At 37.2% G+C, this 117,024-nt stretch overlaps 21 protein-coding genes across 21 annotated transcripts; 12 read left to right on the forward strand and 9 right to left on the reverse strand.

Moving 5' to 3' along the window:
• Nucleotides 1–5,537: 5,537 nt before the first annotated feature.
• GCK72_012546 (uncharacterized protein) lies at nt 5,538–5,904 on the reverse strand (the record flags this gene model as incomplete). Its single annotated transcript, XM_003096111.2, has 2 exons — nt 5,538–5,776; nt 5,835–5,904. The coding sequence occupies 2 exons, from the start codon at nt 5,902–5,904 to the stop codon at nt 5,538–5,540; spliced, it is 309 nt and encodes a 102-aa protein (XP_003096159.2).
• Nucleotides 5,905–7,060: 1,156 nt separating this feature from the next.
• On the reverse strand, nt 7,061–8,673 carry GCK72_012547 (uncharacterized protein; the record flags this gene model as incomplete). Its single annotated transcript, XM_003088705.2, has 6 exons — nt 7,061–7,594; nt 7,647–7,726; nt 7,779–7,887; nt 7,931–8,006; nt 8,058–8,298; nt 8,544–8,673. 6 exons carry the CDS (start codon nt 8,671–8,673, stop codon nt 7,061–7,063), a joined length of 1,170 nt encoding a protein of 389 aa, XP_003088753.2.
• Nucleotides 8,674–8,996: 323 nt separating this feature from the next.
• Nucleotides 8,997–10,491, forward strand: GCK72_012548 (uncharacterized protein; the record flags this gene model as incomplete). Its single annotated transcript, XM_003096127.2, has 6 exons — nt 8,997–9,126; nt 9,234–9,474; nt 9,526–9,601; nt 9,645–9,753; nt 9,807–9,886; nt 9,943–10,491. The coding sequence occupies 6 exons, from the start codon at nt 8,997–8,999 to the stop codon at nt 10,489–10,491; spliced, it is 1,185 nt and encodes a 394-aa protein (XP_003096175.2).
• Nucleotides 10,492–11,633: 1,142 nt separating this feature from the next.
• Nucleotides 11,634–15,425, reverse strand: GCK72_012549 (uncharacterized protein; the record flags this gene model as incomplete). The annotated part of the gene is made up of 8 exons (XM_053729204.1): nt 11,634–11,857; nt 11,907–11,980; nt 13,668–14,173; nt 14,217–14,293; nt 14,339–14,444; nt 14,895–14,973; nt 15,019–15,250; nt 15,296–15,425. 8 exons carry the CDS (start codon nt 15,423–15,425, stop codon nt 11,634–11,636), a joined length of 1,428 nt encoding a protein of 475 aa, XP_053583976.1.
• A 5,929-nt stretch (nt 15,426–21,354) lies between these two features.
• GCK72_012550 (uncharacterized protein) lies at nt 21,355–22,974 on the reverse strand (the record flags this gene model as incomplete). Its single annotated transcript, XM_003096106.2, has 3 exons — nt 21,355–21,694; nt 22,538–22,623; nt 22,759–22,974. The coding sequence occupies 3 exons, from the start codon at nt 22,972–22,974 to the stop codon at nt 21,355–21,357; spliced, it is 642 nt and encodes a 213-aa protein (XP_003096154.2).
• Nucleotides 22,975–23,372: 398 nt separating this feature from the next.
• Nucleotides 23,373–27,615, reverse strand: GCK72_012551 (uncharacterized protein; the record flags this gene model as incomplete). Its single annotated transcript, XM_003096116.2, has 5 exons — nt 23,373–23,495; nt 24,649–25,378; nt 25,974–26,292; nt 26,346–26,447; nt 27,564–27,615. The coding sequence occupies 5 exons, from the start codon at nt 27,613–27,615 to the stop codon at nt 23,373–23,375; spliced, it is 1,326 nt and encodes a 441-aa protein (XP_003096164.2).
• GCK72_012552 (uncharacterized protein) lies at nt 24,976–25,401 on the forward strand (the record flags this gene model as incomplete). The annotated part of the gene is made up of 1 exon (XM_053729205.1): nt 24,976–25,401. One exon carries the CDS (start codon nt 24,976–24,978, stop codon nt 25,399–25,401), a length of 426 nt encoding a protein of 141 aa, XP_053583977.1.
• Nucleotides 27,616–28,495: 880 nt separating the features above from the next.
• On the reverse strand, nt 28,496–35,114 carry GCK72_012553 (uncharacterized protein; the record flags this gene model as incomplete). The annotated part of the gene is made up of 8 exons (XM_053729206.1): nt 28,496–28,981; nt 30,491–31,199; nt 31,482–32,309; nt 32,807–32,936; nt 33,335–33,459; nt 34,312–34,450; nt 34,556–34,611; nt 34,753–35,114. 8 exons carry the CDS (start codon nt 35,112–35,114, stop codon nt 28,496–28,498), a joined length of 2,835 nt encoding a protein of 944 aa, XP_053583978.1.
• A 4,436-nt stretch (nt 35,115–39,550) lies between these two features.
• On the forward strand, nt 39,551–41,159 carry GCK72_012554 (uncharacterized protein; the record flags this gene model as incomplete). Its single annotated transcript, XM_053729207.1, has 3 exons — nt 39,551–39,766; nt 39,913–39,998; nt 40,820–41,159. The coding sequence occupies 3 exons, from the start codon at nt 39,551–39,553 to the stop codon at nt 41,157–41,159; spliced, it is 642 nt and encodes a 213-aa protein (XP_053583979.1).
• A 2,843-nt stretch (nt 41,160–44,002) lies between these two features.
• On the forward strand, nt 44,003–45,013 carry GCK72_012555 (uncharacterized protein; the record flags this gene model as incomplete). Its single annotated transcript, XM_003087183.2, has 4 exons — nt 44,003–44,082; nt 44,131–44,206; nt 44,256–44,465; nt 44,510–45,013. 4 exons carry the CDS (start codon nt 44,003–44,005, stop codon nt 45,011–45,013), a joined length of 870 nt encoding a protein of 289 aa, XP_003087231.2.
• A 1,332-nt stretch (nt 45,014–46,345) lies between these two features.
• On the reverse strand, nt 46,346–46,939 carry GCK72_012556 (uncharacterized protein; the record flags this gene model as incomplete). Its single annotated transcript, XM_053729208.1, has 3 exons — nt 46,346–46,595; nt 46,642–46,880; nt 46,928–46,939. 3 exons carry the CDS (start codon nt 46,937–46,939, stop codon nt 46,346–46,348), a joined length of 501 nt encoding a protein of 166 aa, XP_053583980.1.
• Nucleotides 46,940–50,418: 3,479 nt separating this feature from the next.
• On the forward strand, nt 50,419–50,913 carry GCK72_012557 (uncharacterized protein; the record flags this gene model as incomplete). The annotated part of the gene is made up of 3 exons (XM_003096128.2): nt 50,419–50,469; nt 50,517–50,755; nt 50,802–50,913. 3 exons carry the CDS (start codon nt 50,419–50,421, stop codon nt 50,911–50,913), a joined length of 402 nt encoding a protein of 133 aa, XP_003096176.2.
• A 557-nt stretch (nt 50,914–51,470) lies between these two features.
• Nucleotides 51,471–52,238, forward strand: GCK72_012558 (uncharacterized protein; the record flags this gene model as incomplete). The annotated part of the gene is made up of 3 exons (XM_003096124.2): nt 51,471–51,656; nt 51,704–51,942; nt 51,989–52,238. 3 exons carry the CDS (start codon nt 51,471–51,473, stop codon nt 52,236–52,238), a joined length of 675 nt encoding a protein of 224 aa, XP_003096172.2.
• Nucleotides 52,239–53,458: 1,220 nt separating this feature from the next.
• On the reverse strand, nt 53,459–54,472 carry GCK72_012559 (uncharacterized protein; the record flags this gene model as incomplete). Its single annotated transcript, XM_003088183.1, has 4 exons — nt 53,459–53,962; nt 54,007–54,216; nt 54,266–54,341; nt 54,390–54,472. 4 exons carry the CDS (start codon nt 54,470–54,472, stop codon nt 53,459–53,461), a joined length of 873 nt encoding a protein of 290 aa, XP_003088231.1.
• A 5,879-nt stretch (nt 54,473–60,351) lies between these two features.
• On the reverse strand, nt 60,352–63,250 carry GCK72_012560 (uncharacterized protein; the record flags this gene model as incomplete). Its single annotated transcript, XM_003090061.1, has 7 exons — nt 60,352–60,603; nt 60,654–60,960; nt 61,008–61,544; nt 61,594–61,879; nt 61,924–62,524; nt 62,568–62,946; nt 62,994–63,250. The coding sequence occupies 7 exons, from the start codon at nt 63,248–63,250 to the stop codon at nt 60,352–60,354; spliced, it is 2,619 nt and encodes an 872-aa protein (XP_003090109.1).
• A 1,140-nt stretch (nt 63,251–64,390) lies between these two features.
• Nucleotides 64,391–66,391, forward strand: GCK72_012561 (uncharacterized protein; the record flags this gene model as incomplete). Its single annotated transcript, XM_053729209.1, has 6 exons — nt 64,391–64,461; nt 64,505–64,869; nt 64,914–65,147; nt 65,202–65,671; nt 65,723–66,128; nt 66,177–66,391. 6 exons carry the CDS (start codon nt 64,391–64,393, stop codon nt 66,389–66,391), a joined length of 1,761 nt encoding a protein of 586 aa, XP_053583981.1.
• Nucleotides 66,392–66,662: 271 nt separating this feature from the next.
• On the forward strand, nt 66,663–67,151 carry GCK72_012562 (uncharacterized protein; the record flags this gene model as incomplete). Its single annotated transcript, XM_003092470.2, has 3 exons — nt 66,663–66,826; nt 66,873–66,986; nt 67,031–67,151. 3 exons carry the CDS (start codon nt 66,663–66,665, stop codon nt 67,149–67,151), a joined length of 399 nt encoding a protein of 132 aa, XP_003092518.2.
• A 484-nt stretch (nt 67,152–67,635) lies between these two features.
• GCK72_012563 (uncharacterized protein) lies at nt 67,636–68,403 on the forward strand (the record flags this gene model as incomplete). Its single annotated transcript, XM_003090063.1, has 3 exons — nt 67,636–67,821; nt 67,869–68,113; nt 68,160–68,403. The coding sequence occupies 3 exons, from the start codon at nt 67,636–67,638 to the stop codon at nt 68,401–68,403; spliced, it is 675 nt and encodes a 224-aa protein (XP_003090111.1).
• A 515-nt stretch (nt 68,404–68,918) lies between these two features.
• On the forward strand, nt 68,919–69,750 carry GCK72_012564 (uncharacterized protein; the record flags this gene model as incomplete). The annotated part of the gene is made up of 4 exons (XM_003090064.1): nt 68,919–69,035; nt 69,080–69,346; nt 69,432–69,576; nt 69,623–69,750. The coding sequence occupies 4 exons, from the start codon at nt 68,919–68,921 to the stop codon at nt 69,748–69,750; spliced, it is 657 nt and encodes a 218-aa protein (XP_003090112.1).
• Nucleotides 69,751–82,740: 12,990 nt separating this feature from the next.
• GCK72_012565 (uncharacterized protein) lies at nt 82,741–83,484 on the forward strand (the record flags this gene model as incomplete). Its single annotated transcript, XM_053729210.1, has 4 exons — nt 82,741–82,766; nt 82,953–83,079; nt 83,165–83,309; nt 83,357–83,484. The coding sequence occupies 4 exons, from the start codon at nt 82,741–82,743 to the stop codon at nt 83,482–83,484; spliced, it is 426 nt and encodes a 141-aa protein (XP_053583982.1).
• A 19,293-nt stretch (nt 83,485–102,777) lies between these two features.
• Nucleotides 102,778–102,981, forward strand: GCK72_012566 (uncharacterized protein; the record flags this gene model as incomplete). The annotated part of the gene is made up of 1 exon (XM_053729211.1): nt 102,778–102,981. The coding sequence occupies one exon, from the start codon at nt 102,778–102,780 to the stop codon at nt 102,979–102,981; it is 204 nt and encodes a 67-aa protein (XP_053583983.1).
• Nucleotides 102,982–117,024: the final 14,043 nt, after the last annotated feature.

A 117,024-nucleotide genomic window follows, 5' to 3' on the forward strand; every position in this document is an offset into this window, starting at 1 on the left:
TACCAGGTGAAACACATAAGATTGGCTGCCGCGTTATTATCTGACTGCGAAACACGAACTTGTACTTCAATTCTCGGAACTTTAGCCAATGTCGATCTTTCGCTTTCTTCATCTTTCTTCTACATAACTTCCTGGCTTTTCTTTGACTCATCATCTTACGTTTCCTAGCAATTTGAAATTCCTCTTGCACCATCTCCCATTTTTTCTTCTGTGACCTAATACGACGTTTGATCTTCTGCCTTTCTTTCCTAACAGCTCTTCCAGCAGTTCTTCTGTCGGATTCCCATTTTTCTGTTATTTCCTCTGCTAAGATAGCTGCCAACTTACGGTTTAACCCACTTTCTTTTAAATCTTGAATGAAATCCTCCGAATCCATTTTGTCGATTCCTATTCTTTTTTTAACTTGATTCCCTCTTGCCAACCAATCATTGATGAAAAAAAAATTAAAAACGCAGAGAAACGCAGAGAAAATCGATCATTTTCCAGGGAATTCCGACGGAACATAATTGTAGAAACATTGCTGCGCTAAAAACTTTTGAAAGAAAAGGTATTTTTGGTTGGCCTTATAACATGATTTAGTGCTTCGAAAAGTTTCAGTTTACATTGAAGAAATCTTAAATCCTTGTAAACCTAGAAAAGTCATTTCGAAGAGCCTTGTGGTTCTAGAAACCCTTATTTTATTCAGTGACTGATTGTGAGTATTAAGTTTTAGGATTTGGATTAATTGTTTCAACAGATAATATGATCAGTCAACCACTCTACTCCCGTAATGATACAACGTTTCTTATTTTTCAATACAATTTTCTCTTAATCAATTCCGGTGGACAGTTTACTTTGAAAGATTTATAAGCAAATTTTTTTGTTCATTTGAGGCGTGACGTTGTTAACTAAAAAAAACAGCGTCAGAAGTAAACTTGGAAATATGATTTACCTCTTCAGAGTTGGTTTTTTGAACTCTGTTCTGAATAATACTCATTGAGTGGTAGTCAAAGCTATTTCGAGTCTGTCACAGGTGTTATGTAAAAACAACTATAGCGAGTGAGGAACTCTGAAGTTGCTACTTCTTTTTGTGAGAGAAAACCTCCTCATAAGTTACTTATTTGAAAAGTGTTACTCATAGAAGAATTCTATAAACGCCCACTTTTCCCGAGTGTTCTGTAGACTAGTTATGCAACAATATCCAGTTTTGTATAATGTAACGGCACACATATGTCTGCAAATCCAGCACAAATAACTTTTTAAAATGAATGTTTTGGAATTGGACATTTTATGAATTTTTGTTTTAATTTTAAAGCTCAAACAATAGTAAATCAAACTGATTACACCTTCAAAGCATGTCGATTTTTTATTTATTTATCAGAATATATTTTGAATAAAATTATTGAAACAACTATTTTCATATCGCCCGGGATGCGTCGGGATGAATCTGATTGATGGACGATTTGAAAATTCTGGACCACAAGTTTTCGAGGGTCAATTGTCTTCTCAAAGTTGAAACATTCCGTTTGTTGCAAAACAGATAAGACAGTTGAACTATCAATGGTATTGATATAATATCAAATCCACAGAAGAATGGGAACAGCATATAGGAGGTCTGAAGACTTATTTTTAATTACTTCAGATTATGAGACTTCAGTCAATTTTAAGAAACTTATATAATCGAAGAACACTCTAAAAATTGGTCTAAACGCGACAATTCCCGTTCTCCTGGCTCAAAAGGAGTCTTAGTGGAAGAGTTTTTCAGCGCGGCCGTGTAGTCCTCTCGGACAAAAATTCTAATCAATTTTAGCACAAGTGTCAATGAGAAAAAAGTTTCAGAATCATCTGAGAAATCGGAGTCTGAAATTAAAAAATACGACTTCAGTCTTCTCTTTATTTTTTGAAGGTTGACAATGCCAATGATTGTTGTAATCAGACAACTTACGCTCTCATTAAGTAATCGGAAACAATATACATATACAATACTGCAGATAACGTGCAGCTAAAATTTGTGACTGTCATATGGAATCACTTGGGAACCTTACAATTTTACTCGAAACAACTGCCACTGTCTGATAGAGCACATATTTATGTAGCTTAAACGCTATTATTGAAGGTAGGGCTCCCAACTTTCGAATGCTTATAAAATTGGAATATACAAAGCAGCGGAGGCGAAGAGTATTATGTTGATCGCAATGTAAAAGATCTAAAAAAATGGAAAAATTCTGAATATGTGTGTTTTGTTCTCAGTACAATATGAAACCACATGTTTGTTTTTGTAGTTTTAACCAGTCTCTTCGTTCTAGTGATCCTATTGGACTCGCAGGGATCATTAAGATAATCCAGAATCCGATGGGTATAAAACAGCAAAATAGAAAGATGCAATCCCAAACTGTGCTCGTTGTAGATTGTTTCCAGTTGAAAATCTTCGCAGACGCCGGATAAAAATATAGTATGAATCGTTGAATAGCCAACAACGAGAGCATGATGTAATGGACATTTGTATAAATCACAAGGCCTAGTAGAGCAATCAGTAGTATTAAGTATTGTAGTGTAGCTTCAGGGATAGAACTGTCTCTGAAAAAATTTTCTTAGGAGCGTTTTTCTGATCATACGTACAAGAAACTTGATTTGATTGGCGAAACAATGTAATAGACGAGACAACAGATTGATAGAAGCAGAAACAAGTAAAATATAATTATAGTTTTGTGAAAGTGGCTAATTATAGGAAAGACAGATGTCTGAAAATGAATATTCGTTCTTACTATGCCACCAAACTAACCGATTCATCTCGTTTCTTATTAATTTTGAAAACTAGAAGAAATAATGGGACGCTTAACGGGTCAGTGGTAGTAGGGTTTTCCATGTCACAAAGGTAGTAGAATGAGGGAGAGCCTTGAAAAACTTTATGAGAAATAATATCACCTGCTCATTCTTTCTGATTCTAAGTACCAAATAATGCGTATATGTTTAGCTATCAGGACGTCAGTTAACAACGTCACGCCTTAAATCTGCGAGAAATTGTTCTCATAAATCTTTCAGAGTAAACATTTGAATTCGAAAATAAAAACAAAAACGATGAATTGAAAAAATGAAATGTATCAAATTTTAAGTGCATTGAGTAAAAAAAGAATACTGATTAGTGACATCAAATAATCGATTTTGAGTTTGCGCAGCGATATTTCCACAGCTGCGCTCCACCAGAGTTCCCTGAAGCACTATCCATTTTTTGGATTTCTCAATTTCACACAACATTTTTCTCAGTTTTGGTCGGAAATGTTTCGGACAGTTTACTCCTAAAAATTCATGAGCACAATTTTTTGTTGATTTGAGGAGTGACATTGTTAACTAACTTCCTGATGTAAATGTTAGCTAAACGCATACTTTGGTACTTAGAATCAGGTAGAGTGAGCAGGTGATATTACTTCTCAAGAAATTTTTCAGGGCTCTCTTTCATTCTACTAGGCATGGTGAACCCTATTACTATTGACCCCTTCAGTGTCAGGGGCGTTGTAACTGTAATATTTCTTCTTCTTTTCGTATTTGTAATTACTTTTACAATTATACTTTTGATTGTTGTCTTTCCATTGTTTCTTTTAGTTTTCAAAATCAATAAGAAACGAGATGAATTGGTTAGTTTAGTGGCATAGTAAGAACGAATATTCATTTTCAGACATCTGTCTTTCCTATAATTAGCCACTTTCACAAAACTATAATTTTATTTTACTTGTTTCTGCTTCTAACAATCTGTTGTCTCGTCTATTACATTGTTTCACCAAGCAAAACAAGTTTCATGTATGTATGATAAGAAAAAACGTACCTAAGAAAATTTTGACAGGAAACATCCTGTTGGTCCGGAGGGTATACTACAACTCGACATGCTGATGTTTGCTGTAGTGGGCCTAGTGCTTTATACAAATGCCTATCACATCATGCTTTCGTTGTTGGCTATTCAACGATTCTTATTATATTTTTATCCTGCGTCTGCGAAGATTCTCAACTGGAAACAATCTACAACAAGCACCGTTTGGGATTGCATTTTTCTATTTTGCTGTTTTATACCCATCGGATACTGGTTAATTTGTACCTTAATAATTCCTGCGAGTTCATTAGATTCAATAGGAGTGATAGATCATTTAACAATAAGAGAAACAAGTTATTCGTTTTATAATGTACTGAGAACGGAACATATGAACATATCCAGAAATTTTTCATTTTTTCAGATCTTTTACATTGCGATCAACATAATACTCTTCGCCTCCGCTGTTTTGTATATTCCAATTGTTATAAGAATTCGAAAGTTGGGAGCCCTACCTTCAATAATAGAGTTTAAGCCACATAAATATGTGCTCTATCAGACAATGGCAGTTGTCTCGAGTAAAATTGTAAGGATCCCAAGTTATTCAACATGACAGTCACAGATTTTAGCTGCATGTTACCTGTTTTATTGTATATTGTTATTGCTTCCAAAAGTATACGGAGATCGTAAGTTGTCTGATTACAACAATTATTGGCATATTCAAATTTCAAAATATTAAGATGCTCTCCTTCTTCTGTGGATTAGATATTATATCAATACCATTGATAATTCAACTGTCTTATCTGTTTTGCAACAAACGGAATGTTTCAACGTTGAGAAGACAATTGACCCTCAAAAACTTGTGGTCCAGAATTTTTAAATCCTCTATCAATCAGATTCGCCCGGAAGCATCAATGGGGAACATGAAAATAGCTGTTAAATAATTGTTTTCAAAATATAATCTAATAAATCAAAAATCGACACACTTTGAAGGGGTAATGAGTTTGATTTACTTTTGTTTGAGTTTTAAAATTAAAACAACAATTCTCCATCAATCCGATTTACCCGGAAGTCTTCAGGACAATATGAATATAATTGTTTCAATAATTACAGTACATAGTTTCATTGTAGAAAAAAATAAAATAATAACCTTTAACATTCTCCGTTTTGATTACTAGTGTGTCAGTTCCAGAATAATAATTCATCATTCTGTGGAAATTATTTCCCTTCCTTCCTCCAATTAACTACATATTGCTTTCCAATTAACTACATATTGCTTTCTTAATACACTACTTCCCAAGAATAATCCAAATGTTACTTTAACATTTACAGGAATTCCTTGGAACTGTAGATCACATTTACCGTTCACAGCTTTCCGACTCGACGTATTGTTCTTATCGGTTCACGAACTCGTGCGGGGGAGTTACGAAATGAGAGATGCTTATCTGTATCGAACTCTGTCAAAGCAGTTTGTCTGTTAAATTTAAGAAAAATGATGTTATTTCTACTTAACACGTTAACGGTAGAAATTGATTCTATTCCTATTTAAAAAATAAACAAAAAGTTTAGCGATTGTTGTATGATATGTACAGGGATGAAACCGAGCTCACTAGTTTTTCTACTGTTGTACAAACTATTGGATTAAAAACTACCGGAAGGTTGATAAACATTTATTGAAACATAACCCACATTTGTGTTTCATTGATTCCATATCATGCGTATCACACATAAATTGATAATCTCCACGTGCTACCTGTTCCTAAGGATTTCTCGAAGAAACTCGATCCCAAAAAATCTTCCGTTCCTTCCCTGACACTGATGTCAGCAATGCATCTCTCTGCTTCAGATAGACAAGTACTTCATCATTAATGGTGGTCCTCAAGGTTCCCGCATTGATTTGCGCTTCTCTACTTCTGAAATCCTTGTAAATCTTGACCAATGCATCAACACTTTTCCCACTCATTCCATCGGATCTCAGTCGGGATGCAATTTCTTCAGCTGGAAGTGAGTAATTAGTTAATTAGATAATTGATTGAGGGATAGGCGGTGTACTTACAGAAACGCATTTGATAAAGAGCATGAGTCAAGTAGAAAGAAAGAGCGAGGAGAAAGAATAGTTTCATCATTTTTCGGTAGGTTGAATGGGAATGTAGGTGTAGCTTTATATATGAATGTACAAGTTGTGATTTTATTGGAAAGAAATAAAACTCCGATCACAGATTTATGGAGGGACATAAAGTTTCAGTATGACAAGACACAATAACAAAACGGATGGGTAAGTGTGGTACTTATATAAATTTTGAGAAACATAACTTTTTATGTTTCTGGAACGTCGCAAAGATTGACATAATTAGAACAAATTATTAAGCCGAAGTCATCTTCAGGCAAAAAAAAAACAAAAAGTGCATATCAGAACTGTGCGGAATTCCGATTTCCCACTTCCTTTTTTAAAATTTTTCTTCCGACTTCCGTCATTCCATTACTGTGGAACTTAGGATGAATACATTTTGCAGCAATACATGGAAAAATGGTCTACAAGGACAGGGCGGTTGGATCGGCGGCATACAAAAAAAACAGTTAAAAAACAATGCTGCTCTGTGTAATTATTTAAAAAAAAAGAAATTCTGAAACATTTTTTTTCAATTTGTATTCTCAGAAGTTTCGGTCTACGTTTGCTCCCTATTCAAATTTTTTTCAGCAGAAAATACATACGCACTACTCGTTTTTAGTGTGAAATTTGTATTCTAATATCTTGAACTTAATAATTTGTTTCAATTGTGTCAATCTTTGTGACGTTCCAGAAACATAATAATTTGTTTTTCTTCTGTTTCTCGAAATTCCACTTTTATCCACTTTTATCAATTCGTTTTATTCAAGGCACGGGTTATCATGAAACTTTTATGTCCCTCCATAAATCTGTTATCGTAGTTTTATTCCTTTCTAGTATTTGTCATCGGGAATAATTTTTTCGATACGTTGGCATTATAGACTCAAGTTTCAAACGAGACCAGCTCTCTGTCAATTAATTTTCGAAAGAAAACACGTTTTTGTAGGAAACGGGCCGCGTGACGAAACAAGAGAATCACTGGTTTACAAAAGATAATAAGGTGAAATTTAATCTGAAACCAGAAGAAGCGAACATATCCGGTACGCAGGACCATTGAGAAAAGCTTTTCAAAGAAATTGAAATGGAATGTTCGAAACAGACTATTTTTTTTTAAATCACGATATGAACAACTTTTTTCTATTATTTGTTGAAAAATACAAATATTGTTATTTATTTCAAACCAATATTACCACAACTAGAAAAACAAGGGAAAGTCCATGTTCCCCGAATCTCGTCCCTCTATTGAAATCCTTATCGAGGAGGATATCAGTGTCCTCATCCTCATCCGATCCACTCTCCTCCGGCTCGACTCCTTCCGAATACGTTGGTCTCTTCCGTTCTTTTGGTTCATGGGCATCTGGAGACTGTCTTTGAGGTGTTCCATTGTTTCCTGCTCTATTTGGGGTATTTTGTGAGAGCCCTCCGTCTTCTGGAGCCTTCGTTAGTGGTGCTTCTGTAGCCGATAACTTCGCAAGGGCTTCAGTGAAGTTCTTCACAAAACAGACTCCAGAATATTCACAAATCTTGTCTTGAAGTACCACCATGTTGTAGTAATAATTTTCGGTGTACTCATCACTACCAGCTGCATTCAATCCGATTACTGTAGCTTTACCGCTAACATTCAGCACTAGAGGACCTCCACGACTATCTGCATATTTGTACCGAGGAAACGTATGAATCCATGTTTTATGATATATTTTTGTTTCGATCTGAAAAAAAATCACCATTGCTTCGAGATGTTCACATTCTGTAAGCACTCACTTTAACTTTCCGATGTGTCATGATCAGTCCTTCTAATCCATAGGCATGAACTTCAGCATCTTGTTTGAATTCGATAGAATCTGAAAAGGGATTTTTGTGAATCACAGAGCATAAAAACTACAAACTACATACTATCATCTGCCAAGCATGGAATACTGAGAAAACTCAGAGGCTCAGTTTCCAGTAACAATGGAGTGTACATGATATGAAAGTTATTTTTGGGACATACAAGCATTCGACCCTGAAAACAATGGGAAAAAGAGATGAAACATTTCAAGACTTACTCTCAACACTTCAACACGTCTTCCTCCAAATGAGACGACGAGGTTTTTCAAAATGTGATCCGGAACATCTGCATAACTGAAAACAAGAATTATTCAGCTTTCTGGGTTACCGTATACTTAAACTTACTCTATCGTCTCATTACAATTTTCAAATGGTAGACCATCCAGAGCCCATGTCTTGTTGGCTGTCAGAACTACTTGAGAAGAAGTAAAGACATGTCTATTGGATATTGGAAACGCTGCGGACTGCTTGAAATGGAGTACTGTTGAGCCATTTGGTTGAGTGGCCCATGAAAGCCAAAAGGATTTTCGGACGGTCTCGTTGAAATAGTCAATATTGACACCGTTTTCGTCTTGAGACGGTTGAGCTGAAAATTATGCAACGTTTACAACACACTAGAGTTAGATGTGCACGTACACACATTAGCTCGGCACAGTTCATAGAACTGCGCTCCACCGAAAACCCTCTGAGAAATGTATCTTTTTCTCTGTGTCTCTCAATTTCGCACACAATTTTCTTCGGTTTCGATAGAGCGCGGTTGTAAAGAGCGTGCCGTGCTAGTAGTACTGTGAACCACTTCTGATTCTGAATCCCACTGAAATTTCAACTCACGAAGAAACTCGTTTCCACAGGTGCTCAACCTTATCAAATTCTCGGTCTCATTCAATTTCTGGCAGATGACAACGCATTGACTGATGACGAAAATGAGGAAAATCCATTGAAGATTCCGATTTTTATCCATTTCGATTATTGTGGATGAAAATCAATTCGAATTCCACTTGGCAATAAGTTGTTTTGTTTGTTTTTTTCAAAGAGGAGGGACGTGGATGATAAGATTCAAAAGATAAGATGAGAAAGTAGAACACGCGGGAATATAAAAATAATATACAAATATAATTTTTTCACAAAACAAAAGTCCAATTTTTTGAAAATTTCCCGCGTGTTCCGCTCTACTTTCTTATCTCTGACCTTTCATCATCCACGTCCCTCCTCTCCCTGAAAAAACAAACAAAACAATTTATTGCCAAGTGGAATTTGAATTGATTTTCATCCACAATAATCGAAATGGATAAAAACCGGAATCTTCAATGGATTTTCCTCATTTTTGTCATCAGTCAACACGTTGTCATCTGCCAGAAATTGACTGAAAACGAGAATTTGATAAGATTGAGGGATTGTGGACACCAATTTCTTCGTGAGTTAAAATTTCAGTGGGATTCAGAATCCGTGGGGTCTACAGTACTATGAGCACCTGCACATCGAACTCGGGTGTGTCGTATTTAAGCATTGAATGATTTTCAGCTCAACCATCCCAAAATGGAAGCAATGTCAGTATTGGCTATTCCAACGAGACCGTCCGAAACTCCGTCTGGCTCTCATGGGTCACTCAACTACCGAACACAAAAGAACTCGATTTCAAAAAATCTGCCGCTTTTCCGATATCCAAAAGACACATCTTCACTTCTTCACAAGTAGTTCTGACAGCTGAAAAGAAATGGGCTTATGATGGCGTTCCATACAAAGGTTGTAAAAAAGAAATCGGGTGAGTTTAGGTTTACAGTAACCCAGAAAACTGATTGGTTTTTGTTTTCAGTTATGTTGATGTTCCGGAAAACACTTTGAAGAACCTCAATGTCTCATCTGGAGGAAGACGTGTTGAAGTGTTAAAAGTAAGTCTTGGAATGTTTAATCCCTTCATTTCATTGTTTACAGGGTCGAATATTTGCATGTGATAGAACTGACTTGAATAGAACGTACCATCCTCTGTTACTAGAAACTGAGCCACTGACTGTTCCCAATATTCCATGCTTGGCAGATGATGGTATGTAGTTTGTAGTTTTGATGCTCCGTGGTTCACAGCGATTTCTTTTTCAGAAACTATCAAATACAAACAAGATGCTGAAGTTCATGCCTATGGGTTAGAAGGAGATATAATGGCACACCGGAAACTTAGGGTGAGTGCCTTCAAAAATTTCGTTTAAAAAATCCGGAAGCAATGGTGATTTTTCAGATCGAATTAAAGGACAGAACTGATAATACATGGGTCTGCACGCAACCTCGATACTTCGCTGATAATAGTCGTGGTGGTCCTCTGGTTATGGATGTTAGCGGGAAAGCTACAGTAATCGGATTGAAAGGAGCTGCAGTTAATGATCCGGATGGAACAAACTATTTCTACAACATGGCAGTATTTCAAGACGAGATTTGTGAACATTCTGGAGTCTGTTTTGTGAAGAATTTCACGGAGGCCCTGGCGAAGATTTCAACAACAGAAGCACCAGTAACGAAGGCTCCAGAAGACGGAGGGCTCTCACAAAATACCCCAAAAAGGCCAGGAAACAATGGAACACCTCAAAGATCGGGTTCAGAAGACAGTGAAATACCTCGACGACCGTCTCCAGATGCCGATGAATCAGAAGAACAGAAGAAGCCAACGTATTCGGAAATAGATGAGGAGGAGGACACTGATATCCTCCTCGATAAGGATTTCAATAGAGGGACGAGATTCGGGGAACATGGACTTTTATTTGTTTTTCTATTTGTGGTATCGATGATTTGAAATAAATAAGCATATTTTATCAAAACATAAAACGAAAATTCAGATCAAATCCAGAGCGTCACTTTTCTAGTTTTGTACGAGAGTTTACTGAAAGTTACAGTTCATTAATTTATACAACTCCAAAATCTCACTACTTTACATTGAAAAGCATGCGATTCGAAGGGGAACCCTTTTGTCAATTTGTAACTTTTCAGTGAGGTCTCGTACAAAAGAGTCATCAACAAAGAAAACACCTATTGCATCGAAACCGAAAGTGAATCAAAATAGATGAGAGTTTACTGAAACAGGTTCTATAAATGTTTGGTTTCAATGGTAATTCTATTATCGTTAAATCAAAAACTTACTGTTTTTACAAACCAGCTTATGTTTAAAGGTAGTACTGTGGGATTGCTTACAATACGGAATATATGAAACTCTTAAGAAAAATTTTGAAAAAAACATCGATTGGTTGTGAATAACGTTTCAAGTCATTATGAAAAATGACGAAATCAGGTTAAACTGAGTGATTTACACTTTTCATTATCGCACTGTTTTGAATTTATTTTTATAATCATTTTACGTCATTAGTCTCGTATTTAAAATCACAAACTGATGATTAGGAACTCTACTTGTGAGAATGGAATAAAAATGTATGCATGTAATCTAGTAATCTAAAAACTCTGACTGTAAATGATTGAAGCTTTTCAGTAACTCCATTTGTTTAGGATTTTAAAGATTTCATAGTTAAATTAGCTAGAGACGTTTCTTCTGAAAATAAAAACCGGCAAGTTAACAAATGTTGATACTGTAAGTTCCGTTTTAATTACTTTCTTCAGAATAAAAAGTTATTTTAGAATTCCCAAAGTTATCATAATGATGAAACTATGTTTTTGTTTCCAATTTGATGTCACAACACTATGATAAGGTAAAATTATTCATTCTGAGTCGATATTCTGTGACACGCGTTGATTTTTAATCGTATACATCAACTTCATTCATAAAACCTTGAACATATTGCAGTTTCAAAACAGTGATAAATTTTCAACACACAATCAAGAACAATATTGATACATTTCCAGTTTCCGAATATATGCAAATAATCCTACAGAAAAAACCAAATTCAAACAAATATGTTTAACTTTATCAATTCCAAATACATTCAATCAATAATTCCATCCATTACCATTATCGCCCTGTCCTGTATAACCTCGATATATTTTTCTGTCCGCCGCTGACATTGAGCGCACCAATTTCTTTCTTAAGTCCTCATAACGATAATACGCCTTGTCGCTTTTCTCTTTTTGATATTCCTTGTAGATCTTTTCCAACTCATCAGATGTCTTCTCACTCAGTCCACGGGATTTCAAGCGGGCAGCCGTTTTTCCATCTGAAAATCAAAGTGGTATTCCTGACGTGAGTTTCTTTTTCAGTCTAACCGAATGGAATCAGAAATATAGCATGATTATATGCCGCTTTATATAGAGGTTGCAATGTAGATGTTGTGGTATACCTACATAAAACTCCGAAAACAAGTTTATTGCAGAAAATACGCGTTTTTTAGGACACAAGGTTGTCAGATATTGATTTTGTTATGTGTTTTCGTACAAACCGTATGAGGTGTGAAAGAAATAACTTCACCAATACTGATTTGATTCACAACTGAATATAATAATATAGATTTTTTGGAGCCGGAAATGTTTGATGCAATACATATGTACTGTGTTTTACTGAAAGACTACTTTTCCTATTTTGACGTAGAACTCACTGGTAATTTGTCCAAGGTTTATAAAAGTTTTCTGTAACATTCATCAATTCTATTGGTTCGTACCGCATAAATAAAGCTAAAATAACGATAAGAAGTTTGACAATTGTAGTTATGTACCATTCACGAGGCTCCGTTTCACTAGTTGCTAAGTTAATACAGTCTCACTGTTTTGAAGTAGAGAAGAGATTTACCCCTTTAGCGACATTTTTTTAAATATTAGATAGACTAATAAATTTCTCAAAAACAAAATAATTTTTGCATTTTTTCCTGTATCAAAATACAGATTTTTAGGAAAAGATTTGTTGTTTTCAATACTGTATCATTAATTTGTTCTCCCATTGTCAATTTCTAATCTCAAGTCATAACGATGAGCAAATTGTTGTAGAAAACTTGAGACTCTTGTTCAGATAACAGTGACTATGAAAAAATGAAGTTTCGACAAACTTTCAAAAAAAATTACGCGGGCTGAAAAGCAAGTGCCGCAGTGAGTTGTGGGCGGAGCTTAATCTCCACGTGGCTCCGTACTATTTTTTACCCGGCAACATTGAATTGTGAGATAAACTCGTATTTTAATCAATGTTTTAAATGTTTTTTTGCTATGTATTTGTATATTTTTCGTGTTTAGTCAATAAGAATACGAGTTTATCCTAAATTCAATGTTGCTCATTAGAAAACCGTTGGGAAAATGATCCGCGCCGCTTTCAGTTTAAGATCCGCCCACAATCTTCTGCCGCACTTGCGTTTTTGCTCGCGAAAATCCTTCTCGAAACTTCTTTTTTTACACTATATCTTTCAAACGCGTTTTATAGAATAACTTTTCAATATTGACCTGTTTCGACAAACTCACATTATTACGAAAAATCTTATTTGTGTAATCGGTCACAAACAGGTTCCGAATTCTATCTCATTATCATATCTTCGTTGTAACAGTTTTTTTCATAGAGATTGAGAAAGAAGGGACATTTTTTAGGTGACCGATAGTTTTTCTACGTATCATGTCCTCCAGAGATCAACGATCCGTAATGAGTGCGAAAAATAGAAACTAGCGTTTCCCGCTTCAAAATCAATTGAAGATTCGAAAAAGTTATGCCACCTTTGATGTGATGTTGATTCGATGTGTCTCTTTGCTTCCTTTTTTGGTTTCAGGTTGGATTTAAGATTATTTCCTCATTTGGTTGATCTTGCGCGGGAGTGGGCGTATTCCTACTGAAACATTCTTGTTCTTCTAAAATTAACTGAAAGCTACTAAACTAATGAAAGAAAGCAGAGAAAGCTACTAAACTAATCTTCTCGATCATTCATTAATGAATAACTATAATTCATGATTCAAACTTGAAACAGTACTTGAAATTCTTTTCTTACTGTTGTTATATCATGTACTCCTCTACAAAATTTAAAACCACCCCTACTATTTACTTTATTTTAAACTAACAAAAATACAAATACAAAGACAATAATAAAAATGTTCAGATTTTTCCGTCTTGTTACTCCAGTGAAGAAGTCTTTAGAGAGCAATATGTCAGTATCTTCTTCATCCTCATCTGATCCACTCTCCTCCGGCTCGACTCCTTCCGAATATGTTGGTCTCTTCCGTTCTTTTGGTTCATGGGCATCTGGAGACGGGCGTCTAGGTGTTCCACTGTCTTCTGGAGCCTTCGTTACTGGTGCTTCTGTTGTTGATATCTTCGCAAGGGCCTCAGTGAAGTTCTTCACGAAACAGACTCCAGAATATTCACAAATCTCATCTCGAAGTTTTGGCATACTGAAGAAGTAGTTTCCTTTTGAATTATCAGTGGCAGGCGATGCTTTCAATCCGATCACTGTTGCTTTCCCGTTCACATTCATAACAAGAGGACCACCGCGATCACTTGCAGCTCGGTAAGGGGGCCTCGTGTAAACCCAGGTTCCTTCTGTCAAATCTTTGGTGTATACATCGACCTGAAAATCTTTTTCTTGTTTTTATCAAGATTCATCTATTTACCGTGATATTGTGATGCTTCATAACACCTCCGTCTAATCCATAAGCATGAACTTCGGCACCAATTTTGATGTCAGATTCTGGAAACAAGAGATGAAACATATAAACTAAAAAAGACAACATACCATCCGCCAAACAGGGAATACTTGTGAGATCCAGTGGCTCAGTTTCCAGTAGCAGAGGAGTATACATGGTGGGAAAGTCACCTCTATTACAGTCAAACATTCGACCCTAAAATTATAAGAGCATAGATATACAATATGGCCTTTTTCAGTTGAAAATGACCAATTTGAGAGGGTGTTACTGTATTAGTGATTGTTCCACAAAGTAAACTATGTATAATTCATACAGAACAAATGTAGGGCTTCATCTTTGAAGTTGACAGCTTTCTGTACGGACACTCTCCAACAAATTACATATCGACAAAGTAATTTCTCCCTCAAATCGTCCCATTTCAATGCAAAATAGTGTCATTTTTAGGCTGTCCTCTAACTCGCTAGGGAGACTCCGTACAAAAAAGTTGTCAACTACAAAAATGAAGCTTTACCTTTTTTCTGTATGGTGTATACATAATCTACTTTTCGGGACAATCAGTGATACCGTAACACCCTCTCAAATTAGTCATTTTCAACTGAAAGAGGCCAAATTGTATATATTACTGAACGGTACTGTACAACTTACCCTCAAAACTTTAATTGATTTGTTCTTTGCAAGGGAAACTGTCAAATTTTTAGCAACATTATCCGGAAGGTCTGCCTGGCTGAAAATGAGAAAAATCGCGAAAAGAAATGTTTCCACAGCTTACCCGTTATTACACTCTTTGAACTCTGCTCCATCCACCGCCCATTTCTTGTCTTTGTTCAGAACTAATTGAGAAGAAGTGAAGACGTGTCTATTGGATATCGGAAACGCCGCGGACTGTATGTAGTCATATGAAAGATTTTCTTTTGGAAGTATTTGAGATGTCCACAGAAGCCAGCCAGAGGTTAGATTTGTATAGTTGAATTCGACACCGTTCTCGTTTTCCGATGGGTGGGCTACAAAAGTTTAGTTTTATATACCCTTCTGTAACTCAAACTCACGAAGAAACTGTTTGCCACAATCCTTCAACCTCATCAAATTCTCCTTTTCAGTCAATTTCTGGCAAATGACAGTGTGTTGACTGATGACGAAAATGAGGCAAATCCATTGAAATTTCCGATTTTTATCCATTTCGATTATTGTGGATTGAAACCAATTCGAATTCCACTTGGCAATAACTTGTTTTGTTTTTTTTTGATGGGAGGAGAGACGTGGATGATGAGATTCAAAAGATAAGATAAGAAAGCAGAACACGCGCAAAACCAAAAAAATTTGAAAGTTCAAGTTTTTTTTTAATTTAACTTTTTTCAAGTTTCGCAAAGAAATGGGATTGTATTAGTAATATTAGTCATCCGAAATTTTAAATAATGGATTACAGAAACAGAAATATTAATTGTGTTTGAACCTATGTAGAAGTTTTTCGCCATCCTTCTTTAATCATGAAACAATAATCAGTAGAGATTCCTCTCAACATGAAACAAAAAATGACAGTTTTTATTAATCACTATTTCAGTTATCTTTCTTATGACTCCGTATATCGCAGTGTATTAATTACCAGCCTGTCTCCCCCGCCTTCGGCGGTTGAGCAGGCTGGTCTCTCTTCCTTCACGTGATCATTGACTTTCGAATGTGCCCGCATGGCCGAGTGGTCTAAAGGGGCGGTCGTTGTCCAAAGCACGCCAGTTCGGTTTTGCCCACTGGCTCAGTTTCTCTTCTCTTTCCAAAACCGCTGCGGACAGTGCCTCAGACAACGCCCACTTGTCTTTTATATATAAGAATGATTGCGTTCTGTTCGGAAGATTTGAGAACTGTAACTAAGATGGAATTCCTAGTCCACACTCCATTTCCATTCGTTTCTAGTGGTGGATAACATGGTGAACTTTTGAACACTTATGTATACGGATTATTCCAACCGATTACTTCAACCGATTACTTCAAGTCAAACAAATGTTTATAAGTAGTAGAACTGAAATAGTTTAATTATGTGTAACCCATAGATGTGATTCAGTGATAAATAGGATGAGCTGGTAGAAAATATTCACTGCTTCTTATTTCTCTTCTGCTATTGGGACACAGGGAAAGCCGGAACTAGTTGTTTTGTAATTGAATAATTGCAAAATATCATTTTGTCAACCGAAGAAACCGTGTCCGATTTCAATTATTTTCACCCAAACATATCCTAGAATCTATGTACAGTACTCCTCCAAGTAACATACATAGATGTGCAATATCTCATACTTATGCGAATCTTTTGATTCTGAACCCAACTGAAATTTCACGAAGAAACTGTTTGCCACAATCGCTCAACCCCTTCAAATTCTCGATATCCGAAAATTTATCGAAGATGACAACGTGTTGAATAATGATGATGAGGGTCTATTGAAATTTCTATTATTTTTACAAATTTAATGATGTTTTGGAAACCGTATTCGAAATCAACTAGAGATTCAACTACCAAGATCTCGAGAGGAGATTGCCGTGAAAAAAAGTTTTTTGTGCTGAAATGACCAGAATATTAACATTCACGTAAATCAATCAGTATATAAATGGAGGCAGTCGATAGAATGCTAAAGTTATGAAACACTGAAAATTTATAATTGACAATAACAACTATTTTGAGAAAAAAAGAGAACATTCTTGAGAGTGATGATTTTATTCACTCACGCTGATTACTTTTGAACATTGAGAAGCAAAAAATATCAACAAATTTCAACAATTTCAACAAGGACGAGAGAGAGAACACTATTTTCCAGAACATGATAATTTCTCACTGTTTTGAAAAAGTAATAAATTGAAAATTTATCAAATTTTTGTATTAAGTACCCGAGCTGTTAAATATCCCGACTATCATGGCTGAGTATTTATTTACTAAATTTGTTTCTGGAACGAAGCTATATCGACTTTGTTTTGAAAAGAGACTGTTGAAACGGGAAAGTTGTGAAACAAACCAATTGTAAAGTGGTTCTTACTAGAGAGATCGTTATCTCAAAAATGTGCCATTTCCCAACCACATCATCATTTAACCAATCGAGAGCCTATTTTGAAATTTAACAAAAAAAGATGGCCGATCCCCAACACCCCCACCAGATTTACTGGTTCCTGGACGCAAACAACTGATAAAAACTGTTTCATACAGTCTAGATAGCAGCGGTGCTGGCTGAGTGATCACTATTTTCCATACTCTTTCACAGCATTAAAACATATCAATCTTCCTAACAAATGACTGGTTCTCTAGTCACCTAATTACGGCAGGTCTTGTATATTCGTTAAACTAATTCTACATGGGATTCAGCTATGAACTTGAGTAAACATATTAAAAGATTGAGTTGCTTTTTTGCGAACTCTGTTTCACTATCGTCATAAATTTATATATCGACTTTGAGAGAGTTCATATCGTTTTTTTGCTTTCTTTTGTAACAATTCGAAACCGTATGAGTTCTTTCAAAAGCAATAGCAACAATCCGAAAGCTTATCATTTCCGATTGTTCGTTGAAAAAAAGAGAGAATTAGCTGGTCATCATAGAAATTCAAAACGAATTCTAAAATTCGAGTTATGAAACATTGGGTATTGGAAATTCTGAAACCATGTAATTAATAATTTCAAATTGAGTTGACATACGAAAAACTTGAACACGTGAACACTGAGAAAACGCGAAGATGTTATCACTTTCATATATTATTCAAAAATTGTTATTATTGTATTGAAACACAAATTAAAGGTAGATGTTGAATGAATATGGTACATCCAGATTAATCAATTACTGTCTCAGATTTTGGAAAATTAAGTCTTTTCGAGAAGCAACACTACTTTCAAAAACCTTCATATTTCTTACAGTTTTGAAAAAGTAATAATTGGGCATTTTTCAAACTTTCGTATTACAAATTCTCGTAAAATCCTGACTACCTTGACAGACATATTCTGCAATAGAACGATGCTATATTGGTATCGATTTCAAATCACAGACTGTTGAAACGGTAAAGTTAAGAAACAAACCAATTGTAAAGTAACTCTGGCTGGAGAGACCTGCTGATAAATAATTGGTTATCAAAGACATGAAGACGCTACTAGAAACTCTCCTTTTACTACCCGCCCATGTAAACACAGCTATGTTGTTCTTGTTTCGAAACAATGATAATCTTAGAAGACAACTAATTATAGTGCTAAATCACGCACCGCGTCATTTCGCAACTCGTCGTTTCGCAGCTTTAAAATACTCCTTGATCTAAAAATTCCGCAACCGGAAAAAAAACTTTAGAGAATACACCAGAAGTTAGCAGACTTCGGAAAAAAATGAACTGAGAACCCTTGTTGGGGGCACAAATGAACGGTTGCGAAAAAAGAGTCTCTTATCTTTACAAAATATCAACTCACTTTTAAACGTCATTTTCCAAAAACTGGGCATCCATACATTCAGTACCTATTCTTATGAATCCACAAATTTTGTTACTGTTTTGAAATCGTAATAATTTCAGAAGACAACTAATGAGAGTGCTAGATTTATAGAAATCCATACTTCGTTTCCTCATATCTCCCATCTAAATAACTAGCCAGAGTTGCGCGGAATTCCGACTTCCGACTTCCGTTTTCAAAGTTTTACTTCCGACTTCCGACTTCCGTTTTCGAATGTTTACTTCCGACTTCCGTCATTCCATAATTGTGGAAGTTCCGAAAAATATATTCTGCAGAAATACAAGGAAAAAGGGTCTAAAAGGACAGAAAATAGGCTTTTCTACATCCAAAACCTAATTTTCCACTGATTTTCGCGAATTTTATGAACTTTTTCTAGGAGTTTTTGAAAATTTGAGGAAAAAATTTAATTCCGACTTCCGATTTCCGGGCGTTTTTTCACTTCCGACTTCCGGCTTCCGACTCCCGTTTTCAAAATTTTACTTCCGACTTCCGTTTTAGAAAAAATCACTTCCGCGCAACTTTGTAACTAGCCATTCCAAAGATGTAACGAAGGACCCATTATGTAATTGGAAAAAAAATAGCATTACGTGAAACTGCCCTTATGTATTATCTCTTCCATCTGATCTGTCTGTTCCTGAACGCACAAAAAAAGTCCAGCCCTTATGACCCCCACCTTATGGTATCCATTTGAAGAAACCCGTTTCATGAAGTCTTCAAGGGGACACAGCTGTGCTAACTGAGATTAGCGTTATTTTTTAATCTTCTTTACATTGTATCAGACTGCCAACTCTTCTTGATTTTAAAAATAAAATAATTATTCTATTATACCGTGCACAGCCGTTCTATAAAAACTTGCAATTTTGTTGTTGACGTCATCATAATATTTTTCTGTATGCAAATACATTTTTTCAGTTGCTAATGGACCTATTCTGGGGTAGCAAAAAATAGTTTTTTGCTTATTTTTTGCTATTCAGAAAGTAGCAAAAAACTCCTGGTTTGGAGGTATTTTTTGCTTGACCTTTTCTAGGCCAGGCGGCGGATTTCTAGGCCATTCGCTTCAAGACCTATGTTTGGTGTAGATTTACGGGAGATTTTTTGTGATTTTTCAGCAAAGCAGTGTGTCTTCTCGAGAGAAAATTCTCGAGAAAAGGAATTCTCGAGAAATTCTCGAGAGATCTCTCGAGAGATTTCTCGAGAAATTCTCGAGACATTCTCGAGAATTCTCGAGAGTTCTCGAGAATTCTCGAGAAAATTTCTCGAGAATTCTCGAGAAATTCTCGAGAGATCTCTCGAGAATTTTCTCGAGAATTTTCTCGAGACCGTCTCGAGAAGACACACTGCAGCAAAGCATGAAATAAATCAATAAAATTACGAATGCAGTTCAAAAGTAGCGATAAAATACATGGATGATGAGAAAATCACAAAAAATCTCCCGTAAATCTACACATGGCCTAGAAATCCGCCGCCTGTCCTAGAAAAGGTCAAGCAAAAAATGCCTCCAAACCAGGAGTTTTTGCTTTTTTGCTACTTTGTGAATAGCAAAAAAATAAGCGAAAAACTATTTTTGCTACCCCAGAGTAGGTCCATAATGAGCGTAACGTTACGAAGACACCTGAAAACGTTCGTCTTCAAGATGTCTCCGTTTCGAGACGTCTCGTTTTCAAAATATCCTGAAATTGGTTCAGATACTTTCTCTTGGATCCACCAATTCCCTCATAGTTTTCTTCCAAATGCTCACTATTCCAGAATATGCATTGATTTTCGTTGCTAAGTGTTCCTCCCTCTGTTCTAGTTGTTTACAGCAAAATCTTCAAAAGTTCGATAGAGCGCATTTGATCGGATGTTGGCGTCATGGTGAGCTTGCTCGTGTCAAGAACATAATGAAGTGAGACCGAGACCCATTGTCAAAATCGGTTGTTTTTCACCGACAACTTTTTGACCGGTACTGTAATTATGACAGGATCAGCTGAAAAATTGCTGGCTATCAGAAACAAGGAAGTGATCTTAAAAATATGAGATTTCACAGCATCCCAGTACCTGTTCATGTAAACTCACAAATATTGTTACTGTTGTGAAACAGTAACAATTTCAGAACACAACTAATGAGAATGCATTCATGGTTCCCACCTAGTCATTCCAAAGATGTGACATTTCCCAACCACATCATCCCTTTTTTAGCGGAGGACCAAAACCGTACTTTTCTATCATCTGTTCCATCTGAACTACTTATTCAAGAACACGAAAAACAGACTGTGTGAGAGAGACCCCCATTTTATGATTTCCATTTGAAGAAGACAGTTTCATGTAGGTTTCAACATCATAAAGGTGCTAACCAAAATGTTAGTTTTGCCCTCTCAAACCATTTTCCCTCATAAGTTTGCGATTGTTCTAAATTCGGAATCCCGCAGTTCTAGAATTATGGGGCTGAACGTGAAATTCGTGATTCAGAAGTCTGAAGTGAGAAAGGAACGGAAATCGGAATTCCGTATGAAAAAATGCTTGAACTGTGAGCGACGGAGCGCGTTTAAGCGACCTTGCGTCGCGCACCCCTGTGGCGTCATAATCAAATTTTAAGGACGCGATGTCAAATACATAATTTATAAATAAAAGTGCAGAGATCCAGTAAAAATACAAGTAAAACCATTAAAATTAATCAATCAAATCGTAATTCTTCATCTCCAAATACTCCAATCTGTTCATCGTCACTTCCACATCATCCACCTCATCAACTACCGACGACTCCACTTCTGACGTCACTGACACACACTTTTCCTCATCTGAATCCTCTCCGGAGTCATCTGAATCCCTTCCGACGTCCTCCTTCTCGTATTGCTTCATCAATTTCTGAGCTGCCAGATACTCCTCGACGTCCAGATAAATCGGTGGGACGGCGAGTTGAGCGAGGATATCTGATTGTTGAGTCTTACAGAATATCTCGTGGAATGGAAGCTCCTCTTCTGGAAGGAGATGACGCATGTTATAGGCACATCTGAAAAAATTCAATTTTGACATCGAAATTCGTGTTTTCGCTTTTTTTCAGTTGAAAAAAAAATTTCAGTCGATAAATCACTTTCCCGATTCAAATTCCCGCTAATTTTATTCATTTTGTATGCATTTTTGCGTCGTGGTGTTTGCGTACTCTTGCATTTTATTTTACGCGCAACGTGTCATTTTCGGCGGTTTTTGATGATTTTTGAGGGAAAAATGCAGTTTTTCGGTGTTTTTGAGGCCAAAATTGCGGAAAAATGGAAATTTCGACCTATTTTTAGTATATTCTCGCGAAAAAACCGTGAAAAATTGAGAAACTTTGAAAAAAATTAGGTAAAAAATGTCATTTTTTTTGAATTCAATTTTTTCAGCGCATTTTCCGTTTTTTACAACTTCAAACAGTCTAAACTATAGTTCTAAAGTCGTGAAATGCGATTTTTCAGCATAAAAACGTTAAAAATCATCAATTTACAGGCAAAAACCGAGTTTTTTCTACTGAAAATTGAAAAAATCCGTTTTTTGTGAAAATTGTCGATTTTTCGTGATTTTCAGATTCAAAACTAGTTTTTCAGTGTGTTTAACCGGAAAATTCATTTTAAAAATGGAAAATTGATATATTTCGGTGGAGAAAGGATCAAAAATGAGTTTTTGTCGATTTCCCAGTGGATAACTCATTTTTTCCAGTTTTTAATGCTAAAATCGATAAAAACAGCTGAAAATACACATTTCCGACGTCAAAAATGCGATTTTCCAGCTCAAAAACCTCATTTTCTGCGTTAAAACCAAGTTTTTCAGCAAAAAACTTGAAAATTCTGAAATTTCATCCCAAAAAATCATATTTTACCTTTGCAATTTGAGTGAATGCGGGTAGAATTTCATTTTTTCGGATCGACATTTCGTGATGTGAACGTTGAAATCGTCGATTGAAACCTGAAGAAAACGGGGAAAATTTAAAAGAAAATGGAGATTTTTTGAGAGGGACATTCGGATATCTAGACACACAGACAGACACATCTGTGGACATCTGGACATTCTCATACACGACACACAGACAGACTACTGTACTTTATGTTCCAAATTGTATGGACACGTGATGAGATGAGCGTCGGCGGCGAGTCGTTTGGCGACTTCAAGAGATTCTGGAGTCGTCACGTCGATCGGAATGACTTCTGGAGTCTCGATGACTTCAGAAGCCACGTCATTCTCCACGACGTCATCTGAAATGTCTTCTGAGTTGTCTTTTTCTTCGATGAGCGCCAAAGAGGAGGGACTCGCCAACATTTCTGAATGAAAAATTGGGGTTTCGGGGGGAATTTTTGGGGGGAAAAGATATTTTTCAAAGGATTTTTGCCATTTCTTCCTGAAAAATGTGTCTAACAAATCGTATTTTCAAAAAATTTAAGCGAACGAACAAATATTGAGAAAATCCACAAACACTACCGGAAATATAGGAGAGATTCTGTTTCTTTTCCAATGGATTTCTGTCAGAATTTTCAGAAAAAAAGTCTGAAATTGAGATTTCCAAGGAAGAAACACTAACAAATTGGTATCTGGAGTCCAGATTCTGGGCGGAGAGAGGGATTAATAACAGAACAACATGAGAGAGTAAAGAATTAAGAGAGAGAAAAGTGGTCAGAGTAATGATGAAAAGTGAGAGAAAAAGAGTAATAACGAGTAATTTAATAATCATCTCCACGGGAGACGACTTCTTTCACTGTTGGACGCATCAGAATGGTGTGCTCCCATTGGGCGGTGTAGCATCCCTTGACGTCGCAGAGTGGTGGGTATGGGTCGACGATTCCCTGGAAAAAAGAGGAGATTTTCAGAGATTTTCAAAGGGAATTGAGGGGGAAACCGCTTTAAAGATAATGAGAACAGGCTTTCTTTGTCTAAAAATTGTATCATTTTGTAGTGAAACATTATAGAGAAACAAATCCAGCAGAAATCGACAGAGACTTGTTTCAAATCTGCAATTTTCAGCCCAGAAAAGTTAGGTATAGGGAAAATTTCAGCCAAAAAATGACAAAATTAAGCTGAAATGAACCGAATTTCTTCTCGAAAATAGTAACTTTCAGTCCAGAAGAATTAGGTATAGTTCTGACTAAATTACAACAATTTCAGCAAGAATGGTAAAATTAAGCTGATATTAGCCAAAATTTCTGAGGAAATTCGGAAATTTTCCTCTAGAAAACTGCAGATTTCAGTTCAGAAGAGTTAGGTATAGTTCAGACAGAAATGAGGGAATTTCAGCCAAAAAATTATGAAAATCAAGCTGAAATTCACCATACCAAAAATACCTCAAGATCAGCAATTTTCAATTCAGAAGAGTCAGAGATAGTTGATGCTAAATAACAACAATTTCAGCCAGAAATGATGAAAATTTAGCTGAAATTAACCAAATTACCTCTAGAAAACAGTGGATTTCAGTTCAGAACAGTTAGATATAGTTCAGACTAAAACAGGGAAATTTAAGCCAAAAAAAGCAGGAATCGACCAAAACTTGTATCAGACCTGCAACTTTCAGCCCAGAAAAGTTAGGTATAGTTAAAGCTAAATAACAACAATTTCAGCTAAAAATGGTAAAATCAACCGAATTTCCTCTAGAAAACAGTAGATTTCAATTCAGAACAGTTAGGTATAGTTCAGACTAAAACAGGAAAAGTTAAGCCAAAAAATGATGAAAATCCAACAGAAATCGACAAAAACTTGTATCAGACCTGCAATTTTCAGCCCAGAAAAGTTAGGTATAGTTAAAGCTAAATTTCGACAATTTCAGCTGAAAAAATGCTGAAATTATCCAAATTTCCTATAGGATGCAATAGATTTCAGTTCAGAAGAGTTAGGTATAACTAAGGCTAATTTCAGCCAAAAAATGCTAAAATTAACCGAATTTCTTCTAGAAAACAGTGGATTTCAATTCATAGGTATAGTCCATGCTGAAATCCCTCTCCATACCTTATCGCAAAGATCCTTGAGCGCCATCAAGTACTTCGTCTCTCCAAGACGATCAATCCAACGACGACAGAATGCCAACGTGGAGAAGTTCTTATCGATTAGTCCCAACAATCCCTTGGATTTCTGAAGACGCAACGGAATCTTCTCATCTGCCAACTCGAAGTTCTTCATGTAGTGAGACGTCTCCATATCATCGTGAACGTATCCTTTTCCAGTCGATCCGAATGTTTCGATGGCGTAAATCTCGTTCTCCTCCATCTTCGTCTGCTCTCCTCCTTTGACGATTGGAACCGTCTTTCCAGCGTGAATACGGTATTGAGCGATGGAATGTCCGTTGAGATTTCTGATTGGTTTGACGACATAAGTCTTTCCGTCAAGTTCGACTTCATGGGACGTCATCACTTCCTCGACAATCTCTCCGACGTCACAGAGACGAACGTCGATTCCAGATTCCTTGATTCCAGCATTGGTGGCCTCACGAACCGCCTCGACGAGTGGATCGAATTTCGGGTCGAAGTGAACGGTGAAAGCGGAGTCGATAAGACGTCCACGGACGTGGATACCGTAATCGATCTTGCAAACATCTCCATACTGAAGGACAGTCGTATCACCCGCGTTTGGTGTGTAGTGAGCGGCACAGTGATTGAGAGAGCATCCAGTTGGGAAGGCGAGTCCCGCTTCGAGTCCTTGCTCCTTGATGAGACGGCGAGATGTCGTTTCGAGGCGTTCGCTGGAAATTGGGAGGTGATATGATATAGGTTCGGGGTGGTCTAGAACTGGAACTTTTGAGCTAATAAGCAAATTGTTTGTGAGAAAACGATTTTCAGGAGTCAAATCTGCTATTTTTAAGCTTAAAATTTAGATTTTTAACTGAAGAAGACGAGTTTTGAGCTGAAACAGGCCATTTAGACAAAAGTTTCGGAAAAATGCAAATTTCTTCGGTTTTTCAGATTACTTGAGCTAAAAAGATGATTTTCAGTAAAAAAACGGTAGTCGGTGAGTCAAATTTGCTGTTTCCAAGCTTAAAATGTAGATAATTAACTGAAAAATCAAATAAAAGACAATTTTCGTACAGAAAAAGACCATTCTGACAAGAATTTCAGAAAAATGCAAATTTCTCCGGTTTTTTTTGAACTCGAAAATCTTCATTTCCAGTTGTCAAAAAAGTCAACTTCCGACTGAAATTGCTAAAATTGGGCAATACTTTGTGAAATTTTGGGAAAAAAAACGATTTTCGGACTCAAAATCGATGAAAATCTTGATTTTCACACTAAAAAATATGCATTTTAAGCCATTTTTCCTCACTTTCAGCTTTTGAAACTTACCAAATCTCGATCATAGTCATTCCTGGTTTAATCCATGACTTGACGTATTGTCTGACTTGTCGATGTGCTTCAGCAGATCGTCGATAATCTTGCCAAGTCTCTTCATAACTCGCATCCAATGCCTTTTTCTCTTCATTCGATTCACGATCCGTCGCCACTCGGCCATCTTTTCCCTTCAAATAATACGGTGTCTCGTCTTTTGAATGCGGATATTTTCCATCCGGAAATTGCTCATCGATCGGCTTCATCGCCGCGATCTCGGCTTCCCACGATGCTTTGCTGACTTCTGGAGCGGCAGTGCCGTTGGCTCCCTTTTTGGCTGAAAATTTAAAGTTTTTGGATGAAATTTTGAGAAAAATTTAGAAAATCTACCTCCAGCTTTTGCATTTCCAGCCTTTGGCTCCTTGGCAGCAGTCTGCTTATCGGCAAGTGCCATTTCGGCGAGAATCGCATCGAAATCCTCCTCTGGGGCGGCTGGAATCAATTTTAGGTTAGAATAATCGAGAATTTTCAAAAAATGATCAAATTTTGAAGAGGAAATTAGATTTTTCTATTTTCAGGCTGAAAATTTCGACTTGGACACGTTTCGAGGACTGATTTTCAGCATTCCGAGTGAAATCTAATAGCCAAAATTTCAGGTCCGTAACTTTTTAACAAGAAAAATCACTTTTACAGGTAGAATTTTCGTGTCGGGATAAAATTCCAAGTTTTTATTGTCGAAATGAACTTTCTTGACATTCGGTGTTTGCGGACCTAAGTTCCCGCGCTTAAAATAAGCCACGCCCACTTTCCATTGTCTCGGCTATATATTCAGAAAACATCGGGGAGTTCGACTAATATCATAGCCGAGACAATGGAAAGGGGGCGTGGCTTATTTTAAGCGCGGGAACTTAGGTCCGCAAACACCGAATGTCAAGAAAGTTTGTTTTGACAATAGCGTCAAAATTATCGGTTTTCGACAATTTTTAGGTCAAAAATAGATTTTTGCCGCTTAATTTTTGACCCAAGATTTTGATCTATCAAAATTCGATTACTGTGGGTCTGCTTTTTCAAGATTTTTCAAAATTTTCTTCTCCGAGTTTCAGTAAAAATAGAGTTTTCGGGGATCATTTTATTGAAAATCAGAAAATTCAGCATTGAAAACTCCTTTTTTATGATTCTCTGGTCAAAAATTGATTTTTCTCGCTAAATTTTTATTCCATACAGATCATAAATATCTTTTTTTTGATATACCGGGATTTTATTGTTTTGGGTCTGGTTTCTAGTCGAAAATTCGAGATTTTTTGGCAATTTTTGAGTAGAAAAATCGTTTTTGGAGGCTCGATTTTCGTCTCGAAACCCCAATTTCCGGCTCATTCCACCCTCCAAACCCGTCCTTACCACTCCAAAATCGCGCGTGTTTCACAAATCGGGAGTGTTTGAACGACTTGGGTTTGTAGAGGATTCGTTTTACTGTAGGAGTGGAAAATATTGATTTTTAAAAGAATTTTATCGGGAAAATGTTCGAAATTTGAGGAAAAAAGAGCAGAAAATTCAGATTTTTCTCTCAAATTCTGAACATTTTCCAGTTTTTCGCTAAAGAGTACTTACCAGCCTTAGTGGCTCCTCCCTTCTTTCCTTTCTTTCCGTTTGCTGGTGGCATTTTCTGCTTTTGTAGTTCGGTTTCAGTTGAACTGAGACGTTGAGACCCTGCGAAACCGACTGAAAATTAGAGATATTTGGTGGGAAATCTGGAAAAAGAAGAGGAAAAGAAAAAGAGATTTCACGGTGTTGAGAACCGATTTGAATGAGAAAATAGTGAAAAAGAGTCAAAATACAAAGTTTTACAATAGATAATCTAATTATTACAGAAAACAAAAATTGAACGGAGAAACAATGATACTTTCAGAAAATTATTACAGGGGCAATGAAATTATAGAGATTTGTAGGAAGAAGACCCGTTGAAATACATGTTTACCGGGTTTTGAGCGGGGAAATAACACAAACAGGGGGAAATTACAGTTAGAAAAAGGAAGAAAAACCTACCTAATAATAGTGGGGAAAACAGGAAATAAAGAGAAAATTGAAGGTTTTAGGAGATTCCGGAGGTGTTTTCACGATTTTGCATGAGAAAAATGAAGAAAATGTGTTGTTTAAGAGGATTTTGGGATAGATTTCACTCGAAATACAGAGAAAAAAGGGATATGAAGACAAAAACTGCGAAAAATTTGGATTTTCTGTTGTTTGGGAGAGCGGAGAAAATTCGAAACAGAATTGAGACAAAAACGATGGAAAATTGAGGATTTTGAGCAGAATATACGGAGAAACAACTCATTTTTGTGATGGATATAGTGAAATTCTGATTTTTTAGAAAATTCAGTTTTTATGGGGTTTTCCCTTAAATTTGAAGAAATCAAGTCAAAATAGACGTTTTTGAAGTGGAAATTTCGAAAAATTGACATATTTTCGATGAATTTTAGCTTAATTTTATTGAAATCTGCCGAAAATTTGAGATTTTTTCGACAGAAACCCTCTAGCTTTTTCTATTTCAAAAAGTATCTCGGATCATTCGGATCGACTCGTGGTGGGGGTCTCGGGAACGAATTCATATAATCCAGGTATTCCTGAGCGACTTCACAATATGGAACTTGTTGAGGCGAATCTCCAAAATGTCGTCGGAGTTCTTGTTCATACGACGGAATCCCAAATGGATCGAATTCGTCTTTCTCGATTTCTTCTTCGTAATACTCTTCTCCCTCATCCTCTTCTTCTTCGTCATAATACTCGTACTCCTCATCGTCAACGTCTTCTTTATTTTCAACATCTTCTGAATCCTGCTCGAATTTGATCGGATCGGTTTGACAACTGAGCTCCGCCAGTTCTCGAATCGCCGTCTGAATTCCAGCGTCTGCAATTTTTCCATCTTGAAGTCGTGTCTCTTGCATCAACCAGGCGTCTTGTTCAGCGAGACGTCGTGTGTACATATCCAGACGGTAACGGTAGATGTGAGGGGGATCACGAGCAGGGACCTGAAAAATTATAAATTTTCAATGTTTTTGTTGGATTTTCAGCCAAAAAGGAGACATTTTTCAGCGTATCGGTGCTAGAAATGAGTATTTCATCAATTTCAGCTTGCTTTTACCCAAAATAGTTTTAACAATTTTTAAGCCAATTTCATTCAGGTTCATGTAAAAATAGACCAGTTTCCACTGAAAATTCATTGTATTTTCGATATTTTTCCCATTATTCAAGCTCAGATACAGTTATAGCGTAATCATTGCCGTCTCTCTCTACAGACACTGAATATGTGGTAAGTTTTCAGGCTGCCGGAAACTTTCAGAGCTTCTTCAAATCGTCATAGCTTGCGGTGGGGGAAGATTGAACCCCGGTGGATTGAACGGAATTTTTCATGATTTTTCACGATTTTCAGTCAATTTTCAGACATTTCCAGGCAAAAATCTGATTTTTCCCATTTTCAAGCTGTCAAATCTTTGAAATTAGTCATTTCTAGATTTAAAAAAACGCGCCAACGGTGTGCCAACACTTTTTTGGTCTGTTTTTGACTGTTTTAGCTTAATTTTCGGCGGAAAATGGCGGTTTTAGGCATACTTGTCAAGGGCCGGGCCGGGCCGGGCCGGGCTTTTTTTCCAAAACTTCAGGCCCGGCCCCTCAGGCCCCTCTTTTGGAGAGAATTTTTTTTTTCAAATTTTTTTCAAAATTTTTTTCGAATTTGAGCAACGTTGGACTAAGTTCAACTTTGATTTTTTTCATAGAATAATGCATGTGTGTCTGAGTTCATATTCATATCGAAAGAATATTTTCAAAGATTTTTTTTCAAGTTTTATAATGTAATTACTTTCGCCATTTTTTAATTGTTTAATTTAATTGCCCAAACTGTTTCGCCGCTCGATCTCAGCGGGGTTTCGACCGAATTTAATATTTTTTCGTTATGAAAATGAACTCCCGAAGACACACAGATTATTCTGGGAAAAAATCAGATTTTACCTATTTACACCTTCAAGTTTTCCATTGCCGGAGGCGTCTCGCTGAAAAATTCAGCCCATCTTTCGAAAAATATACTAGCCCCAGGGGCCGGGCCGGGCCGGGCTTTTTAGGGGCCGGGCCGGGCCGGGCCCGGGGGCCGGCCCCTTATTTGACAAGTATGGTTTTAGGTCGATTCTGACTGTTTAGAACCGAAAATAATGAATTTTTCGCGATTTTTTCAATTTTCAGTCAACTTCCAGCCAAAAATCCCGATTTTTTCATTTCCAGGCGGTCAAAGCTTTGAAATCAGAGAGGATCAGTTGATAAATCAACTGATTACTGCTTCTGAGACTGATTTCAGCCGATTTTCAGCAGGATTTCAGCCCAAATCATGTATCTAATATTCATTTTTCGAAATCTGAATCCTAGACTGATTTTACAGATGATTTTCATGTTTTAATGAGTAAAAATTGAGTTTTTTCGGCATTTTTGACCCATTTTGACCGTTTTTGACGCTTCAAAACTCGAAATTTCTCTAAATTTTCCCAACTCACCACCGGTCCGATTCTCGTCAAACTTCTCGGCTTTCCCTCCAGCTCATCCTGCTTTCTCTTAGCCGTCTTTTCAGCAAAATCTTTCCTCAATCTCGCCTTATAACCCTCCCAACTTGTATCCTTAATCTCATGACGAGGAGTCATCGTTCCAAATGAAACAAGTTCACTCCGATCCTCATCTCTCTGTCGTTTTCGCTCTTCTATCACTTTCTTTCTCTCGTTCTTCTCTTTTTGACGAATTCGTCGGAGTCGTTCTTCGAACGGACATCTCATCGATGGATCGAGTTCCCATGGCTCATCAGAAGTGTCCCATTTCGATTTTACATATGGAAGCCATTGATTTTTTGGCACTTCTTTTTGGATTTTCTTCATATCGTAGCGGCTGTATTTGATAATGTTTAACGCTTTACTCTCGCTTTTTTCAGATGATTTTGATGAGTTCTCGGGCGATTTTCGACCAGTTTTCTTGACTTTTCCAGAAGACGTCGATGTCGACGGTCCCGCAGAATCCCCCGTTCCATTCTCGATTCTCGGCGAAGATCCACGTCTCGCTCTGAATCCAAACGCATCCAGGAACGGCTCCTGACTAAAATCGAACTTTGATTCAGCATAAGCACGCCATTGCTCATCAGTGAAGGCGTCACGGATGTGTTGGAGCTCTCCACGCATGTAATACTTCTTTTTGGCCTTCTCGCGAGTGGGGACGAATCTGTAAATGGGGGATATGGGATAAAAAATCTGAACATTTCTGAAATTTATTAAATTCTGATAAAACCTCCATGAGATTTGCTATAAATAACTAAAAAATCGTTAGTCGGTGCTTAAAGTGCTCAAAAATTCACCTAACGCAGCTCAAATCTATCCAAAATTGGTCAACAGAATAGTCTGAAAGCCGGGAGATTTTCTGTCTCCAGTTTCTAGAAAGTCAGATTTTGACACAGAAAACCCATTTTTAGATAATTTTTCATAGATTTTCTCTCCCCAAACTCACTTAAACTTAGTCTTTTCCACAACTTTCGGTGTTTCATTCATCTCCTTTTTCTCATCCTTTTTCGCTTGTTTCAGCTCTGCCAGACGTTCTTTAAACGTCTTTTTCGGTGCCACAACTGGCTCCTCATCTTGTTTTTTCTCTTCTATACTCATTTCTTCTACTTTTTTGGTGATCTCTTCTGGAGAATCTTGCTCCTTTACTGAGTTCTTCTCTACTTGACTCGTCTGCGATTCAGACGACGTGGGTTGCGATTCCAATCTCATCGCCAACATTCCATTTCTATCATATTTATACTGCGAGGCTCCAGAATCTCCTCTTTCTCTCTGAAGCGCTTCCACTGCTTCTTTTCTTTCGGGAACTTTCTCCAAGTCATTCGGTCCCTTGATCACTTTTGATTTCTCCTCGAAATCAATAAAAAACGGGAGATCCATCCAGAAATCCACATTTTTCGCCAAATCACTTGGCAAATTCTCTACTCTCGCCACTCGTTTCACTGTTACTTTTCCACGATACGCCAGTGCCGTAAAACACTTCAACGCCTTCTCATCTTCCAACAGAGTCACCGCCGCTCCGTGTGCTCCGAATCGAGCCGCCCGTCCGATTCTGTGGAAATACGTCTCCTCGTTGGCAGCTGCGTCCACGTTAACCACCAGATTCACGTTATCCGCGTCGATTCCACGTGCTGTTAGATCGGAGGAAACGAGGATTTTGACACGTTTCGCGCGGAGTTGATCGACTGCGAGTTGGCGGTCCTTTTGAGACATTGCACTGGAGACGAAGGTGACGTCGAGGCCTTCGGATTTCAGATGGGAAGCGATGGGCTCGCATCTGGAAGAATATAGAAGTTGGGGGCAAAAAATCGAGAAATTGGCAAATTTGACGTCAAAATCGGATTTTTCAGGCTTAAAATTCATTGAAAACCACTCCACTGTGAAAGCTGAGTGATTTCGGAGAGCTCTGAGTGAAAAACTCTTTGATTTTGCAGTTTTTGCGGCGAAAAATCGATTTTTTAGACAAAAATTGAGCAAAAAACACTGAAAAATCATAAAATTCTCGATTGAAACCTCGCATCTGGAAGAATACAAATTTGGCATCGAAAATTTCATTTTTGAGCACAAAATTTAACAAAAAATTCATTGAGAACCACGAAAACTCGGGTCAAAAAGCTCTTTGCTAGCTATTTTGCAGTTTTTGCGGCGAAAATTTAATTTTTAACACAAAAAACGCTGAAAAATCACCAAATCCCTACTAAAAACCCGGTTTTTCTCTATTTCCCCACCAAAAATCAATCAAATAGCCCCCCACATGATCGATTGTTTACTCACTTTGCAATCTGATCACAGAACACCAATGCCTGAACATATCGAATCGATTTCAGCACATGCGTCAACTTTTCCAACATTGGCGAACATTTTGTGACGACGTATTGTTTGATTCCAATGAGTTGGACGTCGTCTGGAAATTTTTGGATATTTTAGGGAAAAAATGTGATTTTTTGACTAATTTTTAAACAAAAATCGATATTTTTAAGCTGAAAAACCGGATTTTTAGTCAAAATTAAAGCCAAATCCTCCATTTTACTCATACTTGTCACGGGCCGGGCCGGGCCGGGCCCGCTAAAAAAATCTTCCGGCCCGGCCCGGCCCGGCCCGGGCCGGCCCGTCAAAATATTGAAAAAAAGGCTTGCTGCGGGCCCTGCGGGCCGGCCCGGGCCCTGAAATTTTCAGAGGGCCCGTGATTTGACAAGTATGATTTTACTGGTATAAATAGCGGAACCCGGACGTGATATTCAGCATGTTATCTAGTTATCTTCTTGTTTTTGTTCAATAAAAACATGTGTTGTTTTCCCGTACCTGCATTGAACCGAACAAGTGCCGCATCTCTAAGAAATGTCGACAATAAATTATCGAGATTTCGCGGATAAGTGGCCGAAAATACGGCGACTTGGCGGATTGGTGGGAGTGAGTTGATGATGATGCTGAAACAAAAAGTTAAGGGGTGAAAATCAATGGAAAATGTGATTTTTGGGCAGAAAATAGTGAAAAAATGCCTATTTTGATGGCAAAATCGCGAAAATTCCCTCAAGAATTCTTATTTTCCGTAAAATTAGAGTTTTGGGGCGAAAAATTATGGAAAAATTTGATTTTGTGGTGAAAAATAGGAAAAAACGGCCGATTTTAATGGCAAAATCGCGAAAATTGGCTCAAAAATCCTTATTCCCCGTAAAAACATAGTTTTGGGGCTAAAATCGATGGAAAAACAGATTTTGGGGTAGAAATTGGTGAAAAACGCCGATTTTGATGACAAAATCGCAAACATTCGCTCAAGAATCCTTATTTTCCGTAAACTTAGAGTTTTGGAGCAAAAATCGATGGAAAAAGCAGATTTTGAGGTAGAAAACGGTGAAAAACGCCGATTTTAATGGCAAAATCGCGAAAATTCGCTCAAGATTCCCTATTTCCCGTAAAATTAGAGTTTTGAGGCAAAAATCGATAGGGAAAAAGTTGATTTTGGGCTAGAAATTGGTGAAAAACGCCGATTTTAATGGCAAAATCGCAAACATTCCCTCAAGAATCTTTATTTTCCGTAAACTTAGAGTTTTGGGGCGAAAATCAATGAAAAAGCTGATTTTGGGCTAGAAATTGGTGAAAAACACCGATTTTAATGGCAAAATCGCGAAAATTGGCTCATAAATCCTAATTCCCTGTAAAAATATAGTTTTGGGGCTAAAATCGATGGAAAATGCAGATTTTGGGGTAGAAAATGGTGAAAAACACCGATTTTAATGGCAAAATCTCAAAAATTCGCTCAAAAATCTCAATTTACGTACTTTATATCATCTCGGAACACATCATCCATCAATTTGTCGGCCTCGTCGAGCACGAAAAAGTCGACATGGGATAAATCCATGGCTCCCAGTTTCAAAAGCTGAGCTATGCGTCCCGGTGTTCCGATGACGATTTGGGGACCTGGAAATTCAAATTTAGTGCTGCAAATTGATGATTTTGAGAGAAAAACATGATTTTCAGCTCTAAAAATCAGATTTTCAAACCCAAAATCGGAAAAAAACTCACGAGTCTTCTTCAGATCGATCATGTTGAGTTTGTGACCGCAACCGCCAACGTAGACACTGGAAATATCAATTTTTCATGTTTTCGGACTGGAAAAATACAAAAATTCGAATTTTTCATGTTTTCTAACTCAAAAAATGCGAATTTTTCATGCATTCTGACTAAAAAAGCGCTGAAAATCCCAATTTTCCGGTACTTACGAAGTTCTTGCTCCAGGCGGTGCGACTTTTCGCATCGTCTCCTTGATCTGGGTGGATATTTCTCTAGTCGGCGTTATGACGATCTTCTGTACATAAGAAGCTCTCAAATCCAGATTTTCGACTGCCAAAACTGAGAAAACGAGTGTTTTTCCAGTTCCCGATTTGGCTTGAACCAACATATCTCTTCCCAACAATCCGACTGGAATCGCTTTCGCCTGAACTGGAGATGGGCGGTCGAATTGGGCGGCTTTGAGTCGTTCCAACGTCTTCTGGCCGATCATAAGAGACTCAAATGTGTGCTTCGATTGGACATCTATAGAACTGCCACGGTCTAATACCTCGATTACCTCGGTGAACTCCATTTTTGGTAGGGGGAGCTGAAAAAAGCGAATTTAGAAAGGAAAATGTAGGAAAAACGGATTTTCAGAGAGAAATTAGAAAAGAAAATGGAAAATCGGTTAGTTTTCCCAAGTAAATGCAATTTTTTAAGGAAAAAAACGCTTCTAGCAGCTGAAAAACATAGATTTTACGATTTTTTTTAGAAACTGCTGGAAAATAATAAAAACCTGAGAATTTTGAAGCATTGGAGGGTTGTGATTCAGATTTAGACTGAAAAAAGAGAGGAAGCCTCATTAGCGACAAAAGATGCTTAAAAAATATTGTTTTCCACGATTTTCTAATTGGAATGCCACGATTTAAGGCGATAGTGCAGTTGGAATTCCAAAAAGATTTCATTCAAAAAAATTTCACGTTATAAAGGTGTAAAAATCACGAAAAAAAGTAAAAGAATTTTAAAAAATCGCTAGTTAGTGAATTTTTCCCCAGTTTCCATGTGAAAAATGCCTATTTTTGAATTAAAATTCGAGGATTTTTGTAATTATTAAGCTCCAAAACCAAAAATATATAGATTTAGAGCAAAAACCCGTTTTTGCGAGTAAAGAGTTGGAAATTCATGAGATTTTTGAGAAATTTAACTAAATAATCGCCAAAATTTACTGAAAATTGTCAAGACCTACTTGATTTGACATCGCCGAATTTTAAAATGAGCAAAACAAAATTTCAAACTTTTTGTATCAATTTTTAGGAGGTTTTTCACAGATTTTATACTCACAACAACTATTTCCAGGTGTAAAAACCTCGAAAATTATGAATTTCACTAAAAAAATCTCGAAAAAACAACTATAAACCCGTTTTTTAGGGGAAAAATAATGGAGAATGGCGAAATAAATTTTTTGTTCGCCAAGTGCGGCACGGTAAAAGGGGCGGGGTTACGAGTTGCAACACCGCCGCGCACTTTTTTCGCTATTTTTTGCAGTGTATTTATTTGAATCAATTAAATGAAAATACTCGTGATAAAGTACATTTTCTAGATTTTTTTGTTGTTATTAGTGAATTTTTTCATTAAAAAATCGATTTTTGGCATTATAAATTGATTTAGACAACGTTTTCACCTTGAAATGTAGATTTTCTGATTGAAAAATTATTCTGCTTCAAATTAATTAATTTTCCAGCAAATTCCCTCATTTTTCCGCATTTTCTATCGATTTTTGTCTCAAATTTTCGATTTTTCTATGTATTTTAAATGAAAATCAATTTTTCAGCCCCAAAAATGGAGATGAATGAGGGAGTTCAAAAAATAATTGAAATTTTTCAAAAAATCAACACAGAAGCGCCGCCAAAGACTCGAGAAGCACTGGATGAGATCGGAAGGTTGGATGCGTTGGCAAAGGAACAATCGGATCAAGTTCAGAATTTAAAAGTCCAATTTTTGGCGAATTTTGATAAAATGACGACGGAACAGAAGAGTAATGCGTTCACTCATTTGCAGGTAGGGAGGAAATTGTGGAAAATCGACGAAAAGGAAGAATTCGAACTGAAAATAAAGCAGAAATTCAGAATTTTCATAAAATTTGAGGCCGGACAGAGTTTTCTGATATTTTTTCCAAAAAAAAAATTATGTAAAATCACTTTTTTATCGGTTTTAAATCAATTTTCTCAAAATTTTTGAACTAAAAGTTTCCTAAAATGGTGATTTCCTTGTTTTACAGTGGCTTTTAGTAATTTTGAATCGAAAAACTGAAAAAATAGCGGGTTTCAAACTACTTTCGACTAAAAAACCTCAAAATTTGCATTGAAAATCATGAAAAAACGTATTTTTACAGCAAAAAATGTCATTTTGCTACAAAAAACAAACATTTTCAAGACGAAATTCATCAAAACAGTAGTTTGCAGCTTTAAAATTTAACCTGAGTTTCAAAAATTTATGAATTTTCAATAAAAACACCGTTTTTTTATGCAAAAAACCCGATTTTTACTCTAAAAACTCTCCAAAACGGCCGAAAAAAACCGAAAAAATCATCAAAATGTTGATTTTCTATTCAAATTCGAGAAAAAAGCTAAAAAATCTATGTTTTTGTTCTAAAAATACGAAAAACCATGATTTTTTCTGTTTTTAGCACTGAAAACTGTGAAAAACCTTGAAAATGGCATAAAAACTGGGAAAAAATGAGGTTTTTTGAAAAAAAGCTGAAAACTCGTCGTTTTTTTTCTGAAAATTCACGTTTTCTGACACAAAATTGTCTAAAAACCCAAAATTTTTGCAAAATCTGAAAAAAAAATAGTTTTTGGCGAAAAAATCATCATTTTTACTGGAATATCAACGTTTTCAGACATAAAATGATCCAAAAACCTCCAAAAAAATGCTGAAAACTCACGTTTTCTTCCATAAAACTGTCTAAAAACCTCTAATTCTCTTCCAGCTCCAAATGGAAAAAATGCTGGAATACTCTGATCAAAAAGTGGAAATTTCTCGTCAAATGACTGCCAATCTCACCGAAATGAAATCTCAATTCGACGCGGCCTCAACAAATTTCATCGAGAATTACCCGACGTCATCACATCGGAATTCAGAAGCCAACAGGACACCGGAGACTCCGAAGACGTCGTCGTCGAATCGGAAGAAGAATGAGACTCCAGATGAGAAGAAACGTGGAAGAAAGAAGAAAGAAGTGAAAAGAGAAGAAGGAGAAGATATTAAACAGGAAGAATTGGATGATGGAAATGGAGAGATTCTCAATGAGATGTTGGATGAGGATGATGAGGATCGCACGTGGTGTTGGTGTCAATTGGTAAGCAAATTTGATGGGAAATGTGAAAAACTGGTGAAAATTTGGTCAGAAACCGTCAAAAATCGTGCAGAAACCATCAAAAATCGGTCGAAAATCATCAAAAATCGGCTAAAAACCGCCAAAAACAGTTCCGGAACCAAAAAAACGTGGAAAACTGGTGGTCAAAAGCAATACAATTTTAAAAACAGCGAAAAACTCAATATGTCCCGGTTTCGAAATTTCTAGTTTTGAAACGTCCCAGAGCAAGATTTCATTCATTTTTTTTAAAAAATCAACGAAAAATGTGAAAAACAGGCGGAAATTTGGTCAAAAACCGCCAAAAACGATTCTGGGACGTTTCAAAACCGAGAAATTCACTATTTTAGGTTTCAAAATGTCCCCAGAACTCTACCAGAAAGGGACCTGGGGACACTTCGAAACTGAGACGTTCTGGAATCAAAAACTCTGGAAATGAAAGTTCGGTTCTGAACTGACCTGGTTTCGAAACGTCCCGAAACTAAAATAGGCAAAAACCAGCGAAAATGAGATGAAAACCACGAAAAACGGTTACGAAATGTCTAGTTTTTAAACGTCCTCGAGCAAGTTTCTGTCTATTTTTCACAACAACAGGCAAAAAAAATAGGTAAAAGTCGCAAAAACGATGAAATTTTCAGATAAACTTGCATGAAAACGACTCCGGGACGTTTCGAAACCAAAAAATTTCAAGTTTTTAAGATGAAACAAAGTTTCGAAATGTCTTGTAGCCAGTTTATGTTGTTTTCAGTCGAATTTCAGTTGTTTTTACCTTTTTCCCAAAAACTAGCTGAAAAATAGGGAAAAATCGCTAAAAATCGGCTCCGAGTCATCTTTAAAACAGTAAATTCGAAAATTTTTGGTTTCGGAGTGTCCCAAAGTTTCAAAAACAGCTCTGGGACGCTTTAGAACCGGGACTTTTTCGAAACCAGGCATGATTCTGATTCCGAACTGTCTTGGACCTGAAAATTTGCAAAAATCAGTCTAAAAATGACGAAAATTTCAGGGAAAACTGCATGAAAACTGTTCCAGGACGTTTCAAAACAGTTTCGAAACGATTTTTGACATTTTCAGTCATTTTTCACTCCAAATATGTCATTTCTACCATTTTTTCCAGAAAAAATCCAATTTTCCTGACAAAAATCTTTTCTAAATCGCCTTTTTTTCAGCTAAAACAAGACGAAATGGTGTGTTGTGAGAATCCGAGTTGCAAATATCAATGGTTTCACTTCAAATGCATTGGAATGGTCACAGCGCCAGTCGGTTGATTGGTACTGTACGACGGATTGTCGGAATCGGGCGTTGAAAGCGAAAAAAGAGAAGAAGGCGTCGAAAAGTGGAGCCACGTCATCAGCCACGTCGTCACAGAAGAGGGGAATCAAGAAGAGAAAGTGAACTCGAATTTTCTTTGATTTTTTTGTATTTTTTCACCGAAAAATCTCAATTTTACTGTATTTTTCCCCCAATTTTCATCCCAAATCCCTGTATTTCCCCAGATTCTCATTGTATTTGTCTTCTCCCTATTGCTTTTTCATAATAAAACAATCCCCCTATTCTCTATTTCCCACTATTCCCCCATGATTACGGACTAAAAATCCTTCAAAAAATACCTTTTCCCCCCAAAAATTCCCCCCGAAACCCCCATTTTTCATTCAGAAATGTTGGCGAGTCCTTCGTCTTTGGCGCTCATCGAAGAAAAAGACAATTCAGAAGACGTTTCAGATGACGTCGTGGAGAATGACGTGGCTTCTGAAGTCATCGAGACTCCAGAAGTCATTCCGATCGACGTGACGACTCCAGAATCCCTTGAAGTCGCCAGACGACTCGCCGCCGACGCTCATCTCATCACTTGTCCATACAATTTGGAGCATAAAGTACGGTAGTCTGTCTGTGTGTCTGAGAATGTCCGGATGTCCACAGATGTGTCTGTCTGTGTGTCCGGGTGTCCAGATATCCGGATGTCCCTTGTTTCTCCCTCAAAAATCTCCATTTTCTCTTGAATTTTCCCCGATTTCTTCAGGTTTCAATCGACGATTTCAACGTTCACATCACGAAATGTCGATCTGAAAAAATGAAATTCTACCCGCATTCACTCAAATTGCAAAGGTAAAATATGATTTCTAGTGCTGAAATTTCAGAATTTTCGAGTTTTTTTCGTTGAAAAATGAGGTTTTTAGTGGTTTTTCAGCCGCAAAATTACATTTTTGAGGTTGGAAATGTGTATTTTCAGCTGTTTTTATCGATTTTAGCACTAAAAACTTGGAAAATGATTTATCGACTGGGAAATCGACAAAAATCTCGTTTTCAATCTTTTTTATCAAAAAGTATCCATTTTCTCAATTTTTTAAATGAATTTTCAGATTAAACACACTGAAAAACTAGTTTTGTATCTGAAAAACACGAAAAATCGACAATTTTCAAAACAAAAAAAGAAATTCTTCAATTTTTAGTGGAAAAACTTGATTTCTGCACGCAAATCGAAGATTTTTAACATTTTTATGCTGAAAAATCAACATATACAACTTTAGAATCATAGTTTAAACTGTTTGAAGTTCTGAAGAACGGAAAATGCGCTAAAAAATTTGAATTCAAAAAGAATGCCATGTTTACCTGAATTTCTTCAAAGTTTTTCGATTTTTCACAGTTTTTTCGCGTAAGTGTACCAAATATAGGTCGAAATTTCCATTTCTCCGCAATTTTCGCCTCAAAAACACCGAAAAACTGCATTTTTCCCTCAAAAAACATCAAAAACCGCCAAAAATGGCACATTGCGCGTCAAATAAAATGCAAGGGTACGCAAACACCACGACACAAACGTTGCGTACAGAAAAGTGAAAATAGCGGGACTTTGAATCTGAAAAGTGATTTTCCGATTGAAATAAGGCGAAAAACACGAATTTCGATGTCAAAATTGAATTTTTTTTCAGATGCGCCTACAACATGCGTCATCTCCTACCAGAAGAGGAGCTTCCATTCCACGAGATATTCTGTAAGACTCAACAATCGGATATCCTCGCTCAACTCGCTGTCCCACCGATTTATCTGGACGTCGAGGAGTATCTGGCAGCTCAGAAATTGATGAAGCAATACGAGAAGGAGGACGTCGGAAGGGATTCAGATGACTCCGGAGAGGATTCAGATGAGGAAAAGTGTGTGTCAGTGACGTCAGAAGTGGAGTCGTCGATAGTTGATGAGGTGGATGATGTGGAAGAGACGATGAACAGATTGGAGTATTTGGAGTTGAAGAATCACGATTTGATTTATTAATTTTAATGGTTTTACTTGCATTTTTACCGGATCTCTCCACTTTTAATTATAAATTATGTAATTAAATTTGCGTCGTAAAGATTCACAGGGTCTCAGGATGAGTACTGAAAATAAACGCGCTCCGCTGAAATCAGCTAAAATTTTAGCGCTAAATTCAAAATAAATATTTTATTTTAAAATTTTATTTATTTATGTAATAGAATTGATCTTGAAAATAGGCGAGACAGTCGAAAAACTGGCCAAAAATGCGGAAAAACGGACATAAATCGGCTCAAAAAGTGGTCGATTAAGCTGCGTATCGAACTGCCACGCTTAACTTCGAATTGAAAAAAATTAAAATTTGAATTTGCCGCCAATGTCTAGTGGAGCGCGAACGATTTCAGTACTCACCCCTAGACCCTGTGAAGATTAGATTATGGTACCAACATCCGAGCAAATGTGCTCTGTTAAACTACTGAAATGGTATTGGAAAGGAAAGGCAAGAAGGGAAGGAACGCTTTACAACCAATTCCAAAATAATTTCCAAACATACTGAAACGGGAAATTTGGAAGTAGATCGTTCGCAACATGAGCATTGCAGGAATTAGATCCAGTATTACTGAAACAAACGTTTCGAAACGGACAACTTTTCTAACAGAATCGGACGAAAATTGAAGATGAATAACGTCAAACAACTTTAAGATGTTTTGAAACCGAGACATTTCGAAACGGAGATAATTTTAAAATAGCTGCTTTGCTTGTGTCTTTTTACGAGACATCTTCTTCATTGGCTAAATCTATTTTAACTTTCTCCACAGTTCAAGCATTTTTTTTCATACAGAATTCCGATTTCCGGTCCTTTCTCACTTCCGACTTCTGAATCAGGAATTTCACGTTCAGCCCCATAATTCTAGAGCTGTGGGATTTCGGATTTAGAACAATCGCAAACTTATGACGGAAAAATGGTTTGAGAGGGCAAAAAACAGAAATACCATTTCACCACTATGATGTTGAAACCTACATGAAACTGTCTTCTTCAAATGGAGATCATAAAATGGGGTCACTTTCACACAGTCTGTTTTTCGCGTTCTGCAATAAGTAGTTCAGATGGAATAGATGATAGAAAAGTACGGTTTTGGTCCTCCGCTGAAAAAGAGATGATGTGGTTGGGAAATGTCACATCTTTGGAATGACTAGTTGGGAATCAATGTATGAAGCACTCTCATTAGTTGTCTTCTGAAATGATTACTGTTTCAAAACAGTAATAACATAAGTGGGTTCACATGAACGGGTAGTATTTGTACCTTTGAAAACTTTCCGTTCCAACAGTCAGTGATTTTGAAAAGATATCGGATAAAGCTACTTTCAAGCGTGAACTGGCGACTTGATTTCTTCCGTAATACAAAAATTAGAAAAATTCTCAATTATTACTTTTTCAAAACTGTAAAAAATATAAAGGTTTTTGGAACGGTTTACGAGTATTGTGATCTCTACACTTTTATTTATAAATTATGTACTTGACATCGCATCCTCAAGATTAGATTATGACATCAACACCCGAGCAAATGTGATCCGTTAAACTACTGGAAATAGTATCGGAAAGACAATGAAAAGGTCGACTTAACACTTTCCAACCAATTCCAAGATAATTTCCAAACATACTGAAACGGGAAATTTGGAAAGAGATCGTTTGCAACAAAAGAATTGCAGTAATTAGATCCTATATTACTGAAACAATTTAAAAAAAAACAGAAAAAAAAAACAAAAGAACTGTACAATGAACGAAATTACATATCAAAGAACTGTTTGAAGCATCGACTCACAAAAGAATCTTCTTTCGAACCTTCTGTAGAGAGCGCTGATGTTGAAGAAGTAGACGATTATATCTGAACAATGAACTGGCGCCAACATCCACCCAAACGTGTTCCATCGAACTTTTGGAAATAGTATTGGATAGGACTTGAACCGACCCGAATACTTTTCAACCTATTCCAAAATCATTTCGAAACAGTTCGAAACGGGAAATTTATAAAGCTTTCCTTTTTTTAAATTTATTCAAAAAAGTTTTCATTACATTTTCCGCGTGTTCCGCTCTACTTCCTTATCTCTGACCTTTCATCATCCACGTCCCTCCCCTTCTGTAAAAACAAACAAAACAATTTATTGCCAAGTGGAATTCGAATTGATTTTCATCCACAATAATCGAAATGGATAAAAACCGGAATCTTCAATGGATTTTCCTCAGTTTCGTCATCTGTCACTGCATTGTCATCTGCCAGAAATTGACTGAAAAGGAGAATTTGATGAGATTGAGGGATTGTGGCAAATAGTTTCTACGTGAGTTTCAATACGTGGAGTCTTCGGAATAGCCGATAACTTGCGCATCTAACTTGGGGGTACTGTAGATTTTGCATTCAGCGATTTTTACTATTAGCAGCCCACCTTCTCTTACAGCTGCGCTTTGCGCCGACACAGATTTTCACAGTTTTTGACCAATTCTCGCCATTTTTCATAACAGTTTACCGAAAAACTCATGGAAAATCGCGAAAATTGGTCAATAACTGTGAAAACCTGTGTATTGACAAAGAGTAGCACACGCGACGCGACCGCAGCGCCTTATCTAGACCCCGCGAGAATTAAAAATCTGCTAGTTATCCCGATTTCTGCGGTCCTTCGTACAAAAACTATTACAGATTCAGATTCAGCATAAAGTTTTCAGTCAATAGATAATAACGTTCCTTCTGGGTTTCCTTCTATGGATCTCTCAAATAAATAAAAACACCACACTGCGTTTCAATCAATCCACCGCTTTTCCAATATCCGACAGACACGTGCTCACCTCCTCTCAAGTTGTTATGACGGGTATGCAGCATTGGTCGCTGGATGGTCTTCATTTTAAAGAGTGTGAATATTATGCCAATGACAATAAAGAGAAACAAAACAGGTGAGTAGAAATGTTGAGAATTAGATACTTAAAGAGGCTTAATTTCAGCTTTGCTACCGTTCCGTCTCACATTGCCAAAAACTTGATAATACATGGAAAAGGAAAAAAATTCAAAGTGTTGAGAGTACGTGGCGGGTTAATAGAGTATCGTTGAGCTTTCTTATTAATTTCAGGGATATGTGTTCAACATCTGTAATACCGATAAATTTGAAGAAAATTATAGTCCGTTGCTACTGGAAATAGACCCTCCAATCCGTCTCGATATTCCTTGTCTACTTGAAGCTCAGCCACTCGTCGAAGAGAATAATAGGAAAGTTGTCGACTCTTCCGATTTTGACGCCTATGGACTAGACGGAGTTAGCATGAAACATCACAGAGTCAAGGTATGTAAATGAGGAAGGCTAGACAAAGTTAATCCTATTTTCAGTATGTTGGTATTCAAAGCGAGTACACAGATTATCGATATATGAAGATAATACCTTTCTACCAGAGTTCGAATGCTCGTGGTGGTCCATTAGTGGTGAATCTCGATGGAAAAGCTACTGTGGCTGGTCTGAAAGCGTCGTCCACTGATATTTACAATGGTCATATCTATTTCAACTTCATTCCAATGCTTGAAGATAGGATTTGTGAACATTCTGGAATCTGTAGCGTAGAGAATCTCGCTGAAGCCTTGAAGAAGTTACCGACAACAGAAGCACCACCACCAACGAAGTCTACAGAAGACGGAGGGCTCTCACAAGTTACCCCAAGTGGATCAGAAAACAGTGGAACACCTAGACAACCGTCGCAGATGCCGATGATGCAGTTGAACCGAAAAGACCAACATATTCGGAAGAAGTTGAGCCGGAGGAGAGTGAATCTGGTGAGGACGGAGAGGATACTGATATATTGCTCGACAAGGACTTCAATAGAGGGACGAGTTTGGTAAACTTGAACTTTTTGATTTTTGTTTACGTATTTTTGGTTTTTCTTTTTGAGATGAGATAAAGTGAGAAGTATTTTTTAAATAAATAGGGGACACACAATTAGTCAAGTTGATTTTAATTTGTGCGGAAATCGCAATGAGTTTACAGTAAAAGCCTAGCGGTGCCTGTTCGCAGCGGTATATCTCCGTTCCCAAAGGCTTAAAGGAGGTGAGAACTCAAAAGAAATTGTGATCGAAATTGTGGTTGGCATGCATTTTTGCGTCATATACGATGCATGCGCACAGGGCATCATATTTGACGACATTTACGGTTTTCCTGTTCAATCGAATAATTACACGTATCAAACAAGGGAAGTTATTAGTACGACACGGGTCTTACAATCTCGCTCTGCCGAAATCCCCTTGACAAATTTCTCATTTCCTCTGAATCCCTCAATTTCTCACGTAATTTTTTTTAGTTTCGGTTGAGCGCGGTTGTAAAACGTGTGTCGTGAAATATGTAGATGCTCCAAAGTTTTGCTTGCGGGTGCGCCTCTATGACAGGTTTTACGGTAGTCAACAAATATTCACTTGTGAGTAAAATCTTCCAGTTTCTCAATATCTATATTTTCGTACATCAATGCAATGATTTTGCTGCAATGCTAATTACAATCTTGCGAGAACTGCACAATTTAAGGTGTTTTCTTCAACAAAATCCCGAAAACAGTTAATTTGACACACAAGCCATCAATACAAAAATTAGAAAAACAGAAGAATTATTACTTTTTCAAAACAGTAGGAAATATGGGCAACTTTCTATCAAGAATATTAGGATTCCGTCCAGAAATGGCATGTTTAGTTTTGTTTCTTCAGGCCACCAGGTTTCGACGCCCGAAGCAGGCTATGATATGTTGGAAGTCTAAAAATATACCTTGAACTTGGATACGTACGGTCAATAATGAATGGTGACATCTTGAACTGGTCTTTCTTATAGTAAATATTTCAGTGTTCTTGCTCACCATAATCTCCAACTAATTCGTGCGAATTCACTTCAATTCCCGATAAATCAAACAACTAAAATATTGGTGTTTTGAAACATCAATGCTTGTTTTTTTGCTAATCTTTTTTAATAGCTTGTTTGTTTTATTCAGAAACCGACTTGCTGAAATTACGAAAACAGTTAAGTCCTGGATGAAACCGGATACTCATTTAACTTTATCTTGTGAATTTTTAGACCAATTTTCGAGTATAAACTGGAATTGTCTGTGATGGAAAATTTGTGCATTTCATGGCATCACAGACATTGCACTTGTCATCGTTTTTCTAAATCAAAAAATCAAGCTCAAATAATGTTTATTAAGAAGAATAAGCCATGATAGCTGCGCAAAAGAAGACCATGTATAAAGACCCGAAATACGAGTTCGATTCCCATGGTGTATCGTTGGCACCGTCCATTTTCGCCTCTACAGACTTTGGGGGTTTCTTCACTTCTTCCTCATGTTCCACAAGTTCCACCTGAGTAACACACAGTCCATCATGCCTTGTTTCCCCCGGACACGCGGATCCCGGTTTGCCAAAGATGATGTCCTCCTTGTTTATTTTATTTCTGGAAATTTATTATAAGTATTCAATTGTTTTGAAAATTAACTTACTTTGGCCCAATGAGACAAACGCCCCCATTATCAGCTCCGTTCGTTTCAACGCAAGGTGGGTGGAAATCGAAACACCCAATTTTTGTTTGCGTAGGACCATTGAGATTCGCCCAAGATTCTGATGACAGTCCTGAACTAGCTCGTTCAGAAGGAAGAACTACGACTGAGTAATCCGGTCCAGTCACCATTCGATTACATGTCATCTTCGACGCCTTTCTTTCTAATTCCTTGTCCCAAACCTCAAAAATATAAGGTTAGGACTTCTATGATGGAATTAAGATCATACCAGTTCATTCATGTTGGCAACCAGTCGGTTCACGTCGCCTGACGGCGACTAAACCTCCTTTTCTACACCACCCTTTTACTTGTTACAGCGCCTCCAGCGCTTCCCAAACGGTTGAGACTATCGAGGTCTCAGAATTCTCTCCAACTTATGGATCGTAATATTTTTCTTAACTTGTTAGTAGTTTTTTAGGTGTGAGCTGACCGTTCCGGAAAAGTTCAATTGTCAAACCTCTACTTTCCTGATACGATTTCGTTCCCTTAATCCTCCATTTTTTCAAAATCTAGCGATAAGAAAAATCTTCCATGTCCCCTAATGGGGCACATCCAACTAATTACAGTCAACTTTGCCTAACTTGCCAGATCGGATTCCTAAACGCATCCACCTACATCATTTGAAAATCAAACTTAGCCGTGAAATATAGCGCCTCGCAGTATGGATTAATTTGATTTATCCCATGTAGTGAGGATCTGGTTGTGCATCAGTAGCACCTACTGGAGAAACAGCTTGTTGACGTGTCGATTTCCGAACTCGATGTGGTCTGCCCGTCTCTTTCACTTGAGTTACAGATGCTCTGATGGTGTTGGCTCTTGTTCTTCCCGCCGTCACATCTTCGGGATTTTCTGATAGCAGCCTGGGAAATTATTGAAGCCCGTCCAGATTTCATTTGTTCTTCGGGCTCATTTTTCCTGCTGATTTCCATTCGTTTGGTGTTGGTTCTGTTATAGTTCGACTGTCGACTGCTCAGTGTCAGACTGTAGAAATCGTCGGACTGATGTATCATTTACCATAATTTTCAATCTCAGAGATAGTAAAGATCCGGACAATCTTGGGTGCCGGAAAGCAGCCCGACGACTCCTTTTTGTCGATATTTTTCACCGGCTTTTTTCCCCGGCTCCTGTGTCATCAGCTGACTGCCCCCGATCCCGTCAATTCCGTTAAGTTCTACGCTCTCATCTGAATCCGAGCCGATATCCGTACTTATATTCATCTCGTCTCTTTCTGCCGTCAGGTCAACAACATTTGCTATGGAATCCTGACAATATCAAGTCCGGATAGCTTCACCGGACGTTTTCTTCTTGCCGTTTTTCTTTCCCGATCTCTGTGGTGTGTCCTCTACCCCATCAATTCCTCCGAGCTCCACTCTCCCATCTGATTCTGATCGATGAAACAGACCTTCATCTATTTCTTCTTCTGTACTCATCAGACTTAGACCATTCAACCCGAAAGTCAGACTATCACGAAGCCGAGGAACAGCGTCCGAGGTGGAGGTGTTATCACGGGGAACAGGAGAAGCATCACCATGAGCATCCAGTGAATTGTCGGCGGGAACAGTTAGTAGTTAGAAAGAAAATTATAGTTATCAGCTGTTGGAAAAAACGGATTTCACGTGGCCCGTATCAAGACTTCACGCGGCTTCCGCTCGTCATTATATTTTAAAAATGGGAGAAGCGAAAACAGTGATAAGAAGAAGGGAAATGTTGCCCAAAATGGCTATCAATACTTATTTAGTGTGGGCCCATATGGATCCATCACCTGTGTCTTGAAAACTGACCGTATTTATTTGTGATACCTATCAATCTGGAAGAAAACGAAACGTTTTCAGTCCTCAATTATTTTTCTGAATCCGATGATAACAAAAAATGTTTGTCGTCGTCCCTTTTTTAAGAAACGGTCCGCCTTTGTTCGTGACGTAGATCTCACTGGAAACAAACGACATGTTCGGAAACTTCTACTTTTCCGAACCTATCAACAAAAATTCAAAAACTTTTCTCTTCACGCGGGATCGAACTTAAAACTAACTGTCGTCAACGACGCTTAACTTGCCAGATCGGACGCGCCGACCCGTCAACCCACGACACGCGGCCACGGAAAACTCAATTCGAAGAAAGGAAAGAAATGATGACGCTTAGGCCGGCAGTTTCACGCCACTGTTTCCGTTTTTCATTCCCCTATGCTTTATCAGTGTTTTTGGCTCAGAAGGCGTAATTTTGAGAATTTTGAAAAAAGAAAAAGACGGGCATCATTAAGAGAAAATTTCTGATCTTTTGGTCCAAATTTGAAAAAAATCGGTTCACAAACAAACATACAGAATCTGGTGTTTGTTTATAGTAAAGATGGTAGTAATTTACAAAAAATATGTCACCAGTCCCCTATGATGTCATCATTGGAATATATGCCCAATAATTGACTTTTCACCCAAAAATTCACAAAAATTTAAATTTTCCAGATAACCTTACGAAACTTTTGGTACGCGTTAGGAGTGTTTTTGACTACCCTTACACAAATTTTCAGCCCTCCAGACACCCTAGAAACCGTTCAATTGAATTTCACTTTCATGTTTTTTCAACTTTTCTCAAAAAATCCCTCTAGAAGCCATAAAATTTTAAATCGTATTCATATTCCCCGCAAGGTGTTCTATTGAATCCAATTAAAATCATCAAAAAGTAGGGGGACCATTTTGAGATATTTCGATTTTTTCAAAAATCACATAAGGGTCCCCCCTTATGAAAAAATGTTTTTCACGAAAAATTCGAAAAAATAATTCGACATTATTTTGATGCAAAAACGTTCAGAGCTTTTTTACAAACGGTTTTGTTATATTTTATCAAAGCTCTGAACGTTTTTGCATCAAAATAATGTCGAATTATTTTTTCGATAAAAAATTTTTTCCATGGGCCCTTATGTGATTTTCGAAATAAATGAAAATATCTCAGAATGGTCCCCTTGTTTTTTAATGATTTTAATTGGATCGGGTGTTAAATATTGCGGGAATTTAGTACATCAGGTAAAATTTTATGGCTTCTGTACAAATTATTGATGAAAACCTCAAAAAATAGAAAAAAATTTTGATGAAGAAAAATACGAAATCTGTTCAAACCAATTTCTGAGGTGTAAAATCTTGAAATTGGTTTATTTCATGTGTTTTATCAATATTCTGATTGTTTTCGGAACAAATTTTTTTTTCGAATTTTTCGTGAAAAACATTTTTTCATAAGGGGGGACCCTTATGTGATTTTTGAAAAAATCGAAATATCTCAAAATGGTCCCCCTACTTTTTGATGATTTTAATTGGATTCAATAGAACACCTTGCGGGGAATATGAATACGATTTAAAATTTTATGGCTTCTAGAGGGATTTTTTGAGAAAAGTTGAAAAAACATGAAAGTGAAATTCAATTGAACGGTTTCTAGGGTGTCTGGAGGGCTGAAAATTTGTGTAAGGGTAGTCAAAAACACTCCTAACGCGTACCAAAAGTTTCGTAAGGTTATCTGGAAAATTTAAATTTTTGTGAATTTTTGGGTGAAAAGTCAATTATTGGGCATATATTCCAATGATGACATCATAGGGGACTGGTGACATATTTTTTGTAAATTACTACCATAGGGGTACATATGCTATAAAAAGAGTTTAGATTGAAACAACTTTTTGCAACTGTGCCAAGGCCCAACACAAACATTCTCACTCTTACAGATAGTGCCTCTTAAATAAGATGCGGAGTATGATAGCTCGTGAAAACAATATTGCCAACATGAATGAACTGGTATGATCTTAATTCCATCATAGAAGTCCTAACCTTATATTTTTGAGGTATGGGACAAGGAATTAGAAAGAAAGGCGTCGAAGATGACATGTAATCGAATGGTGACTGGACCGGATTACACAATCGTAGTTACGCCTTCTGAACAAGCAGTTAGAAGTTCAGGATTTTCATATTTTGTCAATTTCCTTTGTCCTACACAAACCAAAATTGGATGTTTCGATTTCCACCCACCTTGTGTTGGAACGCTCGGAGCTAATTATGCGGGCGTTTGTCTCATTGGACCAAAGTAAGTTAATTTTCGAAACAAATGAATACATATAACAAATTTTCAGAAATAAAACAAGTCAGGCGGATTTCATAAAAGGCGAACCGGGATTCGCGTGTCCAGGGGAAACAAGGACTGATGGATTGTGTGTTATGGACGGTGCCGACGTCACTCCATAGGAATCGAACTCGTATTTTGTGTCTTTTTACATGGCCTTTTTGTGCGCAGCCATCATGGCTTATGCTTCTCAATAAATTTTATTCGAGATTAATTTTTTGAGCGGAAAAATAGTGTGAAGTGCAATGTCTGCGATAGCAAGGATTCAATGAAATGCACAAATTTTCATCACAATCAACTCCAGTTGATCTTTGAAAACTGTGTCTAAAAGATAACAAGATAAAGTGAAAAAACTGTAATTTTAGGGTACAAATTCATTTGGAAGGGTACTACTTTTTTTTCCGAAAAGTCACGTTATTGTAATGAAATGCGTGCCAGAAATATGTTTATATGTTGAGAACGGCAAAAAGCAACCACTGGTATACTTCTCAGAGATTTTGAATAATAGTTGCAACCGGATTAACTTATTGAAAGTAGGGCGGCTGTACATAATGAAAACCAAATCCAAAATGTATCGAAATGTATCTTATCTCTCAGAGTTTTCTCTGATATCTTATCTTATCAACCCCTACACAAAGAGAAAGGAATCGATAAAAGGAGGTATTCCACTCCTTCTACTATGGCGTCTCGTTGGGTCATCTTCATCATTCTTCTGATGGCATGTTCAATACAACTCGGATGCTCTTCTCCCATCTTGTCGAAACGCGAGACGTCTCAAGAAGTTAAAAAGCATTTTTTAATTTTAATAAATGAGCAGCGGAGTTCAGTTGCCCAAACACTAAAAATCGCCAACATGAATGAACTGGTAAGATCTTAATTCCATCATAGAAGTCCTAACCTTATCTTTTTGAGGTTTGGGACAAGGAATTAGAAAGAAAGGCGTCGAAGATGACATGTAATCGAATGGTGACTGGACCGGATTACTCAGTCGTAGTTCTTCCTTCTGAACGAGCTAGTTCAGGACTGTCATCAGAATCTTGGGCGAATCTCAATGGTCCTACGCAAACAAAAATTGGGTGTTTCGATTTCCACCCACCTTGCGTTGAAACGAACGGAGCTGATAATGGGGGCGTTTGTCTCATTGGGCCAAAGTAAGTTAATTTTCAAAACAATTGAATACTTATAATAAATTTCCAGAAATAAAATAAACAAGGAGGACATCATCTTTGGCAAACCGGGATCCGCGTGTCCGGGGGAAACAAGGCATGATGGACTGTGTGTTACTCAGGTGGAACTTGTGGAACATGAGGAAGAAGTGAAGAAACCCCCAAAGTCTGTAGAGGCGAAAATGGACGGTGCCAACGATACACCATGGGAATCGAACTCGTATTTCGGGTCTTTATACATGGTCTTCTTGTGCGCAGCTATCATGGCTTATGCTTCTTAACAAACAATTATTCAAGATTATTTTTTGAGTTAGAAAAACAAGACAAGTGTAATTTTGGTGATAGCAGAGATGCCATGAAATGCACAAATATATAATCACAGGCATAACCAGTTTATCTTCGAAAATCGGTCTAAAACTAACAAGATAAAGTAAGATTCAGGACTTAACAGTTTTCATAATTTTCGCAAGTCGGTTACTGAATAAAATATCCAAGCAAAAAAAAAAGATTAGCAAAAAAAACTAGCATCCCTGTTTCAAAACACTAATATTTTTAGTTGCTTGATTTATCGGGAATTGAAGCGTGTTCGCACGAATTAGTTGGAGATTATGGTGAGCAAGAACACTGAAATATTTACTATAAGAAAGACCAGTTCAAGATGTCACCATTCATTATTGACCGTACGTATCCAAGTTCAAGGTATATTTTTAGACTTCCAACATATCATAGCCTGCTTCGGGCGTCGAAACCTGGTGGCCTGAAGAAACAAAACTAAACATGCCATTTCTGGACGGAATCCTAATATTCTTGATAGAAAGTTGCCCATATTTCCTACTGTTTTGAAAAAGTAATAATTCTTCTGGCATTGCAGCAAAATCATTGCATTGATGTACGAAAATATAGATATTGAGAAACTGGAAGATTTTACTCACCAGTGAATATTTGTTGACTACCGTAAAACCTGTCATAGAGGCGCACCCGCAAGCAAACCTTTGGAGCATCCACATATCTCACGACACACGTTTTACAACCGCGCTCTACCGAAACTAAAAAAAATTACGTGAGAAATTGAGGGATTCAGAGGAAATGAGAAATTTGTCAAGGGGATTTCGGCAGAGCAAGATTGTAAGACCCGTGTCGTGCTAATAACTTCCCTTGTTTGATACGTGTAATTATTCGATTGAACAGGAAAACCGTAAATGTCGTCAAATATGATGCCCTGTGCGCATGCATCGTATATGACGCAAAAATGCATGCCAACCACAATTTCGATCACAATTTCTTTTGAGTTCTCACCTCCTTTAAGCCTTTGGGAACGGAGATATACCGCTGCGAACAGGCACCGCTAGGCTTTTACTGTAAACTCATTGCGATTTCCGCACAAATTAAAATCAACTTGACTAATTGTGTGTCCCCTATTTATTTAAAAAATACTTCTCACTTTATCTCATCTCAAAAAGAAAAACCAAAAATACGTAAACAAAAATCAAAAAGTTCAAGTTTACCAAACTCGTCCCTCTATTGAAGTCCTTGTCGAGCAATATATCAGTATCCTCTCCGTCCTCACCAGATTCACTCTCCTCCGGCTCAACTTCTTCCGAATATGTTGGTCTTTTCGGTTCAACTGCATCATCGGCATCTGCGACGGTTGTCTAGGTGTTCCACTGTTTCCTGATCCACTTGGGGTAACTTGTGAGAGCCCTCCGTCTTCTGTAGACTTCGTTGGTGGTGGTGCTTCTGTTGTCGGCAATTTCTTCAAGGCTTCAGCGAGATTCTCTACGCTACAGATTCCAGAATGTTCACAAATCCTTTTTTCAAGCATTGGAATGAAGTTGAAATAGATAAGACCATTGTAAATATCAGTAGACGACGCCTTCAGACCAGCCACAGTAGCTTTTCCATCGAGATTCACAACTAATGGACCACCACGATCATTCGAACTCTGGTAGAAAGGTATTATCTTCATATATCGATAATCTGTGTACTCGCTTTGAATACCAACATACTGAAAATAGGAATAACTTCGTCTAGCCTTCCTCATTTACATACCTTGACTCTGTGATGTTTCATGCTAACTCCGTCTAGTCCATAGGCGTCAAAATCGGAAGAGTCGACAACTTTCCTATTATTCTCTTCGACGAGTGGCTGAGCTTCAAGTAGACAAGGAATATCGAGACGGATTGGAGGGTCTATTTCCAGTAGCAACGGACTATAATTTTCTTCAAATTTATCGGTATTACAGATGTTGAACACATATCCCTGAAATTAATAAGAAAGCTCAACGATACTCTATTAACCCGCCACGTACTCTCAACACTTTGAATTTTTTTCCTTTTCCATGTATTATCAAGTTTTTGGCAATGTGAGACGGAACGGTAGCAAAGCTGAAATTAAACCTCTCTAAGTATCTCATTCTCAACATTTCTACCTACCAGTTCTTTTTATTGTCATTGGCATAATATTCCCAATCTTTAAAATGAAGACCATCCAGCGACCAATGCTGCGTACCCGTCATAACAACTTGAGAGGAGGTGAGCACGTGTCTGTCGGATATTGGAAAAGCGGTGGACTGATTGAAACGCAGTGTGGTGTTTTTATTTATTTGAGAGATCCATAGAAGGAAACCCAGAAGGAACGTTATTATCTATTGACTGAAAACTTTATGCTGAATCTGAATCTGTAATAGTTTTTGTACGAAGGACCGCAGAAATCGGGATAACTAGCAGATTTTTGATTCTCGCGGGGTCTAGATAAGGCGCTGCGGTCGCGTCGCGTGTGCTACTCTTTGTCAATACACAGGTTTTCACAGTTATTGACCAATTTTCGCGATTTTCCATGAGTTTTTCGGTAAACTGTTATGAAAAATGGCGAGAATTGGTCAAAAACTGTGAAAATCTGTGTCGGCGCAAAGCGCAGCTGTAAGAGAAGGTGGGCTGCTAATAGTAAAAATCGCTGAATGCAAAATCTACAGTACCCCCAAGTTAGATGCGCAAGTTATCGGCTATTCCGAAGACTCCACGTATTGAAACTCACGTAGAAACTATTTGCCACAATCCCTCAATCTCATCAAATTCTCCTTTTCAGTCAATTTCTGGCAGATGACAATGCAGTGACAGATGACGAAAATGAGGAAAATCCATTGAAGATTCCGATTTTTATTCATTTCGATTATTGTGGATTGAAACCAATTCGAATTCCACTTGGCAATAAATTGTTTTGTTTGTTTTTACTGAAGGGGAGGGACGTGGATGATGAAAGGTCAGAGATAAGGAAGTAGAGCGGAACACGCGGAAAATGAAATGAAAACTTTTTTGAATAAATAAAAAATAAGGAAAGCTTTTAAAATTTCCCGTTTCGAACTATTTCGAAATGATTTTCGAATAGGTTGAAAAGTATTCGGGTCGGTTCAAGTCCTATCCAATACTATTTCCAAAAGTTCGATGGAACACGTTTGGGTGGATGTTGGCGCCAGTTCATTGTTCAGATATAATCGTCTACTTCTTCAACATCAGCGCTCTCTACAGAAGGTTCGAAAGAAGATTCTTTTGTGAGTTCATGCTTCAAGCAGTTCTTTGATATGTAATTTCGTTCATTTTACAGTTTTTTTGTTCTTTTTCTGTTTCTTTATTTTTTTATTGTTTCAGTACTACATATAGGATCCAATTCTAGTAAATCCTACGTTGCAAACTATCTCTTTCCGAATTTCCCGTTTCAGTATGTTTGGAAATGATTTAAGAATAGGTTGCAAAGTATTCTCCCTTTTTTTTCCTTTTCTTTCCAATTCTATTTCCAGTAGTTTAACAGAGCACATTTGCTCGGGTGTTGATGTCATAATCTAATCTTGAGGATGCGATGTCAAGTACATAATTTATTAATAAAAGTGTAGAGATCACAATACTCATAAACCGTTCCAAAAACCTTTATATTTTTTACAGTTTTGAAGAAGTAATAATTGAGAATTCTTCTAATTTTCGTATTGCGGAAGAAATCAAATCGCCAGTTCACGCTTGAAAGTAGCTTTATTCGATATCGTTTCAAAATCACTGACTGTTGGAACAGAAAGTTGTAAAATAAACAAATTGTATAGTGGGTACGGCTGAGCTTATTGGTTCTCAGAAACAAGAAAGAGATAGAATTGATGTAAAGTACATCTACTACCCGTCCATGTAAACCCACTTATGATATTACTGTTTTGAAACAGTAATCATTTCAGAAGACTTTTCTGTCAGCCCGGGATTTCCCAACCACATCATCTCTTTTTCAGCGGAGGACCAAAAACGTACTTTTCTATCATCTATTCCATCTGAACTACTTATTGCAGAACGGGAAAAACAGCCTTTGTGAGAGTCATCACCATCTTATGATCTCCATTTGAAGAATACAGTTTCATGTAGGTTTCAACATCATAGTGGTGCTGACCAAAATGTTTGTTTGGTTTTTGGACGTCTCAAACCATTTTCCCTCATAAGTTTGCGATTGTTCTAAATCCGGAATCCCGCAGGTCTAGAATTATGGGGCTGAACGTGAAATTCCTGATTCAGAAGTCGGAAGTGAGAAAGGACCGGAAATCGGAATTCCGTATGAAAATTCTGTACCAGAGCTGTGCGGAATTCCTTCCTTCGACTTCCTTCTTCCTTCTTCCGGGCTTTTTTCCACTTCTCTCTTCCTTCTTCCTTTTTAAAAATTTCACTTCCTTCTTCCTTCTTCCGACTTCCTTTAAAATTACTTGCCACTTCCGACTTCCGTGTAAAAAGTTGAGAAAGATTTTGTAATTTCCGACGGAATTTCAGCGGAATTTTAGTGGTTTTTAATGGAATTTTGTACGCAAAACAACGCCAATACTCGCTTTAAGAGAAGCCTAGAAAAATGTTTCCTCAAATTTGCCATTTTCAAAATTAACTTCCGACTTCCGGGTTCGCACCCAACTTCCTTCTTCCTTCTTCCTTTCTCAAAATTTTACTTCCGCACAGCTCTGTGGGGGTTTCAAAAAGTCCTAATGTTGTTTGACATTCCTTCTTTTCAATCTCCTACCGGTTTGTCTAGATAGAAAAATTTTCGGTTTTGAAACGTATTTTTCCACGTGCCAGCAATTGTTTCAGTATTATACGTGGTGATTTTGGCAGTTTTTATGTTGCAAAATATCTGGTTCCAAATTTACTGTTTCAGTATGTTTGGAAATTATTTTGGAATTGGTTGCAAAGTGTTCATTTCTTTTTTTCATTTCCTTTCCAATACTATTGCCAAAAGTTCGATTGAGTGCATTTGCTCGGACTCCTAGAAAAAGTTCATAAAATTCGCGAAAATCAGTGAAAAATTAGTTTTTGGGTGAAGAAAAGCCTATTTTCTGTCCTTTTATACCATTTTTCCTTGTATTTCTGCAAAATATACTTTTCGGAAATTCCACAATTATGAAATGACGGAAGTCGGAAGTAAACATCTGAAAACGGAAGTCGGAAGTCGGAAATGAAAAACAGCCCGGAAGTCGGAAGTCGGAATTCCGCGCAACTCTGATCTGTTCCATCTGAGCTACTTAATCAAGAACGTGAAAAACAGACTGTGTGAGAGTGACCCTCATCTTATGAATTCTAATTAAAGAAGCCAGTTTCATGTAGGTTTCAACATCATAGTGGTGCTGACTAGAGTAACGTGTCGACCAAATTTTCGATGATTTTTGAATCGAAAATTGATAGATCACAGTCGATAGGTGGTCGAGTCGATGACTAGAAAATGAATCGCGACTCGACGATAAACAAAAAGTCATGATTATCGCCTCAAAATTATCGATGACTATCGACGATCATGATCACTGGTGATTATCGATAATTTTTCGACCGGCGATTATCGATAGTCGGTCGACGATTATCGATAATCGTCGATCGTCGCGGCGATCGGCGATTATCGACGATTATCGACGATAATGAGCAAAAATAAAAGGCTCCGGAAACGGTTTTAAATTTCTCAAACTGATCAAAAATGGTGTTTTGATAGATTTCTGAAGCTACTCTATCAATTTACACCAAGAAAAACATTTTTAAACAAAATTATTTTTTTCATTTTTTTTTGAAAAATTTGGAAAAAAAATTTTCTTTCATTTTTAAATTTTTTTTGATGGAATCAATAGAGGACTCTTACAAGACTATTAAAACACCATTTTTGACCAGTTTGAGTAATTTAAAACCGTTTCCGGAGTCTTTTATTTTTGCTCATTATCGTCGATAATCGTCGATAATCGTCGATAATCGCCGATCGCCGCGACGATCGACGATTATCGATAATCGTCGACCGACTATCGATAATCGCCTGTCGATAAATTATCGATAATCATGAGTGATCATGATCGTCGATAGGTATCGATAATTTAGAGATGATACAGTTTTTTATTTTTCAATCGGTAGACCCACTCGAACAATTTCCATGCGCCTTTAACACCCCGATTTTTTTCGTGAACAGATACATAATACGAGAAAAAAGGAAGACGACAAAAAATGACTCACTAGCATACTTGTCAACGGGCCGAAACGGGCCGACACGGGCCGGCTCGTAACTCGCGTCAAAATAAATATTATGAGCTGAAAAATATACCAAAATGTAGATCTCGACGAGTTCTATGTCCGTGACCTAATAAGGGGCTGGATGGCTATTCGTTAATGTGCCGCGGGCCGGGCTAGAATGGCCTTTTTGGACATTTTCGCGTTTTTTGACACTTTTTCCAGGCCCGCGGCACATTAACGAATAGCCACCCGGCCCGTAGTAGGCCACGGAGATAGAACTCGTCGAGATCTACATTTCGGTATATTTTTCAGATCATAATTTTCATTTTGACGCGAGCTACGAGCCGGCCCGTGTCGGCCCGTTTCGGCCCGCTGACAAGTATGCTCACTAGTAATAATCGGAAGCTTGACTGCGTTTAATGGAAGATCAATAACATTCCCCGCTAGGACCAGAATACATGACTAACATTCTGCTGGGTTTTTCTTGATTCAGATTAGAACTGACAGGAAGTCAGTAGACTTGTACAACTCCCTTTTGAAGTCCCGAATTGTTCAAGAAAGCGTTTGAAAATATAACAGAAAATAATATAAAAAAGTGTTTCATATGTTTTTCAATTCAAGGTTTGTCTCTTTTTTATGTTTGTGTTTGTTTTTGTTTTTGTTTGTTTTTTGTGTTTTTCATGGTTGTTTTTATGTATTGTGTTAGATTTCGTTTTTTTTAAACAAAAACTGATAACTTTGCTGCAGAGCTGTGCGGAATTCCTTACTTCTCTTTCCGGGCTTTTTTTTCACTTCCGACTCCCTTTCTCTAAAATTTTTCATCCACACAGTTCTGATACAAGGCATGTGAAACAGCATACTTGCAAACCAGGCCGAAACGGGCCAGCGCGTAACACGCTTCAAACTGAGTTTTGTGAGCTGAAAAATATACCAAAATGTAGATCTCCGCGGGTTCTATTTTACTGACCTACTGCGGCAATTCGTTAATATGTCGCGGTCCGGGAAAAAGTGCCAAAAAACGCGAAAATGGTCAAAAAACATTCTAGCCCGGAAAAAAAAACATTTCAGCTCATAACATTGAGTTTGACGCGAGCTACGAGCCGGCCCGTGTCGGCCTGTTTCCGGTTTGCAAGTATATGAAACAGTATATTGGTAATATACAAGTTGATTAACCACAGGAAGAATTCTCAGAGATTTTGAAGAATAGTTGCAACCGGAATAAATTAATGAAACCGATACTTCACCGATACTTCACCGATACTTCACCGATACTGGAAACAAAATAACGTTTTGGAACTTTCTAGTCACAATACCATTTTGAGCTGTTTCAGGTGTACGGTAAATTATTATGCAAATTTATTCAATGTTTTTATCAATTTATCAAAAGTTTCATTTCACGTGTTAAACCTAAACTTAAAAAACTAACTTTCTCGGGAATTAATAAATTTTTTTCTACTTTCAGCACAATTTTTTTTGGAGATAAGATCTCGTAGATCTTATCAAACCGCTATATAAGAAGAGGGAAATCGATCAATAGATGTATTCCACTTTTCATGCGGAACACTGGCAGATACTCTTCTGCTTTGGAATCTTCTGCTATCGGGTCATCTGCTATTTCGTCTCTTATGCTATAGTGACTCTTCTGCTATTTTTTTATCTCTGTTGCTATTTTTCGTCTCTGTTGCTTTGAATCTTTTGCTATTCCCAAACTCTTCTGCTATAAATATCTCTGCTGCTATTGAGTGTCTCAGTTGCTATAGATGTTTTGCTATTTCCAGTCTCTTCTGCTATTGAGTGTCTCAGCTGCTAATTTGAGGTTCATTTATTTCAAAAAGTCTACTTTATTTTACTTGAAATACAAAATGATATGAATAAATGGGTTTTCTGGCTTTGTGAGAGCATATCACTGAAGAATTCCATTCAAAATGGCATTCCAACGTGGAATGGTACGAAGAAAGGTTTCATTGCCAAAGATCGTCGTGAAGTGCCGGCTACGTGTCAACGAGACGAGAATGATGGCATCATCGTCGATTAACTTGCATTTGACAGTTCCAGTGTTGCTAGTTTGAACACGAAATCCTTCGGAATACATTTCGTCTTCACTAACAATTGAACCCTGCTTTCCTCCAGTATGACAACAACTGAACAAAACGATCTGGAATGAAAAAAAAGTTATGCTCAGTCAGGAAAAGTAAGTTAACGTACGTCATTTTCAAGACCTTGATATTTTCTAGATGTTGAGCAAGTGATTCCTCCGGGGACAACTTTTTGCAGCAGCTCGGCTTGTGCTAAGAATGGAGTAATCACCGATATCTGTGATGGATTGATATGGTCGACATCAATCAGCTTCTGAGCATACTCGGCGATTGCACTTGCTTCAGCAATATTGCAACGACTTTGTGCTACCGCACAGCTTGCAGAGTTGTTTCCAACAAAGCTGTAAGCTTTGACTTTGGGGTTTCGGAACGGTACTCCTTTCAGTCTATGTTGAATGTATGACTGGTTCGGATCTCTGTAAAGCAATAAAATTCAGCAGGAGCGGGTGAAATATAAACTTACTTTCCCGACGTCAGATAACCTCCATAGAAAACGGAAGAAACCAACTCGGTTGCATTATTGTGGCAACGATGTACAACAGTAAATCGAGTAGTAAAGGCGGCATTGTTCATCAGCAATACATTTGGTGTGACAGTGAGTGGGGACAATGATTGAATGCCGTTGAAGGGAGTCAATTGTTTGTGGTCGCCAATCAGTACAAACTCGATAGATTCGAATGACATTGATTGCATTTTTGAAGAAAACAAACATAAATCCGACGGCTGTATCATTGTACACTCGTCTATAGCTATCAAATTGGGCATGTGATCCACGGGCAGAAAAGACGTGAAATTGACGAGAGAGTCCATTGTAGCAATAATCAAATTAGGCTTGTACAGATGGAAAAAGTGGTTAACTAATTCTTGCTTGTTCAACATTGGACAGATCAATTTAGAGATGAAATCATATTTCTCCTGTCCTAGTTTTCTAGAAAGTGCAATGATGCTGTTGTTCCGAACGTAGGAGAGCATGCTCTTTATTTTGGAGTAACGTGATTCGCTGCAAATTTCAAAAATAAGAAAATTAGAAATTCAATTGTAATACTTACTCGGAGACGGGCTTGTGGATGTCAAATTTCACTAATTCTTCAATAAAACAATTCTTCATTACGATTTTCCAGTCAAAAAAATGTGAGGAGACGCCATTGACATGTTTCCAGTTTTTTGCTTGAACAACAAGCGGTCGAAGCTTCTCATCACAATAATCAAGTGGAAATTCAAATGCAGTAAGCAGAGCAATCACAGCGGAATTCGTCATAGCAGTCAAAGCAATACGAGAGTGCTGATCCACAATAAGACGAGCTTTTACGGCGGCAGCAAGTACTGTTGTTTTACCTGTAAAATGCGTTGGTAATGAGAGAGTGTAAACATTAACTCACCAGAACCAACAGGACTCTCGTGCAGATGGACCATTATGTTTTTGTTAAGAAATGCTTGGTAGAAAACACGTTCTTCGTGTGTCGAATTTCTTTTCAACGCTTGATTGAAAGGCAGCAACTGGTAGGTGGACAGTGTTTCTGCTGTTTCTGCTCCCCCTTCTGTTATATCCCATCCAGCAACAGTTGTATCGATAAAACGGCAATCTTGGAAGTTCGAAACACCGCTTTGTAGCTTCGCAGAACGTAGTGCTTTTAGAGCATTCAGTGTTACAAAACCCTCTCGTGAAGAAAAACAGTCATGAAGAGAATTCAATAATGAACAACAAGCGATCAAAGGAACAGGTTTGTATGGCATATAGTTTTTCACGTCATCAGTTATTAGTTTCGCCACATCTGTGAGGAGTTCGTTAGCATGTGAAGCAGTCGATTTGAAGTTGAGGGCCGATCTGTAGCATTTGCGGTGAGGCATGAACATTTCGGCATACATCAGAAAAACATTTGGTAGATGGGTAACTTGTTTAGGCGGAGCCGGTGTTGCCATACATTCATATTCTTCTGGGAGTATTGACGGAGTGTTGAGAAGATCTCGCAATACTGACTCCTGAAAAAACGATATTGATACTGTATAGTTTAGAAAAACTTACCGCGATTGTACAAGGGGGAAGTGATAAGTCACCGAAGGACTTGTAAATTTCAAAACCTTTTGTTGTGCGAACGGCGAGAGCGACCCCAGATTCATAATTTCTGTCCAAAACATAGTACTCGAGGGCAACGTGGAGTTTTCGCCCGGATGGCTGGTTCGTTTTCCGTTCGATATGCTCAACAAATCCTGTTTTCAGCACAACAACCAGGTCACCGATTACAAGGCTCGAAGCGAAACTGAACGGTTGATGTTGTCTGTCTCGAAGTTTCAGATTTTTCACGTCCTTGCTTGACGAATTGAAAGAGACGCTCCTGAGATGCTCATATTCTTTGTAAAGTCCGGTCTCAACGCATAATGGTGAGCCGATAGCATAATTGCTACTGAAAATTAATAATAATAATAAAGGAAAAAGGAAGTTCTGTTTTACCCTGTCTTCACAACTACATAAATCATTGATCCGGTTTCATGTGCCCAACGAGATGCGAACACTTCCATGTGTTGTTGTTTCATAGAAGCAGCACGTTTCAGATGTTGACTAGAGTTTTCCGGCTGTTTGAACTGTTCTCGATAAGCTAACACCGAGGAGATTGTTGGTACGATATGCTTGTTTTCCGAACGATCAGTGCTCCCATAACAAAAACTGAAGCGACGTAGTGGGTCCGCAACTTGCCGAAGTTGAGACATTCTGCAAATGATGACGTTTCGGCATCCTTTCATTCTTTTATATCTCACAAAAGCATGCTTCTCACGGAAACATGTTTTTTAAAGCCCAGTTTCTCACGTTTAACTTACTTTTTTAAAAAATGAATTTAGAGTTGATTTTTCAACTAAAATTTGAAAGAAAAGCGACAAAAATCGGTAAATTTCACAATTTTCATCGTGAAATATACTGAAGAATGCGTATTTTAGCACTGTTTTCTTATTTTAAACATACTTTTCTCCCAAAAAATAAGGTGACGTGGTTGGCAGGATGCCGAAACTCCGAATTGATTCTCTTACCTGAAAAATTATTTAGAGTTGATTTTTCAACTAAAATTTAAAAGAAAAGCGACAAAAATCGATAAATTTCACGGTTTTTAATTGCGAAATATATGAAAAAATTGACTGACTGTGTATAAACGTTGAATACTCAGTCAACGCAATGGCGGGGACTAGCTACTGCAAAGGCTGACGGCCGCGGCCTCCTCCGTGTGTACTGCTCGAGGAGGAATTTTTCGCAACTCTGGCCCAAAATTTCGCAATTTCTTCTATTTTTTCACTGCTTCTCGTCAAATTACTGCGTTTTTATTTATTTTTCTGGTTTAAGTTATTTTTTTACACCGATTAAGGGTAAGGTTCGTCAATTATCCGTAGTTTTTCCCGAAAAATTAACAGCTGAATGAGAAATTCCAGTGTTTCAAAATTAATAATTTTGCTAGTTCCCTATTTTTCCTGCTTCATATAGCGGTGAGTCTATCACACAAACCTATTTTTCACAGTGTTTTCAGCTAATTTTCGACATATTCCTACTAGCTTCTTCTGTCGCCTCTGCTATTTTCTCTGTTGCTATTGTCTCCTCTGCTATTTTCTCTGAACTGTCGTTTTTTTTTCAGGTAATCTTCGCATCTTCATCAGCGAAACGGCATCCTGCCAACCACGTCACCTCATTGTTTAGTAATTAGTAAGTCGAAAGTGAGAAAGTCTTAATTTCTTCTGAATTTTAGTCGAAAACAACAACAAAAAAAATTTCTTTCAGATTGAAAGCCGGCGCAGTGCATCGGCAGAGGCTTCATCGCGACAAAACGGCATCCTGCCAATCAAGTTTCTACAATAATCAGTAAAAATATGTCACTACCTACGCCTGCTGGCCGATACTTGTCTGCTGAAGATCTTGAAGTGGTATATGACCAGAAGAAGTGATTCTAGCTAAAATTTCGGTCATAAACTAATATTTTTAAGATTTCAAGACGCGGCCGAGATTGATGACGTCCATTTGCTTCATTTCAAACACGACAGAACTCTGTTCGTGCGTGTCCCTGTTAATAGTTCCGACCAGAACCCTCATGATGGTTACATCTGGGGTCAAACGAAGTACGGAAAAGATCGGGTTGTCGTGTTTAGACATCAACCTACTCGAAAAATAATTGAGTTGTACGGTGCCAAGTGCACGTCGTTGAATTGCACTGAGTTGAATCAACCGCATATCCGAAATCAAATCTTTCAATATCAAGATCAAATTTATTGCTACTATTTCACCACAACTGATGAACCCATTTCGATTCCTTCAGAAGGTCTTTTCCCAGTAAAAAAGAAAAGATTAACTAGTGAGTTTCCCTGCTATGTACCGATTATAAAAGTTTTCCTTCAGAGAACTGCGCGGACATCCTTACTCGTCTCGTTATTCCTGGAAGAACCGTGAAACAAGCTCTGTCAACTGCTCGTGAAATGGGAATGACAGATGTTACAAAAAAGCAAGTTCTTAACGTCAGCAGACGTTGCGTCGACTGCGTTTTTACGAAAAATGGGCCACGAGCGAGATCTTCTCTGGCGATGGCAGAGAAAATCAAACAAGAAAATCCGGATCTTACATGGTTTGAACAAAGTAAGATCTTACAAGAGAACTGCCAGCAACTATAATAATTAATCTATGTTTCAGCTAACAATGTGCTCACTGAATTCACATCGATTCGCGTGTTCAAAGATGCTTGTAAGATTTTCTATGAAGGATGTCCTCCGCTGGACGAGTGGGAAGCTTATACAGAATTGGTCGAAGATATGATCAATGACAAAAATTTGAGAGAATCCGAATTGCCTAAGCTCTACGATCACTATCCAAACGGTGTCTTTTTTCCGTCAAGGCTCCATGTCGACACTACATACCGTTTATCCGACATGTACATCACTGTTGTGCTGGGTGAAACTGGAAATTTCTTGACTAAACCATCCGGAAAAGCCCGCGTGATTCCTCTCCTGTACATGTTACACTCCTCGAGATCCCGCATCACTCACGAAAAAGCTGCTTTGGCACTGAAAGAAGCACTTATGGAACACTCAAATCCTTTCAGTCCCAAGAAGTTTCCTTGTTTACTTCTAGATGGAGAAGAAGCTCTTCAAGTGTATGGAGAGGTGACTTTTCTTTTCAAAGCATTCAATCTGAACGGTTATCATTATTTTCAGACTCTAAATGCCGAAGTAATCCGTTGTGATGTACATTTGCTATCAGTAATTCGGTACAATCATGGAGGAAAAGCAGCAGCTGATGCCGCTAAACCGTTCTTATTCGGAAGAATGAAGGAAGGAACTTGGCACGCTGGGATTCTCGGATGCTTCTCTCTTTCATCTTTCAATCGTCGTGTAGAGAAGTGTAAAAACAAATTGGACCCGCTGGTGTATGATTGGATTGTTTCAAATAAGCAAATGCTGATGCAATATGCCTCTTCGGCTGCTAAATTGAGAAGTGGACATCTTATCCAATTTTCAACCAACAACACTAATGAAACATTCAACAAGCATATCAAGGCCAATTTGACGAAAATGCATTCCGCGTCTCAACTTATCCAGAAAATTGATCATTTTGTTTCAGGTACTTATTACTCAGCTTGCACTTATCTGTTAAATGGTTTTTATTTAGATAGCCTGAAGGAATGTTGGCTATCATCCATCGGAGCGTCCGATTGTGTTAAGCTGAAGGTCGACATTTCTACATACACTGAGAACCAGAAGCTATCTCACTACAAAGAAATTGGTTTAAGTGGATATATTGCTATGGGATTAGGATGCCCGCGATCACTGGCTAATGGATTGCTTATGATCGATCTTTTCTATGCATCTCATGTTGTGTTTTAGGATTTGATTATCGAAAAGTGATCGAGGAGGAAGAAAAACTTGTTGATATCAAAATTACGTTCAGCAATTCCGACGTCTTCCATCTTGAAAACGAAAAATATTCGAAATCCGATGCCGTCAATCGATACGTAACAGTCCGGGCGGACTCTAGTGGAATCCATTGCAACCTTTGTGTCATCACTCTCCCTTCTTTTTTGTGTTGTCACATGTTAGTTTCGTATTCTATCATTTTAGCTCAACCCCTTTTTTTAGCACCTTGTGTCTCAAATCGATGCAGTTCTCCGATCGTCAAAAATACTGGACTCTTCTCGCTCGTCCGAAACCGACGCAACCGAAAAATGGATTCTCTAAGGCTTGTGGCCAAAAACCTCATGATCGACTCGGTACAAAACCATCTGCCGGAAACCACGTGAGAGTAATCGAAGACGTCACCAAGTAAGTATATGTTTTCCGAGAATGCCAAGTTCACTTTAATATTCAGCATGTCAATATTTGACTCCACTTCTTCAACCATGGCTTCTCCCGCTGCCTCTTTGAACTCAAGTTCGGTTTCTACGCCAGGGGATTCAAGCAGACGCTCCTCGAATCGTAAAAGGTACTACTCTTTGTTACTTCTTCGACAATCATCGCTTCATTTAGACATCGTCCTCCTCGCTATAGTCCTCCATATGGTTCCGACACTTCAATTATGGCATCGGATGTTTCTCAAAATCCACCGTCCCACAACGTCTCCGACTTCTTGTCTTCACCAGTTTATTAATTATTTTTATCCTCTATCTTATTGTTTTTTTGTTTTTTTTCTTGCTTGCGCAACTTGTTGTTCCCGTTGTTTTCCCGATTTTCTGGCCATCTGCACACTTAGCACTTCATAGTTATCTCTTCTGTTAAAACTTTGTTTGTTTCTTCTTTAACCCGACGTTTCTTGTTTGACTAATCCCGTTTATTCCGTCATTCGAATAGATTGTTAGCGAGAAATCTCTTATATTTCTGTATGCCAATAGAAAAATAGCAGCTGAGCTAAATTTATAGCAGCTGAGACTATCAATAGCAGCAGAGATATTTATAGCAGAAGAGTTTGGAAATAGCAGAAGAGTTATAGCAGATGAGTCAAAAATAGCAGAAGAGTTATAGCAGATGAGTCAAAAATAGCAGAAGAGTCACTATAGCATAAGAGACGAAATAGCAGATGACCCGATAGCAGAAGATTCCAAAGCAAAAGAGTATCTGCCCGGAACACTTATACTATGGCATCTCGTTGGGTCGTCTTCATCATTCTTCTGATGGCATGTTCAATACAACTCGGATGCTCTGCTCCCATCTTGTCGAAACGCGAGGCATCTGAAGAAGATACAAAGACAACGATAGTTTCAATAAATGATTGGCGGAGTAAGGTAGCTCGTTGGAAAAATATTGCCAACATGAATGAACTGGTAAGATCTTAATTCCATCAGAGAAGTCCTAACCTTATTTTTTTGAGGTATGGGACAAAGAACTAGAAAGAAAGGCGTCGAAGATGACATGTAATCGAATGGTGACTGGACCGGATTACACAGTCGCAGTTATTCCTTCTGAACAAGCACTGGCTAAATTGGGATCGTCATATGAAATTTTGCTCGGTTTCTGTGCTCCTACACAAACCAAAGTAGGATGTTTCGAATTCCACCCACCTTGTGTTGGAACGCTCGGAGCTAATTATGCGGGCGTTTGTCTCATTGGACCAAAGTGAGTTAATTCACGAAACAAATGAATACCTATAATAAATTTCCAGAAATGAAATAAGTCATTCGGATTCCAAAGAAGGCGAACCGGGATCCGCATGTCCAGGGGAAAAACGGCACGATGGACTGTGTGTTACTCAGGTGGAACAAGTGGAAGAAGTTAAGGAAGCGCCGAAATCAGTGGAGGCGAAAATGGTCGGTGCCGACGTTACCCCATCCGAATCGAACTCGTATTTTGTGTCCATTTACATGGCTTTCTTGTGCGCAGCCATCATGGCTTATGCTTCTCAATAAAAATTATTAGAGATTGAGTTGGAAAAATAGTGTGAAGAACAATGTCTGCGATGGCAGAGACTCCATGAAATGCACAAATTTTCAATTACAGACAATTCCAGAGGATCTTTGAAAATTAGTATAAAAATTTAAAAGTGAAAAAACTTCACTGTTACTTCATAATTTAATATTTGCAAATCAGTGAAACTGCTATTGTTTGTACCTGAACGGGTTTATGTACACTGAATAGTTTCTAGCTATGATCGTCAGCTTATTTTAAAAAGCAACTTCACTCTACCTAATTATTTAATAGAAAAAGTTATTTATCAAATTTCGGTTTCCATAATCTTCAATGACGTTCGCAGGTTGAAAACTGAATGCTGAAGAATTTTTACGCACATCACGCAATCTCATGAATAATTCTTTTGCCAGGAGGACGCTCATCGATATTTAAAATATTTTCCGCTAACACTCACTTTTTTAAATCATCATTTCTATTTCTCTTCTTATAGTTAGCGGCAATTAATACTCGAACGATGTCCTCTCAACGGATAATCAAATTAAACATTGGCGGAACAGTATTCCAAACTACAAAAGACACATTGACAAGATACGAAGGCATGTTCAGAACCATGTTTGAGACTGAAATCCCTGTAAGTTTTCTGAATTTTCAACAATATTTTCATTATGATTTCAGCTAGAAAAAGACGAAAACGGATGCATATTCATCGATCGAGACGCCAAACATTTCCGACTAATTCTGAATTTCCTCCGTGATGGTCACATAACTCTCCCAGATTCTGAAATAGAAGTAGAGGAGATTTATAAAGAATCCAGCTACTATTTATTGGATGGATTGATGCATTTGTGTCAGGAAAGATGTAATGATGACAGGCGGTTGAAGGAGATGAGGCATATTGAGAATAAGACGGAGTTATTGAAAACAGTCTTACATTCCAGGAAGGTAGGGAAATCAAACAGCTGGTCCTATTGAAGTTCCATGTTTAGACCAAACTAATAATTAGTTTAAAACATAAAATATTTTCCAGGCATTCCTCATATTCTTCTACGAACCAGAGAATGTAGTCCGCGTGGAGAACTTCTTCAATGAAGGTGTCTTTCCTGCAACGATTGCTCATTTGAAAAAGTTTATTGCGGAATTTGAATCGAAATTCGATTTTTATTATACGGCAGGTGAGCACTATGCAGCATGACTATCTTTATGCATATTTGCTTCTAGGAGGTAGTGAAGAAGGATGGTCGTGTGTACACTACAAAGACTACAATTCCACGTTCATTGCGGCTTACAGTTGGTCTCGCGACTTTTTGGATGATATTAGGATGAGCCTGAAAGATAAGGAGCTTTGAGATGAATAAATTTGAAAAAGGAGATAAATTAATTTCAAATGATCTTGAAAAATAAAAACTTCATAGTCGAAACGGAAGATTTTCTATTTTTCGAAAAAAAAGCTAATTTGAGAACACTATTCTGTTTCCACTTGATGACAAAATGATTAAGATGCGTTCAGAATGTTTCGGAATATGTTTTCGTTTCGCCTGTTGTGTATTAGGTAATCGCTGTTGGGCTCTAATATTTTTAAACCATATTTTCTCATGAACAAATAGTGGATTAAGGGGACGATCGATGTTTCTCAAAACACAAATAATTATTTTCAGAACATGCGTATTGATTCTGTTTTACATTTAGCTCAAAACTTTCAGTTAGCCCAACACTATTGCAAAAGATCCTCCACGTGTTACTCAATCCCATAAGCTTTAAACTCAAATACGGAAATAACCAGTTTCAAGCTCAATTTATTTGAAAAACAATTTCAACAGTAATCAGTGATGTTTCATAGTGATGAAAATGCATGTTTCCTCTGCTTCAACTCAAAAATTTTTGATTATTTTATTTCGGTTTTATGTTCTTGGGATGTTTTGCATGTTTCAATAAATGAAGCACGTTCGCTTTACTGTAAAACCTATGAAGTTCATTCCTACAATATTGAGATTTCAACCAGGCGTGATGGTAGATTACATGAGTGAAAAAGCTGAAGTAATTGGAGTAAACTCAGGAGGCAGAAACTGTGATAAATCACAAAGACATTTGTTATTAATCGGGAGTCGGTGCCGACAATGAAAACCTCACTGACATTCTGGCGTCATTCACTGAATTACCAACACCTTCAAAGTCAGCAACTAAAATAATTATTCGAAACACGTTTTTTTTAAACTCAGGATACTATGAAGTGAAACACTGTCATTGGGAGTTGCTATCTGGTTTCGTGAATACCATATTTGTCAAGACTCGGGCCTTGGAAAATTTTTGATGGCCCGGCCCGCCCCGAAGACCCGGCTTCAAAAAAATAGCAAATTAAAAAGTTTTTTGGCGTTTTTCAATCTGAATTTTGGCGCCAATTATTCGGGCCGAGCGTTGACAACTGTGACTGCGAAAACCCTGAATTTCTCTTTAACAATTTATTCGAGAAAGAATTGTTCAACAGACCTAACGAATTGTTGAAATGAGCAAAACGAAACAGCCGAAAAATGCGAAAAACGACTTTTTTGTAATTTAATATTTCCTTCATTTCATTTTGTTTGACGTTCTCACTTAATATAGCTCAAGAATTCAGGAATCTAAGAAAAAATGGATTACGAACACTCTGGAGAGCAGTAAATAATTTTCGAAGGGGAAAAATCAATTTAACAGTTGATGTTACCATCCCAGTAGTTCTGTATTGTGAGAAACAGAAATGTAAATTTAAAGTAAAATTTCAAGTTTTCTGGATAAAAGTAAGGGATTGTGAGTTTAATGAAGTTAAGTATTACAAAACACAATAAGAAAACTATTGTCAATAGCAAAGTCCACCATAAAATGAAAATGCTGAAACAGAGAGTTGGAATAACAAGGAAAGGAAATAAACAGTTATCAATATATGTAAAATTGTAAGTTGTACCTTTAACAGCGAGAAAAATTCAAGATCACACGTCGATTACTGTATCTTGTGGAGATTCTGATTCTACCCCTAATGTAAACTATCCAAGACAAAATCAGTACGAAAAGCGCGAAACAAAAAATGAGACCGAATGAAAGAAAAAAGAGACATTGTTTATGTCAAACCCCTGAAACATCACTTTAAAAAAAAGTTTTCTCATTTCTGCAAATAGTTTATTTTCGGTAGAATCTGGGCACTAGTCCTATTAAGAACCGTTCCAGTATGATCAGAACTTCCCGAATCGAAACTTGTAAGAATCTGAACTGAGTGAAGACGATCTTCATTTTAAGCCAATACACCTTAAAGGAGGTGAGAACTCAAAAAATTAATTTGTCTCAAACTTCACCTATATGAATAAAATTGGACCGTATACTCAAATCGGGGAACGAAAATATTTGTCAAAGACCTGCCATGGAAAAACCAATACTGTGAGAATACTGCGCCGCCGGATTAGGAAAACAGAACTAGTCCTATTGAGAACCGTTCCAACATGACCGTCCCTGATCAGAACCGCCCGAATCGAAACTTATACGAATCTGAACTGACTGAGAGAAGAGAAATCTTCATTTTAAGCCAATATACCTTAATTTGGTAGTTCTGATTTCAATGTCTCTGATGAGGGGTACCACTCACGTTGTACATTGTACCAAAAACAAAACATTGGAGAAAATGAGCACACTGAATCAGAAAAAATTTGAAAAAATCATGTTTCAACGGGTCGAAATAAATCAATGTTGTTTTTGCTTTCGTTTGATCCAAAACTCGACTAAAAAAGGTTCTGTGAAATATTGGATCAGACCACGTTATAGCACCGCAAAACGGAATACAAAACTATATACGCAGAGGTTTACAATTGATTTTTTCTTACTATTTTTTCATTATCAACAGAAATATGTAACAATTGCGTTTTCTTGCTTAATGTTTATTTGCTTCCATCAGACTCGATAACAACAATCTCAGCTCCTATTCAAAAACGTGTTTCTCAAATCTGCCAAAGCAACACTTTTCATTGGAAAGTGTTTCATGCCGCATGAAATTTGAACATTTCGAAATTTCCAATACTTTGAATTGCTGATTTGATCCACTTATCTCATTAAGAAATCAAGAAATTCCCTAGATCGATCGAGCAGAAACAATTCTCATGGAGACAGGTGCAAACACGGAAGACGAGTCATATATATGTGAGGATGCCGACCTTATCTCCATGGGAAATCGGATAAGTGAGGACAATTATTTCACGTCCCTGATTACAGTCTCATTCAGTTGATTTTGTCAATCTTACTTTTCGTTCCTATCAGGTGGTGGCCTCTCTTTTCCTCTTTGTAGTTTCCATAGATATGAAGTTACTGTATGCCAAATCCAACCAATAGGTAAAACACTCTCAAATTAACTACAAAGTTTTCCAACTGTTTTTCTTATCTTTTCTTTTAAAACACATTCCGTTTTTCTTTAGATACTGAGAACTGAATACTCTGTTTTTTCATTGAAAAAAACTAAACCATATGATCTCAATTTTCGAACAAAATTACATTTTAAAAAATCGATGTTTTTAGTTATCTTAGTGTCAGAATCATAGCTTGAAACACTCGTCCCCCTTTTCTCTATTTTTTCTTCCCTAACTCCCATTATTGATTCCTCCTGCGGTAGATCAAACAAACAGCAGATGTCCCATGTCAATTCTTCACATTGTCACTCTCAGTCTTTTGTCCGTGTCATTCCTCTTCACAATATTACCACCTGCTTACCTATCTCTATGTGAAATCTGACCGGAAGGTGCAAATAAGCCCCGCCCTTCGATTGCAACTGCTAGTTGGCTAGTATTCTGTCATTCTCATCTCATTCCGGCCTATTATGAGTTCTTTTAGTTTTTCTCTCATTTGCAAAAGGCACCCTTCTTTATTTTCCTATTCTTTGACGGTTTCCTTTATAAATTCCAACTCTTTTATACGAAATGATTAAAGTTGATAAGTTTCCAGCCACGACCAACCACTACAACGACCCAGAACTGGATACAGCCGCAACACAACGATGGATCCACAAAAAGAAGAAGATGGAAATAACGTGAGTGAAATCTTCTAGAATACACAAAAATTGCGATCGAAAATATCAAAAACAGTATACTATCTTTCTATTCTTCTGACTTCCCCCACCATTCTTTCTTGTGTCGGATCCTGTAAGACTCGGTCAGTTACGCTGCGAGTAGTCTTACCTATGGGCTGTGGAAATACTCACGGTAGACGCGGGATTGAATCCTCCCGATCTAGAATATGTCAGAAATTCAATCGAAAGGAAGAAAAAAGAGGATTATTTCTTTTTAATTTACTTCCCCCACCATTCTTATCTGTGTCGGTTCCGGTTAGACACGGTCAGTTACGCTGCGTAAGGTCTATAATTATCCGGGCTGTGGGTTTACTCACGGTAGACGCGGGTTTGAATCCTCCCGGTCTAGAATACGCGAAAATTTCAATAAAAAATATCAGGAAAACGTATATTAACCCTTAAACAACCTTACTTGATTTCATAAAAATCGACCAGTGCAACGACGGATGAACGAATCATCATCAATGATTGGATTCGTTAAAAAGGACAGCCGGCTAGATGCAACCACAAGAAGCGATTCAGACACCGGATCCTGTCCATCAGGCAACAGATGATTCCAGTATTGGTAAGTTAATTTGAACCTCGGAATGTTGTCATTCCTTCAGACACCCTATCAGAAGTTTATTTCAGTTTGGTAAGAATACTAGGTTTACCACTTTTCATCCTGTAACAAAAGGGGACTAAAGGAAAAAAAGCATATGTAACTTCAAAACGGATAGATTAAGATTAAATAGCACACCGCAAGACGGTTGGGACCTATCACTCCGCTGCTACTGAGCCTCGTGCGTCGACAACTCCGCGTGTGAGAGAGGGAGAGAGAGAAACAAAGTGAAGGGAACGTCGTTAAATGAGAGAACGTTTGAATTACCTGTGACAGTTATGCTTTTTGTCTTTAAATAACTGCACCAAAAATGTGAACCAATGGAAATTACCTTGTTGAAACTGAAAAAGTAGGCAAATATCTGTTTCATCCACCATTAATTTTTGTAACATTTTCCTCAATTCACTCCTCCTCTACTGTCCAGAGAGTCTCACTAGTTTTCCAGTTTCAATGAAGCACAGGTGCTGATAAGAGTGCAACATCCATACTTGCAAATTTACGGCCTGGCCCGGTAGAGAATTTTCAAGGCCCGGCCCGGCCCGAAGGCCCGGCTTCAAAAAAAGGTACCTATTTTTTACCAAATTTTTTGAATTTTTTTGAAAATTTACATTAAAAATTTCAATTTTTTGATGAATAACTATCTTTTGATTGAATTCTGAAGTATAGTCAAAAATTCGACATTTTTGGGAAAAAATTCAAAAAAATTCAAATTTTCGTTCAAAATTTCAGTTCAAATTTTTCAGCCGGGCCGGGCCTTGGAAATTCTCGTCACGGCCTGGCCCGGCCCGTTGCAAGTATGGCAACATCCATTGAGAACATTTTGCTATTAGGGAAAAATGACCCACTCTTTAACTTCCTAAAAATGTGAATCAACTGAAATTACCTAGTTGAAACTGTGGATTTTTCTAGATTTCTAACTTTTGTCTGTTTTATTAGATTAATTTTAGCTTTCTTATGACCATTTTCGTCAGTTGCTCTTTTTATTTCCGGATGCTGACCATTCATTAAAAACCACAGAAAGAATTCTCCCTTCCTTCCGATCTGCCAGTTTCTTTTTGTTTCTCTTTTCTTGCCGAGTTTTCGAAGATTTTGATGATTGGAGAGGAAGTATAAGTGATAAGCAAAGTAGAATAGGTGCGAGTGGGATTTTAGAATATTCCGTCTGAAAGTGTAGATTTTTTTGCAGTTTTAGTTTCTTGCTAAAGTTTTTGAGGCCTAAGAGTAGTCGTTCGAAATTTTTGTCAATTTTTCACTGCTTCAAAATTGTTTCTCAAGCTTCCAAGTTCCTTTCACGATAGTACTCAAAGCCAGGACTCATCAAAATCAAAGTTATGTGAAATCTGACTGGAAGGTGCCATTAGCTCCCGCCCCCTTGTGTGCAACTGCGAGTTGGCCAGTATTCTGTCATTCTCCTCCCGTTCATTATTGAAGTTTATAAGTTTATTGAAGAAGTTTATAAGATTATTGAAGTTTATAAGTTTTTAGCCACGACCAACCACTACAACGACCCAGAATATGATACAACCGCAACACAACGATTGATCCACAAAGAGAAGAAGACGGAATTAACGTGAGTGAAATCTTCCCAATCTAGAAAACACAAAAATTGGGATCAAAAATATCAAAAACAGTATACAATCTTTCTATTCTGACTTCCCCCACCATTCTTTCTTGTGTCGGATCCTGTAAGACTCGGTCAGTTACGCTGCGAGTAGTCTTACCTATGGGCTGTGGAAATACTCACGGTAGACGCGGGATTGAATCCTCCCGATCTAGAATATATCAGAAATTCAATCGAAAGGATAAAAAAAGGATAATTTCATTTCAATTAACTTCCCCCACCATTCTTATCTGTGTCGGTTCCGGTTAGACACGGTCAGTTACGCTGCGTGAGGTCTATATTTATCCGGGCTGTGGGTTTACTCACGGTAGACGCGGGTTTGAATCCTCCCGATCTAGAAAAAGTGGAACTTTTTATCAAAATTATCAGAAAAATGTATTCTTTCTTTCTTTTTACCCCCTAACCAATTTTATTCGTTTTCATAAAAATCAACCAGTGCGACGACGGAAAATGGAATCAATTATTGGATTCGACGACAACCAACTAAGTGCAACGATGAGAAGCGATAGAAACACCGGAACCTGTCCCCCAGGCAACAGATTATTCCAATATTGGTAAGTTATCTTGGTAACATTTTTTTCTTCAGACACCTTGTCAGAAGTTCATTTCAGCTGGGTAAGAATTCTAGGTTTAACACCTTTCATTCTTCAACAATAGGGACATAAGGGGAATAAACATATGAAACTATACAAGGGATAAATAAAGATCGAATAATAGACCGCAAGACGGTTGGGTGTATTGGGACCTAGCACTCCGCTACTACTGACCCTCGGGTGTCGACAATCCGGATGCCGGACTGAGAACGAGAAAGAGAGACACAGAGTGAAGGGAACGTCCCTCAAATAATAGAGCGTTTGAATTTCCACGTGACAATCGTGTTTTTTTTTGTTATGGAATAACTTCACCAAAAAATGTGTTCCAACTGAAACTACCTAGTTGAAACTGAAAAAATAGGCAAATATCTGTTTCAATCCCCCATTTATTTTTGTAAAATTTTCACCAATTCACTGCTCCTCCCCTCTCCAGCGATCAAAATAATTTCCTAAAAATGTGAATCAACTGAAATTGCCTAGTTGAAACTGGAATTTTGTAACTTTCTAATTTTTGTCGGTTTTATTAGGTTCTTTTAGCTTTCTTATGTCCATATTCGTCAGTTCTCCATCAATTCCCAGATGTTGACCATCCATTAAAAACCATATTGAAACTCCAAAAAATGAAACTCCAAAATATAGTTTAGAATATTTAGACGTCCCAAAAATATTTAGACGTCCTTTGAACCCTTTCAGTGACTTGTAGTGTTGAAAGGACGTCTAATAATTTTTGGGTTTTCTTTTCTTTTTCTTCCAAGTTTCTTTCACAATAGTGGCTCGGGTCTATCGGCATCGAACCAAATTCCAGTACCAAATTTGAAGAAAAGTTGCCGTTTCAGACTTGACATGTATCTTTTTTTGCATTTTACAACTTGTTCATAATTGAGCATCGTAGAAAAACTTGCAGCAAATTGTTCTTTTCTTCTGGTTCAAGAATACGCTATCAGCTTGAAGTGTTTGATTAAATTAGTGTTAGTATTGTGTTTGTTTCTACATCAAATAATTCACGAGTTTGTTTGTTTCCGAGAGTTACAATTCGTATTCAATTTTCTCTCGATTTCTTTTATTTTTCAACCCAAATCTTGCCTGCTCCTTTATTTTCATATTTTGAGATTAATTCGGTTTTGAAGTTTGTGTTCAAATCATTAATACAATAAACCAAATTAATGAATACGCTAATGCTATCTACTTCAAGTACCTCACTTTTAAAAAATACTGTTTCGATTGTAACTTTAAGCCAGAAAAGTTAGTAGAGGGCGATCTGTTGAGTTTATTGTGTACTGGAAGATGCTTTTATTACGTTGGAATTGAATGGAAAAACTGCAATATCTGGAATTTTTGTGCGATTGTTACGGAAAAATAAATTATCCGAAGTAGAAAAGGTGCAACAGGGATTATAATTTTTTCGTCTGAAGTTGGAGAAATTTTTGCAATTTCAGATTTTTTTGACGGCCTACGACCCTGTTTTTGACAATGTAAAGTTTTTTACAGTTAAAATTTATTTAATGACATCTTCTGCTTGAGCGCAGTTTCAATTCGGTGATTCCTCATATCCGGAGACTATGATTTTTATATAACTGACAACAGACTGTTATAATTTCTGTGTACCCTTGTGAACCTTCTGAATCTGTAAATCTTGTTTTTTTTTCGTTAGAAGTATCCAAAGTTTTTCATGTTTCAGAATGTTAATGACTATAGGAATTTGCATTAAGGGACAATTCACATGACGGTTTCTTGACTTTAGTTATTTGCAATCGATGGACTCTTCAAAAAAAAATCTCTGAAAATTCTCTCACCTTCATTCTCTTCACCACCTGTACTCCCCAAATAATCAATTCTATTTTACTTTAGCACAGTGTCAGTAAGAGGCGGTTCTGCAGGAGTGGCTCGTCGAGAATTCGGAGTGAGTTGTTTTTCCTGAAATCTCCTTTTTTTTATAAAATAAAAAACAACTGTATTCTCAATTTCTTCATCAAAGATTCCCCCAATCAGCAAAAAAACACTAAATTCGAAACGGAAAAAGAAATATTTAAAAGTTGGAAAAAAACGTTAATTTGTTACGAGTTGACCTCAAACCAGATGTTCGATAGTGTCACTTGCCTGCTGGCGTCCAGCTGTGACAATGTGTCTTTTTGCTTATTTTTTTGCTATTTTTTTCAATTGGAAATATAATAGGAACCAATGAATATAATATCAATTTTCACTTATAAATGGATATTTTGAAACAACCATATAAATGTTAGGCTTTCCATCCGGGCGGCGAAATGCCCGCCCGACCCGCCCTAAGGCGGCCCTACCGCCTCTCTTTTCTTTGCGTGACCCTCTCCTTTCTTCACCCCCCTTTCCCCTCTCTCCCTTCAAGCGAAGGCTTGGCCTAGTGGTTAACAACCTTGTTTTTGAATCTGCTCCTCCCGAGTTCGAACTTTTTTGCTGCAAACTTTTTTGTTTTCTTTTTTTTTTAATTAGGAAGACAGTGCTATAGGTTTTTTTGACAAACTACGATTGAAACTGTGCAAAAAATAAATTAAAGAGACAAATTTTGTCACGCCAGTCTACCCTGGGGCGGGCTAGGGCGGGCACGGGCGGGTCGCCGCCCGGGCGGGCGAGGGCCGCCCGCAGAAACGCCCGTCCGGATGGAAAGCCTAATAAATGTACGGTTTCGAATAGTACTGAAAGTGGGCGGGGACATCAAGTTACTATTATATAAACACCGGAGAATGACGAGGAATCTAAACTCAATTCTCACGAAACTTTGGAAATCGTTTCTCCATTTGTTTCTTTTAAAAGTATTACGGTACCCCAACGAGAAGTTGCTAATTGGAAGATAGACCTCAAAATATTGGGATTCTCCATTTGAGCTCTAGATTTTACATAGGTTATCCACGTTTTCAGTAATGAGAATGCGCAAACACTTAATGTCAAGAAAGTTTATTTTGACAATAGTTTTGATAGAAAACGTTTTTGAAATTAATAACACCGTCAATGAAGCCGGTATGATCAATAACTCAGTTTATTTGAAATTTCTCAAAGTTATAGACTTGTAACAGTTGAAAAATCTTATAATACTTTAAACTGTAGTCTTGACTGTTTTTGGTTTTCTTTTTTGCCTATTTGGGCATATACAAACTTTAGGAAACTAATTTTCACTCAATTCCAAGTAATCTGGAACAGAAAGTTTTAGCAGAGTATTTGAGATTATATTTTGAAAAGTACGATCAAGATACCTTTGTTTTCTTATCAAGAGTTTCAGTTGTAGCGGGTGGTTATGAAACCAGTAAAATTTTTATACTAGCGTACAAATTTCCCCAGATTTAAAAATTTCAGTTTTGAAAAAAATCCCTTCCCGAAAATGCACATCTCTAAAATTTGGATCGAAATTCATTTTCACTGTTTCGTCAAGTTTTGAATTTTTACTCACGCTATAGTATTCACTAACGTTCCGAATTGTTTTTTGAAAACACATCGTTTCCTCATTTCTCTATGAACTGAAGCTGAAATAACTCGATAGAATCAAAACGTACATATTCATCAAAAATACTAATAATTAGTTTCATCGTGATCGCTTTATATACTTTGGAAGACTCATTTTAACCCAATTCCTAGTAATGTGGAACAGAAAAAGTTTCAGTTTCGGTGGGTCTTGATTATTAAGCATATACGTTGTCGATACTTTTGAATTGCTAAACTCTATTGATATCATAATTTTCCGAAAACACTTTTCCTCAAAAGTCCGACACTACCTTCTTTATCACTGGTTTAACAAGTTTTGAATTCATCGGTTCAAATGTGGCAATAATCACTTTATCCCTGTCAGATCTGAACCACCAACCGCACAGATTTGTTTTTAAAACATTGTCTGTTTATTTTGTGTTTTCGAAAATTATTTTTAAAAAACCTACCTGGTCATAACACTCTCGTCAAAAAGCATATGAATGTTTTTTTATGGAATGCATAATGCAATATTTTTCCATTCACTTAATTCTAAGTAATATGAAACAGAACATTTATTCGAATTCACCGAATTTTTTCTTGAGATGAATCAATTAGATTATCTTATCAAGAGTTTCAGTTTCAGTGGGCCATGATTATGAAGCCAGTGCAATGTGGAACGCATGGTTGTCCTTAGGGGTGCTCGCTCAACACTAAGATCCTCAAGACCAATCGTTACCTCAAACTTGGGTAATTAAACCTTTATTTAATAATATAATAAAGAAAAAGAGATTAAGAATATATAATAGAAAGAAACTTCTTGTGAAGCTTCAATTGGGGTGAGGAAGGATTACAAAATTAGAAAAGAACTTCCTAGAAAGTTTCTAGAATGTGAGGAGGAAAACAGAAGGGGAAAAATCTAGAAAATGAAAGAAATGAAAAACTGGAAGAAAAGAAAGAAGCTTCTGGGAGCTTCTATCAAGAATGAGGGATAGAAATGAAGACTGTCTCGCGCCGGCCCGTGGGGCGGAGCCAGACTGTTTTCTGGTGAGAGACAATGATCTAGAGAAAAAGCAATAGAGGGAAAAACCATTTGGAAGGTGAGACATGTGGAATGTGTCATGTTGCGGGGGAGGAGAGGGTGCCCTTTGGGTCCGTCTCCCATCCCACCTCATGACGTCATTGATAATAAAGAAAGGAAAGTACGGATCGAGTACACAATGTTTATACCAGTGGACTAATTTACCCAGATTTAAAAATTTCAGTTTTGAAAAATATATAAAAAATTAGTGAGGATTTTTTGAAAGTCCCACAATAGAATTTTGTAACCGTAGTTTTTTTTCGCAAGCTCTTTTTGTGACTTAAAAAAACAAAAATACCGAGTTTCGAAAATTCTTTCCGTCGGATTATTCGTACTACTTTCAGTTAAATGAATCATCCCCGACGTCGAGGAAACATGACAACAACTCCAAGCTGCTGAATTCCCGGTAAAATTGTTCCAAAAATTAATCCCCCGGTTAATGATACTTTTTTTCAGATTCCATCTTCTGATTGCTGGACGTCCGCGGAATTTGAATCAGAAGGTAAAAAAACAGTTTTATTGTTTTTTAGAAGCAAAACATTATTAATTTTCAGAACCAGAGAGCCTCATCCATCGTCAGCGTGCCAATGAAAACTTCATCGATAACGTCAAGCGAAGAGAAGCTGGAGAGCACTAAACGAAATTATTAGCACTGAATGTAAATACTCTGAGATTTCTTCAGTTTGTATTGCTTTTATAAATCGAGAGCTATAAACTTATTTTATTTTGATTTAAAAAAAACACAATTATGCCCAATGGGACTAAGAAACTTGCAGTTGATGTTGAATTGCACTGTTGAACCGAGACCAATCTGTCTTTTACAAGAAATCGATGATTGAAGTTCATTTTTTCAAAAAAGAAATGGAACCTACCAAAAAATGTTTAACGGACGCTTTTTCTTACTGTGCTAGATGGTTTTTCTCAGCTGGAAGTGACGAGCACAAAAGAAACATTTGGAATATGCCTATTCAAACTGTCCTTAATACCTGGTAGTAATTTGGAACGATTCCAAACTCGCGACCCCTTGAAGTTTCCTTGTTAGAGATTTTCTCACCTGCGATCGCTTTCAGCGGGTTTCTGACGGAATTTAATTCTTTCGATATGAAAATGAACTCACATGTACTCATAAATTATTCTATGAAAATATCAGAGTTGACTTTAGTCCACCTTTTAATCCAGTTGCAAGTATTCTTCAAAATCTGTCAGAAGACTTGCCGTGGTTGCTTTGATTACGATCTTTGATCTGTTTTCTCTTGCACCCTCTAATTGATTCGAGTTGTACCTTAGAATTACAGAAAAATTGTACCCTAGAAATGTGGATTTTTACAGTTTTTGTAGCCTCGAATAATAGTACTCTAGAATAATAGTATTCAGAAGGCTATATCACTGGCTGGAGAAGGTAAGTTGAATTAGAAAAATAAAAAAACAAAGTATATTTGTCAAAATTTTTAGGAGATTTTTAATATCGCATGAGAAGAAGCCCACTTCCAAGCCAGTTTGGAATTGATGGATAAATATTGTTTTGACTTTAATATTATAATTGAAACTGCTGATAAAATCATACCGATTCTCAAAACAAACAACTGAATCATATTTCAAAAAATACAATTCGTTTCTTTCCATTTTTTCGTTAAAAATTAGCTTAGTTGCAAAAACTGCTCTGAAATTAATTTCGGTTTCAATACTCTTCAATGACGTTCGCAGATTCAAAACAAAATGTTCAAGAATGGAATAATTCTTCTACAGGAGGACACTCATCTATATTTAGAATATTTTCTACCAACATTCTTTTATTTCTCATTTCTATTTTTCAACGTTAATTAAAAATTTTTCAATTAAATCTTACTGATGTCCTCCTAACGGATAATCAAATTAAACATGGAACAGTATTCCAAATTACAAAAGACACTTTGACAAGATACGAAGGCGTGTTCAGAACCATGTTTGAGACTGAGATTCCAGTAAGGTTCTCTTCTTTTTGAATTTTCAACAATATTTTCATTATGGTTTAAGCTAGAAAAAGACGAGAACGGATGCGTATTCATCGATCGAGACGCCAAACATTTTCGACTAATTCTGAATTTCCTCCGTGATGGTCACATAACTCTCCCAAATTCTGAGATAGAATAGAGGAGATTTATAAAGAATCCAGCTACTATTTATTGGATGGATTGATGCATTTGTGTCAGGAAAGATGTAACGATGACAGGCAGTTGAAGGAGATGAGGCATATTGAGAATAAGACGGAGTTATTGAAAACCGTGTTGCATTCCAGGAAGGTGAGGAAATCAAACAGCTGGTCCAATTGAAGTTCCATGTTTAGACCGAACTAATAGTATATTTAAAACATAAAATATTTTCCAGGCATTCCTCATATTCTTCTACGAACCAGAGAATGTAGTCCGCGTGGAGAACTTCTTCAATGAAGGTGTCTTTCCTGCAACGATTGCTCATTTGAAAAAGTTTATTGCGGAGTTTGAATCGAAATTCGATTTTTATTACACGGCAGGTGAGCACTATGCTTATGTAACTATCTTTATGTACACTTGTTTTTAGGAGGTAGTGAAGAAGGATGGTCATGTGTACACTACAAAGACTACAACTCCACATTCATTGCGGCTTACAGTTGGTCTCGTGACTTTTTGGATGATATTTGGATGATTCTGAAGGATAAGGAGCTTTGAAATGAATAAATTTGAGAAATTTTTAGAAAAATCTTTCTGTTTCCACTTGATCACAAGATGTTTAACATACGTCTAGAATAATTCCACAACTTCCCTTTGAGCAAAAACTTGTCTGAGGCTAGGTCTTTTCCTTCAAAGGATTCTTTTAAAACTAACATACGCGAGTTACAGTTTCAAGTTTACCAGAATCTCACAGTCTCTGACAACTTGATGATTTTCAGTAAAAATATATTTTTCAAAAATTAAACTTTACAGTGTACAGTTGCTAACCACGAGAACGAGCACAAGATTTTTCTGAAATTTGCTGTTTCAGATAAGAAATTTTCTCCATGGTTTGTTTCGAAATTCAGTCTGTCCCGGATGTATTTTTGGATGTATTTTTAACTACTTGCTTCAATACCTCTATAAAATTCAAGTTTGTTAAAATTAAAATTACTCATCTCGTGTTTGTATCTTTCTTTTTCAATTTCTGATGAAAATTCACTAAACTGTTGCTTTTTAGACCACTGAAAATTGAAAAGTTCTGGAAAGACTTACCACTACAAATGACATTTTTGAGAGCATCTCCTGTTTCAAAGTGGCAATTTAAAAATGTCTTTTTAGTCATCCAACTATTAAATAAATGCTCAAGTTAGAGAGTGGATAATATCCGTTCAAAGAAGTGATGATTAAATTGAATCTGTGAATTCATGACTTTTTTGAAACACTAAATACGTATTTGAATAGGAAACTGGTTTCCTTAAAAAATCATTTATTTTTAAGATTGAATCCTACATAGATTTGTAACTAGAATGTACCTAAACCAAAATTAAATGAATAAAACTTCAGTCTATCAAGAAAATAATTTGTGCAAAAAGAACCTTTGCGTCGCGGTTTCTTCAAAATGATTAATTGTAATGAATATAACTTTTTAGCAATTTTTAACAATTTCAAAAATTTGAAATATTGGTTATCAAACAACTATCAAACTTTGTGCATTTGTATTTTAACTACTGGCACATTTCTACTTTTTTGAGTTAAGAAAAATTTGAAAGTCTTAAAAGGTGCTCCACGTTTTACTCAATCCCATAAGCTTTAAACTCAAATACTGAAATGACCAGTTTCAAGCTGAATTCATTTGAAAAACAATTCCAGCAGTAATCAGTGATGTTGCATAGTGATGAAAATGCATGTTTTCCTCTGCTTCAACTCAAAATTTTTGATTATTTTATTTCGGTTTTATGTTCTTGGGATGTTTTGCATGTTTCAATAAATAAAACACTTTACTGTAAAATCGATGAAGTTCATTCCTACAATATTGAGATTTCCACCAGGAGTGATGTTAGATTACACGAGTGAAAAGGCTACAATAATTGGAGTAAAATCAGCTGGCAGAAACAGTGATAAATCACAAAGCCATTTGTTATTAATCGGGAGTCTGTGCCGTCAATACGGCCATACTTGCAAAATATCGGCCCGGGCCGGTAGAGAAAGTTGCCGGCCTGGCCCGGCCCGGTCGGAGCAGCCCGGCCCGGCCCGTTGCAAGTATGAATACGACAATACAAACTTCACCGACTTTCGGGCGTCATTCATTGACTTACCAACATCTTCAATGTCAGCATTGCAAAAGAAAACCATTCGAAACTGATTGATTTTTTTTGTTGAAAATTCTGGAAACTACGCAATGAAGGGAGTTGCGGCCTAGTAACATGAATACTTTGACTTCGAAAATCCTGCTTTGTTTTAAACAGTAACACTCGTACAAAAATTACTGAACAACAGGTCCAACGGATTGTTGAAATGAGCAAAACGAAACAGTGGAAAAATGGGAAAATTTTTTTTTGAACTTTTGAAGTAAAATATTTCCTACAATTCATTTTGTTTGAAGCTCTCACTAAATCTAGGTTAAAAATTCAGGAGTCCAAGAAAAAATGAATTACGAACACTCTGAACAGCAGTAAATAATTTTCGAAGGTGTTCTAAGCTCAAAAAAATACATTTAACAGTTGATTTTACCATTCCAATGGTTCTGTATTGCGAAAAACAAAAATTAAAATTTGAAGTAAAATTTCAAGTTTTCTAAAAAAAAAAGTTAACGATTGTAAATGTAGAAAACCAGTCGGTTAACGCAGCCTAACGGCTGCTCAACCTCCTTCTCTACACCACCTTTCTGGGTGTTACAGTAAGTGGTGACTGTGATACATTATAGGTGATTTCGATGTCATCAATATCGTCTCCAGTGATAGAGGACGTGGAGAAAGAAAACGGTTGTGACATAAGAGTAAAAATGGAATACAGTAGTGACCATAATACACACAGAATTTGGTGTTTGTTAATAGTAAAGATTGCTAATTTGATCCACTTATCATTAATAACTGAAAAAAATCCCTTGATCGATCGAGCAAAAACAATTCTCTTGGAGACAGGTGGTGACGTTCCAAGGAACAGTCATTCAGTTGATTTTGTCAGTCTTCTCTTTTCATTCCTATCGGGTGGTGACCTCTCTTTTCCTCTTTGTAGTTTGCATAGATATGAAGTTACTGTATGCCATTCAGAAACACTCGGAAACTCACTGAACTCTACAATTAACTACAAAATTTTCCAACTGTTTCTCGTTTCTTTTTAAACACATCTCGATAATTTTCGATAATCGGCAGTCGGAACATCATGGTTTAATTTAAAAAAAAACTAGTTTCACTAACTAGTCTAATTAACTAATCTGATGTGATCTCACTTTTTGAACAAAACTCAAACTTCAAAACAAATTGAAGTTCTTATTGTTAGTTCTCTTTCAATTACTATCGCAGTCATAGTTATTTCAAACACGTTTACCCCCCTTTTTCTCATTTTTCTTCCCTAACCTCCATTATTGATTCCTCCTGCGGTACATCAAACAAACAGCAGCAGATGTCCCATGTGAAAATGTCAACTCCTCTTCACATTGTCACTCTCGGTCTATTGTCCGTGTCATTCCTCTTCACATATTACCATCTGCTTACCTATCTCTATGTGAAATCTGACCAGAAGGTGCAATTAAGCCCCGCCCCTTGTGTGAAATCGCTAGTAGACCAGTATTCTGTCATTCTCCTCCTGTCCTGTCCTACTATGAGGTCCTTTTAGTTTTTCTCTCATTTGCAAAAGACACCCTTCTTTATTTTCCCATTCTTTGACGGTTTCCTTTATAAATTCCAACTCTTTTATACGAAATGATTGAAGTTTATAAGTTTCCAGTCACGACCAACCACTACAACGACCCAAAACTGGACACAGCCGCAACACAACAATGGATCCAAAGAAGAGAAGAAGACGGAATTAACGTGAGTGAAATCTTCCCGATCTAGAATACACAAAAATTGTGATAAAAAATATCAGAAACAGTATACTATCTTTCTATTCTTCTGACTTCCCCCACCATTCTTTCTTGTGTCGGATCCTGTAAGACTCGGTCAGTTACGCTGTGAGTAGTCTTACCTATGGGCTGTGGAAATACTCACGGTAGACGCGGGTTTGAATCCTCCCGATCTAGGATATATCAGAATTTCAAAAAAAAGTATCCAAAAACAAGATAATTTTATTTCAATTAACTTCCCCAACCATTCTTATCTGTGTCGGTTCCGGTTAGACACGGTCAGTTACGCTGCGTGAGGTCTATACTCATCCGGGCTGTAGGTTTACTCACGGTAGACGCGGGTTTGAATCCTCCCGGTATAGAATACGCGAAAACTTCAATCAAAAATATCAGGAAAATGTATTGTTTCTTTTGTTTAACCTCTAAACAACCTTACTTGATTTCATAAAAATTGACCAGTGCAACGACGGATGAATGAATCATCATCAATGATTGGATTCGTTGACAAGGACAACAAACAAGATGCAACGATGAGAAGCGATAGAGACACCGGAACCTGTCGCCCAGGCAACAGATTATTCCAATATTGGTAAGTTATCTTGAAAACATTATCTTTTCTTTACACACCCTGTCAGAAGTTTATTCCAGTTGGGTAAGAATTTTAGGTTTAACCCTTTTCATTCTGATAAAAAAGAGAAACGTGAAAGGAACGCTCTTTAAATGAGAGAACGTTCGGATTACCATAGGGTAAATATTACTTTATTGTTTATTAAACTGCACCAAAAGTGTGAACCAACTGAAATTACCTAGCTGAAACTGAAAAGGTAGGCAAATATCTGTTCCATCCACCATTAATTTTGGTAAGAACATTTTGTTATTAGTGGACTCAGTTTTAACTTCCTAAAAAATGTGAATCAACTGAAAATACCTAGTTGAAACTGTGGATTTTTCTAGATTTCCAACTTTTGTCTGTTTTACTAGATTCATTTTAGCTTTCTTATGACCATTTTCGTTAGATGCTCTCTTTATTCTCAGATGCTGACCATTCATTAAAAACAACAGAATGGAGCCCCCACCGATTTTGTACTGAGTGGGGGGGCTCTACTAGGGTTGGTTACAACGTGGGGGGCGATATTGAGTTGGGGGGCTCTACTTGAATTATACCCACTCTCTTCTTTCCGATCTGCCAGTTTCTTTCTGTTTCTCTTTTTCTTGCGGAGTTTTCGAAGATTTTGATGATTGGAGAGGAAGTATTATATAAGCGATAAACAAAGTAGAAACGGTACGAGATTTTAGAATATACTGTCATTCTTCTCCCGTTCCGGCCTACTATGAGGTCCTTTTAGTTTTTCTCTCAACTGCAAAATACACTTTCCCCTCTCTTTATCTTCCTAGTCTTTAATGGTTTTCTTTATAAATTCCTCTTTCCTCGACTCTTTTTGTTCGAAATGTTCAAAGCTGATAAGTTTCCAGCCACGACCAACCACTACAACGACCCAGAACTGGATACAGCCGCAACACAACGATGGATCCACAAGAGAGAAACAAGAGAGAGACGGAATTAACGTGAGTGAAATCTTCCCAATCTAGAAAACACAAAAATTGGGATCAAAAATATCAAAAACAGTATACAATCTTTCTATTCTGACTTCCCCCACCATTCTTTCTTGTGTCGGATCCTGTAAGACTCGGTCAGTTACGCTGCGAGTAGTCTTACCTATGGGCTGTGGAAATACTCACGGTAGACGCGGGATTGAATCCTCCCGATCTAGAATATATCAGAAATTCAATCGAAAGGATAAAAAAAGGATAATTTCATTTCAATTAACTTCCCCCACCATTCTTATCTGTGTCGGTTCCGGTTAGACACGGTCAGTTACGCTGCGTGAGGTCTATATTTATCCGGGCTGTGGGTTTACTCACGGTAGACGCGGGTTTGAATCCTCCCGATCTAGAAAAAGTGGAACTTTTTATGAAAATTATCAGAAAAATGTATTGTTTCTTTCTTTTTACCCCCTAACCAATTTTATTCGTTTTCATAAAAATCAACCAGTGCGACGACGGAAAATGGAATCAATTATTGGATTCGACGACAACCAACTAGGTGCAACGATGAGAAGCGATAGAGACACCGGAACCTGTCGCCCAGGCAACAGATTATTCCAATATTGGTAAGTTATCTTCGTAACATTTTTTTCTTCAGACACCTTGTCAGAAATTCATTTCAGCTGGGTAAGAATTCTAGGTTTAATAATATTTTTTACTGTAAGAAAAAGGGACTAAAGGGGAATAAACATATAAAACTATAAAAGGGATAAATAAAGATTGAATAATAGACCGCAAGACAGTTGGGACCTAGCACTTCGCTGCTACTGACGATAACCGTATCGACTACTCCACTTGAGAGAGAAAGACACAGAGTACACACCTCAAATAATAGAGCGTTTGAATTTCCACGTGACAATCGTGTTTTTTTTGTTATGGAATAACTTCACCAAAAATGTGTTCCAACTGAAACTACCTAGTTGAAACTGAAAAAATAGGCAAATATCTGTTTCAATCCCCCATTTATTTTTATAAAATTTTCACCAATTCACTGCTCCTCACCTCTCCAGCGATCAAAATAATTTCCTAAAAATGTGTTCCAATTGAAATTACCTAGTTGAAACTGTGGACTTTTCTAGATTTCTAACTTTTGTCGGTTTTATTAGATTCTTTTAGCTTTATTATGACCATATTGTTCTCCATTAATTCCCAGATGTTGACCATCCATTAAAAACCATATTGAAACTCCAAAATATAGTTTAGAATATTTAGACGTCCCAAAAATATTTAGACGACCTTTGAACCCTTTCAGTGACTTGTAGTGTTGAAAGGACGTCTAATAATTTTTGGGTTTTCTTTTCTTTTTCTTCCAAGTTTCTTTCACAATAGTGGCTCGGGTCTATCGGCATCAAACCAAATTTCAGTACCAAATTTGAAGAAAAGTTGCCGTTTCAGATTCGGCATGTATCTTTTTTTGCATTTTACAACTCGTTCATAATTGAGCATCGTAGAAAAACTTGCAGCAAATTGTTCTTTTCTTCTGGTTTAAAACTACGGAAACTACGGTATAAGCTTGAAGTGTTTGATTAAACTAGTATTTGCATTGAGTTTGTTTCTACATCAAATAATTCACGAGTTTGTTTGTTTCCGAGAGTTACAATTAGTATTCAATTTTCTCTCGATTTCTTTTATTTTTCAACCCAAATCTTCCTGCTCCTTTATTTTCATATTTTGAGATTAATTCGGTTTTGAAGTTTGTGTTCAAATCATTAATACAATAAACCAAATTAATGAATACGCTAATGCTATCTACTTCAAGTACCTCACTTTTGAAAAATACTGTTTCGATTGTAACTTTAAGCCAGAAAAGTTAGTAGAGGGCGATCTGTTGAGCTTATAGTGTACTGGAAGTTGCTTTTATTACGTTGGAATTGAATGGAAAGACTGCAATATCTGGAATTTTTGTGCGATTGGTACTGAAAAATAAATTATCCGAAGTAGAAAAGGTGCAACAGGGATTATAATTTTTTCGTCTGAAGTTGTAGGAATTTTTGCAGTTTCAGTTTATAGGTAAGGTTTTACAGTTCAAGTTTAAGACAATTGGCATCGGCGTCTGGTTTTTCCATCATCTAACGATATTTCCGTACCAATTAAGAAGAAAACGTACCGTTTCAGACATTAGCCATTTGCTTGTTGGCGAGCCTGCTACAGCGGCGGGAGTCTACCTCACGGTAGGTCCGCTAGCTGTGATGTAAGAAATCATTAAACTCTTCATCAGTTTGGTTCATTTGTACAAAGTGGGTTTGTGCAGATGGGTCGAGTTCAGGGAACCCCCGGGTCTATGTGTTCATCACTACTATGCTGGTCAGTAGCTGCTTTGATGGTTTCGGACCCTGGGTATTTACCATCCCCCTCCCTTATATGAACAATGATTATTATCAGATCAGGATTCCTCCAACTATGTCATAGTCGTCGGGTGTTGGCACACCACTGACTATGACGGAGTTTCCCGCCAGGAGCCTCACGGCCTTCAACTTTCCCTTTCAGGTTTGCACCCTCCAGATCGAGTTGGCATCCAACCGGTCCGCGCGTGTGTTCTTCAGGCCAGAGCTCTATTTCAGATCTAGAGACAGAGACCGTCCGAAACACAATGCCAGATCAGATTGCGGTGGTTGGGCATCCATACTTCCGGGTCGCTACCCAACTCCTCCCTACCGCCCACACGGAGAGTACCGGAAGATACTCTCCCCCAATGAGGAGTCGGTTTAGTGTTTAGCTAACGCCGACTTTTATTTTTATGTTGGGGGCTTATCTGACGGTATTCACCGTGATACGCCTTGTCCAACGCTTCTTTGGAAGCCCTGATTCTGATAGCTTTTGCCGGATTGCCGGGAATCAGTTTGTTTTTTGGATCCTCGCCAAGTTTTGCCTTTTTTGGACTTTGATCTTCTCTTTTTCTCTTCCTCGGATTTCTTCTCACGCTCTCTTGTTTTAAAAGGCTGGAATCGATCTGAGACTTGAACATTTTCCATAGGTTCATCTCCGAATCTGATCTCCTGCTGGTCTTTTCTGCAGTATAGATCAGTTACAATTTTGTAGCTATCTCCGAAGATATGCCTCCAGTAGATTTGCTTGGAAGACTCTAGAGCAATCATGGAGATGTCTGGGATCAAGTTTCTGATTTGCCCATCAGAGAGACCCAGCATTCTCAGAGAGTTTGAGGTGTCTGGCCAGTAGGTCCCAAGACTTCCAACCACTAGTGGAAGGATTACTGCTCTCTTTCCCAGTCTTGCGAAGTAATCAATAAAGTGACCGTACTTTTTCATCTTCCAATCCCACGCGGCTTCAATCGCAACAACTCCATTTTCGTATGGTACCGTAACATCCGCCAGTAGGACTTCCGGACCATCTTTCTGTATCATGATGATATCTGGACGCTCTCTGGTTGGTCCGGGCTCCGTATCCACCATGATGTCATAGTGGTTGTTGTCTTTTCCGCCTCTTATCACCTCTTGCAGGATTCTGTTTAAGACACGATCATGCCTCTGGGTGATCCCAGATGAAAGGCTGTATGTGCAATGCTGGAGGATGTGAGCCTGGGATTCGCATTCGTAGCCGCACCATCTGCAGTTTTTCGGCAGATCTTTATTGTAGCTGTTGCCGTTGCAGACCAGCTGCCTCAGCCGTGCTGGGTGTACGAACTTTTGGCAGGAAATGCTGCAGTTCTTTCCATCATTGACGAATTTGTTTGATTGTGGGTGGTGTTGAAGCACCTGCACAACCTTGCTTTTGACCTTCTTGTTTTCCAAGAAGTTCTTGAGCATCGCCGATTTCACCAGATCTTTCAGCTTTGTTACCAGTTTCATACTGTCAGCTTTCGAGAATACTTTGATCTGTGAGTTTTCTGATGCTTGCACTTCTAAAGCAATTTCGCCATTTTCCGGAATGAATTGCATTGATTTCAGCGGGGCTCCAAGGTTGGCACTGAGCGTTCGAATAGCTTCATTCATTCGCGAGAAGAGGCTGTAACCTCCTTTCGTGATTGCTTTCTTGGTGTTCAGGTACTCGCACTGCTCTTGGAGCGTGGCTTTTTGGGTATTCAGTCCCATCACCTTTGCCGTGATTCTACTCAACGCCTTTTTGTGGATGGACGAGATGTATTCGTCGTCTGACCACAGTTTGAACAGTGTGGACGCCAGGAACGTTATGAGACACGTGAATCGGGGAGACATAACTCCGAGTCCTCCATTCTTTACTGGAATTTGGACATATTCGAGTGGTGATCCTTTAATCGGGATGTTGTGATACATCTTCACACTTTTCATGACTGTGTTCTCAAACTCCTTTAACTCCGTCAGCTTTGGAGTGGCGTTTCTGTACATGTGTTGCAGTCTCGGCAGGATGAATGCCTTCAGCACATCAAGTTTCTGGTTCGGCGCCAGATCTGTGTCGTGGACCATTTGGAGTTCCGCGGCAATCTGAGTCAGGGATTCTGATTCCGAGGCTCTACCACCGTTTCCGGTTTGGACTCCGAGATACTTGTAAGTATCCCCATCCGACATAGTCCGAATGGGCGTTCCCTGAATCTTGATTCTTGCATACTGATCAACACTTCCTTTTTTGATCGTCAGTGAAGCACACTTCTTTGGCTTAAATATCAGGGCAACACTACGACAGTCCTTGTCCAGCTGATTGATCACATCTTGCATCTCATCCTGGTTGTTGGTAAGGATAGCAAGATCGTCAGCAAATGCCAGGCAACTTACTTTGTTTCCAACGCAGTTGTAACCTGTCTTCCTCGTCTGATGTCTTCGGATTATGCCTTCAAGACAGATGTTGAATAGAGTTGGCGAGATGGGATCACCTTGCTTAACTCCAGCTTCAATCATGATGTTCTGAGTTTTCTGCTCCGCTGTCTTGACTCTCATTGACGATCCATTATACATGTCACTGATTATGTTGATGACTGATTCAGGATACCCGAATGCGGCAAGTGATCTTCTGATCAACTCGTGGGGCACGCTTCCAAAAGCGTTCGTCAAGTCTAACCATGAACACGACAGGTTTCGGTTGAGAACGGTGGCTGTGTCTATGCACATTCGCAGAATTCCGATTGACTCATTGCATCCATCGATCGCCTGGAAACCTCTTTGGCACTCACTGATGACTCCTTTAACTGAGGAGATTCTCTTGTTCCAGACTGAGGAGTAGAGTTTGTATACAGTAGCCATTAGAGAGATGGGTCTCCAATTCTCTGGCTTCTTTCTTTCCTCTTCAGTGCAATCTTTTGGTAGCAGAACAGTTTCTGCTTCTTTCCAGTGGCTCGGAATCTTTCCGTGCTGTTGACATTCGTCGAACAACAACGCCAAACGTTCACCTTCCGGATCGAACCATTTCAGATCACTGTACTTCACTCCATCAGTTCCGGGAGAGGTGTCTTTGATTTTTGCAAGAATCGCTTTCACTTCTCCTCCCGAAATCGGATCTTCAATGCTTGGGTCCACTTTTGCTCTTTTGATTCCACTGCACACAGTATTCAATGCTTTTTCTGTTACTGGTTGTGCTTTCAGGGTTTGCCTGAAGTGGTTTTCCACGACATTAATATCAATTTCACATCGTGCGGAGTGTTTCCCAATTATCACATTGAAGGTCTTTGCTCGGTTCTTTGCATACTGGATTCTGAGCGGCTCGTTAGATTCTTTTACAAATCGATCTTTTGGTTTCACCGCTTCTGTCCTTCTGCTCGTCTGCGTCGCCATCTCACCTTCATTCAGCAATAGTGGTGGGCATCTTGCAGTTATCTTATCTACCAGATACTTGTTTCCATTGTTTGCCTTGAAGATGGCGGCAGTGAGTGAGTCGGCAATCCAAGTCAGTGTCTGGATGTTAGAACCTTGCTCTTGGTACGATTTCATCTGTTTATCAAACCAAGTTCTCACTTGCTCAATGAGCTTTGCCGGTTCTCCTTTTGGCTGAGCTTTCTTTGTTGGCTCCCCTTTCGGCGGCTGAGCTTTCTTTGTCTGCTGTTTCTTCTTGTCATACTTTCCCTTCTTCTTTGACGTTTGCTTTTTCGTCACTTCTGGGCTACCAATTTTCATTGCTGGCAGGCTTGGAGTCACTTTCGGTTCCGTAGTGGGCTCTTTCGTTGGTGGGCTGTCACACGTCACCTCCATCTCCTCAGTTTCGCCCACAAGTGGGTGAAACTTCCCAGGTGAGACGACTTTGATCTCTGGACAAGTGAATTGTCTCTTGGCTTCTGGAGAGATGTTTGGTGATCGTTCAGTTACCACTCCCCTCTTTCTAGTATTTCCCACCACTTTCCAGCCTTCATCTTGTTCTGGCTCACGACTCTTCGGTGTCTCTTGTTGCTGTGGAACGGGATCAACTTCCATGTTTCCTACATCCATCATCGGTGTAGCTGAACGAGAACACGTCGGACAGACGGCACACTGGCTGCTTCGACTTGTGGGTCGACTTTGGGCGAAACTTTTTCCCGGAGAGTTATAATATTTGATTTTTTCAGCAAATATCTCGTAATTGGGTTTAAGTTCTTCAAGGAGATTTCTTCGGAAGTTTTTCACGTCTTCCTCTACTTCCTCCATTTCCCATTCGGTATCTTGGATGAAGGCTTCCGCCATTTTCATCACAAAAACCCCACAGTTGTAGCTGTCTCTTTGTCTTGGCTGTTCATCCTGTTCCTTTGGGATAATCAGTCCAAGTTCGTTCACCAACTCTTCAATATAACTACTCATTCGCGATCCAGTCGGATCATAGAATGCAGCAATTCCATTCGAGATGGTCAAGAGCGTCCAGTGTTCATCTGCACAGATCGGAAACACGACTCTTTTCTTTCCGTCTTCCAGATTCCTCTGGATAAGTGGGACTAGGTCCACTCTCGCGGGGAACTGATAATTGAGTGGATCAATTATGTTCACGGAGTCATAGTTTTCCACTCTCATCTTCAAGAACGCCATCATGATATCTGTATCAATGTATGCATCCTTTCCCGTTTCGTTTATCAAGCTCCACACGTTGATTCCTGGTTTTGGACGAGCCGCTTTGGGTTCTTCATCCTCACTCAACGTGATAATTTCCTGGATTTCTTGACAAACAGAGGAAGCTGAGGACTGGCTCGATCTCATTGAGCTTTTCGATGGTGAGTTGTTCCCTTTCGGATCGATAGTGAGCGCCTGAGTTTCTTTTTCAGGGCTTTCCACATTTGGACTATCGCTTGATTGGGAATGTTCCTGTTCGTCCTTATTGGACTTGGTCAGGAATTTCAACAATGCACCATTTTCAGTCTTCTTCTCCTCAACAACATTAGCTTTTGGTTTCCTTATGTCAACAAATGGGGCAGCATCGTTGAGCTCGTTAGCTATTTGCTGTCTTGTGGTGAGAGGTTCCACTTTCTGAACAATTTCAGACTCGTCATACTTGTAGTTGTGCACTTTTTGCAGGTGGGACACGATCCACTTCGAGCCGCATTTTTTTTCCGGTTCGTACTCGTTGCACATGCTACACTTGTAGATAAACTTGGCCTCAAGTTGGTGCTTCTCTTTCACGTGTTCTTTCATGTGTTTGTGAAAGAAGGCCCCTCTTAAGCGTTTTTGGGTGCACTCCCGACACAGCGGGCACAAGATATTATTCTTGTTTGGAAGGTCTATCGCGAAAGTGATCTTACCTTCTTCTCTGTGCGTAATCTCCAGCTCATCAGTCAGAGTAAACACACTGCTGATTCGAGCTCCTCCTCTCGATGGTTTTGGAGGCGATCTTTTAGTCGTCTGGGGATTACTTTTCAGTTTTAGCAGGTTATATTTATACCCGCATACTGTCACCGTTTTGTCATCGGCCGGTTTAGTACTGGCTGCCTGAGCATATGTTCTGGCTACAGGTTTCCACGTCATTTCACATTGACTATTTGACATAGTATTTCTAGAATTATCACCGGTTTTGTTAGTCTGGTTATCATTCACAGGTTTAGAATATTCATTTGTCATGATGTTGTTATTCAAATATTTTGTCTTTCTTTTTGACAGTTTGTTCTGATTTGTTATTCACAGTAATTTGTGTTATCTTGTGTCAATGCGAAAATTTCGCCCAAGATTCAGGTCACCCGAGGTTGTTCGATGAGTTCTCCTTTGAGAGTTATTGATTCAGTGGGAGTTTCCTCCGCCACAAAAATCAATACCTTTTTCCACCAAATCCTTCTCTCCCGCGTGAACTAAATCAAATTTTGCCAGAAAATAATTTTCCGACAAAAATCGATACTTTGAAAATCGCGGAAAATTTCGCGCGAAGTTCGGCTCACTTTCTCGAAGATTCTCCGCTCGATTCTTCTGGAAAATTTCGAGAAAATGCGCGAAGAATTCGAAAATTCTCGCGCACTCCTCGCAAATTCCAGGAGGTCAAACAGAAAATCTGTCGAGGGGGGGGGGAGGGGGGATGGGGGCGGGGCTATCAAGAAATACAGTAGCCTCAGCTGACTGTTTTCAACTCTTCTCAAGAGATCTCACGAACTGGTCCTAGACAGCCGAAGTGTTTCTAGACCTTCCTCTTTCCACTCAGGAACTTGTCCTAGACAGCCGAAGTGTTTCTAGACCTCCTCTCTTCACACCTTTTTCTCTCCACTTTGGAAGTCCGCCAACAACTGTCCACGTAGTGGTCCAGAGTGACTATTCCTTTATATGAAATTCGATAGGTCTCTGTCAGTTTGTGATTACACAAAAAGGATTCGAAATTTCTTTTTCTTTGGAGAAAACGTAATAACCTTTATTACACTCACTAGGAGGAATACCGTAGGTTAATACGATGAGAGTTGGCGAGCCTGGGGTGCAATAGTGGTAATTACCGGCTTAGGCCGGGCCACCAGTTGCGGGGAGCTTATTTTGTGAGGGGCCATTAAAGTGTTCGCTCTGAGAGCAGTACAACCTCGGGTCCGGTCAAGCAAGGCACAGTGATTTCTCTACGTATGACCATCCGCATATCCCACTGGTTTGTGTGGTTGCATGACGATGGTCTGCAGAGAAGCTGTAACCAAGCCAGCCTCAACATCTTTCCAAAAATTCTCCATCCAGGGTTCCTTTTAGCCAGGGCTGTCGGATCCGAGGATCTACTAGCTTCTGACCGAGTTACCCGCCGGGTGCCTCGCGGCCTTCCCAATCCGTCCTCGACTTCAAGAAGTCTCAAGAGAGGGGCTGCTGTAGCAACTCCTCGACAGTGTCCCCTTCCACCCATAGCTTGGTTTGGAGCTATATTAGTGTCCAGGTTCTCTGTTTTTGGAATTACAGAGAAGAACAGCATAGGTATTACCGACCTCAAACTTGGGTAATTAAACTTCTAGAAATCGATGAAATCGGTGGGGCAGGAATGAATTTCAAAAACACGTTCCCTTTTTCCCTCCTCCTTGTAACCGTCATTTCTATAATTTACCTACTTATCCCACCTCCCAAAGCATGTCTTTCTCTCCTGTTCGTGATTTTGCTCTCCCATCAATCCAGATCAATTCAATCTAGTTCATTCATTCACTTTGAAATGAACTAGAATGCAATTTCCCTCCTAATGGTCAAATCCACTTGACGTTGTATTTGTCCTGTAAAACTGAGTGTTGGAATAAAATATTTGACTGTATAAATAGGGGAGCGGTTGGAATTAGGTTGGAATTGAATGGATGGATTGCATTGATTGTAAATATAAAGTTTGCAAAGCAAAAAATGTGACATAAATATACTGTTCCAGTGGTAACTTTAAGACTGAAAAGTTCTGAACGAAATGATATGTACCTTGAGGCATTACATCAGATGCAGTCGATAGCTAATCACATCTTTAGGTCAGAACTTAGTTTAAAAACTATTGTCCGGGTCATTTCTCTTCGCATATTACCATCTGCTTACCTATATCTATGAGAAATCTGACCGGAAGGTGCAATTAAGCCCCGCCCCCTTGTGTGCAACTGCTAGTAGACCAGTATTCTGTCATTCTCCTCCCGTCCCGGCCTATTATGAGATCTGTTTAGGTTTGCTTTCATTGGCATAATACTTTTTCCCCTTCTTTATTTTCCTATTCTTTGACAGTTTTCTTCATAAATACCTCTTTCTTCGACTCTTTTATTCGAAATGATTGATAAGTTTCCAGCCACGACCAACCACTACAACGACCCAGAACTGGACACAGCCGCAACACAACGATGGGTCCACAGAACAGAAGGAGACAGATATAACGTAAGTTAAATCCTCCCGATCTAGAATATATCAAAAATTCAAGTATCAAAAAATGGTAATTTTTCTATTAACTTCCCCCATCATTCTTATCTGTGTCGGTTCCGGTTAGACACGGTCAGTTACGCTGCGTGAGGTCTATACTTATCCGGGCTGTGGGTTTACTCACGGTAGACGCGGGTTTGAATCCTCCCGGTCTAGAATATATCAGAATTTAAAAAAAAACTGTCTCAGAAAACTGTATTTTTTCTTTCTTTTTAACTCTAACCAATTCGACTTGTTTTCATATAAATCGACCACGACGGAATCAATGATTAGATTCAGTGACGACGACAACCAACTAGGTGCAACGATAAGAAGCGATTGAGATTTTGGAATCTGTACATCAGGCAGCAGATTATTCCAATATTGGTAAGTTTTCCTAAACCTCGGAATAAAGGTAATGTGAGATGAAGGGGAAAGGGTTAAATGAGGTTTGCCACCTTAACGTAAATGAATATAGCAGACTTGCAACGGGCCGGGCCGGGCCGGAATGAAAATTTCTACGGCCCGGAAGTTCAGTACTGAAAAAATTCAAATTTTTTTTCGAAAATTTCCTGATTTTTTTTTGAAAAATATTTCTTAAAAACAATTTTTTGTAGGTTTCGAAGGTGTTTGAAAAATATACTTGAGGAAAAATATGAAAAATTTTGAGAGAATAAATTTTTGGTCAAAAAATTGTAGTGAAAAAAATTCAAAAATTCAAATCCGGGCCGGGCCGGCGGGCCGGCCCGGAATCTTGCAAGTCTGGAATATAGTAGAGAAAGAAACTATTAGAACTTTAACACTAGCTTCTTTCTGGGATCTTTGTTATTGGTGAGAATTTGTTTGAGCCAAATTTAACTTTACCAAAAATATGTACTGAAATTGATTAGGTGAAACTGTGGAATTTTGTAACTTTCTAAATGTTCATTGGTTTCATTAGGTTAGTTTGGCCGTGTTATTACCATTTTCGTTTGTTCCACCTTTTCCAATTCCTATATGTTGACCATTCATCAAAAACCTCAGAAAGACTACTCGTTTCCTCTGTCTTCTGATCGGGGAGTTTTTTTTGTTTCTCTTTCTCAGTGCTCTTGTTTTTCTCAAAGGAGTTTCGAAGATTTTGATGAATATCTACACCTAGGTAGTTTTATTTTGTGTAATTGCGTAGGAAGAATGAGCAAAGCTAGAAAAAGAACGAGTGGGATCTTGAAATGTTCGGTATGAAAGTGTAGGTTTCACTGTTTTCTCAAGCTTCCAAGTTTCTTTCACAATAGTCTATCGGTCTATCGGCATAGAACCAAAGTTCAGTACCAAATTTGAAGAAAAATTGCCGTTTCAGATTTGGCATATATGTTTTTTTGCATTTTAGAACTAATTCATAAAAGAGCTTCATAGAAAAACTTAAAAAAACAGCAAATTTTCCTTTCATTTCAGTGTTTTCTTCTGGTTTAAAACTACAGTATGAGCTTAGAGTATATGAATAAAACCCTATGTACATCAAATAATTTACAGGATTGTTTTCCGAGAGTAATTGAAAGTGCTCATACACAATTCGTACTTAGTTTGTTATGGATTTCTTTTATTTTCCTACCCAAAACTTTCGCGTTCCTTTAATTTTATATTTTGAGCCTAATTCGGTTTTGAAGTTCATGATGTAATCATTTTCGAATAAAGTGAATCGACCATTCAACTAAAGCTATGTAATTGAAGTACCTCACTCTTGAAAATTTCGAGAATCAGAAAAAAAACATTTGACAGATACGTACTGTTTCGATTGTAACTTCAAGCTAGAAAAGTTCAGAACTAAATGATGGTAATCTTGTGTTGTGCTTATTATGTACTAGAAAATGGTTTAATAAGATTAGAAATGAATGGAAAGACTGCAATAACTGGAATATTTGTGTAATTGGTACGGAAAAAAATTATCCGAAGTAGAAAAGGTGCAACAGGGATTATAATTTTTTTCGTCTGAAGTTGGATAAAATTTTGCAGTTTCAGTTTATAGGTAAGGTTTTACAGTTCAAGTTTAAGACCATTGGTCCACTGATAGTGAGATTTATTTTTACCAAAAATTAGAAGTTTGGACTTGAGTTAGAATGTTTTAATGGGAAATTCTCTAGCTTTCTCCCTTTTTCTAGTTTTCGATTTTTCACTTTTTCGACATGATTTCTCAAGTTCACAGGATTTTCGCCAAAAATTATTCCTATGCTTTTTCCATCATCTAACGAAACTTCCGTGCCAATTTAGAAAAAAACGTACCGTTTCAGACATTAACCATTTGCTTGTTCGTATTCTAGAAACCGATTACATCATCCTAATGTATGTTTGCCAATTGTTAAAATGAAAACGCGCGTTTCTGGATTTCAAAACGTTGCGGTAGATCCTCCCTCACCGTCCATTTTTTTCTGATCCAACACTACAGTATCAACTAAAACTACTTAAGTATATTAGTTTGGAGTTTGTGTAAATCCAACATTTTTCTGTATCTTTTTCCGAAAGTAACTGATAAAAGAAAGTCAGAGTCCAAGTTTTCACTGTTTCAAGCTAGCATTTATAGAGATTCCTCTGTTCTCAACACTCTCCACTGAATTATCTACATTTTTCCTTCTTGATGTCGTCCATTCTCTTACCTAGAATTTTGTTGTTCCTCTAGTTTGATTTTTTCTGAATTTACATCAGTTTTTGACTTATTTCATACTGGATGTATCTTAAAACACCACAAACTCAAAAAATTCCCAATGCTAGTCTGAATACGTACCATAAGTTTGCAAAGCACAGACTTACTGTGACTGAAATATACTGTTTCAATGGTAACTTTAACACAGAAAAGTTCTGAACGAAATGATCTGCATTCGGCACCCGTGTATAACTAATCATGTTTAGGTCAGAATTCAGTTTAAAAACTGAATTGTTTCTACAGTATACTCCTAGAGTTTTCCCGTTTCAGCAGATCCCTTCTCAAAATGTTTGTACGTATTATTTCTATTGCGGAACAATTTTTAATGTTTCCTACAGTTCAACCGTATTCAACAGCCGTCAGCGGGTTTTTGTTTAGGGTATTGGCAGAGTCAAAATTACATGGCGGGCCAGGGGGGTTTCTAGACAGCTGAGTTCATTTTTTGAGAAGACATGCTGGATTTTTTGACGGCCTACCTAAACGGACGACCCTGTTTTGACAATGTAAAGTTTTTCTAGAGTTAACATTTAATTAATGACATCTTCTGCGTGGATATAATTTCAAGTTCTGGGGTCCAAAAAAACGCATGTGCTACCGACTGTATTATAATTCCTGTGTACCCTTGTGAACCTTCTGAAACGGCAAGTCATATTTTTTTCCTGTTAGAATTATCCAAAATTTTTCATGTTTCTGAAAATTAATGACTACAGGAGTTTGTATTCGGGTACAATAGGAGGTCATTCTTCTGAACCTCAGACGGGTAGGGTGACTTTTCTGTTCACTTTTTTCCTAATTAAAAATACATGTTAATTGGGACACAATGAATATAATACGAATTCGTACTTATAAATGGATATTTTGAAACAACCATATAAATGTACGGTTTCGAGTAGTACTGAAAGTGGGCAGGAATTTCTAGTTACTGTTATACTAGCACCGGAGAATGACGAGAAATCTAAACTCAATTTTCACGAAATTTTGGAAATTGTTTCTCCATTTGTTTCTTTTAAAAGTTTTACGGTACTCCAACGAGAAGTTGCTATTTGGAAGATAGACCTCATAATTTTGAGATTCTCCATTTGAGCTCTAGATTTTACCAAAGTTGTCCACGTTTTCAGTAATGAAAGTACGGAAACAAAACACATTTTAACACCAAAACTTTCTTTCGCCTAGAAAGACGTTACCATCAATCACTAGACAAAGACAGGTTTTTGAATCTGTAATTATCACCAGACGGGATGATCAATAACTCAGTTTATTTGAAATTTCTCAAAGTTATTGACTTGTAACAGTTGAAAAAATCTTATAATACTTTATCGTCGTAATTCATCAACTGTGACTGTACAATCTCATTTTATCTATCACGTCTCTGAAACGGTAAAATTTTTAGTTCATTACAAATTTTGATACTTTTTTTTTCACGATTCAACGTTCTCACTGTTTCACATCTAAAATAAACTATTCCACTTTTTCTTCCCATATTCCGATGTTCCATACTTTTTTGCAGAATGGCAACCTCATACCTGACGGAGTCACTGGCAGGACCAACAAGTGCCCGAGGATCATCATACTCTTACTCCTACGAATCACACTACGATAACCCACCGGAGGAGGAATACGAACACTTTACGAATGATGATGGGGTACATCAGATGCAGAAAGTGAGCTATTTCGAATTTGAAATGTTATTAAGGCGATCAACTAAACTATGAACACGGAAAAATATATATTGTGACTTGGAAACTGAAATCGGCCGAAGCACTTAGTACCGTTATAATCACTCCCTGTTTATTCATGAAATTTTTGAAACTCATTCAGAATTTCGTGAGGAAATTTTTTAAAAAACTTGTAGATAGCAGACAGAACAACATAAAAGAAGTACTGGGAAAAAATTTATAAACGGTTTCGAAAAATCCATGAAACGGGAGTTTTGTGAACTTGGGTGATGCGTCTGTAATATTGCTATTCACTGCTGGAAAACAAAAGTAGTTTCCCTCGATTCTTTTACCGAAACAAATACATTTTTTCCGGTAAATGATTCGAGGGAAATCACGTTTTTTCCGAAACCATCATATAGAAATAAACTTTAATTGTAAGTCCATTCTTGAATATTCTAGTCACTTCAATTCACACTCCAATGAAAGCTACTCTAGCTGACGAGCACGCATTTCTAAACGATCTGAACTCTTGAAGGTTTTCACTTCGTCTGCTTTTGAAACGGTTGCACAGGGAGAAATATCCTACTATTATTTTGAAGATTGGAAACTAAAGGGAAAATCAAACTCCATTGATTACAACATATTTTAGGAAAAACGTATGTCAACTTTGAGACAGTATTTCTGCTCAATTAGTGATTTAAAATAAGAAAATGGGACACAGAATTGCACTGAAATCGCGATTTCTGTCAAATAACATTGTAAGCCATCATCTGAACAGTAAAGTTTTTATTCAGTTTCAGACTAGTGATTTTTTTTTGATAAACATAAAAATTGGTTATATAGTTAATCGTGGCCAGATTCATCAATGTTCAAGAAGTTTCATAAGCTCGGTATCACCAAGCCGTCAGAAAAGAACATTGTATGGTTTCCAACACTTTCTCCTCTGTTCCACAAGGTAAAGAAATCTTATGACACCTTTGAATCGTTTCTTGTACACGCTAATAATACAAAAGTGTGCACCAGGTAATTATCATAGCAATGTTAAATTTACATACAGTTACTGTTTTTCGGATGTGTTAAGGCATGGGATTTTTCTAGAAATTCAATTTCATGTTATCCCTCAGGCCCTAAACATTTTTTCCAAACATTTTCAAAATCCCTTTCTGCATAAAACTGACGGTAGATCACCCTGGTCTCTTCTCCCTCTGACCCAATCCTTTTCTCCTCTATCAACACAATAATTTTGTGTTTTCATTCTTCTTCCTGTTAACCGTTTTTGCCCCGATTCTTCTTTTCTCCCCCTTTTTCGATTCTTGTCATTTTGTATAGAATTTCTTTTAAAAACGGATGTGTTAGTAGGAGAAAACCTAGAGAGGCCAAAAAGTAAGGAATCTGAAACAGAATCTAGAGCAATCTAAAACATTTAACCCACGGTCATATTTATTGAAGTAATTTAAAAACTGAATATAATGGAAAAAACATTTCTATTAAGACCAGGGTTGGGGAATTCCGGGCCGGGCCGGTCTGACAAAAAATTCTTCCGGCCCGGATTCAAAAAATGTGCATAATTTTTTCACAAATTTCTGCAAAATTTTCATTTTAAAAAAGTCAAAATTTTCAAAATTTCTCGTACGCTAAGGCTTTCACCGATGTTCTGAAACACAATCGAAAAATCCACTTTTTTTGCAAAAAAAATCAAAAAAAATTCAAGATTTTTTCAAAAAACTTCAAATTTCTACAGGAACCGGGCCGGGTCGAGAAAAATTATTCAGTCGGCCCGGAATTTCCCAACCCTGATTAAGACCAGACAATTATCAAAATGAGCTATGTAAAACTACAACTGCTTTCACAATAATTTTTAGAGCTCTCTTTTTTCTCATCAATTATTGTTGTTCACAGTTGTTTTCATAAATGATTTTCTGTTTCCATTAGGCATTTTAATGGATCTCTTTCTAAAATAGGTTAGCCTCACTGTAAATCAAAAATGACTCACATCAGAACCTACCCAAATCACAACTGATCAAAATTTCTAAACTGAGCCCCTTTGGCTTTAAAATAACGAGTCTTTTAGTTAAATCTGGTACGTTCCAGTTTTTTTTCGCATTCGACAATAAAATAGTATCAGGCTGAAGAGAGAAGACACACTGAAAACAATGAGCTGGAATAAAATATGCTACTGTTTCAAGTACACAAGAAAAACAAGAATTTTTGTTTCGACCTGATCCATATTTTATAGTCATCCCAGTTTTCCATTATTCCAAGTCACCAAAGCCACAAAAGTCACAACGTTCAGACGAACAATTTAAATTAATGGGTATTGCAAAATCAACAATGTGAAACAGAAATTTTCAGTTTCTGTTGTATCACTTGAATCTTTAAAATGACATAATTTGATTTGTTCCACCATAACATACCGTCTCACAACATTTTTATTAATGTTCTGTATAAACTCGCGGAAGTTGAATGTTCCTTCATTTGGATCAACTTGCCAAATTTGAAGATTTCCCAATTGTGAAAAATCGCATGAGTTTCTTGAAAAAGTGTCACTTTTTTATGAATTAATTTGTTGTGCAAGGGACTCTCGCCCCACCCGTTTGCGATAGCCACGCCCATTTGCACGGAACACAATTCTGAAAATACCGAAGACGGAAAACGGAAGTGAAGTAAACTTCACAGAAGACGGAAGGCTTTCGTGCATCTCTGCTACAAATTTATAAGGTCGCAAAGGAATGGCACATATAAAAAAACATATGGGAACAAGATAAATAACTCAAACTATAGTTAAAAGCGTGATAAAACAGTACAAGTTTTAGTGACTGATGTATTTACGCATTTCAATTAGGCGAAAGTTCCAGGAAAAGAAATCCGATAGACCTTGAATGAAATCCTTGGTAGTTGGATTTGCGAACAGAAAACAGGACACTCTAGATATGTTCAGTTCAGCACAAATCGGTTAAAAATTTCCTGTTGCGAAGAGGTGATGAATAAATGAAATGAATAAAAAACAATGCTTGATGAGATAAGCAAAAACATCAATCTCTATAAATAATTCAGAGGTTTACGAAATAATTTTAATTAAAAAAAAAGATTACTCAATGCTTACTGTCACCAGAACAAAAAACATTTCCAGTTTCAAAGACATGAGAAAATATACTGATCTTTTAGGATTTTAGTACATCTTCAATGACAAAATCAGATTTTTCAAGAACAATCCATAATCTCGTTATTGTTTTTCGAATGTATGAATTTCTTGAAACGAAAGATTAACGTTATTATGAATTCAAATTTTTCTGTGCAAGGAACTCTCGGCCCACCCGCTTGCGGCGGCCACGCCCATTTGCACAAAAGACAATTTTGAAAAAGGGAAAGACAGAAAACGGAAGTGAATTAAATTTCACGGAAGAGGGAAGACTTCCGTGCATCTCTGCTACAAATGAATACGGTTGCAAAGAAGTGATACAATCCTCAAAAAAAAAAGACTAGGAAAGGTTACAATGTTGAGAGAACAAGATAAATAATTCCCACTGTATTCATAAACGCGATAAAACGGTAAAAATTTTAGTGACTGATAACGAGGCAACAGTTTCAGAACAAGAAATTCAAGAACGGAAAACATGAAACTAGATTTGTTAAGTTCAGCGCAAAACGGTGAAAATGTTTCTGTTGCGAAGAGATGTTGAATAAATCAAGTGAATGGAATGACAATGTTGGGTAAAAGCAGACAGGTTTTGAAAATTCAAATGTTTACAAAATAATAAATCAGTGAAAAATATTGCTCAATGAAGAGACAACTGGTCCCTGAAAAAAATTTCAGTTTTAAAGACATGAGAAAATAAACTGATCTTTTAGGATTTTCAGTGTTCTATCCTTATGTAGTCAGATTTATTTATTAAAACGAAAGAGCAAGTTACTGACACGATAAATTTGAAAAAAGTAAGATGAAACATTTCATTTAGACCGGGGGAGATGATTAGAAATTATGGGAACTGAGGGTAAGATATTTAGATCGTTTAAATTGGGAAACATTCGATTTGACTCACTGAGAAGAGATTTTAACGGGAAAGATATATACAGGGAGTAGATTCCACCAATTTACTGTATGGATCCCAATAAATTGCGAGCATTTATTAGAAATATTTTCAAACGAGCACCGAATGTTGTGTTTTGTAAATTGAAGACAAAATTAATCAAACTAGCAGTTCATGGAAATTTCTGTTCCAAATTACTATTATATCATTAACATAAATTTTCTTCACATTATATCACGGATATTTATATCTGCTGCCACTCTTACAATCTCATTGAATTTAGACATCGCTGAGACATGCCACTCTTCTCCAATTTTCAGACATTTTTTTAGAATTCTCGTTAACCAGTAAACTGCAACATTACTTTTCAGACTATCACGAGACTAGAAATATTCTTGATTTTTTCTAGCATAAAAATGCTTAATTTGAAACACAAAAAGTTGATCGCGATACCAAATATGATCCCACTGTTTCAGTAAACTACTAGGTTAATGAAGTGATCAATCCGGATTGTCGCTTCTTTATTTCACATTAAATCGCTCACATACCACACAGACAGTTGTCAACAATTTGAAGAGAAGTGTCCGAAACTGTGTCTATTTTTGTCACTATCAAACTCATAGAAGTTCGTTTTCACCTCCAACTTCTCTAATCTCACAATCTACCCATCCCATTCTATACAAATCCAAAAATTTGTCTTCCCGCCAAAGAGCAAGAAAAGAGCAACACCCCGTCATCTTCTGTTCCCCGGGGACCACCACTTGTATACATTTCCTATAGTGTCTTTTTGATTTATAACTATTTTCCGAGAATGTCCTTTTGTCTTCTCTCCCCCGTTTTGAGTAACAAACGACAGATGTGTCTAGTATATGTTTTGGTGACACTTATACTTTTATCTTGTTGGTTTTAGTATGTTTTCAGTTTCAATAAGTTGTTGAGAGGTTTCTGATAATTCTTTAATCGGTGTCATCTTATAGATTCCATAAATTTGTTCTTCTTTTGGAATAAAAATAAGGACAAACGATAAGAAAAGATCTGAGCTATTTTTAAACAATACTGAAACTGTAAAAGTTGATGAATAACGTAATCATGGAATTTGTTGCCGTTTGGTACTTTCTATAACTACTTAACACTTCTCATTGTAATTTACTGTGATTTATTACCGTTAAATGCGCAGATAAAGAATTAAGGATAACTATAAATAATCACAGAAACGAGGTTTATGAAATGGCGAAAGTAATGGGAATTGATAATTTGAAAGATTCTGTCTTTAATTTTGGAATCTAACATTTGGTCTACTCTTCTCAAAAACTTCTACCTAACTTTACAATTTCTTAACATCCAGAAATTCTCAGTGACTTGGAAAATGTAATAGAGACAACTTCTGTTTATCTAATACAGAAATATAGTTCCTCGCAGATTGATCAGGATTTAAAAAAAGCCTATCACTGGAATAACCACCATGCACTGGAAACTTATTCAAGAAATGAAACTGAAAAAACCCTAATCAAGTTTCTTTCTTGTAAAAATAAAAGAAGTTGAAAAACTGGGAACATCATACCGAATTATGGAGCAAAACGTATAATTCTCCCGAAACCGTAGAAATCCCGATTTGGACTAATTTTCTTACACAGGCCTTGTATACACTAATCTATTAACTACAGGGCTAAAATAAGAAAAAAAGGAGCAGTGAAAACAATCAATTTTTGTGGAAGCTAAATTTGAGCACAAGGCAACATTTTCTGTTATTCGGAAGCGTGAAGTGAAAAAGGTAGTTCAATTATTATTTGCCATGTCGAAGGAAATTCATTCAAAACTTGTATTGAGGTCAACTGGAAATGCTACCATTTTCATGAGTCTTAGAAACAGAACTCTTTTCAAATTTCTTCCTCATTACAGCTAAAAAAAGGCAGACTGCAAAATGTAATGAGAAAGATATTTGATAAAAGTTATGTTTCAAAAACCCATGAAAAATTGTTGATTTTCCAGTTGAGATCAATCTCCTCATGACAATTGCCGTAACTTTTTCACTTCCCGTTTTTGAATAACAGAAAACATTTTCAATGGGTAATGTCAAACTGATACTTGGGTGTTTGCGGACGTGCAACATAAGATTTTAATTTTATGCCACGCCCACAAAATAGAAAAGGAAAGAGCAAGTGAGAGATGTTCGCACCAGCTACACAAATATGTTTATTCCAGTCTCATTGCATTAAAACGGCAGGTTAAGTACCAATTTTGGGTCAAAGTTTTACATGATAACACTTTTTATTTCGACAATACTGTTTTATCGAAAACAGAAAACAGTATCAAATATTATTTTCGATTGATCCTGACAATTTCGCTACTATTTCGGTGAAAACATCATTTGTTTCAATTCCATCTAATCGTGAAATGCTTTCGGTGTGCAATAGTGTTGATACTGGTCGGCCCTGCGGATTAAAGCTGGAGCTCTATTTTTGTAGTTAACAAATTTTATTAAAAACTTAAAAAAAAAACTCATCCAGCTGTAACTTCCCACTGATTAGACATTATTTGTGGCAAATAAGTGACATTTCAAATCAGATATTGCCTAGACATAAAGACGATAACTACAGAATAAGATACCAGGATTTTGACATACAAATTACCGTAATCATTCACATCGGGAAACGAAATATTACTCGTTCTCATTTTCAATTGGAAACGACAGTACTGGCATTTCAGTTCAATATTTTTTAAAAGCAAGATCGCTCTTTTACCGCTTCTCCAATAATGGTATCGACTTCATGAACTATTTGAATCAGATAAATATGCATGTGAGTTCTTTGAAAAATTTCTAATTTTTTGTTGTTAATTCTGACAATTTCAACAAATAAGTAAAATTGAGTAAATACTGAAACTTTCCAAAGAAATTGTGAAACAGTGAAAAAACTGTGTTTCAGTCACCTATTTTAATAATTGACGGAAAAAACGCTACACTGGGTGGAGTGATAAAAAAGTGCTGCCAATTTTTTGAAAGTACTGATTTTTTATTGATGAATGAATTCAAACCGCAAAACTTCACATCTTTAAGAAACTGTAAAAAATGTAAAAAGTTTAATTTGATAATATCAACAAATTTTTGTATTGGAGTAAATTGGAAATTTAAACCTAGCCTTCGAATCTCTTATAAAGTTTTCGGATCGGAACTCTATTTTTTTATAACTTTAAAAATCCTAATTGAAAAACATTAATTCAATGTATTCCATTTTTACGAAGAGTAAGATTTGGTGAATTCCAAAACTCAAAATAAACCTGATGAAGCAGAAAAAAACCGTGTTAGGCTGAAATCTACAAAAAGTTGGTGTTTTCGATCTGTGTGCTAAAAAATTCTGCAATATTTGGAGACTAACATTAATGGTCACCTAAAAAAAACTTTTCACAATTTCAAGTAACCGATTTGTTTGAAAGTGTTCGCTCAAATTCTCTTTTGTCAAAATTAAGATAGGTAAATTCCAAAACCTAAAATAAACCTGGTGAAACAGAAAAAAAGCTGTGTTTCAGCTAGTTACACTGGAATGGGCGAAAAGTTTAAATTTTTGAACTGTGTGCTAAAAAATTCTGTGTAGTATTTTCGAGAATCTTATTTCCGTATCAATGATCACCTTAACACCATAACTTTTCACAATTTCAAGTAACCGATTTGTTTGAAAATTTCCCTCTTTTCCCCACCATTTCCCCCAATAATCTTCCAAAACTTCTTCTCCCTCCTATTCAACACCTCCCAAAGGTCCTCCCCTTTCTCTTCCTCCTTCCCGTACACTAGCAAAAGAGAGAGAGAGACAACAACGTCTACTTATCGATCTTGACGTGAAAACCAAAAGCATTACTTCCCTATAAAGAGACATAGACAGAAAAGGACGGGGAGAGCTCTGTGAGCATGTCGAAAAGCTGCTCCAAAGCTCTTCATGTTCCCTTCAAAGAGCACTTTTCAATGGGGAGAGGGGGACCACCATTGAAATTTGCATTTATTCATTATTATTGCTTTGCTTCTCTACCCTCTCTATGTATGTTTCTTCAAACTAGTATTCCCCTTTTAAACATTTCTTGTGCTCATTTTATTCTTTCAAAAACTCGAACGGATAGAATTTCAAATTAGCCCTTCTTTTTTTGAGTCCGTTTTTTGTGTCCTCCTTTTCTCTTTTTTTGGTGCTCAAAAGAGCAAAAAGTGCAGTCGACCATGAATAATCTAATTAGGATCTTCTAGTGTTTCTTGTCTTCTTTGGAAGGAGACACAGAACTTTTTCGTTCTCTCAATTTTTCCACGTTACTTTCAATTCAGAACAATTTTGGAATGTTTTACTTAGTTTTCTGTTCAGTAAAGATATATCAAAACTTCATAGTTCAAAACTTGAAAAAACAGTGGATAATTGGGGCTTAAATTCAGACTATTTTCCTTTTTTTTTTTTTAATTTTTTCCCATTTTTGTTGCGAAAAAGTCAAATTTTCGACTATGATTCAGAATTAAAAGAAAATCGGAAAAATTTTGGAAAAAATGTGGTTAATTTTGTAGTCGGGTTTTTGGGCCGGGCCAGGCCTTGAAAGAATGTATTTCTCAATTATTTTCGATTTCATTTTGTCTATTATAATTGAGGAAATGATTAGTACCACTGGAATCAATTTTCTCAATTCATCGAAAAATTATTTTTATGGAATTCTGATAATTCGGACGACATTCATATAATTCATAAATAATTATCTTCATTTGAAATTTTAAGAATTCCAAACATTTTGCACATTAGATAAATTGATTCCCTGATTTTCTTATCACTTTTCCAAAACCGTATTAAAAAAATCTGAGACATGGCAAAATCGGTTTCACTAATGTTATAAAAATTTTGACAGGTACCAAAATAGTCACTGTTTGCCGGAAAAACAAAAATTGGAACTGCTCCTTTTGTTTATATTTTTAATTCTGAATTCCAAATGTTGTTAGTTAAAAATCCAATCAAAATAATTAATTCGGATACATTTCTCATTTTTTGGTACCTGTGAAGTTGATAGAATAAGGTTATTGTTTTTCTGTGAATGGTTTCCTTATCTTTTTTCACATTCCACATTCTCACCATTACAAAAATCGGGTTTACGGTATTATTTACTTCCGAATACAGTAAAATTTTTGTTTGTTTCAAAAGTTACTCTAATATCTTCGATATTATAATTTCAAAAGATTCTTTGATAAGATATTCGAACCATTTAACTGAGTACTATAGAAATCTGTCTAAAATTCATGATATGTTGTTCCAGTTATTCAGAAAATTTTATTATGCAAAGAGAGTTACTTGTGAAGATAACATCACCCTTCACGGTTTCAAGTCAATTTTTATTACGTTGATATGTCAACCGAATTTCGAAAAGTGGAAAACATTTAAAGGATTATTACGAATTTCAGGCAAATCAGTTCAAAAGGTCACAGAATGTAAATTGTCAGTTATAAAAGTAAGAGTAGAGTTTAACTGGTATTCTACGTAGCCGTTTCAATATCATATCAGCGTCCATGTAGACCTGAGAATATTCATGTGGTTTCCGCAACAGAAAACTTACAATTTAATTATTTTCTTCTGTAATTTCCTGTTTCTGTTGCTGAGTTTAAATGAACTTCTATAACCATTAATACTGTTACGATATTATCACATTTTGGAAGAGTTTTCTCCTGATTCATTACGGAATAGTTGAAAATTTCCAGATATTTTCAAAAAATTGAAATTCGTGGATTGTAAATCATTTTTCTTTTAGAAAAAAGAAATTAGTATTTCATTATTTTCCTCGTTAATTAACCTTTTAAAGTTTGAAATTGGACATAAGTCTATTTCAGAGCATTTACTTTTAATTTTAGTTTCGATTCAACGATATTGCTCAGTCTTTCTCTTCAATTTTTCTAATTTTGAATGTTCTGTTTCAGATTGTCAGTATCAGTTGTGACTAAAAAATGATGCTGCTAATTCGAAGAATTTTCGTTCCTTTTTCTTGTTGTTCCAATTATAGTAAGGTGCTTTTTCTTCTTTAATGCCAATTGTTATGCAACAAAAACGCTTATGCACTAAATACGTTGGCGCTACCAGTTTTTTGTAACTTGTCACGAGCCGGGCTAAAATTGTCTTATTACCTGCTTCATATTTCATATTTGACGTTATTTCTGTGCCATTTATTTTGATTCTTTGACAATCTTTAATGAATTTTTTCCCCATTAAATTTTCAAAAACTCCCCCTAAACCCCCCTTAATGAGTGTCCCCAGTAAAAGTGAAGCAACCCAAACGCCCCAAAAGTAATTGGTTAGTACATAGCTGGGCCATACACTATTTCAAGTACATCATGTCAGAATAGATTATCTCCTCACATCTAAGTCTCTCACCCTCTTCTCCTTCCTACCAGCTGGCTAATCTGTCATTATTAGGCAATGCGGGCGGGACCAAAAGTGTTAGAAGCGAGAGAGTTAGAGAGAGTGACAGAGAAATGTGTTAAGTGTTGGTAAATGTTCGGGAAAGTGTTCAAGGAGATTAGTCAAGTGAACAAGCAACATTTTTTGTTCATTCCTCCGATTTTTCTGCGTCTCTCGGTTCGCCATGATCTCTAGTTAGCAGTAATCTGTTTCTGTTTCCACTACTGTTTCATTGTACTAATTACTGTTTTCATTTCCATTCTATCTCTCTGAGAATTCCTACTCTTCCTTTCATCCCAATTAATTTGCCCCTAACCCAAATGGACTGTGAATAAGACGGGGCGGAAGGAGGCAAAAAGAGGTGAACATGTGGTGGAGCTCATAGGATATGCGCATGTCCTATCCCCTTCTCTCTCCCCAACTGTTCGTTTTTCAATTGGTCTCCCTTCTTTCGATGTTAGTTAATTATCGTTTAGAAGAGGAACTGTTAGAGGGATGTTGCACTTTTTGTTGTTTAGAAATTTATTGACTACTGAAAATCTAGAAAGAACTGTTTCTCGTTTCCTTGAATCTGAAAATGTTTTCTAGAGAACAGTTTTCCTGCCGTTGTAATTTTTTACCTGATAAACTATTTTTTAGAAAAAAATAGTGTTCCTCCAAATTTGGCCGAGCATTGTCTTTTTATTCATTTCATTTATTCATCATTCCGTCGCAACATGAACAATTGTTCACCGTTTTTAGCTGGACTGAACAGATCTGGAAGGTCCTGTTTTTAGTTCGTGCTTCATAAGCAATTCATTTTTGGAGGGTCTGTCGAATTTCTTTTCCTGGTACTGTTACCTAATTGAAATGCCTAAAGCTAATTATTAATTATCGTTGAGAAGGGGAGATGTTGAGCTTTTTGTTGTTTTAAAACTCGAATCGATACTGAAAATCTAGAGAAACCTTTTTATTTTCACATGTCCTTGAAACTGAAAATGCTTTTTTTTTCAAGTAACAGTAGCTCCGCCATTGAGCAATTTTTTTCCTTGATTGATTATTAGCTGTCCAGAAATAACTGTCTCTCTAAACTAAACACAGCCTTGATTTTTTCATTTCACTCATTCATCATGCCATCGCAACAGAAAAATTTTCACCGTTTCATGTTAAACTGAACATAAAATGCCCTGTTTTCAGTTTGCACTACAAATTTTAGTGTTCAAAAAATTTCATTAAAAATCTGTCGAATTTCTTATCCTGCAATTTTCGCCTTATTGATTATTAAAAAGAATAGTTGTTCTTCCTGATTTAGGCTATCTATTGTTTTTTCATTCCTTTCCTTTATTCCTCATCTCGTCGCAACAGAAAAGTTATTAACATACTTGTCACGGGCCGGGCCGGGCCGGGCCGTTTTTAAACGTTTTTTGAAATTGAAATTTTGATGTTTTTTTTTGGACATTTTCTGAAAAAAAAAGTTTTCGAATAAAAATTCAAAATTCAATAAAAAGGTAAATATGTATGATAATTTAAGCATTTTTACTCTAAATTTTCGAAAAATTTCAGAAAATTGTGTTACAAAATGAGTACACATTTTTGAATCCGGGCCGACGGGCCGGGCCGGGCCGAGAGAAATTTCGGGCCGGCCCGATTTTTGACAAGTATGGTTATAACCGTTTAGTGCTGAACTCAACAAATCTAGAGTGTCATGTTTTTAGTTCGCGCATGCAATGGAAGTCATCAAAATATTTCATTAAAGGTCTGTCGAATTTCTTCTCCTGCAACCTAAATTTAAATGCGTAAAGTGATCAAAAACTAAAATGTTTACCGTTTTATCACGTTTCTAACTACAGTTTGAATTATTTATCTTGTTGTCACATGTTTTTTTATATTCCACATTTTTGCGAATTGTCGTTTAGAACAGGGGATGGTTATGGGATGTTGCATTTTTTGTGTTTATGATTCATCGGTCACTGAAAAATTAAAAATACATGTTTCTTTTCTCATGCCCTTGAAACTGGAAATGTTTTTTTTTCAAGTTATAGTTGTCTCGCCGCTGAGCGACATTTTCCCTGATTAATTATTTTTAGAAAAGAAATAGGGTTTCCTCCAAATTTTACCGAGTATTGTCCTTTTATTCAATTATTCGTCATATCGTTGAAACAGAAAATTTTTCCCCGTTTTATGCTGAACTAAAAAAATCTAAAAGGTCCTGTTTTCAGTTTGCACATCGCATATACAAATAATTTCATTGAAGGTTTGTCGAATTTCTTTTCTGGAACTGTTGCCTGGTTGAAATACCGTAAAAGCTATTGAAAATTATTGTTTAGAATGGGAGATGTTGCACTTTTTGTTGGATTAGAACTCAAATGGATACTGAAAATCTAGAGAAGCCTCTTTATTTTCTCATGTCCTTGAAACTGAAAATGGTTTTTTTCAAGTAACAGATATCTTGCCATTGAGTAATGTTTTTAACGGATTAATTATTATTAGAAATAGGAGTTTTTCCAAGTTTGGCATTGTCTTTTTATTCATTTCATTTATCAATCATCTCGTCGCAACAGAAATTTTTCATCGTTTTATGCTGAACTCAACAAATCTAGAATGTCCTGCTTTCAGTTTTACCGCAAAAGTTATTTTCCTGGTACTTTCGACTAATTGAAATGCGTTAAGCCATCAATAACTAACATTTTCACTGTTTTATCACTTTTCTAAGTGCAGTTTGAATTATTCATCTTGTTTCCGATACTGCTTGTTTTCATTTGCAGCAGAGATGCACAGAAGTCTTCCGTCTTCCGCATTTTTAATAATTGTCTTCCGTGCATCACAGATGCATTCCAACAAAAATTTCGAACTCCAAATTTTATCAAAACTAATATTCAACGGGTTTTCTAGCTGAAATTTCTAAAAATTATATCAGAAATATTTGGAAAGTGCTAATCTGTGCTAGAATATAAGATTTATCGCTAAGTGAGAGAATGCGCAAACTTCTCATTTTTCTTTTTTGCCGATGCAAATTTCCATCCGTCTTCCGTGCATCTCTTATTTGCAAATTGATAAACCGTTAATTTCTGTCGTAGAGAAAACTTGCAAAAGTTAGTAGCATCCCTAATTTTCATACACTGTTTTTTTCATAATTTTCTACGGATGGTCAGAGTTTAAAAAATGTTCCTATATTTCTCACTCACTTTATCTAAATTTTCTACTTCATAATTTCCACCGATTCATCTACGTCGTTTTTACTCGATATAAGTTATTCAATAGCTATGTTATCTTACTTAGGTTTTTCCATGATTTTTTTACTTAAATTTTTCCATGATTTTGAGATTCACTGCTTCAATAAGAACATTTATAAATTAACGTTTCTTGTGCAATTGATGCGGTTTTATCCGGCTTTTCTACCATTTCATGTATCCAGAATCCAGGCTTTCCAGAGTTCTCAAAAGTACTAAACTCGAATCTCATTACAATTCCATACTATCTCTGAAAACTAGTGAAGTCTTCAAAACTTGTTTTACTTTTGTAAACTTTACCGATTCATTATCTCTATCTGTAGTCTTGTCACTTTTTAATTATTTCCGTAAGAGTTTCACATGTTTTTTTATCTGTTCGTTTAAAATAGTTTTCCTGTAAAGCATATATCTCCTAAGTGCTGTCTCATTTTCGACTTCATCCTCATTTGGTAATTTAAC

Source organism: Caenorhabditis remanei, chromosome IV (assembly GCF_010183535.1).
Source record: "Caenorhabditis remanei strain PX506 chromosome IV, whole genome shotgun sequence".
Classification (NCBI taxonomy): Eukaryota; Metazoa; Nematoda; class Chromadorea; order Rhabditida; family Rhabditidae; genus Caenorhabditis; species Caenorhabditis remanei.